The 144,179-nt window shown below is 38.8% G+C and overlaps 1 pseudogene; it reads left to right on the top strand.

Moving 5' to 3' along the window:
• The first annotated feature begins 78,949 nt into the window (after positions 1-78,949).
• On the top strand, positions 78,950-80,046 carry LOC142852894 (4-galactosyl-N-acetylglucosaminide 3-alpha-L-fucosyltransferase 9-like; annotated as a pseudogene).
• The last annotated feature ends 64,133 nt before the right edge of the window (positions 80,047-144,179 follow it).

Here is a 144,179-nt window from a genome sequence, read left to right as displayed (position 1 = left end):
GAAACCCTGTCTGGAAAGGGCAGGGGGGACCCACAGGAGAAGCCGTTAGTGAGAATAGTTGGTGGTCTGTCAGTTACTTTTCTTGGATTAGGCAGAATTTAAACTCAGAGATCCAACTGCCTCTGCCTCCTGAGTGCTGAGATTAAAGACATGCACCACCACATCTGGCTGGCTTCTCCTGTCTTAACAGCTATGGGATGGACTGAATGTGCTCTACCCTTGCCTGATGTCTACGTATCTTTCAGTCTCTTGTTTTGACTAAAGACCTGGAATTCAGATTTAGACAACCCGATTGGCAAAGGAGGACAGCCATGACTGTGTGGCATCCTTACCAGCAGCTGCTGTTGCGGACGCTGCTCTGAGGCTTTGGGTTTCTCTTCTCACCAAACAGGACAGTTGCTGTTGATCCTTTCTGAACCAGGCATTCCCAGGTTCTTGCTTATTCAAAGAATTGAAAAAGCAGCCAGACATGATGTGGTCCATATTTAATCCTAGCACTGGGGATGCAGAGGCAGGCAGATCTTCATGAGTTTGAGGCCAGCCTAGTCTGCATAGCAAATTCCAGGCCAGCTAGGGTTACTGGCTGTGAGATTGTGGTCTAAAAAACAAAGAATTGAAAAGCACACAAATCTCAAAACAGTAAGAAGTTTTATTTAAAGAGACAATACAGCTAGAATGCCCAGGAGCCTCTGTTGTTTGAGGTTTCCTTTAGTCCAGACCAGGAGGATGAATTTGCTAGGCATGTGGATGGTTCTCTGTTTTAACTGACAGACTTGTTATATTATATAATCCTTTCCAAGGATACATCTTATTTTAATTATATGCATATCTGATTATGTATATACATAAGAGAGTAAATTGGCAATTTTCCCCCTAAAAGTTCACACCAGAGAAAACAGTTTGCCTTACTGCACGTGGACCTAAATCAGTTCAGGCTGGATTGAGCCCACACCTGTAGTTTGAAGATATGTTTAGGGGTGTATTTGAAAAGGGGAGTTACCAAAGGGCTTCTAGGGTGAAGTGACCTGTTGCCTTTTTTGGAGAGAAGAGTATGGCATTTGAATGTAAGTGGGCTCACAGGTTACTAAGTGCATTGTTTTTTTTTTTTTTTAAAGATTTATTTATTTATTATGTATACAACATTCTACCTCCATGTATGTCCACACGCCAGAGGGTGCCAGATCTCATTACAGATGGTTGTGAGCCACCATGTGGTTGCTGGGAATTGAACTCAGAACCTCTGGAAGAGCAGCCGGTGCTCTTAACCACTGAGCCATCTCTCCAGCCCTACTAAGTGCATTGTTAAGAAAGGGTGTGTATAGCCACAGCCAAGAGTAGTGCCAAGTTGCTAGGAAATTCTCTATGTGTTAGATCCATACTGGGTCCCAAAATGGCACTGTGGCAGACAATGTCCTAATTGAAAGCCTGGGCCCAATTCAGGCAGGGCTCTGACTGGGTAAACAGAAGGATTGGTATCGGGTAAATAGCAATGTAAACAGCATTCTTCAGCAATCTTGTGAGGCAGTTCCTCTTTGCCAGGAAGCAATTACTTCCCTTATCCACCCACAATGATCAGTTACCTTGGCAAAGAGCATCTCATTCCTGGTTAATCCAAATAAGTGACAGATCAAAGCCCCCATGCTGACTTCCAGGCTGTTCTGGCCAGTACTACTTCTCCGGTGTTGCTACCTGACCCCTGGACACTGACAAGGCTTTTCCTGCCAAGAGAGCCCAGCAGTTTGTCTCCCCAAATAAACTGTATTGCTACAGAGTGGGCTAGCTCTGTGGTTTCATTGCACCTTCCCATATATTATGCTTGTCTGCGTCAGATTGACTTGATTGCTTGTTTTATGGGATATCTTTTTTTTTTTATTGATAAAAGAATAAAGGAAAAAAAAACAAATTTCCACCTCCTCCCAGCCTCCCCTTTCCCTCCCCCTCCTCCCACTCTTCTCCCCCTCCTCCCACTCTTCTCCCCCTCCTCCCACCCCTCTCCCCTTCCCCCCACTCCTCTCCCCCTCCCTCTCCAGTCCAAAGAGCAGTCAGGGTTCCCTGCCCTGTGGTAAGTCCTAGGTCCTCCCCCCTCCATCCATATCTAGGAAGGTGAACATCCAAACTGGCTAGGCTCCCACCAAGCCAGCAGATTGCGTAGGATCAAAACTGCGTGCCATTGTCCTTGGCGTCTCATCAGCCCTCATTGTTCGTCATGATCAGAGAGTTCAGTTTTATCCCATGCTTTTTTTGGTAATAGTTCAGCTGGCCTTGGTGAGCTCCCAGTAGATCAGCTCCACTGTCTCAGTGGGTGGGTGCACCCCTCGTGGTCCCGACTTCTTTGCTCATGTTCTCCCTCCTTCTGCTCCTCATTGGGACCTTGGGAGCTCAGTCCAGTGCTCCAGTGTGGGTCTCTGTCTCTATCTCCATCCATCACCAGATGAAAGTTCTAAGATGATATGCAAGATATTCGTCAGTATTGCGCTAGGATGGGGTCATTTCAGGTTCCCTATCCTCAGCTGCCCAAGGAACTAACTGGGGACCTCAGCTTGGGCACCTGGGAGCCCCTCTAGGGTCAATTCTCCTGCCCACCCTAAAGTGGGTCCCTTAACTAAGGATTGTGGTTCCGTGCTCCCCTATCCAACCTTCCTTTATCCCGATCCTCCTATTTCCCCAAGTCCCCCCTCCTTCCCTTCTACCTTTTCTCTCCCCATCTCCCCTTACCCCCTTCCCACCCCACCCCCAAGATCCCACTTTTCTCCCCGGCAATTTTGTCTACTTCCCTTATCCAAGAGGATAACGATATGTTTTTCCTTGTGTTCACCTTCTTACTTAGCTTCTTTAGGTTCGCCAATTGTAGATTCTGTGACCCCTATTTATGGCTAGAAACCAATTATGAGTGAGTACATCCCATGTTCTTCTTTTTGGGTCTGGGATACCTCACTCAGGATAGTGTTTTCTATTTCCATCCATTTGCATGCAAAATTCGAGAAGTCATTGTTTTTTACCGCAGCGTAGTACTCTAGTGTGTATATATTCCATACTTTCTTCATCCATTCTTCCATTGAAGGGCATCTAGGTTGTTTCCAGGTTCTGGCTATTACAAATAATACTGCTATGAACATAGTTGAACAAATGCTTTTGACATGTGATAGAGCATCTCTTGGGTAAATTCCCAAGAGTGGTATTGCTGGGTCCAGGGGTAGGTTGATCCCAAATTTCCTGAGAAACCGAAACACTGACTTCCACAGTGGTTGCACAAGATTGCATTCCCACCAGCAATGGATGAGGGTACCCCTTTATGGGATATCTTGACTGACAGCTGGACACATGTAGAGGAACTGCAGAAATCCCATTTGGCTATTTGATGTAGATATAATCCATTGTGGCGTTCAAATCCAGTGGGAGAAACTAGAGACTTAGACTCAAATAAAATTTAGATTAAATGAGTTTATTCTTCCTGCTAGCAGAAGGATGAGAGCCTTGTAGCCAGGGTGCAGAAGGGGGTTAAGGTAAGGTTTTTTTTTTTGTTTTTTATTGAGCTGTATATTTTTCTCCGCTCCCCTCCCTTTCTCTCCCCTCCCCTTCTATCCTCTCCCAAGGTCCTCCTGCTCCCAGTTTACTCAGGAGATTGTGTCTTTTTCTATTTCCCATGTAGTTTAGATCCATGTATGTTTCTCTTAGGGTCCTCTTTGTCATCTAGGTTCTCTGGGATTGCGAATTGTAGACTAGTTTTTCTTTGATTTTTGTCTAAAAGCCGCTTATGAGTAAGTACATATGATATTTGTCTTTCTGGGTCTCTGGCTCAGACCTGCTCCTGTGGGGGTCGCTGCTTCTCAGGTGAGGTTTTAAGGTGGTTATCAGAAGGGTGTGTATTACAGCTACCCATGGAATTCACACTGGGCAGGAAAAATGGTTTTACTCCCCTCAGTTGTTTCTTTCTTTCCTGCTATATAGTAATAAAAAGACCATTTCTTCACTTTCCCATAGTGATAGCGAGTTTTACAGAAGCAACAGCAGTGGTTTATACCTCACAACCTATTATTATATTCTTATCTCACTAGCAGGCCACTAGAATCTCCCAGGCATTCCAGAGCAAAAGGTCAAGGGATCTGAAGGGATGCCTGGCTCCGTAGTAAGTTTCTTTGGTCATTAGTGGACATGTGTAAATGATTACTCAGGTCTGGGCCCTCTAATGACTGGGACAGGGCAGTTCATTTCTGGGGAGGCAATAACACCATCATTTTAGGGCTGGCAGTCACGTCCACATAGCTCTCTAGTTTCTAGGGCCTAGAAAATGATTGTGGTTTCTTTTACTGACTGCTGTGCCCTATGATCTTATGTATGAGCAGTGAACCCTAACAAAATTCTTTTTGTGTGGAGGGCAGCAATGTTGCTAGAGAGAGGCGGATCAGTCTTTAAACTTGAGGCTACAGTGGAGAACTGAGTAGGCTGTGACTGAAAGGGGCTCAGTCATGGCAGTCTGAGAATCTTCTATCACTATGTTTAGTGTATGCCAACAGGAGATGGCTCAGCTCCAAATTAAAGGCACAAGTTCCCTCCATTTCTGCACACGACTCTGGCTTCCTACTCAGTGCATAGTATGGAAGCTATCCTGATGGGTAGAATGGAGCTGCAATTTTCATGCCCTCTTCAATAGCACTGACTCTTCATCTTCCTTGGATATATGTCTTTTGTGGAAGGCAGCCTGAGTCTCTAAATCCCTATAGAGCCTCACCTGTAGCCACTCACCTCTCTGACTTTGACTATTCTTAGCACGCATCCACGTGTCTTTGGATAGTCCAATTCTAGTGCCAGAGTTACATCTTTCTTTGAAGCCTGTAATCACCATAGTCTTGTCTTTCAGGGGGAGATCACACCTTATGAATAGCTGACAGCCCCCACAGCCTTCCTCTCACTGTTTTGGGAACAACTATTGATCTCTGTACCCATTTCATGTCCCGAGGACTTGACTCAGGTGATCCTTCGAGAGTTTCCGTTGACTAGACTCTATTGAGGGCTCACTTGTCCCATGTCTAGCTGAGGAGTGTGATTGATGATGGAGCTTATTTGCTGTCCTATAATTTTGGACCATCTCTGCCAAGTACTTGTCTAGTCAGTGTGTGATAGTTGCCTGCTGAAAGACTACACTTTCCAGCTTCCCTTGCAGCTAGGCAAGGAAGGGACTACAGGAGGGAATAAAGGTAACTGCCAACTTCTTCCAGTGTGGAAGTTTTCTCTCCTTCACCAGTCTGTAGTGTATGCTTTTCCATCCATGTGGGTGAGGTCTGAGATGACCCACATGGCATGTCAAACACAGGCCTATCTGAAGGTCAGACTCACCTCTCTTTCTGCCTTTTCTGTCCCTGTTAATCTGCTGGTGATAATCTAACAGTGGAGGCAGGGACAGTAGCTTCTGTTGGTAGTCTGAGAAGTTCCCTTTCATCTCTCACGGATATCTATGTTCCTGACTTCATTACAGAGAAGAATTCCAGGATGAACCTGTGAGAAGCAGAGTTAGAGGGAGATTTTTAAAATAGACTTTGAGTCTGAGGGTTAAGAAACAAATAGGTATTCAGGAAAAGTAGGGTATTCCCAAGGGATTTCGTTTGCTAATGCCGTGTAAATAGAATCTTGTGGGTATAAAGTTATGTTAAAGGGTGAAATTTCCAACAAGATTTGAAGATTAAGCAAAGTTTAAAATGTAAGTTAGAAAATTAAGTAAGCCTATACAAGCTGATCTACATATTACTTTTATCTTAAAGAATTTCCTTTTATAAGTAAACTGTAAAGTGGATTTACAAAGTGTATTGTTTAGGTTTAGGGATGAGAGAGGACTGCTGATGTGTAAAAATTCAAATTTATCCACCTTTTGGCCCTAAGTAAGCACAGCTGTTATTTTTAACATCTTTGTTTGAAATATGTTTAGGAATGCATGCATTATTCCTGTAGCCAATTTTGGCTTCATCAGTGGTGTTTGAAGTTTCTTGATTCTTTGAGAAGGAAAGTCAAACTAAATCTCAGAATGAAGGGTCTCTTTCTCTGCCTGTGTTCCCATCACTTATCTGTCTTTTTTTTTTTTTGTTGTTGCAGTCTCAGCATGACCTAGATATCAGAATATGAGTTGGGATTCTGGATATGGAAGAGCACCAGATGGGCCTTAAAGGATTGCTCCAAGGTTTTGCTGTGTACCTCATGTTGAGCACAATTTCCTATAGTGTGGGAAGGCAAGCAGAGTTTTACTTCATCGTGATCTCTGGCTCAGGTGAACAACCTCATAAAAACACAAAACTTGAAAAGTATGGCTATTGAAGTCATATTCCTGAAACCCCTTTGTTATAGGAGGCTGCCTGTTTGTTCCTGGCTGCTCAGTCCCGAAATAACCACACAGAAACTGTATTAATTAAATCATTGCTGGGCCTATTAGCTCTAGCTTCTTCTTCTTCTTCTTTTTTTTTTTTTTTTTTTTGCTTTTTTCGAGACAGGGTTTCTCTGTGGTTTTGGAGCCTGTCCTGGAACTAGCTCTTGTAGACCAGGCTGGCCTTGAACTCACAGAGATCCGCCTGCCTCTGCCTCCCAAGTGCTGGGATTAAAGGCGTGCGCCACCACCGCCCGGCTAGCTCTAGCTTCTTATTGGCTAGCTCTTACATCTTAATTTAACCCATATTTTTGAATCTGTGTATCGCCACATGGTTGTGGCCTACTGGCAAAATTCCAGGTGGTAGCTCACATCTTTCTCCTCTGGCAGCTCCATGGTATCTTTCTGACTCCGCCTTCTTTTTCCCAGCATTCAGTTTAGTTTTCCCCACCTAGCTTTGTTCTGCCTTGCTATAGGCCAAAACAGTTTCTTTATTCACTAGCTGATAAAAGCAACACATAGATAGAAGGACTTCCCACACCACCCCTCTGCATAGGAATTGTCAGTGAGTTTCTCTACCATAAGTGTCTGCTTAGAATGACAAACCCATTTTCTCAATTCTTCCTTCATTCTACAGTTTGGCCCCATTTCCACTTCCCTTGTCCTTAGGGGCTTACTGCTCTAATCTTCATCATTGCTGTAGATTTTCCTAGAAGCATAGGCAGTTTTAGATATTCTTGAGCCCAAAACACACTTTATTAAACAACACAACCAGGAAACCCAGGCAGTGCATTGGAAATGAACTTTTTATGGTAGAGAGATACTCAGATCCTACAAAAACTGTCCAGTAAGTTTAAGATGACTTTCCCTTTCTTGTGGTATTACGTTTGATCCCCTCCACACATTCCTAACTACTTTTTTGAGGTATAAAGGAAAATCACTTCTCCTGACTAGTTTTACTTCATCTTCATACAAGCTAGAGTTATCTAAAAGGAGGGAATCTCAGCTGAGAAAATGCCTTCATCAGATTTGGCTGTCAGACATTTCTTAATTAGTGATTTATGGGGGAGGGCCCAGTTCCTTGTGGGTGGTATCCGGGTTCTATAAGAACTATCTCTGTGCTCGTGGTTCTGGGTTCTATAAAAAAGCATGCTGAGCAAGCCACGGGGAGCAAGCAAGTAAGCAGCATTCCTCCATAGCCTCTGCATCAGCTCCTGCCTCCAGGTTTCTGTCTTGTTTGAGTTTCTGCCCTAACTGTCCTCAGTGTGGATTGTTATCTGGAAGTATAAGCTGACTGAACCCTTTTCTCCTCAAGTTGTTTTGGTCATGGTATTTCATCGTAGCAATAGTAACTCTAACTAATACAGAGGTTGGTACTAGCAGTGGGGTACTGATGTGACAGACCTAACTATGTTGTTTTGGGGAGGATTGTGAAATTCATTTTTCTTTTTCAGAAAGGGTTTCTCTATATGGCTCTAGTAGGCCATACTGGCCTCAAACTCAGAGATCCACTTGCCTCTGCCTTCTAAGCGCTGGGATTAAAGGTGTGAGCCACCACTGCCTGCTGGATTATGGAATTTGTAATTTTGGGCAAAAAAAAAAGCCATTGAGTGTTGAGAGCTCAATGGGTGTTCCATAGGAACTTGGAAGATAAGAATGCTTAGAACACTGCATACATTGGAGGTCTGACTTGTTGAGTTTCACAGGGAAACAAAGACTCTATTGGGTCTTTTGTGTGTCTGGTCAGCTGGAGCTTAAGAATTGAGTAACACTGAGTGTTCAGTGCTGGATTCCACTTTGCAGATGAACATTAATTTCTCCATTTATAAAACAATGCCTTTAAAACTGTCAAGTAGTCTCAGCTGATGGCACTCCCGCTGTGTGTCACATCTGCAATACAGAAAATGCAGTTTCTGTCTCAAAGAGTCTGGTCTAGTTATGCAGTGACAACAACAAAAATATTAAGCTACCCTTTAAATATTATCCTTGGTTTTCTGGAAGTCTTAAAAGGGAGTGGTAAGTAAAAGTGGGGCTAGATAAAGGGGTTTATGTGGGGAAAGTCCTTAATAAATAATTAGACATTAGATCAGGACAGAGAAGAGAAGGATTTTTTGCTGCATAGGAACTACATGGGAACAAGCAGGGCCTTGTTGTAAGGGAAGAACAATCTGGCTGGGATGTTGTCAGGAGGAATTGGAAAAGATAGGAATGGTCATATTGAGTCCAGCATAGACAAGGACATATTCAAACATGAAGATAAATGTAAATGTACTCAAGACTGAAAATAATGTACTGTTATTGAATCCCATGTACAGTAATAGGCTAACATTTGCGTGTTAGAAAATTTAAAGGTGATGCGAGAAAGAGCAAAGGAAGGCAAAAATGGGGGATGCTATTGTAACTTAGGGTTGTAAGATAGTAGAGAAAGCATGGAGAATTACGTACAGAAAAATATAAATCCAAAATTATACCCAAGATTTTAGGATAGACCATATTGAAACAGAGAGATGATATGGCACTACAAACCACAAGTAAGGATGTGATTTTGGTTTTAAAATTAAGAGATAACAAATTGAATTTGGACAGCTTAAATCTGTACTTGTTGTTAGAATATAAAAAACTGACTCCGTGTATGTCAAAAAATACATCTGAAAATAAGACATGTAATCTACTTATGTTCATGAGTATATAAAATTAGATGTCGGCAAAAGCAATATAGCCAACCTCTATACACTGAGAAAACAATAACAAATAGGATTCTAGGCAAATTATGTTTTAAAGAACAAAATATTGTAGCAATGAGAAAATATTTTTTATCTCAGCAACATAAAAAATAAGTGCATTTCACACTAACTCTAACCCATCAGATTAAAACACATAATCTTAAAATCTTTTCACTAGGTTTAGGCTTTGAAGAATGAAATTGGCATTAGTAAAATGCTGTAAAAGTGCAAAGGAGACAAATTAAAAAACTAGAGAAGGGAAAATAAATGCATTATATATATGTGACTATAAATGGTGCCAAAAACAGAATCAAAATCTGTTTTTTCCAAAATGATCAGTAAAACAGAGATATCTCTATTAAGATTTGGCCTGTCTAGTACAAGATGCATTTGTTATTTTAATATTTGCTACACTGTATCCCCAGAGCATAATAAAGATCCTAGAACATACTTTTTATCAATGAATAGTTAGAACATTTTGTACTTATAATGATAAACTACCACCAAAAGAGATAAGCACCAGAAACATGTGTAAGTCCTCATGTGAGATCTACAGCCTCTGTTCAACAGTAGGTTTGGTAGTATAATCTTAGGGGGAGATTCCATCTACTTTGTACTCTTACACTTGGAATACAGAGTTGAAGTGATATCTCTATCATAAGGACCAGAATTGAGATCCTACTACCCATGTTGTGTGGCTCATAAATGCCTGTCACTAACGATAACTTCAAGAGATCCAGTGTTCTCTCCTGGACTCTGCAAGTAACTGCCCATACATGTGTGCACCGGCATACATGCCTTCAAGCATAGACATATACACACATTAAAGATAAAAAAATGAATATTTAAAAAATAAAATTAAAAATTGAAAGCCTTGAGACAAATTACTCATTGTGTCTCAGTACTCAGACTGAATTTAAATCTGCAGTTTACATTTTTGTACATGTGTCCCATGCACTTTACTGATATTCAGCCATTATCCTTCCTTGTTTCCCCACACTGGTCCTCTACTTCCCTCCAAATGGTTCTTATTTACCTTTCATGCCATAGGAGTAGATACAAATGATATAAACATGCAACTATAAATTATATTTTTTCTATGAGAGAAAACACGAAATATTTATCTTTTGACTCTATCTTAACATGGTGGTCTCCATTCCCTTGCATTTTCATGCAATAATTTTATTTTATTTTTCATGTCCTTTATGTACCTTATGTGTATTACCATATAGAGGGGAAGAAATTATTGAACATAAAGTCTACTTTATAACAAAATGACATACATCTCACATATGTACACCAATGTGCGTTCCACAGAGGTGATGTTATGCAAAGTTAATATCTAAAGAGGGTTACACTATCATATATTAGTAACCTGAGAAAAGATGAAAATTCAAAAATTGAATTACAATTTCCTCTTGATATGTAAAGAACAGAAAAGTAAATTTTAACCATTGTGAATCATTCTCTGTCTATCTGTCTGTCTCTGTCTGTCTCTGTCTCTGTCTCTGTCTCTCTCTCTCTCTCTTACACACACACACACTCACGCACACAAATTTGGGTGAAAATTCCAGAGTTCTGAAAAAATGGCAATGGATGTACTAGCTGAAATAGTGACAGGGACACAAAGTGTAGTGGCTGGAGAGATGGCTCTGCTGTTAAGTTCTTCCTTTTGCAGGGACATGGGTTCAAAAAATTCAAGGGATCCTGGATGTTTGAATACTGACATATGGAAAAAATTATTACCCAATAAGGATCAGCAAAAAAATCAAATAGGTTCCTGTAGTAATACGAGCGGCGGGGCTGTGTCCCCAACACCCCAGCCGCCTGCTAGCTTATGCCCAAAATAACAACACACAAACTGTATTCATTTAAACACTGCTTGGCCCATTTCTATCTAGCCTCTTCTAGGCTAACTCTCGCACCTGGACTAGCCCATTTCTAATATTCTATGTAGCACAGCTAGGTGCGCTTACCGGGAAGATTCTAGCCTACGTTAATCCTGGGTCGGAGCTTCATCGCGTGTGTCTGCCCAGGAGCCGGGAGCATGGTGTCTCTCTGAGGCGTCTGCTCCTGAGAGGAGAGCTGTCGAGTCTGATCTCACTTCCTCTTCCTCCCAGCATTCTGTTCTGTTTACTCCACCCACCTGTGTTCTAACCTATGAGGGCCAGCCAAGCAGTTTCTTTATTTTTTTAACCAATGACCTTCCTCCATCAGGTTCCATAAGTAAAAATATTCAAACTATATGTTTATATATATACATGTGTGTATTTATATTCATAAATATATAGAGCTGGTTTTGGAGTTGGACTCTGGCTCTGTCCCTCTCTAATTCCAAGCCTGTTGTTAAGAAAAAAACCCAGAATTTCTGTCTCATGTCTGGAGCTATGATATGGGATAAAAAAATTTAAAAAAGTCTTTACTTTTCTTCATATCTATTTTGTCTTTAACATATCTTTTATTGAATATATATGTCTGTGTATGTCTATATAAATAATGTTTAAGTTTTCCACAATGAACAATGAATTTTCCTGCAGTAATCTTTAAAGTTTCCAAAAAGAAGATGGGGCTCCATAACAACTCCACCTGGTTGATATGACATCATGATACTGATAGCGCTACTACAAGAACTGTTTTGGGTACCAGCTGCACAAGACGGTTCCAACTTGGTTAGCTGAAATGGTGCACATCTTTTACAACATTCTGGCCAGACCTCCACAAAATAATCAGAGACTATATACAATCTTACCAGACATTAATCTTTAAATGTAACCATCATTTTACTCTCACAGGATCCCCTAAAAATGTTGCCCCCATGAAAGCTACAAGTAATTCTAGAGGACGATGTCCCCTCTCCCAACAAAGCTTGTCCTCGGGCTTAGGGACATCATTTAGGGGTTGATTGTAATTGGTATATGGTTGAGGGTTGGGGGAGAAAGCTCAGGGATCTTTTTGAGGAAAAAAAAGAGGGAAAATTGGATGATGGGATAATAGATTGGTATTTGTGAGTTATTGTTTATAGACAATTACATTGGTATAGATTCTTGTATATGGATACAAAATTAAATTATATTGAATATTTTATGCATGCATGCTTCTACCTGTTTAAAACATTTTTTATGTATTGATATATATTTACCATATTACAGTGTACATTTCTATCTCTGATCAAGATACTTATGCATTGTTTACATTTGGAGGTCATTGTCCTCATTTATTGCACAGTTGTTTATTGTCTTAGTCTTTAAGTTAGATAGGTATTAAGAATTATAGATCAATAGTCATCTATGTTTGTCATATTTATAGTTAGACTAATCTGGTTCTTTGGATACATAGAGATTATATTCTGTATAAATAGATAATCTTCAACCTCTTCAAAGAGCTATAGAAAATGGCATTTAATTTAATTTAAGAGTTCTGTGGTAGTGAGACACAATTGCTCCTGGCAACACTGATCCATTCCCAAGAGAATGTTGAGCACCAAAGTCACTCCACTGTGAGCTTGTTTTCTTCTTGCTAAAGGGGCCTTTGGGCAAGGAACTGCCCATACCTCAACCACTGACAAAATACATATTATCCAGATACATATTATTCCAGATACATAGTTTCTGGAAATGGATAAGCAGGACTGTCAAATCTTGCCAAGACAGGGTAAGATGGTTTTGAAAAATTTCTTGCCTTTAAAAATAATCTATCAGTTATTTTAGGCCTTAGCCAAAGTTGGTTGCTTCAACGTTGTAAATGTGACTTTGGGTGATTGCCCAGGTAGCTAGTTGTCTCTGTGATTTGTTGCATGTTTTGGAAGTTATTTTACTGAACTTCCTAATTACCCAGGTAACATTATTTCCCTTTTCAGATCTTCAATGAGGTTGAAGACTAGATAAATGTAGTTACTTTCCTCTCATGACTTGGCCAAGTTATTTATTATACAAGACTTAAGCTAGTTAGAATAGGATATTTGTTCTTACTGTATATAATTTTGTAGTAGGTTTAGAACTCTCTTATCTAAACAAGAGGGGGAGGTGCTGTAGGAAGGTTTACAGCTAGCAACTACCTGCCTACTGGGATGTGGCCTCATAGACTATTTACCTGGATGTGGAAGGAAGAGCCTCCAGCCCCTTCCTCTCTGCTTTTCCCTGGGCCTCATTTGCTGTTCAGTTTGCTTTGGATCTGATCTTCATCCATCGTTCAAGCAGAGAATCCTGACTTTGTAAGTTTTACCTCTTAATAAACACCTATCTATTTCTTAGTTCTGAGCTAGTGTGGGATGCTTTTTTTTTTAAGCGTCCGATCTCTCCATCATCAGTCTCTCAATCTTCCGAACTATGATTATGAAGTCTGGGGTTACAGAAGTTTGCTACCATGCCTGGAACTTCAATTATATTTTCTTGAAGTATGAGGGTACAAACCTGGGGACAGACACACTGGACAAAAATGTTCTTTTAAGCAAACTATTCTCTGTTAGATCAATTGTGAATAACATAAACAAGCTTATCTTGGTAACATAGGCAGTTAATACCAACTATTTAGGAGACTGAGGTAGAAGTATCACAAGTTCAAAGTCTGCCTGGGGTATAGCATGAGTTCAAAGCCAGTCTAAAGAAGTTAGTGAGCCATTGAATCAAAATAAAAAGTGATCAGAAGATTAAAGATGAAGTTGTATGTTAGACTACTTGCCTAGCATACACAAAGGGAAACATATCCAGACATTTTACAGATTAAAACATACAAAATAAGGATGTTTTACTGAACCCTAATTTATTCCTTCTCTTGGGATCTTCATTTTTAAATATGGACTCAACTTTCTGACCTATATAATTATGTTTTCTGAAGAATTTCTTTTAACATCTCTTTCAAGGCAGACCTGTTTAGTAAAAACTGTCTTTGCTTTTGATGTGTCTGAAAACAAGAATTATTTCTTTGGTATTTTTAAAAAGTAATTTTAAACCGGGCAGTGGTGGTGCACGCCTTTAATCCCAGTACTTGGGAGGCAGAGGCAGGAGGATCCCTGTGAGTTCAAGACCAGCCTGGAGGACAGGCTCCAAAACTACAGAGAAACCCTGTCTCAAAAAACCAAAAAGAAAAAAAAAAGATAGTTTTAATGAGTACAGAATTTTAGATTAGTGGGTGTGGTTATATTGTTCAAGACTAGGTGTTTTTCTAATTTTTTCGTACACTCTTAATTTGTAAAGAAATGTATAATGTGATTATTATCATTTTACCTATAAGGTGCCCATTTACCTTGCTTCAGTCAAGATTTTTTTCTTTCACTCTTCTACAGTATGAATATGAAATATAGTAGTCTAATTCTGTATGGTTTTCTGTGCTTGATGTTATCTGGTCCTCCTTGGATCTGTGGTTATTTACAGTTATCTACTATTGTGGTTTCAAATATTTGCAGGTTCTTCCCATTCTTATATCTATAATACATATATTGCACCTTCTGTAATTATCCTATAATTATGGATATACTTCTCTACCCTTCCATTCTATTTTCTCATTTCATTACATTTTGATAACATTTTGACAGTTGTTCAAACTCCATTTTCTTTTGTAGTGAAACTATCAAACGTTCTTTTTTTTTTAAAGATTTATTTATTATGTATACAACATTCTGCCTTTATGTATGCCCGCACGCCAGAGGAGGGCGCCAGATCTCATTACAGATGGTTGTGAGCCACCATGTGGTTGCTGGGAATTGAACTCAGGACCTCTGGAAGAGCAGCCAGTGCTCTTAACCTCTGAGCTATCTCTCCAGCCCCCTCAAATGTTCTTTAAGCATTTTTTATCTGAAATATTTTGTTTTCTTTTTCTTTTCCTTGTCTCCCCATATGTTACTCATTTGTTCTCTAGTGTGCATTTGCCAATCAGATCCTTTAGCATATTAAACATAGTTTTAAGCTCTCAGTCTGAGAAGTCCAGTAACTCTACTATATCTTAGTCTTGTCCTGATAATTGCTCTATCTCTTCAAACTATTTAACACTCTAGTGATCCTTGCGTTTTGGTGGTGGTAGTAGGTATACATATTTCAGTGTGATTTATGTTTGCTAGGCGGATGATTTAAATGTGACTGCATCTTCGCCAATCCTAGTGATTATTGTAGGACTTTTTAATTTCTTCTTTGAGATCTTCATACAGGTATATAATGTGCTTTGATTCCCAGTGTTCCCCCAGCTTCCCCCATATACCCCTCAACTACTTTCCCTTCCCAGCTTAATGTGTTCGCCAGCCTCAAGCCCCATTTTGTCTGGCATGCTCTGGGCGGGGCCAAAGGCAGAATAGTCTTTCTGTCAACATCACTAAGACAGCTGAGCTTATTGAATCCTGTGGACAATTTATAAGGCTCACCTCAGGGGAAAAGGGAAGTGCATGAACAAGGGAAGGAATGTACCTAATTTAAATATGGGGACCCAACTGAGGACAGATTAACACTAATGACACACTTATTCAAATACCAGAGTTCAGGAAAAAGGAAAGGGGCTATTGTGCTTAGTCATATAGTCTTTGCAGGGAGCTCTTGTGCAATGTCATCCTCCAAAGAAGGTCAGGCATCCTGGCCATATAATAATCAAAACACTAAACATATAGAATAAAGAAAGAATATTAAGAGCCTCAAAGGAAAAAGGCCAAGAAACATATTAAGGCAGACCTATCAGAATTACACCTGATTTTGCAATGGAAACTCTGAAAGACACAAGATCCTGGACAGATTGCTACAGACAGTAAGAGACCACAGAAGCAAACCCTGACTACTATACCAAGCAAACCTTTTAATCACCATAGATGAAGAAAATAAGATATTCCATTGACAAAACAAGAATTAAATAATACCAATTCACAAATTTAGCCTTACAGAAAGTACTAGAAGGAAAACTACAACCCAAGGAAGTTAGCTACAAACATGAAAACATAGGCAACACATCTCACACCAGCAAATCACAAAGAAGGGAATCACACAAACACTACCACCTAAAAAAATAACAGGAATTAACAATCACTGGTCAGTAATATTTCTTAATATCAATGTACTCAATTCACCTATAAAAAGGCACAGGTTAACAGAATGGATACAAAAACGATTCATCCTGCTGCTATGTACAAGAAGTATATCTCAACCTCAAAGACAGACATCATCTCAGAGTAAAGGGTTGGGAAAAGATTTTCCAAACAAATGGACCTAAGAAACAAGTGGGTGTAGCAATCCTAATGTCTAACAAAATTGACTTCAAACTAAAATCAATAAAAAGAGATGGAGAAAGACACTTTGTACTCATCACAGGAAAAAATCCATCAGATGAAGTCTCAATTCTGAACAGCTATGCCTCAAATTCAAGAAGACCCACACATATAAAAGAAATATTACTAAAGCTTAAATCTCACATCAAACCTCACATACTAATATTAGGAGACTTCAGTACTCCACTCTTACCAATCGACAGGTCTGCTAGAAAGAAACTTAACAAAGGAGAACTAACAGATGTTTTAGACTCAAATAGACTTAATAGACATCAACAGATCATTTCACACAAACATAAAAGAATATACTTTCTTCTTAGCACCTCACAGAACCTTCTCCAAAAATTGACCACTGTTGCAAGAAGAGCCAGGCTACTTGTTCATCCTGGCCACCTGGTTAGCTTAGTCCCAAAATAACCACACAGAAACTGTATTAATTAAACCACGGCTTGGCCCATTAGCTCTAAATTCCTATTGGCTAACTCTTACATCTTAGTTTAACCCATTTCTATTAATCTGTGTATTAATACATGGCAGTGGCTTACCAGCTAAGTTTTGGCAGCATGTCTTACTCTGGCGGCAGATCCATGGCATCTTCTTGACTTTGCTTTCTTCCTCCCAGAATTCAGTTCTGTCTTCTCTGCCTAATTAAGGTCTGCCCTACCAGGCCAAGCAGTTTCTTTATTCATTAACCAATACAAGCAACACACAGAGGGGACTCCCACATCAGACCATATACTTGGATACCATACAAATATCAACAGATGCAAAAATTGGGGTAACCCCCAGTATCTTCAGATAACCATAGCTTAAAGTTAAAACTCAACAACAACACTAATTGCTGAGAGACTACAAACTCATGGAAATTTTACAATTCTCAGCTGAATAACTCCTGGGTCAAGGAAAAAATAAGGGAGAACATGAGCATGAAAGTCAGGACCGCGAGGGGTACACCCACCCACTGAGACAGTGGGGCTGATCTAATGGGAGCTCACCAAGGCCAGCTGGACTGGGACTGAAAAACATGGGATCAAACTGGACTCTCTGAACATGGCAGACAATGAGGGCTGCCTGAGAAACTAAGGGCAATGACACTGGGTTTTGATTCTACTGCATGTACTGGCTTTGTAGGAGCCTAGTCTGTTTGGATACTCACCTTCCTGGACCTGGATGGAGCGGGGAGGACCTTGGACTTCCCACAGGGCAGGGAACCCTGACTGCTCTTTGGACTGGAGAGGGAGGGGGACAGGAGTAGTGGGAGGGGAAATGGGAGGAGGTGGAAATTTTTAATAAATAAAATAAAAAAAGACTTCCTAGAATTCAATGAAAATGAATATACAACATGCCTAAACTTGTGGGATTCTATGGAAGCAGTGCTAAGAGGAAAGTTCATAGCACTAAGTGCCTATGTAAAGAAAATGGAGAAATCTCACACTAGTAACTTACAGCACAATTCAAAGATCTAGACTCACCCAGGAGAAGAAGACGACATGAAATAATTAAGTTGAGGGCTGAAATAAATAATCTAAAATAAAATAGAAACCAAGAAAACAATACAAAGATTTAATGAAACAAAGAGCTGGTTCTTTGAGAATATCAACAAGATAATCCAACAATTATCCAAACTAACCAAAAGGCAGATAACAAAATTAACAAAATCAGAAATGCAAAGGGGTCATAACAACAGATACTGATGAAATCCAAAGACTTGTTAGGTTATACTTTGAAAACCTGTATTCCACAAAATTGGAAAATCTAAAAGAAATGGACATTTTTCTGGATAGGTACCACATAAAAATGTTAAATCTCGACCATATAAACAATTAAAATAGACCTACAACCCTTTAGGAAACATAAGAAATCATCAAAAGTCTCCCAACCAAAAAAAATACAACAAAACAACAAAAACAAAAAACAAAACCCAAAAAACAAACAAAAGGCCAGGGCCACATAGTTTCACTGCAGAATTTACTAAAATTTCAAAGAAGAGCTAATACCTATACTTCTGAAATTTTCCCACACAATAAAAGTAGAAGGAACATTGTCAAACTCTTTTTACGAGGGTGCAGTTATCCTGATACCCAAACCACACAAATACTCATCTAAGAAAGAGAATTACACACCAATATCCTTTGTGATTGTAGATGCAAACATACTCAATAAAATACTGGCAAACTGAATCAAAGAATACATAAAAAAATGTACCATGATCCATTTGGCTTTATCTCAGCGATGCAGGGATAGTTTAATATATGAAAAATCTGTCAATGTAATCCACCATATAAACAAACTGAAAGAATAAAACCATATGACAATCTCATTAGATTCTGACAAAATCCAACATCTCTTCATGAGATCAGGGACACAAGGAACGTATCTAAACATAATAAAAGCAATATACAGCAAGCCAACAGCCAACATCAAATTAAATGGAAAGAAAATCAAAGCAATTCTACTAAAATCAGGAACAAAACAAGACTGTCCACTCTCTCCTTATCTTTCAATACAGTACTCAAAGTTATAGCTAGAACAATAAGACAACAAAAGGAGACAAAGGGGATACAAAAAGAAGTTAAATTTTCACCATTTTCAGATGATACGATAGTAAACCTAAGTGACCCCAAAAATTCTACTAGGGAACTCCAATAGCTGATAAACACCTTCAGTAATGTGACAGGATACAAGATTAACTATAATAAAAAAAACTAGCCTTCCTATATACAAATGATAAATGGACTGAGAAAGAAATGAAGTAAACATCACCTTTTACAATAGCCACAAATAACATAAAATATCTTGGGGGAAATCTAATGAAACAAGATAAAGACCTGTACAATAAGAAGTCTTTGAAGAAAAATATTGAAGAAGATATCAGAAAATGGAAAGATCCCCCATGGATATGTAGGATCAACATAGTAAAAATGACAATCTTAACAAAAGCAATCTACAGATTCAATGCAAACCCCATCAAAATCACAACACAATTCTTCAAAGACCTCAAAAGAACAATACTCAACTTCATATGGAAAAACAAAAAAACTCCAGGATAGTTAAAGTGATCCTGTACAATAAAAGAACATCTGGAGGCATCACCATCTCTGACTTCAAGCTCTACTACAGAGTTACTATAATAAAAATAGCTTGTTATTGGCATAAAAATAGATGTGTGGATCACTAAAATTAAGTTGAAGATCATGATACTAATCCACACACCATGAACAGCAGCAGATTTTTTTTTTTACAAAGAAGCCAAAATTGTACAGTGGAAAAAAGAAACCGTCTTCCAAAAGTGGTGCTAGCACAACTGGATGTTGACAAGGAGAAAAATGCAAATAGATCCATATCTATCCCCATGCCCAAAACTCAAGTCCAAGCAGAACAAAGACCTCAACATATATCCAGTTACACTGAACCTGAGAGAAAAGTAATTGGCACAAGAGGCCAATATAACATTTAAATATAACAAAATATAACACAAGTAGCACAGATACTGATAGCAACAATAAATAAATGGGACTACCTAAAACTGAGAAGCTTTGGTAAGGCAAAAGATACAATCAATAAGACAAAATGGCATCCTACAAAATGGGAAAAGATCTTCACCAACTCCACAACTGACAGAGGGCTGATCACTATAATATATAAAGAACTCGAGAAACTGGTCATCAAAGTACCAAATGATCTAATTTAAAAATGGGGTACAGATCTAAATAGAATTCTCAACAGAAGAACCTCAAATGATCAAAAGACATTTAAGGAATTGCTCAATATCCTTAGTCATCAGAGAAATGCTAATCAAAATGACTCTGAGATACCATTCTACACCTGTTGAATGGCTAAGATCAAAAGCATTGATGGCAGTTTATGCTGGAGAGGATATGGGTTAAGGGAAACACTCCACTACTGGTGGGAGGGCAAACTTGTACAGCCACTTTGGAAATCAGTACAGCAGTTTCTCAGAAAATTTGGAATCAATATACCTCAAGATCCAGCAACACCACTCTTTGGCATATAACCAAAGGATACACAATCATATCAGAAGCATTATTCAGTGGTAAAAAACAATCACACCATGAAATGTGAGAAGAGAAAGTGGGAAGGCAAATAGATGGAACTAGATAAAAACATTCTGAGTCAGGCAATCCAGGCCCAGAAAGACAAACATGGTATGTTTTTACTCATAAGTGGCTATTAGACATAAAGCAAAGGTTAACCACGCTACGATCCATAGCCCCAAAGAAGCTAGGTAACAAGGCAGAAAACATAAAGAAATGTGAAGAAAAACATAAAGCTGGTGAAAATGTAATTTAAAAAGGGGGCCATTTTCCAGCCCCACCAAGCAGTGGTAGCTTTGGCCTTGTGGTTCTAGTTTTAGAGTTAAGGGTAGAAGAAAAGAGTTATGGAATGAAGCCTCTGAAACCAGGCATGTCCCAGGAATGTCACTGAATGTCTACAGAGGTCATTGCATGAAGCTGTGAAGGTGAAAGCCTGCATTGTCTTGGCGAACCAAAGATGTTAGGGATGACACAGTGGTGGGATACTTGCTGAGGAGAGCTGCTAACCAGGACTGGAACCAGCCTCCAAAAAAAGAGTGCAAATGGAGACCTGAAGAGTATGTTGACAACAGACATGGAGATGCAGAATATGGAGTTTGCAGGACTGGTTTTGGCCTTGTTTTTTGCCCAATATTTCCTTGCTATGCTCCCTTCCCTGCATTTTGGAGTGCTAATGTATATTCTGTGGCATTTTAAGTTGGAAGCATGTGATCTGCTTTTTGATTTTGTTTTTTACATGTGATTACAATTCAGAGATTGTCATGTTAAGCACTGCGCTGAGACTTGCAGAAGAATGAGAGGAGGGTTATATGAGCCAGGTTGCTATGGCAAGAGAAGACTTTAAGAGCAGTGACTTGCTGTCTGTAAGTTTTACAGTTCAGTGGGCTTTGTAAAGCAGGCACTGACAGTGAAACTAATCAAAGCAGTCTCTTTCCCAGCTCACATTTGCCTTCCTTGCTTGACTGTGGCTGTCTCTACTTAGATTCACCTTAAGAAAAAAGACTGCCTTCTGTTTCTTGCTGTTACACACTCACTTGACTCACAACACAAAGATACCTGGCTTGTTCCCCACATCTGTAGTTATTCCCTATACATGTGGGTTGTATTGGGCACTTAGTTTTGTTGGTGAACTCTTGGATGACAGGTACTGGACAAAACTCTACTTGCCATAGACAAAACTCTACCTGCCACAGTCTTTGACAAAAGAAAGTCCAAAGACAGAAAAGAGAGAAGAGAAAGGGAGAAAATAGAGACAACAGACTGAGGATCTAAGAGCTGAAGGAAGAAAGGGAGGGAAGAAGGATGGATGGAAGAGAGGATGTGAAAGATGGATGGAGGAAGAAAGAAAGCAAAAAAAGGAATGAAAAGACCAACAAATATTAGCCTCTTGTTGGAACTCCTGGTCATTCCCCAGCCCACAAGCAGAGTCCAGAATCTCAAAAACAATGTCGTATTAAAAAAATATGAGGGGTAGGAATGAGTGGAAGCTCAAGAAATCATCAAATACTCAGAGTGTGTGTTGTGTCCAGAGGTATCAAGATTGGACTGATAACTTTTGGATAGAGAGTTCCTCTCCACCATTCATGACATGGCTTGTCACAGGATCTCCAGCCTGTACTTCCTATGTCCATGAGTTTATTTCTAGGAATGACTAGGGCTGCCACTGATCACTTTAACCCCAGCTTATCCAAGGACTGGTAAACTGGTTGGAGCCCCCTTCATTTCAGTATTTGAACCAGAGTCCCAAGCATTCCTCATCCCTTCACCCCAGACCTGCTTACATCACATTGAGGCTTTGTCAAAAGGAGCAATATAGTTCTGATGGATGGCTGTATTAGACAAAAACATTGTCAAGATATACTTTTACCAGAGCTGCTCCCTCTGCCCTGCCATCAATGAGAGTAAGACTCTTTCATCTTTCTCTATCATCTCTTTATCATTACTGTCTCTATAATCTTTATTATATCTTTTTCTTCCCTATCTATCTATCTATCTATCTATCTATCTATCTATCTATCTATCTATCTATCTATCTATCTCTCTTGCTCACTCATAGAGAGACTGAATGACTGTAGAACTGGGTGAGACAGACTCTTCTGTCAGCAGCTAAATAACAAGTAAAACCTTAAGAGAGACATACATGGATACTTTTGGGAAGGGGAAGTAGAGAAGATCTTCTGAGAAAACTGGGAGCATAGAGGGGGGAAAGGAGGTAGGAAGAAGAGCTAGAGAGAAGAAGGGGATGGGGAGGAAAACAATAGTCAATGGGATGGATAATATGGGAGAAGGAGAGTGAGGGAGAGCAATGAAGGAGATATCTCGATAGAGGGAGTCATTATTGTGTTAATTAGAAACCCAATGCCAGGGAAATTCCCAGGAATCCACAAGGATGACCCCAGCAAAGACTCCTAGTAATAGTGGAGAGGGTGTCTGAATTGGCCTGCCTCTGCAATCAGATTGATGACCACCTTAATTATCATCATAGAAGTTTCATCTAGCAAGTGATCGAAGCAGATGAAGAGATCCACAGCTAAGAAGATGACCAAGATTCTGGAGTTCAGTTGAAAACAGGGAGGAGAGATTATATGAGCAAAGGGGTCAAGACCATGATGGGATAACTCACAGAGACAGCTGACCTGAGCTAGTCAGAGCTCACTGCTTCCAGACTAACAGCTGGGAAACCTGCATAGAACCAAACTAGGCCTTCTTAATGTTCGTGACAGTTGTATGTCTTGGGTAGACTGTGGGGCCACTGGCAGTGAGACCAGGATTTATTCCTGCTGTTTGTATTGCCCTTTTGAAACCCATTCTCTCTGTGGGATACCTTGCTTAGCCTAGATACAGGGGGATGACCTTGGTCCTGCATAAAAGTGATGTGTCAGACTTTGTTGACTCCCCATGGGAAGTCTTACCCTCTCTGAGTAGTGGATGGGGGACTGGGTAGGGAGAAGTTGCGGGGAGTAGGAGGAATGGAAGGAATAGTGATCACTATTTTTGAAAGAAGGAATAATGCATTGTGATCACTATTGATGGAGGAAGGTCATTGGTTAAAAAATAAAGAAACTGCTTGGCCCTCATAGGTTAGAACATAGGTGGGTGGAGTAAACAGAACAGAATGCTGGAAGGAAGTGAGCTCAGAGGCCATGCTCCCCTCTCCTGGGCAGAAGCAAAGCTCCGACCCAGGATGGACGTAGGCTAGAATCTTCCCGGTAAGCACACCTTGGGGTGCTACACACATTATTAGAAATGGGCTAGTCCAGGTGCGAGAGTTAGCTGAGAAGAGGCTAGATATAATGGGCCAAGCAGTGTTTAAAAGAATACAGTTTGTGTGTTGTTATTTCGGGGCATAAGCTAGCCAGGCGACCAGGAGCTGGGGAGGCAGGAACACAGCCCACAGCTCCTACTACAGAATGCCCATGAGCTGGGGTGGCAGGAACACAGCCCGCAGCTCCTACTACACACTATAGCATGAACACCAAATGTAGTACTGCAAGTACATATGAGCACAAAAGAGGAAAGTAAGCAGACAGAGTCTGCTTTTAATAGGACCTCATAGTACTGGACTGAGCTCCCAAAGTCCCAATGAGGAACAGAAGGAGGGAGAAGATGAGCAAGGAAGTCAGGACCAAGAGGGGTGCACCCACCCACGGAGACAGTGGGGCTGATCTATTGGGAGCTCACCAAGGCCAGCTGGACTGTGACTGAAAAAGCATGGGATAAAACCGGACTCTCTGAATATGGCGGACAATGAGGGCTGCTGAGAAGCCAAGGACAATGGCACTGGGTTTTGATCCTACTTCATGTTCTGGCTTCGTGAGAGCCTAGCCAGTTTGGATGTTCACCCTCCTAGACCAGGATGGAGGGGGGAGGACTTTGGATTTTCCACAGGGCAGGGAACCCTGACTGCTCTTCAGACTTGAGAGGGAGGGGCAGAGGAGTGGGGGGAGAGGGAAAGGAGTAGGGGGACGGGGAGAGGGCTGGGGGGGGGAGAAGTGGGAGGCTGGGAGGAGGTGGACATTTTTTTTCTCAATAAAAAAAATAGGACCTCATATTAAGCATGAAGAGATATGATATTTGACAGTCATAAAAACTCTGCACATTATAATAAGGAAACCACACACACACACACAATCCTAATTAGCATTCAAGCTAATGAGTTTTAAGATAGCAGTTTCATACACATGTTGTTCTTTCTTGCTCTCTTCCAAACATCTTCCTTAGAACCTTGTCTCCTCATGTAGGTCTCTTCCTACTCTACAATAATCTCCTTTCTGCTTTCATATTTTATCAGAAATTATCTCCCATAAACTAAACTTGGAAGATTTTTTTATTGTTTAAAATTTCATACATGCATATAATTTATTATAGTCAAATACAGACCAATTCCTTCCTCTCCAATTACTCTTCTATCAGACCCCCAACTACCACTTTTTCCTAATTTCATGAGCTCTTTTTAAAAAACCTACTAGGTCTACCTAGTGACGGCCATATTCGTGTGTGTGTGTGTGTGTGTGTGTGTGTAAAAACCATCTCCTGGAGCATAAATGACTCTTTAGGGGCAGCATCCCTGAAGAAACCCGATTCTTCCTCCAGGAAGCAGTCTTTAACTGCTAATATCTCCTCAGCTAGAGGTGGGGCCTCAGGCTCCCCTCCCTTGTCCAATCTGTAATTTTGATCTTGTGAGGGTCTTGTAAATTTTTGCCAGCATATTGCTAGTTGAATCTGATATTTGCATTTTAACAGCACCATTTAATGTCTGCATAAATTTGTAACTAGGACATGCCTTTCCTGGAGGTTGAAGGTATTTAATTCTATTCATTTTTTCCTCAAAAAACTTATTGAAATTGGAATATTTAAAGGATGCTTGTTTATCCCTAATACATCTCTGGAATATTCTCTTGTAAGGGTAAACTGTTAAAAAAAAAGAAATTAGGCATTTTAGTTAAAGTCCAGAAAATCTCCATGTGTAGACATTTAGTCAGCTCCATTTCTATATGACACTGTTAACTTGAGAACTGATATCTACCAAATAAACAGATAGAAAAGAGGAGTTAGAATCAGTATTGTCCATTCAAGTCCTTGCCTCTGTGTGACTCCATAAGAAGATAAGAAAGAGGAAGAGCCTTCTCCAGAGCAAAATGTCTACTGTCTCCAAAAAATTCTTGAAATAGCTATTAGGCTCTTAGATATTTCAGCTGCCAAATGGGCATCTTCCCATGTCCAGCCTCAATAAGAATTATTTCATCATTTATTTCTCCACATTGTTCTAAATATGTTTTAAGGACCTAGTACTGAGTTTCTCATGGCTTCTTTATTTATCTGGTTTATATTTGCTTCCCCATCTATTTTGCTCATATTCTATCATGGCAGTTATTTATCATTATGTGTAGATTTACACAAGAAGTGGATTTATTTGTGTGAGGCAAGCAATAAAAATGTTTAGTAAACTCCTACCTGGATTATATTTTGGTGTCCTCTTTCCAGATACCTGTAATAACTTTATAATCTGTCTCAGAATATGACCATTAAACTGTGTAGATTGTCAACATTTTACTGAAAACCATAACAGAATATTGAATGGAGAGTGTTGACAGAGCTGTGGACCTGTGTTCCTGCTGCCCCAGCTCCCGGCTGCCTGGCTAGCTTATGCTCCAGAATAACAACACACAAACTGTATTCTTTTAAAACACTGCTTGGCCCATTATATCTAGCCTCTTCTGGCTAACTCTCATATCTTGCTTTAACCCATATCTAATAATCTGAGTAGCACCAGTCTTACCTGGAAAGATTCAGCATGTCTGACCTGGCGGCTTGCTCCATCGCGGCTGCCCAGGAGAGGGGAGCTATCGAGTCTGAGCTCACTTCCTCTTCCTCTCAGCATTCTGTTCTGTTTACTCCACCCACCTATGTTTTAACCTATGAGGCCAAGCAGTTTTTTTATTAATTAACCAATGACCTTCCTCAATCAGGAGCGTACCCATAGTGTAGTGTTTTCTTTTAAATGAAAGAGTATTGTGTTCTTTTAGATGGAGCTAGAGATTCTGTGATTCTCTCTACTCGCAGATCGAAACGTTTTCTAAAGAAATAGGGATGTTAAACAGTGAAGAAAAGGGGATTACAATATTTCTGTTATTTTATACTTTCTTGCACTTTCAGTTTAACTCTAAACTGAGACAAGGTTCTAAAGGCAGAGAAAGGCAGAGCAGGGGAATTGAAGCCTTTTCAAGCATTTAACAATGTCTATTTTTATGTTCCTCTTTATCTTTATTTTCAACTAAATTTCTCAATTTAAATCCATAGCCAAATATGGATTTTCTTCAATACCTACTATTCATGCCTTAGACTTATGTTACTGTAGCATAAATGAACTGTTATTGATAATATTGGTCAGAAAAGACAAGACATAATGTTACATTTAAAGTCGATTTCTTCTACTTCTTCTGGAATAGGGTGTTCAAGTCTTCCTGTTGTGTGTTCACTGGATTCTGGTGTTCATGTTGCTTATCAGGTTGTTGGAGGAATTATTGCATTGGTACCTGCCTATCTCTTCTTTCAAATGCAGCCAGGAAAGTCTTGGTGTTTTGGTCCAATCTTTGCTGTGACTGACTGTGTACTTGGGGGATTTTCTTGGTCTGCCCTCTCTTAGGACCCCTCAGCACTGGAGCTGGCTGTGCTGGTGGTTCTAAGGATCCCGCAGATGGAAAGGAGTGCTTGGGGGCGAGTTGCGATGGGATGGGGGTAATTAGAGAAAGCCAGTAGCCAGGGAGACGACCCGCTGAATGGCCAGAAATGTTTAGGGAAATGGAGGGGGCCTGTATTCCGTTTCTGGGATTGTCCAGCCAGACGGGCTCACTCTTACCCGTCTGGTTGGATCTCCTCAGTACAGGAGGAGGTACTCTTATTGGGCCAAGGACCTCGCAGACAATAAGGGCAGGCTTGGGGGAGGCAGTGTCGTGTGGAACAAAGAAGCCCCTGCAGTAGGAGCTGGGGGGGGGGCCGTACTCCGTTCCAGGACCTTTTAGCCGGGCGGGCAAGGATGGATCTCCTCAGTGCCTTCACGGAGGCAGAAGACATGTCTGTTTTTCACTGCTATCTACATGGTACTTTTACAGCCTTGTCACTATGTAAGATTTTGTTAAATATATTTGAATGAAAGAGTAAGTGAGATCACCGCTCTGTTCTTGGATTAAAATAAGCTTGATGTTTAGCTCCTATTCTTTTCTTGAGGGAAGCTACCCCCAGGTCATCACCTCTTTTAGACTGGTCTTTGATGGAGGAAGGTCATTGGTTAAATTAAAAGAAACTGCTTGGCTCTCATTGGTTAGGAGATAGGTGGGAGGAGTAAACAGAACAAAACGCTGGGAGGAAGAGGAAGTGAGGTCAGACTCCACAGCTCTCCTCTCGGGAGCAGACACCTCAGAGAGAGACACCATGCTACCTGCTCCAGGGAAGACGCACACTATGAAGCTCCGACCCAGGATGGACTTAGGCTAGAATCTTCCCGGTAAGACCGGTGCTATATAGATGATAAGAAATGGGCTAGTCGAGGTGCGAGAGTTAGCCTAGAAGAGGCTGGGTAGAAATGAGCCAAGCGGTGTTTAAATGAATACAGTGTCCGTGTAATTATTTCGGGGCAAAAGCTAGCCGGGCAGGCGGCTGGGGTGTTGGGGATGCAGCCCCGCTGCCGCCTCATATTACTACAAATGACGCCCAGACGTGTGGCTAACTGAGTCCACAGAAACCTGAGAAAGCTTGGAAAAGAATAGAGTAAAGCATGTTTCTTATGGCAATCTCTTGGGTCTACTCTGCTTGTTAGAGGCAAGCAAGCACCTCATCTAAGAGAGGCTTCCTGACTCAGCTTCAGCTGCAAAGCCTGCAGCTCATTAAGAGGTCCTGCCACGAAACACTTAAACGGTGTTGACGAAAAGCTGAACACATGCTTTTCGGTTTTCAGCCGTAGCAGGAAAAAAGCTGCGCCGTTTAAAAATGCCAGTTTTCTGGGCCATCCTGCCAGGGCAAACTCTGACTGTTTGAGGCAGGAGGGCCGGCTACCGAGAGAGGATTTGAGTGTTGTCTGTTGTAGCTTGCTGGCTGGCAGGGACCTTGAAACGCCATAGAGGTGTGGCTATAAACATGGCTGCAGCCTGTATACCAGCCATGAGGCTGGGAAGCTAAGGAATGGACTGGATCTAGCTGGCAAAGCCACGCCTTTAGTCCTACTGAGATTGCTTGCTAAATTAAAGACTCATGTGGTCAGAAAAAGAGAGATATACAGTAAAGAGATTCAAAGACAGAGAAAATTTCTGAATGGTTTAAAGTGTGTTAAAAATATATGCAAGCTGAAAGTTAAAGTTCTTAAAGTAAAACAAAAAAAGGAAGAGAGTTGTTGTGTGTACACACCTTTAATCCCAACACTTGGGAGGCAGAGGGAGATAGACCTCTGTGACTTCAAGGTGTGGTAGCACACGCCTTTAATCCCAGTGCCTAAAAGGCAGAGACAACAGATCTCTGTGAGTTCAAGGTGTAGTAGCAAACACCTTTAATCCCAATGCCTGGGAGGCAGAGACAGGCGGATCTCTGAGAGTTCAAAGACAGCCTGGCCTACAGAGCTATTCCAGATCAAAGATATACGCTCAAAAAGCAAAAAGTTAACCTAGGAATGTCACAGCTTAGATTCTTAAGCACCTAGTGATTTAAAGGCGCAAATCAAAAGTGCTCCTGGATAGTAAAAAATTGCAGATTCACAATAGGACAGATTCAGACCACTAAATGAGTCACACTGTTGGATGAATGTACGTTGGCTTGGGAGAGAGAAGAAAAAGAATATAGAGAATAAAGTTAATGGTTTAAAAAGAAAAAAGTAAAAGTAAAGTCTTTAAAGAGACAGAGTACAGATAGTTATAGATATAAATAAAAATAAGCCGCGTAAAAATGAAAAATTCACAGAGAGTCTGGATTCTTTGTATTATTGTGTTTTCTTTAAAATTTTTGACTGTGAAGGAGCTAAGTACAGAGAGACATTTCATTACATGGGCTGCCAAGCTAAACCAGAATGGATATAAGGGTATTACGATTTCAGAATTTGGGTCTAAGGATATGATGCTTTGGAGAGAGTCTTCTTTGTTTTCACAGAGGATGAGACTCTATGGATTTCTTCTATTCCGATTTGGTATGATGGACCACGTCCTCCTGAAGGGGTGCAGTGAACATCTTCGGAAAATTGCTTCCCTCAACTGCCAACTGAGATGAGACTAGCACACAGGTTATTCCATGAAAGACCTAATTAATGACGCCCTCATTCAGCAGGAAGCAGTTTGGAGAGAAAAAACTGTGCCCATGTTCCCAAATATGGTTTATAAAAGTTCTTTTACATTTAAAGGGGGAGATGATATAGATATGAATAATTTGCATTGATATGGATTTTGCTTTAGTGATATAAATTTAAGGTCAGTTTTGTTATATATATATGTGTTTCTGATCTTGATTAATTTATTGTGATTGTGTAGTTAATTTAAAAATGTAATGTATATAGGTTGCTAATAGATAATCATAATAGTCAAGCTTGTAGTCATGTTAGTTAAGATTTTCTAGATGTACATAGATATATTTTAGATAGGCATTCTTCATATCTTTCAAAAATTATAGAATATGGCATTTTAAATGTTTTAATAACTTAGCGTTTTTCATGACAATGAGACACTCTGCTCCTGGCAGCACCAATCTACTTCAAGAAGAAGATGGGCATCGAAGAGGATCCTTATGGAGTTTGATAGTCATTTGGACAAGAAACTGTTCTTGCCTGAACTATTGCATAAACTGGACACAGAGAACCCGCAGAGAAAGGACTGCTAAACTTGCCTAAAGGTGAGATGGTCTTTCGGGGTTCCTGATTCATGAAAGAGTCTGCAAGACATTCTTCAGGACAAGCAGATAGTGACTGCCTTTGAAATTTCCTGCTTTGTGGAAATGTCTACTGGAAACTATGGGCCTGTAGGCCGAAGATAGATGCCCCAACGGTACAGAGGAACTTTGGGTGACTGTACAGGCAGCGAGATGTCTCTGTCATTTCTAGAGTTTTGGATTTCTTGTTTACTTAGGTAATATTATATTCTTCTGAAGTCTTTGATAAACTTGAAGAATTGTTAGTTATAGTTATAGTTTTCCATTGTTATGATAAAAGATAAGGTAGATATAAATATTGTAACTGTAATTCTTGCTTAATAACTGTTTTGTTATATGTAATTTTGCTATGTTAAAGTTAAAGCCTTTCCTTTTTGTTTAAACAGAAAAAGGGGAAATGATGGAGGAAGGTCATTGGTTAATTAAATAAAGAAACTGCTTGCCCTGATAGGTTAAAACATAGGTGGGAGGAGTAAACAGAACAGAATGCCGGGAGGAAGAGGAAGCGAGCTCAGAGACGCCATGCTCCCTGCTCCTGGGTGGACACATGCGATGAAGCTCCAACCCAGGATGGACGTAGGCTAGAATCTTCCCGGTAAGCACACCTTGGGGTGCTACAAACGATATTAGATATGGGTTAGTCCAGGTACGAGAATTAGCCTAGAAGAGGCTAGATAGAAATGGGCCAAGCAGTGTTTAAAAGAATACAGTTTGTGTGTTGTTATTTCGGGGCATAACCTAGCATGTGGGCGGCCGGGGTGCTGGGGACGCAGCCCCGCCGCTCCTATTACTACATGGCATAATGAAAGTAGTCTTAAGAGGAAAGTTCATAGCACTAAATGCCTACATAAAGAAGCTGAAAAAAATCCCACATTAGTGAGTTAACAGCACACCTGAGAGCTCTAGAACAAAAAGAAACAGACACACCCAGGAGGAATAGACGACAGGAAATAATCAAATTGAGTGCCCAAATCAACAAAATAGGAACAAAGAAACAATACAAAGAATCAATGAGACCAAATAGTTGGTTCTTCAAGAAAATCAACAAAATAGATAAACCTTTATCCAAACTAAGTAAAAGCAGAAATGAAAAGGGGGACATAACAATAGATACGGAGGAAACACAGAGAATCTTCAGGTCATATTTTCAAAATCCATACTCTACAAAATTGGAAAACTTAAAGTAAATGGATATTTTTCTGGATAAATATCACTTATCAAAATTAAATCAAGATAAAATAAGCAAATTAAAAAGAGCTATAACCAATAAGGAAATAGAAACAGTCATTAAAAAAACACAGGAACGGATGGTTTCAGTTCAGAGTTCTACAAGATTTTCAAAGAAGAACTAATACCAATCCTCCCCAAATTGTTTCAATAATAGAAACAGAAGGAATACTGGCAAACTCTTTTTTTAAAAGGCTACATTTACCCTGATACCCAAACCACTCAAAGACATTACTAAGAAAGAGAATTACAGACCAATTGCACTTATGACCATTGACACAAAAATACTCAATAAAATACTGGCAAACTTAATCCAAGAACACATCAGAAAAATGATCCACCATGACCAAGTAGCTTCATTTCAGAGATGCAGGGATGGTTCAACATATGAAAATCTATCAATGTAATTCACTATGTAAATAAATTGAAAGAAAAACCCACATGACCATATCATTAGATGCTGAAAAAGCTTTTGACAAAATTAAAAATCCCTTCATGATAAAAGTCTTTGAGAGAGCAGGAATACAAATAATACAGCAACCCAACAGCCAACATCAAACTAAATGAAGAGAAAATCAAAGTGCTCCCACTAAAATTAGGAACAAGACAAGGTAGTCCACTCTCTTCCTATCTATCCAATATAGTACTTGAGGGTCTAGCTAGTGTAGTATGACAACAAAAGGAGATCAAGGGGCTACAAATGAAAAAAGAAGTCAAACTCTATTTGATGATGATTTAATTCATGTAAATGTTCCCAAAAATTCTACCAAGGAACTCCAACAGCTCATAAACACCTTCAGTAATGTAGTCGGATACAAGATTTACTAAAAAAAAAAAATCAGTAGACCTCCTTTATATAGATAATAAATGGACTAAGAAAGAAATCAGAGAAACATCACCTTTCACAATAACCACAAGTAACATAAAATGTCAACAAGACAAAATGACAGCCTACAAATGGGTAAAGATTTTCACCAGTCCCATATTGGATACAGGCCTGATTTCCAAAATATACAAAGAATTCAAGAAATTGGTCATTAAAAGAAGAAACAATCCAATAAAAATTGAGTACAGACCTAAACAGAGAACTCTCAACAGAGGAATCTAAAATGGCTTAAAGACACTTAGGAAATGTTCAACATCCTAGCTATCAGAGAAATGCAAATCAAAACAACTCTGGGATTCCATCTTACACCTATAAGAATGGCTAATATCAAAAACACTGATGACAGCTTATTTTGGAGACGTAAGGTAAAGGGAACACTTCTCTATTGCTGGTAGAAATGTAAACTTGTACAGCTGCTTTGGAAATAAGTATGGCAATTTCTCAGAAAATTAAGAAACACCCTTCCTCAAGACCCAAAGGATGCTCAATCGTACCACAGGGACATGTGCTCAACTATGTTCAAAGCAGGATTATTTGTTATTGCCAGAACCTGGAAACAACCTAAATGCCCCTTGACTGAAGAATTGATAAAGAAGATGTGATACATTTACACAATGGAGTACTACACAGTTGAAAAAACCGATGAAATCTTGAAATTTGCAGGCAAATGGATGGATCTAGAAAACTTCACATTGAGTGAAGTGTCCCAGAAAGACAAATATTATATATTCTCACTTATAAGTGACTTTTAGAAATAAAGCAAAGAAAAACCAGCCTACAATTCACAATTCCAGAGAACCTAGACAACAAAGAGGACCCTAAAAGTGACATACATGGATCTAATCTACATGGGAAGCAGAAAAAGACAACTTGAGTAAACTTGGAGTGGAGCATGGGAATCTTGTGAGAGGGTAGAAGGGGCGGGGGGGAGGATAAGAGTGGAGTGGAGAACAATATATAGATCAATAAAAACAATAAAAGAGAATGGTTTGTTTCCCCAGTGAGACTCTGTTGGAGACAACTATTTTTTTTGTCACTGACAGCTTTATTTATGTTGCTTTATTTAAATACAACAGTATCCAACATTGCTGCCAAACACTGGACAATATTTGAAGTCATAAGCACATCCACATGTTCTTCCAAATGACGTTTGGTATCCTGCTTGCCAACATTCTTTATTGCCAGCTGTTCAGGTGTCATCTTATCTTCTTCTACAGCCTTATTATAATTCTTGGCCAATTCCAACATTAGACAACTAATTTTTTATTTGCCAATAGTTATCAATTGAACAAAGTTTCCAGGTTAAAAATGAAGGATTGTGGGGGCTGGAGAGATGGCTCAGCGGTTAAGAGCATTGCCTGCTCTTCCAAAGGTCCTGAGTTCAATTCCCAGCAACCACATGGTGGCTCATAACCATCTGTAATGAGGTCTGGTGCCCTCTTCAGGCCTGCACACAGACAGAATATTGTATGCATAATAAATAAATAAATATTTTTAAAAAATGAAGAATTGTGTCTATTTCTCCTCTCAGCACTGGAACCCCATCTAATGCAAACTCCTGCAGGCCCTGTGCATACTGCCAGTCTCTGTGAGATCATATGTGCAATGGACCTGCTGTGTTTAGGAAGCCCATTTTCTTGGTGTCCTCCATTACCTTTGGGTCTTGCAATCTTTTTGCCTGTCTTCTATAACGTTCCCTGAAACTAAGGAGAGGGATTTAATGGAGACATCCCACTTAGGACTGAGTATTTCAAGTTCTCTCAATCTATACACATTGCCTGGTTGTGGGTTTCTATATTTGCTTCCATCCATTATAAGAGAAATCTTCTCTGATGATGGCTGAACAAGGTATTGATCTATGAAAATAGCAGGGCATCCTTAGGAGTCATTTTTATTGCTATGTTCCTTTGGTAGAACAGTAGTATTTGGTTTTCTCCCAGGCTCACAATTTTCTTATTTAACACCTAATGCCAGTTTTATGAAGCAGCTTTTCCCTGTTCTGTTCTTTTGGTGTGTGTGGTGATACTTTGTTTGTGATCTAACAACCTTACCTGAAGATCAGAGTGGGGAGCTAGTCACTTGTTAGCCATAGAAGCCAGGCAGTGGTGGCACACACCTTTAATCCTAGTACTTGGAATGCAGAAGCAGAGTGATCTCTGTGAGTTCAAGGCCACTCTGGGTTACTTGAGATTAAGAGAATAACAGAGCCAGGTGGTATTTGCTCACACCTTTAATCCCAGTATTTGAGAAATACATGCTTTTAATCCCAGCACTAGGCAGATGGAGACAGGAAGAGGTATGGATGGGCAGAGAGAGAATATAAGGTGTGAGGAGACGGGAGCTCACGGCATTCAATCTGAAGATTTCTAGAGACAGATGAGAACTAGTGGCTGGCTGCTCTACTTCTCGTATCTTTTAGCTTCTATTCCTATATCTGATTTAGGGATTGTTTTTTATTAAAACCAATTAGAATTCATAAAACAGGGGTAGTTTATCTTTTGGATACTCCTTTTTAAAAGAATAAAAAGACTGGTCTGAAGCTAGGGTTCTCTGTCTCCACCTCCCAAATGTTGTACAGTGTTGTTGTAAGTCATTTGACTGAATTTTTTGTCTCTTGTTCTTCATTCTACCTTTTATTAAAATTTGCCTTATTCCCACCCCAACCTTAATGCTCTCTGCTTCTGTTTACATTTCCCTTGGAGTTTTAGAATCGTCTTGCTAGTATCTACAAAATACTTAAATGAAATTAACTGGGGTTGTTTTGACTCTGTTTTGAGAATAAATAATACCTTTTCAATACTGAATCTTTTTTAAAAAATAAACCTTTTAAAATGATTTATTTATTTATATTTATGAGCACTGATTGGTGTTTTGCCTGCATGTATGTCTGTATGAGGCTATCGGAACTAGAGTTACACAGTAGTGAGCTGGTATGTGAGTATTGGGAATTGAATCCGTATCCTCGGGGGGGGGGGAAGCCAGTGCTCTTAACCACTGAGCCATCTCTCTAGCCGTTATACTAAGTCTCTCTATCCACAAATGTAGACTATTTTTTTGTTTTTAGTCTTTTTCTTGAAATTTTTATGGTTTTTATTGCATTATATATTTTTCTTTGCTTCCATCTCTTCCTCCCTTCTCCCCCTTTACTCTCTCCTGTGACCCCCATGCTCCCAATTTACTCAGGAGATCTTATCTTTTTCTCCTTCCTTTGTAGATTTATGTATGTCTCTCTTAGGGTTCTCATTGTTGTCTAGCATTCTTGGGGTTGTGGACTGTAGACTGTTTTTTTTCTTTATGTTTAAGAACCTCTTATAAGTGAGGAGATACTATATTTATCTTTCTGGGTCTGGGTTACCTCAGTGAATGTGTTTTTTTCTAGACCCATCCATTTGCCTTCAAATTTCAAGATGTCATTTTTTAAAAACTACTGAGTAGTACTCCATTATGTAAATGTACCACATCTTCTTTATGCATTCTTCAGTTGAGGGGCATCTAGGTTGTTTCCAGGTCCTAGCTATTATGAATATGCTGTTATGAACATAGTTGAGCTCATATCCTTCTGGTATGATTGAGCATCTTTTGGGTATATGCCCAAAAGTGGTATCGCTGGGTCTTGAGGAAGGTTGTTTCCTAATTTTCTGAGAAATCACCACACTGATTTCCAAAGTGACTGTATCAGCTTGCACTCCCACCAGCAATGGAGGAGTGTTCCCTTTACCCCACATCCTCTCCAACATAAGTTATCATCAGTGTTTTTGATCTTGGTCATTCTGACAGATGAAGATGGAATCTCAGAGTTGTTTTAATTTGCATTTATTTGATTAGCCTTTTATTTTTTAATGAGCGTTTTGTTGTTTTCCTCACAAAGAACTTAAATGTACTTGTTAGTTACCTTCTTTTTAAAAATTTGTGCTCTAATAATATCGTCCTGTTTGGTTTGAGACGTGTTTAGAGTCCGTCAGTTACAGATAAGCAGTGAGCACTAGCTTCCTATTTTACCTCAGCTGGTTGCTGGCACATGCTAGTGTGTTCCAAAATTCTGAGATACAGGTAGTCTGCTAAGTGACTGAGCTCACCATTTGAAAAAGGGGACAGTCCTAAACCACGAATTGATATTAGATAAGACTTCATGTCCTAAACCAATGAGAGGGAATTTGGGAAGTGGGCAGGTGCTGCTGGCTTGTGGAAAAAAGGAGAGGAATTTCTCTGAACTTTAAAAACCTTCCCCTTGTGTCAAATCATGCTAGCCGTTTCTTTTTCTCTATGTTGGTCTCTTTATGCGGGATAGTGTATTAAAAGCTACTTCATTTTCACTATTTTCTGCCTTATTTTCAACACTAGCAGTATGTTACTAAATTTCAATCTATCCATAGAAAAGTAAATGAATTTTGTATGCTAGCCTTGTGTCATGTGACATTTCTGTATTGATTTTTCACTTTAGGGATTATTTTTTCCTTTTACTTCAACTTTTCTATATAGGTTATTTTATGACCTTCAAATAAAGAAAATTCTATATCTCTCTTCCCAATGAGTATATCTTTTATCTTCTTTTATTATCTTAGGTCCTGTATAGAGCCTAATATCGAATGTTTTTGATTTTTAGTAGTTGAACATTTCAGCTTTTTAAAAGTTTCTTCTGGTCTTTTTAATGCTATCGCAAGAATACATTCTCTAATTTTACATTTTCCTTAAATATTTTTTGGTTCTATTTTTCTTCATTGAAAACTTTTTCCATGTAAAATTTATGATGTAGGATAAATTCCAAAATTGTATTTTCTATATATACTCAGGCTTTTTGGTTGCCATTTTGAAAGGATATATTTTTCTACAACAAATCCTCGCATGTGTTTGGACTTCTTTTAGGCATTTCTTTTCTGGTCAATTGCTGTATCAGTTGGGATGTTCTTCTGTATATATGTTGCTTTTATTGGTTCATAAATAAAGCTGTTTCAACCAGTGGCTTAGCAGAGTAAAACCAAGCAGGAAATCCGAACATACACACACACACACACACACACACACACACACACACACACACACATATATATATATATATATAGAGAGAGAGAGAGAGAGAGAGAGTAGGCAGAATCAGAGAGACACCATGTAGCTACCAAAGGAGAAAGGCACCAGAACCTTACCAATAAGCCACAGCCTTGTGGTGATACACAGATTAATAGAAATGGGTCAATTTAAGATGTAAGAACTATCTAGAAATATGCCTGAGTCATTGGCCAAACAGTGTTGTAATAAATGTAATTTTGTGTGATATTTGGGTCTGGGAAGCTGGGAAATGAAAATACGGTTTCCATTTAAAATCAATCCTTCAATATCTCATTTTAATTACATTACCATATTTTATGTGTATTAGATTAACCTTTAGGCTGTCTCTCCTTTTCCATCTTCTTTTGCAGAATTATACTGGTTATTTTTATATACTATCTTTTTTTTCTTTTTTTTTGGATTTTTCGAGACAGGGTTTCTCCGTAGCTTTTTTTGGTTCCTGTCCTGGAACTAGCTCTTCTAGACCAGGCTGGCCTCGAACTCACAGAGATCCGCCTGCCTCTGCCTCCCGAGTGCTGGGATTAAAGGTGTGCGCCACCACCGCCCGGCTATGTACTATCTTTGTAATGTAAACTTTAGGAATGGCTTAAATAGTTCAGGATTGCTTGAATATTTTGATACTATATTACATTTATGTGTATGTTATTATCATGTGATAAGATACTCATGTAAAAGATATTATGACTTTCTAGTTTTTAAGTCTTTCTTTTAAATTTTCAGGTCTTAAATTACTGAAAATGTTTAATCATCAGATCTTCATATTTAAAAAATGTTTCTGTTGTAAAATGTTTTGATGCATTTTCTAATTATTCTTTTTATAAATAAGAACTACAAATTTTCAGGTACTCATTACTTCACCCTCTCACTTTTATCAGTTTTATTTGTTCACAAATTATTTTTTTAAAATTATTTTTTAATATTATTTTATGAGTATTTGTGCTTGCCTGTATATATGTCTGTGCACTGTGTCTGAGCCTGGCATCACTGAGAGTCACAAGAAGGAGTCAGATCCCCTGTGACTGGAATTACAGATGGTTGTGAGCTGCCATATGAATGTTGGGAACTGAACCTGGATCCTCCACAAGAGCATCCAGTGCTTTTAACTCCACAGCCATCTCTTCAGCCTCTACAGATCCTGCTTTACTCAGTTCTTTTTGGTCTTCTAAGACATAATGATATTTGAAATACTTTGGTTCTTCTTTTCTGGCTTATGTGCTCTATTGTTCTCTTTCTCCATAGCCTTAGTTATTATATTATGCACAGAAAATGGTGAAGAGCACTTCATTGAAACTGGAGGCAGAGACTTTATTATGTTGGCAAACATCTGTTCTATACACAATTGTTTTATTAGAGGTTCAAGTTTAATAAAAGGTGTTAAAGTCCACAAACTTTTTCTACAAAACTTTGGAGAAAAGGGCTGAGTGTAGTGGTCTTTAATCCCAGCACTCAGGAGGCAGAGGCAGGTGAATCTCCGTGAGTTCATGAGTTCAAGTCTAACCAGGTCTACATAGGAGTTCCAGGACAGTCAGAACTGTACAGTGAGACCTTATCGCAACAACAACAACAGCAGCAGCAGCAATAGCAACCATAAACACACAAATCCAAAACCCAAACAAAAACAAAACAACAAAACAATAACAGCAGCAGCAGCAAAACCTTTGGAGAATAGTAGATAGAATAATAAGAAACAAGGTGTAAAATATTAACATGTTTGATGAAATTAAAATTGAAAAAGATCTTTAGAAGATGAATTATGATCTTATGTTTTAAAGCTGAATAAAAATCTAAAGTTTCTTTGAAGAGATATATTTGAGATATAAAAGCATTGCTTTCTGTAACATATATTATCTGTGTAGAAGAGAAAAGAAGTAAAGAAACACTACACACAACCTTATTCTCAGCTAAAATTATATTTTGGCTTTTCAGTTTTTATCTATATGCTTTAGAAAATAGTTTATGTACAAATTCCCTGCAAGATACATAGTATTTGTGATAAAACTCCAGGCATCCTTTGATATTTTGTTCCTTTCTGCTCTCTTCATGGCTATCTCAATTCTTTTATTGCAGCAGTATAAATATGCTTTACAGGTTTACAGTTCCCCAAAGTCATATTAGGATCCAAATAAAATTGTACCAATACAACAGTAATACGATCTTGAAACAGTAATACATCATGGCTAAGCTAAAAATGTTTCCTTTAGACTGTTGAGACCAGTCTACATCTCAGTGATAAAGGAAGTAGATAAAATCATGGCTTTGAAGTCTATGAGAGTGATTTTCTGGCATTAGGACCTTTGGACATTACACTGTAAGCAGATTTTCAGGCCTTAGAAGAGAAATCCTACCTTAAGTATTGAATATCCAGGAGAAATTTGATAGATGTAAGAAGGTTGCCAGATAGGGATAGGCAAGCAGGTAAGGGGAGGTCTAGTTAGGGTCAACTCAGGATTTCAGCAAGAAGGCAGAAATAAAGGAAACAACAATGTGTGCAAGAAAAAGGACTCTGAGGTGAAGCACAGCTCCCAGAGAAGGACCATGCCCATGCACGAACACCAATATGATTCCCTGGAGACTTTGCACAGAGTTCTGTTTACTTTGGCTGCTCATTAGCTTTTACCTTGAGAAAGTTACTTCCCTTTTCCAAGTCTTACTTTCCATGTGTTAGGATGAGGGAAAAATGCTATTTCTAAGTGCGGTCTAAAGATGAGGTGATAGAAAACATATATGATATGTTAAACACTAGGACCTGGTACCAAGTGAGCACTTGACAAGTGTTAATTGTCTTTCCCATCCCTGGATAATCTTCTCATCTTTTCCCAAAGCCCATGAGTTAAAGGTGGTAAATACAGAATTTGATTGTGTCACCATTTGCATGTTAAGGATAGCTTCTCCATGGTCTACATTCTAGTAGAAACAAACTAGGTTGGTGTGTACTCAAGGACACCAAGGATATAGCTGGGTCAATAAGTGAAGTGCATGGTGATTTCACAGGTGCTCAGCTCACTGTCCCATCCCTCTCATTCCCATGTCTGAGACAATCCCTTGAGTCCTTCACGTTTGTCTTCAGTTCTCTGTGAACAGCCAGGTTTGATATCCACCGCTGCTCCTCAGTTTACCAGAGCTGGGACAGCACATTGGTAAGTATTGTTCTGAAGAGGTCCACGGGCTGTAGAGCACTGTCCCCTTACCACTCATTTTCTCTTACGGATGTGTTACCAGAGAACGCTCTTGGTATCGAACAGTGTAAGATTATAAATAAGAGACTGAGAAGCTAGTAGCTCTTGGTCTTGTAGAGGACCTTGGTTTTGAACCCAGCACTCACATGGTGGCACACAACTGTCTGTAACTCTGATTCCAAGGGTACTAGTGCCCTCTTTTGACCTTCATGGATACCAGCCTAACACATGATTCACATACATACATATAGTCAAAACACCCTTGTATATAATAAATAACACATAAAAAAGAAACCTCTCTGTTAATTACTAGACCTTTTCTATCACCAATATGAGTCTTAATTTACCGATAAGAATAATACATTCTGTGTAAATATCAGCAGATATTTGAGTAGTATATTGTTTCTGGACCTATTCTTTTAAAATGTGTCATTCAGAGCTGACTTTTACTGGGGACAAGGTTACCTTCTTGTTACTACTGACTGTAGGGTGAGGATACTGAATAGGAACATGATAGATGCTGACTGCATGGAATCTTCTAGTCTTAGAGAAATCCTATTGCTGAAAGAGAACATGATTAATTTCCAGATAATGTGAAGTATTATTTGAAAGTTCTCATTGGTATATATTTAATTAATGATGTTGCTTTATTTCATTTTCTCACGTAGGTTAATAGGAATGAATGTAGGTGGTATATAAATCCAGAAGATCTGTATTTTTCTGTCTGAGTTACGTCTGTCCCTTGGCTGGAGGCTACTGGCCTTTTCTGATTCCTTCCTATCACGAGCCTGCACAGTTGCTAAGCTCTGGGCATTTGAGAACTTTTTCCCACTTTCATCAAAATACACAAATTTACACATCTGAAACCTCATTCTCCTCAGGTTACTCATTACTTCATTGAAACTGGATAATAAGATAAATGGTAGACACTTCATTTGTTTACTAAAACAAACTCCAGCCTAACATTTTCATGAGAAAAGGTTAAGACCCCTTTCCTTTTTTCAGAAATTCAAGCACACTCTCCCATTGTTTTCTCAAGACTACATAAACCAAAAGGAGTTGTCTGTCAAGACATTGAAGTCAAAAGAAAAGGAAGATGGTGGTCTTTTGAAATTGGAGGGAAAAAGTAGGGGATGAATGTTCTTGCTCATTACAGTTGTCCAGGGATTTGCTTTGGAAGTTAATGAGGCTCTAAGTACTGGTGGCACCCAAACTCACAAAAGGTTGCAGACCACTCTGGAGAACTATTTGGAGCTTTCCAAATTCTTATCTGTGAGTCCTGTGCTTACTTAGAGCTAGCCATTTTTTTCTGGGCACCACACAGAATTCATTTCATTAAGTCCTCTCACTAGCCCTGGGATATAGGTTCTATTATTATCTTGATATTAAATTTAAGAAAACTGAGATTCAAGGGAGGCTAAGTAACCTCAAAATAAGAGGGTATGAGCAGAGAACAAAAACTGGAGTTCACTTCCCTCTTGATGTATGCTGAAGCTGAGAAGCCAAACTATGAGAAAGCAGCAATAAGTGAAGACAAAATTAGATCCCAATTCCAATAGTCAGGATGCCCTGGAACATGTGGCATCCTTATCTGTCTTCTGTGGGATGGCACAGAGCCAGCCTCCTCTCCTGGACAGTAGCTGTGTGCTATGGCAAAGGTTGCCTGCATGTGGTGAGGGTGTAAGAAACTTTCTCACCCTGACCCATGTAGATATTCAAGAAACAGAAATAGTCCCTATATCATTGTGGAGAAGCTCTCTTTGCTAGCAAAACATCTGAGTTGGACAAGAGATTTTTTTTCCATCCCAAAGGGTAAGGTTAATGAACACTTAGGGATAATGAGGACTTCACCAACTTTAAACAAGAGGCAGAAATCATCTTATAGACTCCATCCTTCCTGCTAAATGAATGGGCTCTTGGAGATGCGAGCTTCTTCTCACTCTGCTATGACCAATCCTGTTTGCCCTAAACAAGTTACCTATAGAAGAGGCATCCAAGGCAGCAAGATGACAAGGGCAGTGGTGGTGTGGATATCAAGTGACCCCAACCTCCATCACTATGTTTTTCTCAGTTGCCTGGAATGTTGTCATGATTTACAGAAGTTCAGAGAATAGTAACATCCAAGTGATTGGAGGCTCTGGAAAAGGACAATGGTTTCTCTATCTCCTGGTTCTCCCTGCCGTGTGTTGGAAAAACAACCAAAGGATGAATCCTGAAAATAACACTGATAGCAACCTGGAAATGCAGGGTGACATTTTTATATGGAAAGGAAACACATTGTATAAAGTGTGGAATATTAGTTGAAGATGTGTTACACTGTTTATGCTGTGGAACATTTGTTTAATGATGCAAAGGTGTGTTGCATTCTTTGATGTTGTATTTGTTTAACTCTGTAAAGCTGTATTATGTTGCCTGTCTAGAACATCTGATTGGTCTAATAAAGAGCTGAATGGCCAATGACTAGGCAGCCAGAAAGTGTAGGCAGGGCTGCTTGGCAGAGAGAATAAATGGAAGAGAGAGTGGTCATCCAAAACAGGAGAATGAGAGAGAATATCAGGGGCCAGCCACCCAGCCACACAACCAGCTAAAGAGTAAGAAGTAAAGAAAGGTATATAGACTAGAAAAAGGTAAAAGATCAGAGACAAAAGGTATATCGGACAATTTAAGTTAAGAACAGTTGGCTAGAAACAAGTCAAACTAAGGCCAGACATTTATAAATAAGAATAAGTCCAGAGAGGACAAGGTACATTGCTTTGGGGAAGGACCAAGGCTCCCCCTACTGTATCTAGGCTGAGCAAGGTATCCATCCAAAGAGAATGGGTTCCTCAAAAGCCAGTACAAGCAGTTGGGATAAATCCTGGTGCCACTGTCAGTGGCCCCTCAGTCTGCCCCAGTCATACAATTGTCACCCACATTCAGAGGGTCTACTTTGGACCTCTGCTGGTTCCTTCCCTGTCCAGCTCAAGTTGGTGAGCTCCTATTAGCTCAGGTAATCTGTTTCAGTGGTTGTCCCCATCATGGCCTTAACCTCTTTGTTCATATTCTCACTCCTCTCATTTTTTCATCTGTACTTTGGAAGCTCAGTCCAGTGCTCTGCTGCAGATCTCTGCCTCTGTTTTCATCAGTTTCTGGAAGAAGGTTCTATGGTGACATTTTAAGGTATTCAATCTGACTACAAAGAAAGAGAAGTTCAGGTACCCTTTCCTATATTGCTTAGGGTCTTAGTTGGGGCCTTCCTTGTGGATTCCTGGGAATTTCTCTAGATCCTAGTTTCTGCTATCCCTATAATGGCTCCCTCAATTAAAAAAATCTCTTTCCTTGATCTCATTTCTGTCCTTCCTCTATCTTGATTATCCCATTCCCTCAACTTCTCCTCCCCATTCCCCTTCTCCCGTTTTCTTTTCCTTCCACCCTCCCTTCTTCCCCACTCCCATACTCCCAATTTTGTCAGGTTATCTTGTCTGTTTTCCCTTTCCAGGTGGATATGTTTTTCTTAAGGTTCACCTTGTTACTTAGCTTCTCTAGGCTCATGGACTATAGTCTCATAATCCTTTGCTTTACAGCTAGTATTTACTTATGAGTGAGTACTTGTCATGTTCATCTTTTTGGGTCTGGGTTACCTCAATCAACATGTTATTTTCTAGACCCATCCATTTGCCTTCAAGTTTCAAGATGTTATTTTTTCTTTTACATTTTATTTATTCATTCTTCAGCTGAGGGGCATCTAGGTTGTTTCCAGTTTCTGGCTATTACAAATAATGCTGTTATGAACATAGTTGAGCAATGTCTTTGTAGGATGATTGAGCATCCTTTGGGTATATGCCAAGAGTGATATTGATGGATAATGAGGTATGTTGGTTCCCTATTTTCTGAGAAGCTGCCTTACTGATTTTCAAAGTGGTTGTTCAAGTTTGCATTCCCACCAGCAATAGAGGAGTGTTCCCCTTACTCTACATGCTCTCCAGCATAAGCTATCATTGATATTTTTGATCTTAGCCATTTTAACTGATATCTCTGATATCTCAGAGTTGTTTTGGTTCACATTTCCTTGATAGCTAAGGATGTTGAACATTTCCTTAGGTGTCTTTCAGCCATTTGAGATTCTTCTGTTGAGAATTCTGTGTAGGTCTGTACCTGCTTTTTTAACTGGGTTATTTGGAATTTTGATGTTTAATTTCTTGATTTATTTATATATTTTGGAGATCAGTCCTCTGTGTGATGTGGGGTTAGTGAAGATCTTTTCCCATTCAGTAGGCTGATTTTTTTGTCTTATTGACTGTGTCCTTTGCTTTACAGAAACTACTCAGTATCAGGAGGTCTCATTTATTTATTGTTGCTCTCAGTGTCTGTGCAGCTGGGGTTATATTTGGGAAGTGGTCTCCTATGCCTATGCATTGAAGGCTACTTCACATTTTCTCTTCTTTCAAGTTAATTGTGATTGGGTTTATATTGAGGTCTTTAGTCCATTTGGTCTTGAGTTTTGTGCATGGGTATAGATATGGATCTATTTGCATTCTTCTACATATTGACAGCTATTTAAGCCACTACCATTTGTTGAAGATACTTTCTTCTAATGTATAATTTTAGCTTCTTTGTAAAAAATTAGGTGTTCATAGGTGTGTGGATTAATATCTGGGTCTTCAATTTGATTCCATTTGTCAAACTGTCTGTCTTTATGCCAATACCTGATTGTTTATATTACTGTAGCTCTATAATAGCGTTTGATGTCAGGGATGGTGATGCCTCTGGAAGTTCCTTTATTGTATAGAATTGTTTTGGCTATCCTGGGTTTTTCCCTTTTCCACATGAAGTTGATTATTGTTCTTTCAAGATCTGTGAAGAATTGTGTTAGGACTTTGATGGGGATTGCATTGAATCTATAGATTTCTTTTGGTGGGATTGCCATTTTTATTATGTTGATTCTACCTACCCAAGAGCATGGTAGATCTTTCTGTTTTCTGGTATCTTATTCAGTTTCTTGCTTCAAAACTTAAGATCCTTCAGACAACCATCTACCCTGCCCCCAATGCATTGTTCCCTCTGAGCTCTGTGGAGACCAATACTTGGCAGACATAGAAGGTGAGACAACAGTGGCCCTGGGACCTTAACCCCTACTCCCTAAAACATCCACGTGGGAGAAAGGCCAGGGCCCCCCCACAGGGGCCTTTGGTATTCCTAGCACCAGCAGGGAGCTGTTCTGCTAAACAGCCATTTACCCCACCTCCAATGCATTGTTCTCTGCAAGCTCTTTGGAGACCAATACTTGGTGGATATAGGAGCACCAGCAGGAAGCTGGTCTGCTAGACAGCCATATACTCTGCCCACAATGCGTCAGTTTCTGCGTGCTTGGTGGACATAAGAGACGTAAGAGTTGAAGGAAGAGATGGGAAGGCGCCAATGCAAGAACTCCTCCATATCCTAAAAAGCAATATGGTACCACCAGAACCCAGTGGACACACAACAGGAAGACTTGATCATCCTAACCCAGAAGGTATAGAAAAAACACGACTTTAAATGTTATTTAATGAAAATGATGGAGGACCCTTAAAGAAATGGAGGAGAAGACAAACAAAAAGCTGGAAGAAATTAATAAATCCCTCAAAGAAACCCAAGAAAACCAAGAAAAAGCAATCAAACAGGTGGAGGAAACAGTTCAAGATCTGAAGATTGAAACAGAGGTAATAAAGAAAACACAAACCAAGAAAACTCTGGAAATGGAAAATCTGGGTAAATAAACAGGAACTACAGAGACAAGTATAACCAACAGAATATAAGAGATGGAAGAGAAAATCTCAGGCATTGAAGATATGATAGAGAAAATAGATTAATTGTCAAAAAAGTTGTCAAAGAAAATGTTAAATCCAATAGCTTCTTAACACAAAATATTCAGGATATCTGGGACACCATGAAAAGACCAAGCCTGAGAATAATAGGGGTAGAAGAAGGAGAAGAATTCCAGCTCAAAGGCACAGAAAATATATTCAACAAAATCATAGAAGAAAACATTCCCAACCTAAAGAAGGATATGCCTATGAAGGTACAAGAAGCTTACAGAACACCAAATAAACTGGATAAAAAAAATCACCATACCATATAATAATCAAAACACAAAACATACAGAACAAAGAAAGAATACTAAGAGCTGCAAAAGAAAACAGTCAAGTAACATATAAAGGAAAACCTATCAGAACTACACCTAACTTCTCAGTGGAAACCATGAAAGCCAGAAGGTCCTGGATAGATGTGCTGCAAACACTAAGAGACCAAGGATGAAAGCCCAAACTACTGTACCCAGCAGAGCTTTCAGTCACCATTGATGGAGAAAACAAGATATTCAATGATAAAAAACAGATTTAAATAGTACATATCCACAAACTCAGCCTTACAGAAAGTACTAGAAGGAAAGCCATGACCCAAGAAAGCTAACTACAGCTACAATAACACAGGCATCCGATACCTCCCCCCTCAACAGCATAACCCAAAGAAGGGAAACACACAAACACTACTACCAAAATATAACCAGAGCTAACAACCACTGGTCATTAATATCACCTAATATCAATGATTTCAATTCACCTACAAAAAGATGCAGGCTAAGAGAATGGATATACAAACAGGATCCAGCATTCTTCTGTTTACAAGAAACACATCTCAACCTCAAAGACAGACAGTACCTCAGAGTAAAGTGTTTAGAAATGGTTTTCCAATCAAACAGACCTAAAAAACAAGCACGTGTGGCTATTCTAATATCTAACAAAATTGATTTCAAGCTAAAATCAATCAGAAGAGATGGAGAAGGACATTTAATACTCATAACAGGAACAATACATCAAGATGAAGTCTCAATCCTGAATATATATGCCCCTAATTCAAGAGCACCCACATATGTAAAAGAAACATTACTGAAACTTGAATTGCACATCAAACCCTACACACTAATAGTAGGAGATTTCAACACTCCTCTATCAACAATGGGTAGGTCAAACAGACAGAAACTTAACAGAGAATTAGAGAACTAACAGATGTAATGAATCACATGAACTTAACAGACATTTATAGAACATTCCACCCAAACAAAAAAGGGTATACTTTCTTCTCAGCACCTCATGGATCCTTCTCTAAAATTGATCACATTCTTGGTAACAAAGCAAACACCCATAGATACAAAAAATTGAAGTAATCCACTGTGTCTTATCAAATCACCATGGAGTAAAGTTAGAATTCAACAACAATACTACTTTCAGAAAGCCTAAAAACTCATGAAAACTGAACAATCAACTACAAACCACTCCTGGGTCAAGAAAAAATAAAGAAAGAAAATAAAATCTTCCTTGAATTCAATGAAAATGAAGGCACAACATATCCAAACCTATGGGACACTATGAAAGCAGTGCTAAAAGGAAAGTTCACAGCACTAAGTGCCCACATAAGGAGAATGGAGAAAGCTCACATCAATGACCTAACAGCATGCCTGAAAGCTCTAGAAAAAAAAAGAAGCAGATTCATCCAAAAGGAGAAGACAGGAAATAATCAAGTTGAGGGCTGAAATCAATAAAATAGAAACACAGAAAATAATCCAAAGAATCAATGAAACAAAGAACTGGTTCTTTGAGAAAATCAACAAGATAGACAAAGTCTTATCCAAACTAATCAAAAGGCAGAGAGAGAACATTCAAATTAACAAAATCAGAAATAAAAAAGGGGACATAATAACAAACACTGAGAAAATTCGGAGAATCATTAGGTCCTACTACAAAAATCTGTACTCCACAAAACTGGAAAATGTAAAAGAAATGGACAATTTTTTAGATAGATACAATCTACCAAAATTAAATCAAGACCAGGTAAGCAATTTAAATAGACCTATAAGCCACAAGGAGATAGACGCTGCCATCAAAAAACTCCCAACCAAAAAAAGCCCAGGGCTGGATGGTTTAAGTGATGAATTCTACCAGAACTTTCAAGAAGTGCTGATACCTATACTCCTAAAAGTGTTTCACCTAATAGAAACAGAAGGCTCACTGCCAAACTCTTTTTATGAAGCTACAGTTACCATGATACCAAACTGCACAAAAACTCAACCAAGAAAGAGAATTACAGACCAATCTCACTCATGTACATGGATGCAAAAATTCTCAATAAAATTCTGGCAAACTGAATCCAAAGAACACATCAAAAAATTATCCATTATGATCAAGTAGGCTTCATCCCAGAGATGCAAGTCTGGTTCAACATATGAAAATCAATCAATGTAATCCACCATATAAATAAACTGAAAGAAAAAACCCATATGATCATTTCATTGGATGCAGAAAAAGCATTTGACAAAATTCAACACCCCTTCATCATAAAGGTCTTGTGTAGTAATAGGAGCGGTGGGGCTGCATCCCCAGCACCCCGGCCGCCTGGCTAGCTTATGCCCTGAAATAACAACACACAAATTGTATTCATTTAAACACTGCTTGGCTCTTTAGCTCTAGCCCTTACTGGCTAATTCTGATATCCCGATCAACCCATCTCTAATAATCTGTGAGCACCGGTCTTACCAGGAAGATTCTAGCCTACGTCCATCCTGGGTCGGAGCTTCATTGTGTGTGTCTGCTCGGGAGTGGGGCATGGCATCTCTGCTCCAGCGGGCAGAGCTGTCGAGTCTGAGCTCACTTCCTCTTCCTCCCAGCATTCTGTCCTGTTTACTCCTCCCACCTATGTTTTAACCTATGAGGGCAAGCAGTTTCTTTATTGCTTAACCAATGAAATCAACAGATTGATATATGACACTCCCACATCAGTCTTGGAGAGATTGGGGATACAAGGATCATACCTAAATATAATAAAAGCAATATACAGCAAGCCAACAGCTACCATCAAATTAAATGGAGAGAAACTCAAAGCTATTCCACTAAAATCAGGAACAAGACAAGGCTGTCTGCTCTCTCCATACCTCTTCAATATAGTTCTTCAAGTTTTAGCAATAGCAATAAGACAACATAAGGAGATCAAGGGAATTCAAATCAGAAAGGGAGACATTAAACTTTAGTTATTTTCAGATTATATGAAAGTGTATAAGTGACCCCAAAAACTCTACCAGAGAATGCCTACAGCTGATAAATACCTTCAGTAATGTGGCAGGATACAAGATGAACTCAAAAAATCAGTAGCTCTCCTATACACATGGGATAAAGAAGCTGAGAGTGAAATCAGAGAAGCATCACCTTTCACAATAGCCACAAATCACATAAAATATCTCGGGGCAACACTAACAAAGAATGTGAAAGACCTATTTGACAAAGAATGTTATGTCTTTGAAGAAAGAAATTGAAGAAGATACCAGAAAAATGGAAAGATCTCCCATGCTCTTGGATAGGAAGGATCAACATAGTAAAAATGGCAATCTTACCAAAGGCAATCTATAGATTCAATGCAATCCATCAATAATCCCAACACAATTTTTCACAGACCTTGAAAGAACAATACTTAACTTTGTATGGAAAAACAAGAAACCTAGGATAGCCAAAACAATCCTGTATAATAAAGGAACTGCCGGAGGCATTACCATCCCTGACTTCAAGCTCTATTACAGAGCTACTGTAATATACAGTTTGGTATTGGAATAAAAACAGAGACATTGACTAATGGAATTGAATTGAAGACCCGGGTCTTAATTCGCTATGAACATCTGATTTTTGACAAAGAGGCAAAAAAGACACAATGGATAAAAGAAAGCATCTTCAATAAATGGTGATGGCATAACTGGGTATCAACCTGTAGAAGAATGAAAATAGATCCATATCTGTCGCAATGCACAGAACTCAAGTCAAAATGGATTAAAGACCTCAATATAAATCTGGCCACACTGAACCTGATAGAGGAGAAAGTGGGAAGTAACCTTTAATGCATGGGCACAGGAGACCACTTCCTAAATATAACCCTGGTAGCACAGACAATAAGAGCATCAATAAATAAATGGGACCTCCTGAAACTGAGAAGCTTCTGTAAAGCAAAGGACACAGTCAATAAGACAAAAAGGCAGCCTACTGAATGTGAAAAAATCTTCACCAACCCCACATCAGACAAAGGACTTATCTCCAAAATATATAAAGAACCCAAGAAATTAGACATTAAAATTCTAAATAACCCAGTTAAAAAGGGGTGTACTGAACTAAACAGAGGATTCTCATCAGAAAAATATCAAATGTCCAAAAGATACTTAAGGACACCGTTTTTTGTTCTTAGCTATCAGGGAAATGAAAATCAAAACAACCTCGAGATACCATCTTACACCTGTCAGAATGGCTAAGATCAAAAACCCTAGTGATAGCTTATGCTGGAGAGGTTGTGGAGCTAGGGGAACACTCCTCTATTGCCTGTGGGAATGCAAACTTGTACAACCACTTTGGAAATCAGTGTGGCGGTTCCTCAGAAAACTGGGAATCAATCTACCTCAGGATCCAGCAATTCCACTCTTGGGAATATATTCAAAAGATGCCCGATCATACTACAAGAACATTTGTTCAACTATGTTCATAGCAACATTATTTGTAATAGCCAGGACCTGGAAACAACCCAGATGCCCCTCAACTGAAGAATGGATAAAGAAAGTTTGATACATCTACACATTAGAGTACTACTCAGCAGTAAAAAATAATGACATCTTTAATTTTGCATGGAATTTGATGCAATTAGAAAGCATCATCCTGAGCAAGGTAACCTATAACACGAATGGGGCCTGCTTGTTGTTGGGATTTTTGTCCCGCCCGGTAACCCACAACTGTTTAGCCCCAAAGAAAATCACACATAGGTATTCATAAATTTAAAGCTGATTGGCCCATTAGGTCAGGCTACTTATTAGCTCTTGTAGCTTATATTAACCCATTATTCTGATCTATGTTAACCATGTGGCTCAGTACCTTTTTCAGTGGGGCAGATCACATCCTGCTGCTTCAGTGGTCTGGGAAAGAATGGGAGGAATCAACTTCCTCCTTCCCAGAATTCTCCTGTTCTCATTGTATCATTTCTACTTCCTGTCTGTTTTTTGCCTATACTTCCTGTTTGGCCAATCAGCATTTATTTAAAACATGATTGACAGATTACAGACAATTTTCCTGCATCAGTAACCCAGACCCCAAAAAGCAAATATGACATGTACTCACTCATAAGTGGATACTAGTCATAAACAAAGGGCAACGAGCCTATAACTCAGAATCCTAGAGAAACTAAGTAATAAGGTGAACCCAAAGAAAAAAATATATAGACCCACCTGGAAATTGGAATCAGAAAAAATTTGGGAGCAGGGGAAGGGATAGAGGGATGGGAGAAGGGTGTTGAGGAGAACTTGAGGGAATGGGATGGTAGAGATTAAGGAAGGACAGATATGAGAGCAAGGAAAGAGATATCTTGATTGAGGGAACCATTATGGAGTGATCAAGAAACCTGGCTCTAGAAAAATGCCCAAGAACCAACAGGGATGAACCCAGCTGAGACCCTAAGCAATAGAGGAGAAGGTGTCTGAACTGACCTTTCCCTGTAGTCAGACTGATGATTATCTTAAATATCACCTTAGAACCATCATCCAACAACGGATGGGGGACAGAGGCAATGACCACATCAGAGCACTGGACTAAACTCTGAATATCCAGTTGAAGAGTGGAGGGAGTGAGAGTATGAGCAAGGAATTCTAGACCATGAAGGGGTTATCCACTGAGACAGGTTGCTTGAGCTAATGGTAGCTCACCAATTCCAACTGGACTAGGAGTGAACAAGCATGGGAGCAACCAAACCCCTCTGAAGGGGGTTAACAGCTTGGGCAGACTGAGGGGCCACTGATAGTGACATTGGGATGTGTCTCTACTTGCATATATGGGCTTCATGGGATCCTGTTCTCTTTAGGTGTAAACCTTGCTCAACCTAGACATTGTAGGGAGGGCCTTGGACTTTCCACAGAGCGAGGTGCATGGTACTTTCTTAGGGTTGGAGGGTTGGGAGAAGGGTCTGTGGAGGGAGAGGGATGGGAATGGGAGGAGGAAAGGGAGTGGAAATTTGGATTGGTAATTTTTTAAATAATAAAAAAGGAAAAACAAATAAAAAACAAAACTTAAAGTTCTTGTCAAACAGGTCTTTCACTTCTTTGGTTAGTGTTACTCCACGATATTTTATGTTATTCGTGGCTGTCGTGAATAGTGCTGTTTCTCTGATTTCTTTCTCAGCTATTTATCCTTTGTGTATAGGAGGGCTAATGATATTTTTGAATTGATTGTGTATCCTGCCACATTACTGAAGGTATTTATCAGCTGTAGGAGTTCCTAGGTAGAGTTTTTGGGGTCACTTATGTCATCTGCAAATAGTTAAAGTTTGACTTCTTCCTTTACAAATTGAATCCCTTAGTCTCCTTTTATTGTATTATTGGTCTAGCCAGAACTTAAAGAACTATATTGAATATATTTGAAGAAAGTGGTCAGCTTTGTCTTGTTCCTGATTTTAGTGGAATCACTTTGAGTTTGTCTTCACTTAATTTGATGTTGGCTGTCGGCCTGCTGTACATTGCTTTTTATTATGCTCAGATATGTTCCTTGTGTCCCTAATCTCTCCAAGACCTTTATCATGAAGGGATGTTGGAGTTTTTTAATGCTTTTTCATCATTGAATGAGATGATCATATGGTTTCTTCTTTCAGTTTATCTATATGGTGGATTGCATTGATAGATTTTTGCATGTTGAACCATCCCTGCATGTCTGAGATGAAGCCAACTTGATCATAGTGGATGAATTTTTAGATGTGATCTTGGATTCGGTTTGCCAGTATTTTATTGAGTATTTTTGCTTCTATGTTCATGAGTGAGATAGGTCTGTAATTCTCTTTCTTGGTTGAGTTTTTGTATGGTTTCAGTATTAGGGTAACTGTAGCTTCATAAAAAGTTTGGCAATGTTCCTTCTTTTTCTATTATGTGGAACACTTTGAGGAGTATAGGTATTAGCTGTTCTTTGAAGTTCTGGTAGAATTCTGCACTGAGACCATCCAGCCCTGGACTTTTTTTGGTTGGGAGGCTTTTGATGATAGCCTCTATTTCCTTGTATTTAAATTGTCTACCTGGTCTTGATTTAATTTTGGTATATGGTACTTATCCAGAGAATTGTCCATTTCTTTTACATTTTCCAATTTTTGAAATACAAGTTTTTGTTGTATGACCTAATGGTTCTCTGGATTTCCTCAGTGTCTGTTCTTATGTCCCCTTTTTCATTTCTGATTTTGTTGATTTTGTTAATTTTCTCCCTGCCTTTTAAATAATTTGGGTAAGGGTTTGTCTATCCTATTGATTTTCTCAAAGAGCTATCTCCTTGTTTCACTGATTCTTTGTATTGTTTTCTTTGTTTCTATTTTATTGATTTATGCCTTCAATTTGATTATTTCCTGTCATCTATTCTTCCTGAGTGTGTCTGTTTTTTTATTTTGTTCTAGCGTTTTCAGGTGTGCTGTTAAGTCACTAGTGTGAGATTTCTCCTATTTTTTATGTAGACACTTAGTGCTATCAACTTTCCTCTTAGCAGTACTTTCATAGTGTCCCATAAGTTTGGGTATGTCATACTTTCATTTTCGTTGAATTTTAGAAAGTCTTTAATTTCTTTCTTATTTGCACCTTGACCCAGTAGTGGTTCAGTTGAGCACTGTTCAATTTCCATGAATTTGTAGGTTTTCTGTAATTAGTGTTGTTGTTAAATTCTAACTTTAAACCATCGTGATCTGATAGGATACAGGTGTTTATTCCAATTTTCTTGTATCTTTTGAGGTTTGCTTTGTTACCAAGTATATAATCAATTTTAGAGAAGGTTCCAGGATGTGCTGAGAAGAAGATATGTTCTATTGTATTTGGGTGGAATGTTCTGTAGATGTATGCTAAGTTCATTTGAGTCATGAGATTTGTTAGTTCTCTTATTCTCTGTTAAGTTTTTGTCTAGTTGTGGAGAGTGGGTTGCTGAAGTCTCCCACTATTAATGTTTGGGGTTTGATGTGCAACTTAAGCTTTAGTAATGTTTCTTTCACATATCTGGATGCTCTTGTATTTGGGGCATTCAAGATTGAAACTTCATCTTGATGAATTGTTCCTGTTATTAGTATAAAGTGTTCCTCTCCATCTCTTCTGATTGATTTTAGTTTGAAGTCTATTTTGTTAGATATTAGGATAGGTATACCCTCTTGTTTCTTAGATCTATTTGATTGGAAAATCTTTTCTCAACCCTTTACTCTGAGGTAAAGTCTGTCTTTGAGGTTGTGGTGTGTTCTTTGTATACAGCAGAAGGCTGATTCCTGCTTTTGTATCCATTCTCTTTGCCTGTGTCTTTTTTACAGGTTAACTGAGTCCATTGAAGTTATAAGATATTAATGACAAGTGATTGTTAATTCCTATTATTCTTCAGTGGTTGTGTGTGTTTCTTTTCTTTGGGTTTTGTTGATGTGAGGTTATCTGTTGCCTGTGCTTTTGTGGGTGCAGTTAGCTTCCTTTGGTTTGAGTTTTCCTTCTAGTACTTTCTGTAAGACTGTATTTGTGGATAGGTATTGTTTAAATCTGGTTTTGTCATGTTATCTTGTTTTCTCCATTGATAGTCATTGAAAGCTTTGCTGAGTATAGTAGACTGAGCTGGTATCCATGGTCTCTTAGTGTCTACAGCACATCTGCCTAGACCTTCTGGCTTTCATGGTTTTCACTGAGAAGCTGGGTGTAATTCTGATAGGTTTACTTTTATATGTTACTTGACTTTTTCCTTTGCAGCTCTTAATATTCTTTCTTTATTCTGTATGTTTTGCATTTTGATTATTATACGGTGATGGGACATTTCTTTTTGTTCTAGTCTTTTTGGTATTCTTTAAGTTTCTTGTACCTTCACAAGGATATCATTTTTTAGGTTGGGAAAGTTTTCTTCCATGATTTTGTTGAATATATTTTCTGTGCCTTTGAGCTGGATTTTTTCGCTTTCTATCCTTATTCTAAGGTTTGGTCTTTTTTTGGTGTACCAGATTTCCTAGATATTTTGAGTTAATAATTTGTTGGATTTAATGTTTTTTTGACTGATATATTTCCTCTATAGTATCTTCAGTATCTGAGAGTCTCTCTTTCATCTCTTGCATTCTGTTGATTATGCTTTCTTCCATAGTTCCCATTCATTTACCCAGGTTTTCCATCAGAATATCCAGAATTCCTTTAGTTTATGTTTTCTTTACTGCCTCTATTTTAGTCTTCAAGTCCTGAACTCTTTGCTTCACTTGTTTGATTGTTTTTCTTCTTTCTTTGAGAGATTTATTGATTTCTTCCAATTATTTGTTTGTCTTTCCCTCCATTTTTAAGGGAATTTTTCATTTCCTCTTTAAATGTCTCCATCATTCTCATAAAGTTACATTTAAAAGCACTTTATTCTGCTTCTTCTGCATTAGGATGATCAAATCTTCCTGCTGTATGACCACTGGGTTCTGGTGTTGCTTTTTAGGTTGTTGAATGAATTCTTGCATTGGTGCCTACCCATTTCTTCCTCCAATTGGTGCCAGCAGCGTCTTTGCCTCTTGGTTCAATTCTTGCAGTGGCTGTCTGTGTCTTTGGGAACTGTTCTTGGTCTTCTCTATACAGTCAATATCTGTGTCCAGGGAGTTACTCCATTGACCTGCTTTATTGGTTTGCTCTCTTAGTTTTCTCTCTTGGTCCTCTCTGTGTAGTCACAGCCTGTGCTTCAGGGTTTCTCTCTTGGTCCTCTTACTTGGTTATGTCTGTGTAGTTGCAGCTTGTGTTTCAGAGTTCCTTTGAGGTTGTGGGGGACAGGAGGGCTTGAGGGTGGAGTGGGACTTGTAGTTTCCAGGGTCTGATCAACGGGAAGGAGGTGTTATTGCAGCCTACCTGCAGGAAACCTGCCTGCTGGCTGACTAGAGAAGCTGATGCAGGTGGGGGCCCCCAGGTTTTGCCATGGAGAGAAGGCCTAGAGAGTGAGGTGGGTGGTCACTCACCTCTTGGTCCTCTTTGTGAATTTGTAGCCTGTGTTTCAGAATTCCTCAAGTTGTGAGGTGGGGAGATAGGAGGGTTTGGGGGCAGAGTGGGACTTTTTGCTTGCAGGGTCTGATGAATGGGGTGGGGGCGTTGGAGCAGCCTACCTACAGGAAGCTTGCTTTTTGTCTGTCTAGAGAAGCTGAGGTAGGTGGGGTAGGGGCCTGGTGTTTTGCCCTGGTGTGGAGAACCTAGAGAGTGGGGTGTCCCACTGGATGGGTGGTAATTTACCTCTTGGTCCTCTCTGTGAATTTGCTCATTTTTAGATTTTTATTTTATGTGTTTTGTTGACATGCATGTCTGTGTACTGTGTGTGTGCTTGGTGGCCAGAAGAGGGTTTTAAGTCCCCTGAAATTGAAGTTAAAATTATTTTGAGACACCATGTGAGTGCTGAGAATTGATTCTGGTTCCTCTGGAAGAGCAGTCAGTGCTCTTAACTGCTGAGCCATGTCTCAAGCCCCAGGAAAAGAAAAAGAAAAGACGATATTTAAATCCACACTATAGCCTTCTAGAAATTCAGAATGCCCAAATTCTTGAATTAACTTATATAGAAGAAATGTACCTTAAATGACCTTGTAAAACTCAAGTACTACTTGGAAACCAAGGCACAGAAATTAAAAGAAGAAATCTTATTGAAATTTGGTGATCTTTTCAAAAGCCATTCACATCTTTACCACTAAACATTCTTTGTTCTCAGCAAGGGTTTTAGGATTCTGGACTTTTAGCCCAAAGGAAAAGTCCTCCTGCATCCTTATTTCTCTGACTTTTGATAGATGCCCACACAAGTGTTGCTGTTTTCATGTCTGAACTGAAATAACATCTGCCTGCTGCCTAGTTTCTGGGTCATTTCAAGACCCCCCACCTTAGTCAAGAGTGAGATCATCTTCAGAGAGTCCATCTTGTCTCAGAGATCCCCGTGGGCATCAGATGGAGCCTTTTACATTACGTTTTGGTGGAACAGGTGGGGGAAGCAGCTGGTGTGAGAAATGAGCAGCCTGGCACCAGTGTAAATGAGAAGTGTGTGTGTGTGTGTGTGTGTGTGTGTCTGTGTGTGTGTGTAAGAAGAGAGAAAGTGCTACAGTATGATAATTTAGCCAAGAAAACTTAAAAGTAACAGCCTGTTTTCAGAGCTAACAGTATATTTACTGTGCCAGGTAAGAGTCAGGAAGACCTAGGCACTATGAACATCAGAAGAGCAGCTGGATTAGTAAATAAAGTTTTATTTCCATGGCACATTGTGACATTGCTTTGTTGATGTTTATTTTAGTTATAATTCCATTTTGCTGTTTATTTTTGTGACTATAATCTGCTTTAGGTAAGTAAAACAAAACACAAGCTCTGCAGATAAAGAATAAGATGAAGAATCCATTCTTAAGGAATTTACTAATTTCCTTAAATGAAAGGACATGACAAAGTAACATTTCTTTATGTCAGATTTCAATTATTAATACATTATTTTAATATTTGTTTACTGCAATAACATTGGATAGAATTATGGAACTTAAATCTTTCAATTTTTGCTTATAAAATCCCTTGACACCAAGTATCTTTTCCAAAAATGTATATTATTCTAGATTTATATATTTATTTATTTTATTGAAAATACTTTTTATGCTGTTTATTCTAATCACAGTCTTCAATTCCTCATCTCCTCCCAGATTTTCCTCACCTCCCATCCACCCAATTTCAAGCCTTTTCCTCTCTATTTAGAAAAATAACAAATTAACTAGAATAAAACAAAACAAACAAAAACAAAAGAAAAAGCAGGAAAAACACACACATACACCATAACCCCCTTCCAACACAACACACACACACACACATGCACATACACTACACACCTCATCCACAGTCCCCCCAAGACACACAACCCATAAAATACTCAAAATCATAAACCATAATACCACTAGCAAAAGGTCAGAAAAGTAAAAATGCTCGAAGAAGCCAATATGAGACCCAAAATGCACAAAATAGCCTGGAGTTCGTTTTGGGTTGGCTGTGTACTGCAGGACATGGTGCCTGCCTTAAGTGTGGTTGGTGAGACTCCAATGGAGAAAACTAAATTTTCTTTTGTGAGCAGTTTCAGTTGGAAAAAGTTTCTTACTTCCACAAACTCAGAGCTGGGAACTCTTTTGGCTTGGACCTGTAAGATCCTGTTTATGTTGCCACAGTCTCTGTGAGGTAACGTGTATGTCAGGCTTCTTGTGTCTGGTAGACACTGTCTCCTTGGTTTTTTTCTATCCCCTCTAGTTCTTACAACCTTCCTGCCTTCTGTTCCACATAGTTTTCTGGGTCCGGATGGGAGGGTTTTGGTGGGGACACTCCATTTAGGACTGAGTGTTCTAAGATCACTCATTCACTGCACATAGTCCAGTTGTGGGTCTCTGTATTTGTTCTCTTCCACTGTAGGAGGACACTTCTCTGATGACGACTGAGCAAGGCACTGATCTATGAGTATAGCGGAATGTTGCTAGGAATCATTTCCTTACTCTGTTCTGTTAGCGGAACAACAGTATTTGGTTTTCCCCTAGGTCCATGGTCCATAGCCTTAAATTCTTGATCCCCAGAGCATTGTATGCAGGGTCCCATCTCATGGAGTGGACCTTGAATCCAATCAGACAGTGGTTGGTTACTTTCACAACTTCTGTGCCACTATTGCTCCAGCACGTCATAAGGCAGGCCTTCACTGCAGATCAAAGGGTTTGCTCCATGACATCATAAGGCAGGCTTCCATTGCAGATCAAAGGGTTTGCTCCAGCAAGTCATAAGGCAGGTCTCCATTGCAGATCAAAGGGTTTGCTCCAGCAAGTCATAAGGCAGGTCTCCATTGCAGATCAAAGGGTTTGCTCCAGCAAGTCATAAGGCAGGTATCCATTGCAGATGCTCCAAGGATTTGGAGCTGAGCTGGTGTTTACCTTTATCCTCCAGTGTGTAGAGTACCTACTAGTACCATGAACACTAGACAGTAGGGCTGAAAGTTCCAGTTAGGCACCAGCTTGACTTCTGTGTGTTTAATGAGCTATGGGAGTACTGTTTTCAGCAATAGGGTCTTATCAGATTGCAGAGAGCAACCAACAATAGCCTTGAAAATAGAATAAGTTGTTTGGGGTTTTCTGTGGAGCCCCATTGGTTGACAACTCAATTAGATGTAATTCATTCCTAGAACTGGAGGTTTCATTAGGTAGAGAGAGGTCTAGTTGGGGGATTTGTCTCCCCCATTACTTAGTGACTCCATTTAGATTTCTTCCATTTATGTATATATTGTAAGATGCCTCTATTGTATTAGGTTCCATATGACACTCAGATGGTCTTTAGTGTTGTTGCTCCCTCCCATATTCTTTTTTTTATAAATTTATTTATTTATTAAAGATTTCTGTCTCTTTCCTGCCACCCAATTCCCTCCCCCTTCCCCAGTCAAGTCCCCCTCCCTCGTCAGCCCAAAGAGCAATCAGGGTTCCCTGCCCTGTGGGAAGTCCAAGGAACCCCCACCTCCATCCAGGTCTAGTAAGGTGAGCATCCAAACTGCCTAGGCTCCCACAAAGCCAGTACGTGCAGTAGAATCAAAACCCAGTGCCATTGTTCTTGAGTTCTCAGTAGTCCTACTTGTCCGCTATGTTCAGCAAGTCCGGTTTTATCCCATGCTTTTTCAGACCCAGTCCAGCTGGCCTTGGTGAGTTCCCGATAGAGCATCCCCATTGTCTCAGTGTGTGGGTGCACCCCTCGCGGTCCTGAGTTCCTTGCTCGTGCTCTCTCTCCTTCTGCTCCTGATTTGGACCTTGAGATTTCTGTCCTGTGCTCCAATGTGGGTCTCTGTCTCTGTCACCCCTCTTCCCCTCCTCCTCTCTGCTTAATCCTTTTGTTCTGTTCTTCTGGTCTCTCTGTGACCATATATCCTATTTCCCCTTCTTTGGAAGATCAATATTTAGAAGTGCAATATTAGACTGTTACTTTATACCAATCCTCTGTAGTTACATGGATTGTGGCATGCCTATCGAAGGTTTGAAAGCTAACACTAGGGTGACATATATAATTAGACGCAAATTTTAATTTTTATCTTTTTCACTGTGTGACTGCTTCTGGTTCACTATTTAAACTTGATTAAGAAAGTAATTTGACTAGATAATATATGAATATTTATTTATGAATTTGTAGGATTAATGGTTGTGAATTTGAAGTCTTGTTTTTCCCTCTATATTCCTTAGCTATAACAGAATAGATTGGATAACTTATAGTCAGAAATATATTTGGCATATGTTTCTGGAGGCTTGGAACACAAAGAGCACAATGCTGGCATTTGTCCAGGGTCCTTCTTGTGTGTCATCCCATTCATAAAAGAGAAAAGAGTGATATTAGGAGTATAAAAGGGACCACTGTGGCTTCTATAATAATCCATTCTCACAATAATCAACACACTCAGAAGATGGCATTAACCCTTTGTGACCCTCACGACCTCTTACTAGGTCACCTCCTTACATTGGCATGAAGTTGTCAACACACTTTGAAGAACCTCAGACCATTCTATAACTCTCCCCCTGTTTCCTCTCTGCTGGTCAGCTCCTGTTTCCTGGAGGCACCTTATATATTTTCTGTAGTAGTCCAGTGAATATTAAGGAATACCCATCACATAAGCAACCACGCACATGAGCACTTTCTGCTGTTGTAAACACAAATAATAAGACACAATTTTACACTCCTTCACTTTTCATTCCATAATAGCACCCAGGGAGCTCACTTTAGCAGCTGTGTAGGATTCCAGTATAATATTAGAATGTATTTATTTATTTAAGCAATTCTTATTGATGGACATTTAGGTTCTCTTCTGTCTTTCCAGGTAAATCAGTGATGTATATCATTGTGCATACATCATTTGGTAAGTGTTTATATGCATTATAGAATGACTTTCTTAACTGGAATTTTGAGTCAAAGGTTACTCACTTGTATTTTATATACATATATATTCAAGTATAATAGTCAAATTATGTAATAGTCTAATTATTCTACTGAATTATACTGTTACTCAGTAATACATAAATATCTGTTCCTTCAGAGCTTTGCCCAAAAAATATATTGTCATCAGCTTTTCTTACTTTGCTGATTTAGTAAGTAGATAGTAACTTTAATTTGTATTTATTATTAGGAAGGCTAAATGTCTTTTCATATGCTTAATGCTAATTCAAGTGAACACAATAAACTGAATTAAATCAGTGTTGACCTACTGCGCTATAATTTTGTAGGTCAGAAGCCCTTCTCACATTTCCTTTTCTATAAACTGTTCATATTTATTTATTCATAACTTTAATTTTATTTTTACATATATGGGTGTTTTGCTTGCATGTATGTTTGTGTACCATGTGTGTGCCTTGTACCTGTGGAGGCCATTAGGGCATCTAGAAGAGGGGTCAGACTCCTTGAGACTTGAATTACAAACAGTAGTGAGTGTCACGTGGGTTCTGGGAATCAAATCCAGGTTCCCTGCAAGAGCAGCCAGAGCTCTTCACTGCAGAGCCGTCTCTCAACTCCCTAAATTGTTCATACTTATTTCTAGCTTTTCTTTAGCACAATTATCTGGTCAATACTTACTATGGATTTAGTAGAATTTAGTCCTAGTCTAACATAAATTTGGTTGCTCATCACAGCTAGATGTGTTGGCTCCCATGAAGGTGGAGTTATAGGCAGTTGTAAGCTGCCCAACATGGGTGCTGGGAACCAAACTCGGGTTCTTTGCAAGAACAGCAAAAGTTGTTACCCTCTGAATCTCCTTTCCAGCTGCAGATACAAACATTTTATCCAGTTTATTAATTTCTTTTAACCATATTTATGGCATTGTGTTTTCATGTGTCATTTTATGTAGCTGAATTTACCAACCTTCCCTTTTCTGTTATCTATCTGGCCTTCATGCCTACATGTTCATTTACAAAGGGGTTCTTACTTAAAAACTATAAAAATAGTTCTCTTACATTCTTCATAGCTTTTCTTTTGATACATGGTTTTTCTGTGTAGCCTTGGCTGTCTGGAACTCACTTTGTAGACCAGACTGGTCTTGAAGCAGGAGATCTACCTCCTTCTGCCTCCCGACTGCTGGAATTAAAGACATGTGCCACTACCACCTGGCTCATTCTTTACAGTTTTATTTTTAACTAATATTTAAGCCTTTTGGGTTTATTTGCTGTAAGAATGTTATTGCAAAACGAGATGTGCTAGCCAGCTAAATTCAAGTGAAAATAATAAATAAATGCACAGCAATGATGCATTAGACAGCACTGAAGTTGGTGTCTTTCTGCCGTGGGTTGAGGGTTTGTGAAATCCGTGAAGATGGATTGCTGCTCCATGGATCTCACTCCTCACTGAGGATCCTCTGACCCTAAGCCCACTGCATGTCCCAAGATGGCTCCTGGTGCTGTAGCAAAAACTGAATTCTCGCTCGCAAGAAGAGAGCCAAAGGAGGCAGATGTTTCTGTTTTAAGGTTATTTCTTGGAAATGTTCACACAGTTTTTGTGTACTCTACTGACCAGTAGTTAGCTACATTCCACAGAGCTGTAAGGTAAACTGTAGGGAAGTAGGGAGTGAACCTAGGAACCTGATTGAAGACCGGCTTCCGTGATGGGAAAAAGGAGAATGGAACTGAGGGATTGATTAGTGGTCTGTGACATAGGCTCCAGCCTATTTCACTTTTTAAGTGATTATACACTTTCCCCCAATGGTATGAACTAATTCTATTTCATTCACGTATCTGAAATGCTACTTTACTAATTTTTGTAGGTGCTGGGTTTATTTTTAGATACATTATTCTATGTTTTGAATCTATTAACAGACAATACAATTTCTACTAATTCCTTCTTCTTCTTCTTCTTCTTCTTCTTCTTCTTCTTCTTCTTCTTCTTCTTCTTCTTCTTCTTCTTCCTCTTCCTCTTCCTCTTCCTCTTCCTCTTCCTCTTCCTCTTCCTCTTCTTCTTCTTCTTCTTCTTCTTCTTCTTTGCTATTTTGAGTCAGGGTTTCTCTCTGTAACTCTCCAGGCTATCCTGGTACTAGCTCTGTAGACCAGGCTGGCCTTACAGAGATCTGCCAGCCTCTGCCTTCCGAGTGCTGGGATTAAAGGCGTGCACCACCACTGCCCTGCTTATTTTCCCCTATTATTTAAGTTGTTTTTTTTTTGAACCCATTATCAGGGTTTCCCTTTCATCTGCCTTCCTTCTTCCATCCCTTCCTCCCTCTCTTGCTCTGTCCTTTCCTCCATCCTTCCCTCACTCTTTTATTTTCTGCCTTGCTTCATCCCACCTATCCCTCTTCTTCCTCCCTGTTTTTTTCCCCTCCTCTCTGGCTCCCTTCCCAGTGTTGTTGTTTTTAAATCTCTCGGATAGAAAAGTGGTTTTGTTTTTTATTTTTGGTCTGAGGCAGTGTCCAGGCTGGTCTTGAATTCTCAATGTCCCTACTGCAGCCTCCTTTGCTATAAGTGTGTGCCACCATGCTTAAATGTTTATAAATGTACAAAACTATCTTTGAAGACATGTTTTACAAATCCACTTAGGCTTTCTCATCCAAAAAAGAGGAATTTAAAAGTTCCACTGTAATGTATTTTTGCACATTTATTCTTGATTTTAAGATGATGCAGGCCTGCTGTACCAAGAGGGCTACTCACATTTCTTCTTGAGATTCCTGTATCTTTACTTAATTAATGTGGATTACTGGTACATTGTGTTTAGACAAATATTAGTTTCAGATAGTTAGCATGGAATATGTCCTTTAGTCCTTTACTATAAAATAGTCTCATTGTTTTAGATAAGTAGTTTGGTCTTGAATTCAAGTGTATCTGATCATTAAGATCATGATTACTTTTTATCCATATATATATATATATATATATATATATATATATATATATATATATATATATGCACATGCCTGGCACATTTTTGCCTATTATTTATTTCACTCAACTGATGTCAGACTTTTTTCTCTCATTTTGTCTATATCTGCCCTGTCTGTCTGTCTGTCTGTCTCTCTCTGTGTGTATGTGTGTAAAATACTTTCTTTATGTACTTGTATTAGTTTCTTTTTTGTTGTGATGAATACCAGGACCAAAGGCAATGCAAGAAAGAAAATGTGTTTTGTCTTACAGTCCAGAACCTCGGAGGGAGTAGGCCTGAGCCAAAGAACTCTTTAAGACTGGGTCCAAGCCAGGGACCTTCATGTAAGAAGACCCAAGCCACGGATATCTTTGGAAACAGGCCTGAACCAGCAACCTCTGCTGGAGTAGGCCTGAGGGAGTGAACTCCACTGGAGCAGGAGCAGGTACAAGGGAGCAACTTCTGAGGGAGTAGGCTGGAACGTGAGACTCTGTGGATCCAGACGTGAGTCTGAGACCTCCGATGGAGTAGGCTTGAGCCAGAGAACTCTGTGGGACTGAGCCCAAGCCAGCAGCTTCTATGGGAGTGGGCCCAAGCCAGGGACATCTATGGAAACAGGTCTGAGCCAGCAACATCCGCTGAAGCAGGCCTGAGGGAGCCAACTCCATAGGAGTAGGTACAAGGGAGCCACCATTGAGGGAGCAGGCCCAAAACAGACACCTCTGTGGACTGGGCATGAATCAGTGACCTCTGTGGTAGCAGGCCTGACCCAGCAATCTTCACTAGAGCAGGCTTGAACCAGCGACCTCTGCCAGAGCAGGTTCAAGGCAGCAACCACAGCAGAAACAGTCCCAAGTAAGCAACCTACATGGGAACAGGCCTGGGCAACTACTGGTATTGTAGAGCAATCCCTGGGAGTGCTGAGTGACTTCCAGGAACACAGAGTAACCAACAGAGTGACTGGAATTGTGGCCCTGACTGTACCCCGAAGAGCAACTTTCTGAGCCTTCAGTCAACTGGCACCTGGAAGATTGATCACCAGAGACACAGACAGCACCAACTACACCAATCAGAGAAAAAGATGGGTAGACCAGGTAAGAACACACGGCACCAATAAAAAGTAGTGGCCCTATAACAGCAAGACTTGAACAGCCAAATATAGATGAAGCAGAAGAAAATTACCTAAAAATAACTTTAGGAGAATGTGTGAGGCCCTTAAAGAAAAAATGAAAAATTCCCTCAAAGAAATGGAGGAAAAGACAAATAAAAAATTGGAAGAAATCAACAAATCCCTTAAAGAAAACCAAGAAAAATCAATCAAACATATGAAACTATTCAAGACTGAAAACTGAAATAGATGCAATAAAGAAAACACAAACTGAGAGAATTATAGAAACAGAAATTATGAGAAAATGATCAGAAACCACAAACGCAAGCATAAACAGCACAATTCAAGAAATAGAAGAGATAATCTCAAGAATTGAATATACAATAGAGGAAATAGACTCATCAGTCAAAGAAAACATTAAATCTAATAAAAGCTTAACAAAAAACATGAAACATACAGAATAAAGAAAAATATTAAGAACTGCAAAGGAAAAAGGCCAAGTAACATATAAAGGCAGACCTATCAGAATTACACCTGACTTCTCAATAAAAACAATGAACGCGTTATGCAGAAATTAAGAGACCATGGATGCCAGTCCAGACTACTGTCAATCACCATAGAAGGACAAAACAAGATATTGCTGCACATTTAGCTCTGAAAGTTACCATTACAGCACATAAATGCGTTGGAATAGGCCTTCCATTTGAAGTGGAAAACATGGGCACAAAGCGTGTTCTAACTGAATCCGTGTATCAGAAAGCACAGACTACAGCCACACTTGAGTGTCCACTGGCCGACTTTGGTTACACATCTCCCAAGATAAGTGGGAACTGCGGTACTTGACTGACTTGCTGTAAATGATCCCGTTTGACTTCCGACTGTGGGCACTTTCAACTTCCTTGATCATTTTAAATCTGGGATCATTTAAAACTGAAACCATGTTCTCTCTCAGGTCATTTTCACTGTTTTCTTCACACAATTGGTTGCAGTGTCTTCCAGAAAGACTCAGGAAAAAATATATTTTTTAGCTTGGCTTTTCTAAAAGTCCGCGAATGGACAAAACATTTATTTTTGAAGTTTGTTTGTTTGTTTGTTCTTTTGCTTGGGGTGGTTAAATCATCAGATTACTATAAAATAGTAGCCATTATTGAATAATATGAGCTAATATATATGGAATATATATGGTCTCTGCTTTCCATGCCTGGCACAGAGTTCTTGAAATGTTTACAGTTTTACTGGGTAGTGTAGGTGTTAGGGGACTCTTTTGTTCTAACTTATGGTCTTTGATTTTGGTTCCTGAAACACATTAGAATTTCCTAGGCAAGCTAGGCATGGCGGCACATGCTTTTACGCCCTGCAAATCCTTGTGTTGTCGGGTTCTTTCTGGAATAAACATTCAAAGCTGTTGAGAGTGTAAGAGAGGTCATTAGTGGACTGAAACCAGAACAACTCCTGAAATGTTTGCTGAAAAAAGCCTTAGACAAAACGTGTTCTCATTTTACACTCTAAAACCACAAGGTGGGGCTAGCAAGCAGGATTTTATGGGAAGTAAACAGCAGTCAGCAGGTTGCTAAGGGCAGCAGTCTGTTCTCAGCTATTTTCTCACGTCGTTCTGTTTCAGGTACCAAGGGAAGCTATGCTTGGCAAATAGGCAGCACAAATGGCGCTTTACACAAATCACTAAATAAACCAATAAATCAGTACCAATAATTGGTCTTTTTTTTTTTTTTAATCTTACTCTATTTCACTTAAAGTACAGGGTTCAGAAAGCTTCAGGGTTGTGGAATCGATCACATGGTGAGTGGGCGGGGTATTCATTCCCACTCCATGGGAACAGAAGACACCTGGCTCAGGATTCTCCACCAGGACCTTGCTCTGTAAAAAAAGTGTTCTCTGGCTGTGGTGACACACGCCTTTAATCCCAGCACTTGGGAGGCAGAGGCAAGAGAATCTTTGCAAGTTCAAAGTCAGCCTGGTCTACAAGAGCTAGTTCCAGGACGGGCACCAAAGCTACAGAGAAACCCTATCTCAAAAAACCAAAAAATAGTTCTTATTTATTATTATTTTTTAGAATTTTATACAATATACTTTCATCAACAATATTTCCTTCCCCAACTCCTGCCAGATTCTCCCCATCTCCTTGTCCACTCAACTTCATATTATCTCTCTTTCTCAAAAACAAAATAAAAAACCCAAACCCCAAACAAAACAAGAGCACAAAATTACATGAAGTCTGATTTATGTCAGCAAAATACTCTTGAGCATGGGACCTGACCTGAAGTATGATGTCCCAGTATGTTGATATTTAGCTAAGACCTTGTTCTATGTAAACTTTTTCTTTTTTCCCTTTTTTCTTTCCTTCCTTCCTTCCTTCCTTCCTTCCTTCCTTCCTTCCTTCCTTCCTTCCTTCCTTCCTTTCCTTCTAAAACAAGGTCTTACTATGCAGCCTTGGCCAGCCTGGAACTCAGTTTTTAGGCAAGACTGGTCTTGAACTCATAGAGATCTTCTTGTCTTTGTCTCCCCAGTGCTGAGATTAAAGGTGCATATGACCTCACCCAGGCCTATGTAACTGTTTATATGTAGTCACAGAACCAATTTGTCCAAAATAAAATTCTCTACTACATAATTGAAAATACAAGAAACATAAAAAGACTGATAAAATTATAATTCAAAATAAGAATGTAATATATCTCTTACTGATATATTACATATTTCTAAATTTTTTTACTAAGTATTCTGAATTAATAAACTTGAATCTAGGGTGTGGTATAGCATCTTCCTTCAAGATTAAAACCTTTCATATTGGAAGGAAACTTGTTAAGACACAAGATATCGGAAAGGAGATAAAACAACAAGATGTTCTAAGGGAAGGAAGAACTGTTCACCATGCAGTGGGCTTCTTAAGCTTAGGCAGGAAGTCCCTGAAACTGAGCAGACATACTATGCCCCTCCCCTCCAAGCATAAATAAATTGCAAGGACCGATTTATAACTTTTAAAAAGTCTTAGGTCTTTGCTTTAAATTCTTACTTTATAGAAGACTTTATGGTTTTTTTTTAATTTTATTGATACCACCAAGAGTGTTAGTCACAGTATTCATTGAATTTGTGGTATATTTATTGGATGAGCTTCTCGTGTTCTTTCCCTGTAACTCACCCTAGCTTTTTATATACAGTATGGCAGCTCAGTATAGATCTGGTGGTTATGCATTTGAAATCACTAATGGAGCTTGAAGAAAAGGTTTCTTCTCCCAATGTGGAGGTTTGAAAGAAAATGGTTTCCATGATGAGTGGCACTATTAGGAGGTGTGGCTTTCTTTGTTGGAGTAGGTATGGCTTTGTTGGAAGAAGTGTGCCACTGTGGAGGTGGGCTTTGAGGTCTCCTATGCTCAAGGTACGCTCAGTGTGACACATAATTGCTTGTGTGGCCCGTGGATCAAGACATAGAACTCTCAATGCCTTCTCTAGCACAGTGTCTGCCTGCATGCTGCCGTGCTACTCACCATGACTATCACTGCAAGTCAACCCCAATGAAACAGATGAAACGTTTTCCTTTATAAGAGTTTCTGTGGTCACGGTGTTTCTTCACAGCAATAGAAACCTCAACTAAGACACCTATCAATGATTTGTGGGGCATTTGTATTCTGGAGGACTCAGAGCTGTAATTTAGAGCTTTGGATTTGCTAAGGTGACTTTTTATTTAGTCCAAATAATCTTTTGAATACTCTATCAAGGAAGCTTCCAGCATGTGTGTTTTATCCTTTGAAGTTGCTCACTTCATTTGGAAAGGCGTGCTTTGGCTTCCTGGTTACTCTGAGGTAGTTCACCCCAATGTTTTCTTCTGCACTTTTCCTGGTTAACCATAATGTTTGACACTTAAATGTAGCAAAATAAAACATTTAAGAGAAATTAAATTCTATAGTTATATACCCTGATTCTTTATCAGCTAGTTGTGTTGTATGATTTTTGGGCATTTTTTTTGTCTTATTGTGTCTTACTACCTTAACTGTAAATGAAAGTATAATAATACAAACTTATAAGGTCATTTAAGTAACTATAAAATGTAGTAAAACATGCAAAATACTCGGAAGAGGAAAGGAAAAAGAGAGAGAGGTTGTTTTAAAGAGTAGCTGTAGAGTGAGTGGTTTCCTTTTCTGTTTCAGACTTTTTGCACCCACCCACACTCTGGCTTGCTCCCGTTCTAAAGCGTTTGTAAAACATTTGCGTTTTGGTTGAACATTTCCCTCTAGTCTGTTTGGACTGACAACCTCCAGCCCTGTTGCTAAGCAGCATTGTGGGTGCTCAGAAGAGAGCAGGTGATTCTCAAATGGCTCTGCTTCTTTTAGGATCTCAAGTCTCTTGTCTTATTCCTCTGATCCCTCTTTTGTCTTGGGTATCTTCTCAGTAACCTAGTTTGCTTTCTTGCATATCTTATTTTAAGATCTATCTATCTATCTATCTATCTATCTATCTATCTATCTATCTATCTATCTATCATCATGACTAACAGATCTCATTTAGTAGAATTGTTTTATCTGACTACTAAAAAAAGGGGTTTTAAGAAAAATGTCCTTATCCAGTATTCTCATAACATTCCTTGATGCTAAAAACTTCAGCAAGATTTGCAATTTCTTGTTTTAGAAGCATAGCTTAATCAAATTTGCTTATTTGTATTTTCTAACTTTCTATAATACATATAGATGGCTTTTATAAATGCTGTTTAAAAGAATAGAAAACTGGATTGTAATTTTTGTCTTCTATAAAAAGTTATATAATTTAAGAATTTTTTAGTCTGAATGCAGAAAATAACAAAATTGAATTTTCAGTAAGCCCTCTCTTTTTTATTATTCATTTTATTTTTTTATATATTAATTCCAGTTCTTCCTCCCTCTCCTCTTCCTGCTTTACCCATCTTCGCTTCATCTTACCCCCATCTGTTCCTTAGAGAGCGAAGTCAACAAATTCTTTCACATCACCACATTGAGGCAGGACCAACACCCTCCTCCAGTGTCTGGCCTGAGCAAGGTAACTCTTCATAGGAAATGGGCTCCAAAAGCCAGATTACTTATTAGGAATAGCTCCTGGTCCCACTGTCAGTGGTCTCACAAACTGCCCAAGGCACTCATTGTCACCTGCATTCAGAGGGCATAAATGGGTCAGATGCAGGTTCCCCAGCTGTCAGTCTAGAGTCAAAGAGCTCTCACTACTTTGGGTCAGCTGTTTCTGTGGGTGTCCCCATCATGGTCTTGACTCCTTTGCTCATATTATGACTTCTCCCTCTCTTCAACTGGACTCCAGAAGCGCTGTCCAGTGGCTAGTTGTGAATCTCTGCATCTGATTTCCTCAGTTATTGGATGAAGGTTTCAGGAGATCATGTCTATTTCCCCTTTCTAGGTTAACCCATGTATTTCTCTCTTAGGAACTTGTAGACTTCTCTGGAATTGTAGACTATAGGCTGGTTATCCTTTATTTTATGCCTAATATCCAGTTAGGAGTGAATACATACCATATTTGCCTTTCTAGATCTGGGTTACCTCACTCAGGATGCCTTTTTCTAGTTCCATCCATTTGCCTGCAAATTTCAAGATGTCATTTACCAATAAGTAGTACTCCACTGTGTAAATGTACCACATTTTCTTTATTCATTCTTCAGTTGACGGACATCTAGGTTGTTTTCAGGTTCTGGCTATTATGAATAATGTTGCCAAGAACACATTTGAATAAATGCCCTTGTGGGATAAGTATGTGCCCAAGAGTGGTAATGCTGGGTCTTGAGGTAAATTGATTCCCAATTTTCTGAGAAACCACAATACTGATTTTCAGAATGGTTGTACAAGTTTGCATTCCCACCAGCAATAAAAGAGTGTTCCTCTTTCTCTACATCCTCTCCAGCATAAGCTGTCATCAGTGCTTTTGATCCTAGCCATTCTGACAGGTGTAAGATGGTACATCTCAGAGTCGTTTTGATTTGCATTTTCTTGATGGATAAGGACGTTGAAAAAAATCCTTAAATATCTTTCAGCCATTTGAGTTTCTTCTGTTGAGAATTCTCTGTTTAGTTCTGTACCAAAGTTTTTGATTGGATTGTTTGATATTTTAGTGTCTACTTTCTTGAGTTCTTTGCATATTTTGGAGATCAGTTATTTGTGTGATGTGGGGTTGGTGAAGATCTTTTCCCATTCTGAAGGCTGCTGTTTTTGTCTTGTTGATTGTGCCCTTTGCCTTACAGAAGCTTCTTAGTTTCAGGAGGTCTCATTTATTCTTTGTTGCTTCTGTCTGTGCTTCTGGTGCTATATGTAGGAAGTGGTCTCCTGTGCACACACATTAAAGTCTACTTTCCACTTTTTCTTAGAGGTTCAGTGTGGTTGGATTTATGTTGAGATCTTTGATCCAGTTAGATTTGAGTTTTATGCATGGCAATAGATATGGACCTATTTGCTTTCTTCTACAGGTTGATATCCAGTTATGTCAGCGCCATTAGTTGATGCCTTCTTTTTTTCATTGCATAGTTTTAGCTTCTTTGTCAAAAATCATGTGTTCATAGGTGTGTGGATTAATATCAGGGTCTTTGATTTGATTCCATTGGTCCACCTGTCTGTTTATATGCCAATACTAAACTGTTTTAATTACTGTAGCTCTATAATAGAGCTTTATGTCAGGGATGGTAATGCCTCCAGAAGTTTCTTTATTGTATTTATTTTATGATGTTTGTGGCTATTATGAAGAGTGATGTTATTTTGATTTTTTTCTCAGCCTTATTTATTATTTGTATGTAGGAGGGCTACTGATTTTTTGAGTTAATCTTGTATCCCACCACATTACTGAAGGTGTTTATCAGCAGTAGGAGTTCTCTGGTACAACTTTTGGGTCACTTTTGTGCACTATTATATCATCTGCACATAGTAAAAGTTTGACATCTTCCCTTCTGTTTTATATTCCCTTGATCTCCTTTTGTTGACTTATTACTCTAGCTAGAACTTTGAGTACTGTATTGCATAGATATGGAATGAATGGATTTCCTTGTATTGTTCCTGATTTTAGTGGAATCATAAGCCTTCTCCTTGCTTCTGTCTCTGTCTCTCTGCCTCTGTTTCTGTCACTCTCTATGTGTCTCTTTCTAGCAGAATCTCACCTGTATTGCCCAGGCTTAACTTGAACTCACTATGTGATTCACATTGTTATTAATTCACAGTTATTTTCTTCCCTTGACTCCTGAATTCTAGGATTGCAAGTGTGTACCACCAGGTTTTTTTTCTTGGGGTCCAGATCAACGTAACTGAGAAGTTGAGGGTTTGATACTGCATCCAATTCATACTTACAACTTTTAAAAGCAGTAGCATTTTTTTGTTTAAGTCATAAACCTTTTGGCTTGGAAAATTCTTTCTTTGTGAGACAAGAACCCACAGTAGAAGTTCTGTGCGACTATGAGCTCCTGGCACCCTCAAAAAGACTGGGTAGATATGGAAGAATCTGGAAATCGGGCAACAGAAAAGGATTTCTAGAGCAGGTAGGCTTAACAGACTAGCCATGTTGAGGAATAATAAATAAGATAAGAGAGTGATCAAAGATGATTTCTGACAGTTATTTTAGACCTCCACACATGCACAAACTCATGTGTGTATGCAGCTACACATGTGTACCAGAATATGCAAAAGTACATACACACATGCATACCCCCATATCCATACATGACAAAAAGAACATTTTTTTTTACTCCCTTTCTTCCTGCCCTGGGCATCGTTGTGCATCTGGTTGAGCCAGTTTCCCCTTGGCCGGCTAGTCTTATCATCAACAGTCCTGGTTCAAATTTCATATTTCAAAATCCACAGTAGATTATGATTGTGGGTTTTTCAGAATGAATTGATTACGAGTGGTTTTAATTTATTTGTGGCTTTTCTCTCACCTTCAACTTCCACATAGAAATAATATTTTTCCAGGTAGGTAGAAAAGCTATTCAAAAGAAAAAGTGATCATCATCTTGCCCTGAAAGAGTTCCAGTTACCTTCATTTAAACATTTGAACTAATACTTGGTTTACATCTTAACATAGAATATTCATAGTCCTCCCACTTTCAGAGACATTAATGTGTTATATCACAGTGTTGGGAGGTGACAACTCTCCAGAGAGTACAAGACGGAGGTTACCCAGGCTTGCTACGATTTATGTGAAGTGTGATCTCTGCTCCATCTGAGGGTTCTTCACAGTCCAGAATGTTCAGAGATGAAGAACCTGCTCCGAATGCAGCACAAGTCTGTGGGCTGTGACCAAACAATCACCTACCCCAAGAGGGGATCTGGATATATTGAGAAGCCAGTTGGTATTAATTAATATGACTGTTTTCTTGTCAGCTTTTGACACTTCATAAAATTATTCATTAGCTTCCCCTCAATTTTCTTTCCAGTGTTTGCACTAACTTAACTTGGAATTGTGATAATCGTTGCCACATTTTCCTTGTAGTTGAATCTTAATCATGAAACCCATGGACTCATAAAGTTCAAAGACTATTATACCTGTGTTGGACAGTGTTTACTATGCCTCTCAGATACAGCAGATACTGATTACCCAGAATTCTCTTTTTATCTGTTCCTTTTAAACCTGGAAGCATGCACTTATCTTGTGGTAGGATGTCCAGCCTTAAGATGGATGGAGTCTTGAGGATACCAGCTGTGGTTAAAGTTTCTCTACTCAGAAATTAGCGTTTCACCCTCTTCCATGCTACTTAGCTGTTTATGTTTCTTTTTAGATTTCACTATTTTTTGGTGCTGAGGATTAAACTTCAATTTCAATTATACAAAGAAGTAATGGACTTAACATTTTAATTTTCACTGTGCTCAGACCATCTTACAAGGAAAACCCCCAAGTACCGTGTTGAAACATTAACAGGTTTATTGAGTTGTTCTGTGTCTACATAAAGAGGATTGTCTGCCAAAGCAGTATTGCAATGGGATGCCATTTTTCTAAGTTTGTATCTGGCACAGAGGAGGGCTTCATTCTTTTAGATAAAGGAATGCTAGAGCAGAGAGTAGTGAATCGTGAGAAGGTAGGAGTTTGTAAACTAATCTTTGTAAGTTAGAATGGAGAAACATAGATTGTCTTTTATAATTAAACCAGGCACTTACTTAACATGCAGGTGAAGCTTGTGGTCATATTAAGAACACTGGTAGAAACCTGACTACCCACATACAAGACAGCTACAAATATGTCTCATTAAAATTTTATAGAGCCCCAGCAGGTGGGCTAGAAAGAAGGGAGTAGAAGCATACTTGTGCCTGAGAGCACAGAGGTGATAGCAGACCTGAGATAAGACACTGGAGGCTCCATTCACCTCACTGAATTATGAAGAAGGCAATGGGTTTTGGGCATGTGATAGTTTGGATTCTGAATGTTTCATAGAGGTCCATGTATTAAAGAGTAGTACCACAGGGAGATGGTGGAACCTTTAATAGGTGGGATAACTTTCAGTTTTTTAAGATGTGGCTTGAAGGGAACTGTGGACTGCAATGCCTCTTCTCTCTTTTGTTCTTGACCATGAAGTAAGTGGGTTTGCTCTGCCATGTTCTCCTGCCCTGATACCCCAGCTCACAAGCACTGGTGCCAAGCAATCACAGTCCTGAACCCCTAAAATGATGAGTTAATAAACCTTCTTCTTTTATCAGTTGATTGCCATCATATAATAAAACTGATTGCTTTATTATAGGCATAGAATGTTTTATTTATTTATTTATTTATTTATTTATTTATTTATTTATTTATTTATTTATTAGGCATAGAATGTTGATTAACAAGCCGAATCCAGAGAAGCAGCTTATAAGGTCAGCCAGCCTTTATGGTACTTGGCTATTTTCTCCATCATGGTTGTAGGTCTATTCTCCAAAGTCAACTTGTTAATTCAGAGACATCTCTGAATTCTGGTGTCATAGTTAGGGTTTCTGTTGATGTGAAGAGACATGGCTATGGGAACTCTTAAAAGAAAAACATTTATGGCTAGAAACCAAATATGAGTGAGTACATCCCATGTTGCTCTTTTTGGGTCTGGCTTACCTCACTCAGGATAGTGTTTTCTATTTCCATCCATTTGCATGCAAAATTCAAGGAGTCCTTGTTTTTATTGCTGAGTAGTACTCTAATATGTATATATTCCATACTTTCTTCATCCATTCTTCCATTGAAGGGCATCTAGGTTGTTTCCAGGTTCTGGCTATCACAAACAATGCTGCTATGAACATCGTAGAGCATATACTTTTGTTGTATGATAGGGCCTCTCTTGGATATATTCCCAAGAGTGGTATTGCTGGATCCAGGGGTAGGTTGATCCCGAATTTCCTGAGAAACCGAAACACTGCTTTCCAAAGTGGTTGCACAAGTTTGCATTCCCACCAGCAATGGATGAGTGTACCCCTTTCTCCACAACCTCTCCAGCAAAGGCTATCATTGGTGTTTTTGATTTTAGCCATTCTGACAGCCTCTAATTAGTGATACTAGAGAAGCTAAATAAGGAGGACCCTAAGAAAAACATATAGGCATCCTCCTGAATATTAACCTTCAGCAGGTGATGAAAGGAGACAGAGACAGAGACCCACATTGGAGCACCGGACTGAAATCTCAAGGTCCAAATCAGGAGTAGAAGGAGAGGGAGCACGAGCAAGGAACTCAGGACCGCAAGGGGTGCACCCACACACTGAGGCAATGGGGATGTTCTACTGGGAACTCACCAAGGCCAGCTGGCCTGGGTCTGGAAAAGCCTGGGATAAAACCGGACTCTCTGAACATAGCGGACAATGAGGACTACTGACAACTCAAGAACAATGGCAATGGGTTTCTGATCCTACTGCATGCACTGGCTTTGTGGGAGCCTAGGCAGTTTGGATGCTCAACTTACTAGACCTGGATGGAGGTGGGGGTTCCTTGGACCTCCCACAGGACAGGGAACCCTGATTGCTTTTCGGGCTGGGGGGGGGACTTAATTGGGGGAGGGGGAGGGAAATGGGAGGCGGTGGCGGGGAAGAGACAGAAATCTTTAATAAATAAATAAATTTATATAAAAAAAGAAAAACATTTAATTGGGGTGGTTGGTTTACAATTCAGAGGTTCAGTCTACTATCACAGTGGGGAGCATGGCAGCCTGCAGACAGATGTGGTGCTGGCTACATGGTGATCAGAAGGCAACAGAAAGTTGACTGAGATTCTGGGCAACATCGTGAGCATAGGAAACCTCAAAGACCACCCTCTCAGTGACACTCTTCCTCTAACAAGGCCATACCCTTTCCTACAAGGCCATGCCTCCTAGTAGTGCCTCTCCCTATAAGATTATGGGGGCCAATTACATTCAAACCACCATACGGGAGATGGAGGAATTCACAAGGCATATAAGATGATTGGATATGGATGTTCAGATAGGAAAACACCTGTGGAGAGTCAGTCTCCACCCACACTCTTGCTAGCCTCTGGCTTCCCTTATTCCATCCATTACAAACTGTATTAGTTGTTAAAAGTTTTTCAGTCTTATTTTAGTTGTTTAAATATGCAACGCTGTATTGTTTTGGTAATATATTCTTTCTCTCTCGGAGTAGATACAGTAGACACTGAAAATTGAAACAAGTCTGTGAATAGAAGTGAGAAGACCTGGGACAGTGAATCAGGTGGCAGAATATCTGGAAGCTTCATGAAGACACAGATGGCTGATAAAAACGGTTGTGACAGGGAGTTTCTGCAAGACATCCCATGACATTTATTACTAAATAAATGTAAACTTCTGAAAACATACTGTGCATGTAAAATCATGTAAAATCTTCTTATTTCAGCAATGCCTAATCTTTCCTTCCTGCATATAAATAATTTAAATTTTCACTTTTGCTCTTAAATGGTTTTATCTTTTATAAATATTGGCAGGGATCACTAGGGAAAACGGAAGGTATGAAGTTGCTCCTGGTTCTCAGATAAGTTCATTTGAACTTTTTTTAAAAATCAGTAATAACAGTAAAGGAGAGCTAAGGAATATAAATTTAATATTAAAGGCTGGAATACAATGAAAAGATACTACGTCACAGGTGTGGTCCAAATAAAAAAGCATTAAAGTTGAGCCAGTTACTAAACTTAGTGCTAAAGCCCAGCAATTGCTTTCATACTATAGGAAGCAACCATAATGAGAAAATGACTAAAACTATTTTAGTGCTAGATGTCTCAGCTATAGAACCTTGTAATTGAATATAGGCTGTTAACTTTTGCATACGCAACCTAATATTTACAGTTTCATATATTTTTAAATGATGTCAGATTTTATCTATGAACCACAAAAAGTACAAGGAAGTTATAAATGCATTAACACTGTGGTAGTTTGAATGAAAATGGCCCCATAGGCCCATAGGGAATGGCACTATTAAGAGGCATAGCCTTGATGGAGTAGGTGTGGCCTTGTTAGAGGAACTGTATCATTGAGTGTGGGCTTTGAGGTTTCAGAAGCTCAAGCCAGGCTTAGTGGCTCACTTTCTCTTCCTACTGCCTGCTGACCAAGATGTAGAAATCTCAGCTACTTCTCCAGCACCATTTCTGCCTGCATGTTGCCATGCTTCCTGCCATGATGATAATGGACTAAACCTCTGAACTGTAAGCCAACCTGTTTTAGTTTGGGTTTTATTGCTATAAAGAGACACCATGACCACAGAAACTCTTTTTAAAAAATTTTATTTATTCTATGTGTCTATTACATCATGTATCTTTTTATAATATCATTTATTCATTTATTTATTTTTAAAACAATCTCGTCACATTTTACATATCTATCCCAGTTCTTACTCCCTCCCCTAAACCTGACCCCCTCACCTTCTCCCACCTCACCCACCAATCCACTCCTCAAAGAGTGTAAGGCTACTTTCCACTTTCTCTTCTATGAGGTTCAGTGTGGTTGAATTTACGTTGAGGTCTTTGGTACATTTGGATTTGAATTTTGTGCATGGGGATAGATCTGGAACTATTTACATTCTTCTACATGTTGACATCCAGTTATGCTAGCACCATTAATTGCTTTCTTTGTTCCATTGTATAATTTTAGCTTCTTTGTCAAAATCGGGTGTTCATAGGTATAGGGATTGGTATCAGGGTCTTCAACTCAATTCCATTGGTCCAACTGTCTGTTTATATACCAAGCTAATTTCATTGATATAGCTATATGGTAGAGCTTGAAGTCAGGGATAGTGATGCCTCTGAAAGTTTCTTTCTGGTACAGGATTGTGTTTTGACCGTCCTTGGTTTTCTGGTTTTTGTATATGAAGTTGAGTATTGTTCTTTTGAGGTCTGTTAAGAATTGTGTTTAGTCTTGTTCTGTGATTCCTAGAGGCACGATCACTATTTTAGACTGAGAAAAAATTATGACATCAACATCCAAAGGCATTCTTTGTCCATTTCTAACATCCTGGCCTGCTTTATGGCGTGTCTGCTTATTTACATCAAGCCGACCAACAGCTGGGTCTTCAGTCCAATGGAATCTGCCAGTTCTGTCCTGAAAATGAAAAATTTCTTCTCCACAAAATCTGATTATTTCAATGAAACCACTATTCTGGCTTGGGTGTGGCCGTTTGGGCAGACCTTTGACCTTACATCGTTCCAAGCGATGTTCAACATCCACGGATGCCATCTCACGACAGACCGCTCACTGTACAACAAGTTCCACGCTGTCCTGATACACCACAGAGACATCAGCTGGGATCTGACCAATTTAGCTCAGCAGGCGAGGCCACGCTTTCAGAAATGGATTTGGATGAACTTAGAGTCACCCACTCACACTCCCCAGAAGAGTGGGATTGAGCACTTGTTCAACCTGACACTAATTTATTGCTGTGATTCCGATAGCCAAGTGCCTTACGGCTTCTTGATGGTGAGCACAAATCCCATTGTGTTTGAAGTGCCAAACAAAGAGAAGCTGGTGTGTTGGGTTGTGAGTAATTGGAACCCTGAGCATGCCAGGGTCAAGTATATAACGAGCTCAGCAAGAGTACTGAAATCCACACCTATGGGCAAGCATTTGGAGAATACGTGAATGACAAAAACTTGATTCCCACTATATCTACTTGCAAATTTTATCTTTCTTTTGAAAATTCTATTCACAAAGATTACATCACAGAAAAGCTTTACAATGCTTTTTTGGCCGGCTCAGTACACGTTGTCCTGGGACCCTCTAGGGAAAACTATGAGGATTACATTCCATCTGATTCATTCATTCATTCATTCATTCATTCATTCATTCATTCATTATGTGAAAGATTATAACTCTCCCAGTGAGCTGGCAAAATATCGAAAGGAAGTTGACAAAAACAACAAGTTGTACCTTAGTTACTTTAACTGGAGGAAGGAGTTCACTGTCAACCTCCCATGATTCTGGGAATCACATGCATGCCTGGCTTGTGATCATGTAAAGAGGCATCAAGAATATTCTGTTGGTAATTTAGAGAAATGGTTTTGGAATTAAAGTTTTCATAATTTTCACATTTAGTGAACTATATGAATGTGACATCATTCAAGTTCTGACGATAAGAAGCGAAACACTTTGCTTTTATGTCACAGATTATTTTTTTCACCCTCTGTTGTATATTTTGATGGAAATTTTTAAGAGCTCAGAATAAGCGATGACTCCCTTTGGTTTTAAATTATCCTGTATATATGTGATAATGAGCACTGGAAATAATTTATTCTTCCTTCTCATTTGTAAACATTCTTTCCCACATTTTATAATTGCCTGTAAAGTAAGGTTATGATTCAATTGTTTCTACACCAACCCGATCTATAATCTGTTTGGGAAATGGAAATGCATACCCTAAAATTTGAGAGATTTTCACCAAGGATTATAATGTCTAGATTCTAGCTTGCATAATGTTAACAAAGAAGGATTCGAGTCTCACTTAATTCTTAACCTCTTCGACTTCAGAGTTGAACACTGTGTATAACTGATGTTGTTTTTACCTGTTTGCCACATTTGTGAAGACAGACTTATTCATGTAGTAAATATTAAAGATATGAAGCAGAAATGTTATTAGACTTTACATTCATTTTCATTAAGTTGTTTTGCAAATGCAGACTCTCAATATCTTAAAATATCCAAGAATTTTGAGACATAGAATTTATGTGATATTTTTAACGCCTAAACACAGCTAGAAGAAGCTTTGATTGTCCCCTTTCATATCCTTAACATTGCCATTTTTGAAAAAATAAATAATTTCATCATAAAACAAGTAAAATAGTATCTGCAATACAGATAAAATACATAAATTATGCCATTTACATAATTTTAATTACTTTGTCCATTTGAAATAGTTTCCAAAGCATCAATATTTACAAGTTTTATTTTTCCATATCTTGTAATAAATGCATATAAAACTTGAAAGGTCTATCCTTTCATTTAAAAAAACCTAAACAAAATTATTACAATTGGTATATATATATTGTAAAGTGGGAACTTTCAAGGAACAGACAGTGCTAATATCTCAAAATATTTTTACTAAAAAAATTAATTAACATCATTGAAAAATCTGGGTAATTTTTATTGGTTTCAATAAAGGAACAGTTCTAGTCTATGGCTATTAATTAAAAAAAAAAGAATTGTGTTCAGATTTTGGTGGGGCATTGCATTGAATCCATAGATTGCTTTTGGTAAGATTACAGTTTTCATTATGTTGAATCTACCTATCCAAGAATGTGGGAGATTTTCCCATTTTATGGTATCTTCTTCAGTTTGTTTTTTCAAAGACTTACAGCCCTTGTTGTACAGGTCTTTCACTTCCTTGGTTAGCATTACCCCAAGATATTTTATGTTATTTGTAGCTATTGAAAAGTGTGATGTTTCTTTTTTTCCTTTTCCTTTTCTTTCTGTCTCTGTCTCTGTCTTTCTCTCCCTCCCTCCCTCCCTCCCTCCCTCCCTCCCTCCCTCCCTCCCTCCCTCCCTCCCTCCCTCCCTCTCTCTCTCTCTCTCTCTTTCTTTCTTTCTTTCTTTCTTTCTTTCTTTCTTTCTTTTTGTTAAGACAAGATTTCCCTGTAGTTTTGGTGCCTGTCCTGGAACTAGCTCTTGTAGACCAGGCTAGCCTCGAACTCACAGAGATCTGCCTGCCTCTGCCCCCCAAGTGCTGGGGTTTAAAGGCATATGCCCACACAGCCTGTTGTTTTATCTGATTTCTTTCTCAGTCCTTTTATCATTTGTATATAGGAGGGCTACTAATATTTTTGAGTTGATTTTGTATCCTGCCATATTACTGAGGTGTTTATCAATTGTAAGAGTTCCTTGGTAGAATATTTGGAGTCACTCATTTATACTATCATATCATCTGCAAATAGCAAAAGTTTGACTTCTTCCTTTCCAATATGTGTCCCTTTGTTTTCCTTTTGTTGTCTTATTTTTCTAGAGTCACCTTCAAGTACTATGTTGAATAGATATGTAGAGACTGGACAGCATTACTTTGTTCCTGATTTAAGAGGAATTGTTTTGAGTTTTTCTCCATTTAATTTGATATTGGCTATTGGCTTGCTGTATATTGCTTTTGTTATGTTTGGATATGTTCCTTGTATCCCTGATCTCTCCAAGACTTTTATCATGAGGGAGTGTTGGATTTTGTTGAAGGCTTTTTCAGCATTTAATGAGATGAGCATGTGTTTTTTCTTTCAGTTTGTTCTTATTGGGGATTATATCAACAGATTTTCGTATATTGAACCATCCCTCTATCTTGGGAAGATAAGTTGATCATGGAGGATTATTTGTTTGATGTGTTCTTAGATTCAGTTTGCCAGTATTTTATTGAGTATTTTTGTGTCTGTGTTTATGAGGAAGATTGGTTTGTAATTCTCAGTTTTAGTTGAGTCTTTGTGTGGATTTGGTAACAGGGTAACTTTAGCTTCATAAAAAGTGTTTGGCAATATTTCTTCTGTTTCTATTGTGTGGAACAGTTTGAGGAGAATAGATATTAGCTCTTCCTTGAAGTTCTGGTAGAATTCTGCAATGAAACCAATCAGTCTTGATTTAACTTTGGTATATGGTACCTATGCAGAAAATTGTCCATTTCTTTTAGATTTTCCAGTTTTTGTGGAGTACAGGTTTTTGTAGTAAGATCTAATGATTCTCTGGATTTTTCTCCATGTCTGTTGTTATGTCTCCCTTTTTATTTCTGATTTTGTTAATTTGGATATTCTCTCTCTACCTTTTGGTTAGTTTGGATAAAGGCTTGTCTATCTTGTTGATTTTCTCAAAGAATCAACTCTTTGTTTCATTGTTTCTTTGTATTGTTTTCTTTGTTTCTATGATATTGATTTCAGCCCTTAGTTTGATTATTTCTTGTCATCTCCTCCTCCTGAATAAGTCGACTTCTTTTTGTTCTAGAGCTTTCAGGCGTGCTGTTAAGTGTCTAGTGTGAAATTTCTCCATTTTCTTTATGTAGGCATGTAGTGCTAGAACTTTCCTTTTAGCACTGATTTCATAGTGTCCCAACATGAAACCACCAGATCCCAGCAACCTCACAACAGGAGGACATGAACACCTTAATCAAGAAGAAGTAGAAAAAACTGACTTTATGAAAGTGATAGAGGCCCTTAAACAGCATGTAAAAAATGCCCTTATAGAAATGGATGAGAAGCATAACAGAAAGTTTGAGGAATTGAGTGAATCAGTGAATGATACCCTAGGAAACCAAGGAAAAACAATCAAGCAGATAATGGAAACAGTTCAAGACTTGAAAACTGAAATGGAGGCAAAGAAGAAAACACAAACAGAGGGCTGGCTGGACATGGAAAATCTAGGTAAATGAATAGACTACAGAAACAAGCATAACCAGCAGAATACAAGAGATAGAAGAAAGAATCTCAGATTCTGAAGATAACATAGAGAAAATAAACATACTGATCAAAGAAAATAGCAAGTCCAACAAACTCTCATCACAAAACATTCAGGAAATATGGAACACAATAAAAAGATCAACCTAAGAATAATTGGAGTAGAAGAAGGAGAAGAAGTGCAGCTCAATGGTCCAGACAATATACTTAATAAAATTATAGAAGAAAATTTTCCCAACCTGAAGAAAGATGTACCTATGAAGGTTCAAGAAGCATACAGAACACTGAATAGGCTGGATCAAAAAAAAATTCCCTCGCCATATAATAATCAAAACACAAAGCATACAGAATAAAGAAAGAATATTAAGACCCACAAAGGAAAAAGGCCAAGTTACTTATAAAGGTAAACCTATCAGACTTACACCTGACTTTTCTATGGAAACCATGACAGCCAGAAGGTCCTGGATAGATGTACTGCAAAAACAAAGAGACCATGGATGCAAGCCCAGACTACTATACCCAGCCAAGCTTTCATTCACTATAAATGGAGAAAACAAAATTTTCCAGGATAAAATCAAATTTAAACAATACGTAGCCACAAATTCAGCCTTACAGAAAATAATAGAAGGAAAATCACTAACCAAGGAGTCCAACAATGACCACAATAACTCAGACATCTAGAGACCCTTCACCAGCACAACTCAAAGAAGGGAAACACACAAACCCTACTACTAAAAAAGTGACCGGAGTTAACAACCACTGGTCATTAATATCACTTAATGGCAATGGGCTCACCTAACCTATAAAAAGGCACAGGCTAAGAGATTGGATACGAAAACAAGACCCAACATTCTGCTGTTTACAAGAAACATACCTCAACCACAAAGACAGGCACCTACTCAGAGTAAAGGGCTGGGAAAAGGCTTATCAAGCAAATGGACCTAAGAAACAAGCAGGTGTGGCCATACTAATTTCTAACAAAGTTGACTTCAAACTTAAATCAATCAGAAGAGATGGAGAGGGACATTTTATACTCATAACAGGAACAATTCATCAGAATGAAGTCTCTATTCTGAATATCTATGCCTCTAATATAAAAGCACCCACGTACGTAAAAGAAACATTACTAAAACTCAAGGCAGCCATCAAACCGCACACACTAATAGTAGGAGACTTCAACACTCCTCTCTCACCAATGGACAGGTCAATCAGACAGAAACCTAACAGAGAAATTAGAGAATTAATGGAGGTAATGAAGCAAATGGACTTAACAGACACCTATAGATTATTCCACTGAAAGAGGAAAGAATATACCTTCTTCTCTGCAGCTCACGGAACCTTCTCGAAAATTGACCACATACTTGGTAACAAAGCTAATTTACAAAGTTACAAAAAATATTAGTAACCACCTGTGTCTTATCAGATCACCATGGATTAAAGTTAGAATTCAACAACAATGCTACCCCCAGAAAGCCTACAAATTCATGGAAACTGAACAGTCAACTACTGAACCATACCTGGATTAAAAAAGAAATAAAGAAAGAAATTAAAGTCTTCCTGGAATTCAATGAAAATAAAGAAACAACATACTCAAACTTATGGGACACTATGAAATCAGTCCTAAGAGGAAAGTTCATAGCACTAAGTGCCCACTTAAAGAAAACAGAGAAAGCACATATTGGAGACTTAACAGCCCACCTGAAAGCTCTTGAAAAAAAAGAAGCAGACTCACCTAGGAGGAGTAGAAGACTGGAAATAATCAAACTGAGGGCTGAAATCAACAAAATAGAAACACAGAAAACAATCCAAAGACTCAATTAAACAAAAAGCTGGTTCTTGGAGAAAATCAACAAGATTGATAAACCCCTATCCAAACTAATCAAACGGCAGAGAGAGAATACGCCTCTATTCTCTCTATGCCGTTTGATTAATAGGATCAGAAATGAAAAGGGGGACATAACCACAGACACAGAGGAAATTCAGAGAATCATTAGATCTTACTACAAAAGCCTATATGCCACAAAACTGGAAAATGTAAAGGAAATGGACACTTTTTTAGATAAATACCATATACCAAAGTTAAACCAGGACCAGGTGAACAATCTAAATAGACCTGTTAGTCGTGAAGAATTAGAAGCTGTTATCAAAAACCTCCCTACCAAAAAAATCCCAGTACCAGATGGTTTCAATGTGGAATTCTACCAGAACTTCCAAGAAGAGCTAATACCTATACTCCTTAATGTATTCCACAATATAGAAACAGAAGAATCATTACCAAATTCCTTTTATGAAGCCACAGTTACTCTGATACCAAAACCACACAAAGACTCAACCAGGAAAGAGAATTATGGGCCAATCTCACTCATGAACATCGACACAACAATCCTCAACCAAATACTGGCAAACCGTATCCAAGAACACATTAGAAAAATTATCCATTATGATCAAGTAGGCTTCATCCCAGAGATGTAGGGCTGGTTCAACATACGAAAATCTATCAATGTAATCCACCATATAAATAAACTGAAAGAAAAAAACCATATGATCATTTCATTAGATGCTGAAACAGCATTTGACAAAATTCAACATCCCTTTATGATAAAAGTATTAGAGAGATTAGGGATACAAGGGTCATACCTAAATATAATAAAAGCTATATACAGCAAGCCGACAGCTAACATCAAATTAAACAGAGAGAAACTCAAAGCCATCCTCCTAAACTCAGGAACACGACAAGGCTGTCCACTCTCTCCATACCTCTTCAATATAGTGCTTGAAGTTCTAGCAATAGCAATAAGACAACGTAATGGAATCAAGGGGATTTAGAATTCGAAAGGAAGAAGTTAAACTTTCATTATTAGCAGATGATATGATAGTGTACATAAGCGACCCCCAAAACTCCACCAAAGAACTTTTACAGCTGATAAACACCTTTAGTAATGTGACAGGATATAAGATCAACTCCAAAAAAATCAGTCGCTCTCTTATACACAAAGGATATGGAAGCAGAGAGGGAAATCAGAGAAGCTTCACCTTTCACGATAGCCACAAACAGCATAAAATATCTTGGGGTAAATCTAACCAAGGAAGTGGAAGATCTATTTGACAAGAACTTTAAGGCATTGAAGAAAGAAATTGAAGAGGACACCAGAAAATGGAAGGACCTCCCTTGCTCTTGGATTGGGAGGATCAACATAGTAAAAATGGCAATTCTACCAAAGGCAATTTATAGATTCAATGCAATCCCCATCAAGATCCCATCAAAATTCTTCACAGATCTTGAGAAGACAATAATCAACTTTATATGGAAAAACAAAAAACCCAGGATAGCCAAAACAATCCTATACAATAAAGGATCATCTGGAGGCATTACCATCCCTGACTTCAAACTCTATTACAGAGCTACAGTAATGAAAACAGTGTGGTACTGGCCTAAAAACAGAGAAGTAGATCATTGGAATCGTATAGAAGACCTGAATTTTAACCCACAAACCTATAAACACCTCATTTTCAATAAAGGAGCTAAAAGTATACAATGGAAGAAAGAAAGCATCTTCAACAAATGGTGCTGGCACAACTGGATGTCAACCTGTAGAAGAATGAAAATAGACCCATATCTATCACCATGCACAAAACTTAAGTCCAAATGGATTCAAGAACTCAATATCAGCCCGAACACACTGAACCTGATAGAAGAGAAAGTGGGAAATACCCTACATCAGATGGGCACAGGAGATCGCTTCCTATGTATAACCCCAGAAGCACAGACATTAAGGGCAACATTGAATAAATGGGACCTATTAAAACTGAGAAGCTTCTGTAAACAAAGGACACTGTCACCAAGACATAAAGGCAACCTACTGACTGGGAGAAGATCTTCACCAACCCCACAACAGACAAAGGTCTGATCTCCAAAATATATAGAGAACTCAGGAAACTAGACTTTAAAATGCTAATTAACCCAATTAAAAATTGGGGCACTGAACTGAACAGAGAATTCTCAACAGACGAAGTTCAAATGGCCAAAAGACACTTAAGGTCATGCTCAACCTCCTTAGCGATCAGGGAAATGCAAATCAAAACAACTTTGAGATATCATCTTACACCTGTTAGAATGGCTAAAGTCAAAAACACCAAGGATATGCTTGGCTGGAGAGGCTGTGGAGGAATGGGTACCCTCATCCATTGCTGGTGGGAATGCAATCTTGTGCAACCACTGTGGAAATCAGTGTTTCGGTTTCTCAGGAAATTCGGGATCAACCTACCCCTGGACCCAGCAATATCACTCTTGGGAATATACCCAAGAGATTCCCTATCATATGACAAGAGCATTTGTTCAACTATGTTCATAACAGTATTATTTGTAATAGCCAGAACCTGGAAGCAACCTAGATGCCCTTCAATGAAAGCATGGATGAAGAAAGTGTGGAATATCTACACATTAGAGTACTATGCGGCGGTAAAAAACAATGACTTCTCGAATTTTGCATGCAAATGGATGGAAATAGAAAACACTATCCTGAGTGAGGATCCCAGACACAAAAAGATGAACATGGGATGTACTCACTCATAATTGGTTTCTAGCTATAAATAAGGGACACGGAGACTACAATTGGTGAACCTAAGGAAGCTAAATAAGAAGGTCAATGCAAGGAAAAACATATAGTTATCCTCTTGGCTATGGGAAGTAGACAAAATTGCCGGGGAGAAAATTGGGATCTTGGGGGTGGGTTGGGATGGGGGTAAAGGGAGATGGGGAGAGAAAAGTGAGAAGGGGAAGATGGGGGGAACTTGGGGAAACAGGATGATTGGGATAAAGGAAGGTTGGATAGGGGAGCACAGAAGCACAATTCTTAATTAAGGGAGCCACCTTAGGGTTGGCAAGAGACTTGACCCTAGAGTGGCTCCCAGGAGCCCATGGTGATGTCCCCAGTTAGTCCCTTGGGCAGCTGAGGATAGGGAACCTGAAATGACCCTAGCCTATAGCAATACTGACGAATATCTTGCATATCACCATAGAACCTTCATCTGGTGATGGATGGAGATAGAGAGAGAGACCCACACTGGAGCACTGGACTGAGCTCCCAAGGTCCCAATGAGGAGGTGAAGGAGGAAGAAGATGAGCAAGGAAGTCAGGACCACGAGGGGTGCACCCACCCACTGAGACAGTGGGGCTGATCTATTGGGAGCTCACCAAGGCCAGCTGGACTGTGACTGAAAAAGCATGGGATAAAACCGGACTCTCTGAACAATGAGGACTGATGAGAAGCCAAGGACAATGGCACGAGGTTTTGACCCTACTTCATGTTCTGGCTTTGTGGGAGCCTAGCCAGTTTGGATGTTCACCTTCCTAGACATGGACGGGGGAGGGCGGACCTTGGACTTTCCCCAGGGCAGGGAACCCTGACTGCTCTTTGGACTGGAGGGGGGGAGTAGTGGGGGGAGGGGGAGTAGGGTGGGAGGAGGGGGAGGGAAATGGGAGGCTGGGAGGAGGCGGATACTTTTTTTCCCTTTTCTCAATAAAAAAAATATCCAGAAATGGGTCAAGGAAGAAATAAAGAAAGAATTTAAAGACTTCTTAAAATTCAATGAAAATGACCACACAATATACCCAAATCTATGGGACCAATGAAAGCAGCGTTAAGAGGAAAGTTCATAGCGCAAATGCCCATATAAAGAAGCTGGAAAAATCCCTCGCTAGTGAGTGAAGAGAAAGTAGAAAGTAGCCTTCAATGCATGGGCACAGGAGACTTCTTCCTAAATATAACCCCAGTAGCAAGACATAAGAAACAATTAATAAATTGGACCTTCTGAAACTGAAAAGCTTCTGTAAAGTAAAGGACATGGTCAACAAGACAAAAATGTTCCTTCTATAACATTCCTTTCTAAGTTCTGGAGGACAATATGACTAGAATATAAGTAAGATTTGGATTCACTTTAACCACATGTGTCTCCTGTAATTTATCCTCAACAATTGTCAATTCCTTTTCTGCAAATTATTCAAGTCTTTATAACCATCTAAGGTTTCGTTTAAATGAATTATTAGATTAGGTGTTATCCTAAAAGCTGGTCATAGACTGGAAATGTCTCCTAACAATCTTTGAAATTCATCAAGAGTCTACAACCGGTTTCTCCTAATTTGTGCCTTTTGTGTTCTAATTTTCTGCAAATCTATTTTATAACCTAGGTAGCTGACAGAATCTCTTCTCTGTATTTTTTTCAGGAGCAATTTGTAATCCCCATTTTGGCAAATCTTTCTTTACTTCTTCAAACATTCTTTCTAAAGTACCTATGTTTGAATCAGATAGCAAAATGTCATCCATGTAATGGTAAATTATAGACTTGGGAAATTACTTACATATCATTTCCAATGGCTGGCTGACAAAGTATTGACACAGAGTGGGGCTATTGAGCATTTCTTGTGAAAGGATAATTCATTAATATCTCCTAGTAGGCAGAGAATTATTATAAGCAGGCACTTATTAATTTTCCTGGTGAGACATGTCTTCCACAGTTACTAGGAATGACTGGGCCACTTTTGGCTTGGGGGCCAGCAAGAGATCCCCTAAGGAGTTTCCCAATGGTATCGGGTTGACTTGTCTGTCTTTTGTTGATCTGCATTCAGTGGTCCAATGTCAGCCTCTGCCACACCTACATATACCTGAAGACAGAGTCCTCCTACTCTTGCTATTCCCAGAGGAAATATTATTCCTAGGAATTCTTTGTCTACAATTCCTTCTCAGATGTCCTATTTTACCACAATTAAAACACAGCGTTTTGATTCCTCCTCATTCCTTTGGAAATTGCTTCTCCTGCCCAAGATTCAGTATTATAGTCAAATGTCTCAATGTCCATTGTATACAGGATCCATTCACCCATAGGTGCTGATCTAATGTTTAAAGGCCCAAGTGTCTTTTTGCATTCTAAGTTGGAATTTTCAAAAGCTAGAAATTCAATAAGTACTTGTCTAGCATCTGGGTCTGTTACTCCTATTTTGTACAATCTTAGTTAAACTTTGTAAAAAGTCACTAAAGTGTTCACTCTGGCCCTGTTTAACTCTAGTATATGATTCAGTTCATTTTCTTGGTTCTTGAATTCTGTCACAAGCATTTAAAGCTGTTTTGTGGCATAGGGACAAGATTTGTCCATTGTAAAGAGCTTGAACTTGTGTGTCAGCATAAGTGCTCTCACCAAGAATTTGAGCTTGGGAAGTCTCAAGTCCTTTTGCTTTTCCCTGTCGTTCTAGAATTTTAGCCTCTTCCTTGAAATAACATCTAAACTTTATCTGGGTCCCATTATCCAGGACTGCTGAAACTAACCGAAGCCAGTCTTGTGGTGTCACCTTGATGTTAGAAGCACATGTCTTTATTATCTCCTTAACAAATGCAGAATGCAAACCATAAGTTATGACAGCTTGCTTAATTTCTTTTAAATCATCATTCCTATAGGTATCCATCTACCTTCTTTGGATCATTTTGAGCTTTTAGAACTTGATGCTTTGTCAGAGTAGATTACAGGTTAGAAAGTTAAAACCCTGGGTAAGTCATCTCTGACAGCTGCTGGCAATGTTGAATCCTGTCCTTGTAACTTCTTTCCCTGTTCTTTAGCTCCAATAATTTCCTCAATTATTTCAAATCTTTTTACTATTGTCTTTTGTAAAGCCTGAATATCCTGACCTGTATGTATTTCTAGTGATTTCATTGAGGCACCTAGTCTCTGGTCCTCATTTTGCACATGTGATTCCAAGGTCTGAATTTTCTCCTTTAATGATAACACCTCTACCTTGGATGTTACTTCGATAGCATGCAGTTTGCCATCCTGGAATATTCTATCTGCTAACCTATTATAAATTTTAACAAATTTTGATTGTCAAAGTTAGCAGTATGAATTCTTTCAGATAATCTAATCTCTCAGTACCCTTAGATTGGGATCATTTTTTTTCTGTCAAATTAATGTTACGCTTTTTAATAGTATTATGTTATTCAGGTAACTTTTGATTTTCAATGGTATTAATCCTGTCAACTAGCTGTTTATTATTAGTCTGTAAAGACCGTATCATTCCTAAAAGTGCCACATTCTTCCTTAATGATATAATATAAAGGAAAAACTAAGTCCCAATATCCAATAAATGGAAGTATCACCATAACTATCTAAGCCTCACAGAATAAAATCCATAGTATTAGCAAAAAAGTTACTAAATGTTTCAATATTAATGTAGTCTGCCATGTTGATTTATTAATTACCTGGTATGAGATCCAGCAAATTGTTTTAGGTGTAATAATCTGTATTATCCAACAGATGTCATTGTTGCAGTCACAACTAGCAGCAATGCAAGTGGTGGAGACAGGAACGATCCAGAGCTGCTTTAGTTTCCTGCCTTGGTATTGGTTAAATACTGACAAATATGCTTTGCTTGACAAAGTAAAAGCAATTAAATCCATTCCATACATGAAGCAAGAAACCAAGAACTCATGAGCAGGGAGCAGAAACCAGAAGACCAGAAGCTGCACAAGTCACCACACAGCAAGGAACCATGCCAGGGAACTGCGCCAGGGAACACGGCAGTAATATGTGTGCTTGGGAAATCCCCAAGTTGCCTCACGCAGTAAACTTTGCTGTGGCAGGAGTTCTACAAAAAACTGCTTAGGTAAAAACAAGCCAATCGGGCAGGGTTGGGAGACTTTCTGGGCCATGGACTTGTTAGACCTTTAGGCCATCCACCTGGTAGGTCTGGAGTCCGAATCCACATGAGCACCAGATGAAGAACACTTACAAGAAATCTCACACTAGGTCTCCCAACAAAGTTTGTCCTCAGAATTAGGGCCATCATTTAGGGGTTGATTATGATTGTTATAGGATTGGGAATTGAGGGGGAAATTATGTAGGCTCAAGGATCTCTTTGAAAAACAGGGAAAATTATGTGGGATAATAGATTAGTGTTAGCTTACTCTCACTAGGAATAATAGTGAGTAATAAAGCGAATACTTTTGAGCTATTATTTATGGGCAATTTACATTGGTATAGATTCTTCTATACTGATACAAACTTAAATTACATTGAATATGTTCCTATTTTTGTCTACAATATTTGTATATCTAGGCAAAGTTATTTTGTCACATTGTATGCACGCATACACCTCTGCTTAAAACATTTTTATAAATTTATACAATTTTAGGATATATTATCATATTGCATGTACATTTCTACCTCTGATCAAGATACTTATACATTGCTTACATTTTGAATTTATTGTCTTTATTTGTTGCAGTCTTTTATTGTACAATGTCTAATATGAAGTCGTAGTCTTTAAATTATATAGGTATTAAGAATTATAGACCAATATCATCTATGTTTTTCATACTTATAGTTAGACTAATCAGGTTCTTTAGATACAGAGAGATTGTATTCTGCATAAATAGGTAATCTGCAACCTCTTTAAAGATCTGTAGAATATTGCATTTAAATAAGTTAGGGTTCTGCTGAAGTAAGTCATGATTGCTTCTGGCAAACTATTCCCTAGAGAATGTTGAGTACCAAACACACTCCACTTCGAATTTGTTTTCTTTTTGACAAAACTGGCCTTTGGGCAAGGAACTGCCCATGTCTCAACCACTGACAAGGTCCATGGTATCTGGAAATGGATAAGCAGGACCCAAGGAAAAAGACTATCAAATCTTGCAAAGACAGGGTAAGATGGTTTTGAAAATTTCCTGCCTCTGAAAATGGTCTGTCAGTCATTCTATGCCTTAGCCAATGTTGGTTGCTTCAATGCTGCAAATGAGACTTTGGGTGATCGACCAGGTAGCCAGTTGTGTCTCTGTAATTTTTGCACATTTTGGAAGTTTCTTGGTTGCACTTCCTGCCACTCAAGTAATATTATTTCCCTTCTTGGATCTTCAGTGGGGTTGACGACTAGATATTTGTAATTACTTTTCTCTCATGACTTGGCCAAGTTACTTATTATACAGACATAAACTCATTAGCATAGGATAATTATTATATATATTTGTTCTTATCATATATAATTTTGTATTAGGCTTAGAACTCTCTTATTTAAACAAAAAGGGAAGGTGCTGTAGGAAATCCATAGCCAGTAGCCTTTGAGTTACCCGCCCCCTGGGGCAAGGCCTCTTATACTATTTATGCCATTGTAAATCATGTGTCCGTCCTCTTTTCTGACTGCAATTTTGGTTGCTGTTCTTCATTCCAGCAAAGGATATTGATTTGTGAGTTTACCCCTAAATAAATAGCCATCTATTATTCTCAATTCTGAGCTAGTGTGAGATTTCTTTTAAGCGTTCTTTCAGGGAAGTAGACAGAGACAAAATCTCCTGAGTAAATTTGGAGGATGGGGACCATGGGAGAGGGTAGAAGGTGAAGGTAGAGGAATGTAGGGGAGCAGAAAAAATATATAACTCAATAAAAACAATTAAAAAAAGATTTATGGGTTAATTTCAATTTTAAGAGTTAAATAGTAATATGCCTAAACAATATGTCAAACCATTTGTAATTAATATGAACCTCTGTGTGCTTCTTTGGGACTGAGTTGCTGCAGTACTGAGCAGGCTAGAAATTTCCATCTACTTGTATTAGTTGTTAAAGTCAACACTTAAAAATATTTTTAAGTGTTTTACTGTTTGTTCTTTGCAATTGAGCTTTGGTGTAATGGTTGGATTTGGACTTGGTTAAATAATTGTAAATTTAACATGTTCATTGTAGCAGTTCCAAGTCTCAAGGAGTCTTGATAGTTTGAGTGTACTTACACCAGTAGCTTACTAGACTAGCAGAATTAGTCCTGGTAGACATAGGTACTGATGTTAAGACCAAAATAGTTGTACTGTGAAGTCACACTTCTTGGGCAAAGCAACTGCTCTGAATCTCAGGTGGGAAAACAGTGATCTGGAATGTGTCATGTGTTTGGGTGTTCAGTGACCTTTTCTTTCTCCTTAAGACAGACAGGACAGGTATCATTGAGATGGAGGTTTCATGTCACCTGTGCACACTTCAACACTCTACCTCTCCACATTAGAAGTGGAAAACTTCCTCAGTTACAGAGGTGGTAGGGAACAGAGGCACTAACGTTAGAGAAGCATTAGCATCAGAGAGGCGCTATAATTAACTGCTTTGAATGCGTGTATGTGTAGTGTTGACCTTGGAATGCCTAAGTGTTCAGCACTCAGGCTCCTCAGAACCACATGTGTGTTTCTTGTTCAGTATACCCTCAATTATGAAGCATCATATACAATGATGGAATATATTTGCTTTCCTGAAAGTAAGGTCCTGAATTTATGCAAATATTAACAAAGTAGTTAAGAAAACACAAGATAAATACAAAGAAAATGTCACTCGTGGGTAGATGTTTCTGAAATTATGTATTTTACTGCGAAGCATTAGTTGTTTTAAAAGCTCTAATGCTGATCGTTGCTTTAAAATGTGGGTGTATAATTTAAGGTAAAACACTTCATTGTACAATGAAAAGTTTACTTTGCTAAGTACTTAATTTATAGTAACTTTTTTCTTATAGGAGATTTCTTTAAACAATTTTTAGTAATCTTTTTCTGGGAAGGTTCTTATCTGATGACTGACAGAAATTTGAAAGAATTACTCAGAACAGAATAGGATATAGTTTATTTAAAAATACCTCCTTAAAAGGATGTTCTGCAATTTCTCATATAAACCCCATGTAAGGTTTATCATCTGTTGTCATGAGAATTACTAAAAATTTTCAACTATGTCTCTCATATTTCACATCTAAACCTTTACTTTCTTTTCTCTGTGACAATGGTCAGCTAGCCACAAAATTCCGGGTGAGGACCTTTGTATATGAGAAACAGTTTATGAAATTACCCTGTAACCTAGATTTTAAAATTTTTCCCAGAGACATTATTTTACAAATGACTTGTTGATTAGAAGAATTCTTATGTACCTCTCTTCATTGAAGGGGTGGAGATGGAAGCTGATCCACCATGGAGCCGGCATGGAGGACACCATTTCTACTCCAGCATCGCGAATGACTTTCAGGTGACAGTGATATATAATATTTAATGGTCAATTTGATGTCCCTCAAAAGTGACTTCTGTTCTCAAACTGTCAGCCAGAGCAGGTGAGAGTCTCTTCCCTAGGCATGTATTGTTTGTGGGTTAGCTTTACCTTCCCTGACATCATAGAGATGAACTATAGACTATCCTGATCCTTGGGGATGGAGGAGTAGCTCAGTCAATAATGTATGTGACTGCCATGTTAGCACGAGAGCCTGAATTCAGTCTGTAGCACTCAGGTAAGATGCTGGCCTGTGCTCGTCACCCTGGTGCTGCAGCGGCACAGACTCTGGCCACCACATTCACATCCCCTTCACCTATGGATTCATCCTCTTCCTCGTGCATACCAAGAGAGAATCAAGGCCCTTTCTCTGTGTGTATGTTTTCTGGTTGAGTCATGAAATATCAATTTCTTTAATCATGTTGTTCACATGAAGGACTATGAACTATGCTTTTTAGTTATCAATTACAAAACCCCTCTTTTATTGTGCAATATTAATCTCCCTTCTCACAACACTACTCTCTTGACATTAGGTTAGTTTGTTGCTTGCTCCATTCATTAAACGTATTGCTGTGTTATAGGATTTACCTTATTTCCTTTTGTCTTTTTTCAATTCCAGTGAAGCTAGTACTACCTATACTACCTGTGCTACCTGTACTAACTAGCTTTTTAGTAGGCCTTAAGAAGAGAGGTTATCTTCATTTATAGAGCTGTTAGCTACTTTCCTCATTGTTTGGACAGAATACCTAGCAAAAGCTATTTAGAGAAGGTGGAGTTTGGTTTGGCTCATGGTTCTAGAGTGATACAGTTTACGCTGGGGGAATGTGAGGTGGCTGGGCACACTGTATCCTCACTCAGGAAGCAAAGAGATGACTGTTCAGTTTGTTTCTCCTTTTTATTTGGTCTGGGACCTCAGCACATGAGATGTTGCCACCTATGTTGAGGTCTTCTCTCTTCATTTAAACCTCCCTGGATACATTCATTTCCAACATCCCCTGAAGTTTGTGTCCCAGGTGGTTTTAAATCCTGTCAGGTTGATCATTGGGACTGTCACATATGCTCTATGTAACTAACTACAGACTGGAGTGTGGGTCTCTGTTATCTCTGTTATCCTTGTTTTTGTTTTTTACTTATTTTTTCTGTTTCTTTTCCTTTCTTCTTCTTTTTTTTTCTGACTCCCAAGGTCTAAATCAGGAGCAGAAGGAGAGAGAGCATGAGCAAGGAACTCAGGACCGTGAGGGGTGCACCCACACACTGAGACAATGAGGACGTTCTATCGGGAACTCACCGAGGCCAGCTGGCCTGGGTCTGAAAAAGCATGGGATAAATCCTTTCTTTTTTTTAGTGACAAAGAATTATTGCTGAAGTTGGGATACTGTATTTTATTCTTCCAAGTTGATCTCCAGATCATTTGTCATTTTACAAAATTAGGCTAATCTGAAGACATGAATACAGTGTACAAACAGTTCATTCTGATGCCTTTTAGCTGCTTGTGAATTTATTGACTAAGGATTTGTTCAATTACTTTCCAAACATAGTTCATGAATTTGAAATATTGAGAAATTTCTTTTTCAGATATGCTTAGTGTTTGAACCTCCTTGTTTATTTGGAAAAGGGTAATATTGCAAATATAGAAAATCATAGAAAATTATATAACAAAATAATAGCCCATAGTTTAGCTACACAATTTTCAGTCTGCACTTTTGTTGACAGATATGATTCTGTTTAGTATTTTGCTGTTAGAAATAGCAAGACAAAGAGCAATGCGCCCAGGTGTGTTTGATTAACACCATGAGAGTGTCTAAAGCTCCTAACTTAGTAAAGTGGCGGAGACAAAAATGCATATCTTCAGTTTTCTTAGATAATAATGACAAATTTTTCCCACCATTATGTTAATTTATAACTTTATAAAAGATCATTGCTTCATATTATTCTAAGCTCCTGGCACTTTTGAACTTAAAGTTTTTTGCTGACTTGGTGAGTAAGGCATAGCATCATGGCATGGTATTAACTTGCATTTTATAGATTATTGGGTGGGATGAATCTTTTCACTTGCTTAATATATCTGTTCATATTTCTTTCTCTTTGTGAGCTTGGCATATCTTTACACTGAGCTTTGGTTTTCATATTTTTCTGAGTGTTTGTTCAATTCTGGTACCAGTCCTTGGTGCTTATATTTGCCACATCTTGTTTGGAACATATCTCTAAAAAAACTGACCATAATTTAAAAATTCAGCCATTAGTATAATTGTCTTCTTCAAGGGGTTTTCTTTTTCTTTTTAAAATTCAGTTGGGTCTTATTCTCCTGCCCAGGCTGGTCTCAAACTTTTAAGCTGCAGTAATCAATCCTCTTCAGACTACCGAGTAGATGGTGCTTCTGGTGTGTATCCCTAAATCCAGTATATTCTTTATACTTTTGCCTGTTTTTGACAGAAAGTCTTATTATTTAGAGTCTAGAAGTTAGAACCCCTGGTAGGCAGACAGATGGGTAGAGGGGCCACTGCTGGGCAATAAAGTGGTGAATTTCCAAGATGGACAGCTTCTTTCTCAGCCACCTGACTTGAGACAAAAATCCTAGTAGTCTTTTGTCTCCCATCAGCAGGGGCCTCCATTATTCTAATTTGTTTGGTAAGACTCTCTCTCTCTTTTTTTTGTTTTGATTTCTGAAGCCTTGTGATTAAGTGTGGACTTCTCACTGCTCATGTGACTTAGCTTGCTCCAGGTTTCTGAAACTGTCTCAATATTCACTGTCAAATACATTTTAAGATCATTTTTTTCGAATTCTACAGAATCTCTGTTGAAATTTTGTTTGGAATTATATGGATTTTATGTATAAAGCTGAACAAAATGAAAATTCTTACAGGACAACTACTTCTGTTCAAAATTCCATGCTTTTCTTCTTTTATTTTTAATGTCCTTTCAATTTGTAGATCATGTTCTATAATTACTTCCTTTTCCTCACCAGACCAGTAAGACCCAGCTTTAAAAACACTAGCACTAGGAACTGGAGAGATGACTCATTGGCTTAAAATGCTTGCTGCTCTTTCAGAGGACCAAAGTTCAATTTAGAGAACCCATGTAGTTCAGAATTTCATAGAACTCCAACTCCAGAGGTTCTGATGCCCACTTTTGTCTCTAGGCACCTGCACACATGTAACATATACTTGTTCTCATACATAAAAATTCTAAAACATCTTTAATAAATAGTGTTTCTTGTTGGAGAAATGACTCAGCCGGCTGACAATCAAAAAATGCAATTTCTTTATATTTTATAGTTTTTATTGTTATTATAAACAGAACCTTTAAAATTTCCTCCCTTCCTCCCTCCTTCCCTCTCTCCCTTCCTTCCTTCCTTCCTTCCTTCCTTCCTTCCTTCCTTCCTTCCTTCCTTCTTTCCTTCCTTCCTTCCATCTACAGAGTTTTACTATTTAATCTGGCTTGGAGCTCACTGTGTACACCAGGCTGGCCTTGAATTCATAGAGAAGTAGCTGTCACAAAACTCCACTTTTAGTTGTTACTGATAAATAAGAATACTACAGATTTAATGTGTTGTTCTATTTTTTTCAACATTAAAATTCTGCTTTCTTAGAAATTGTCTACAGATTTTCTTAAGAGATTCCGGGTCCACTCCATTAATAATACTGTATACAAAATAGTAAATACTTGTGATTACTCCTTTCCAATTCTTAAATCATTATTTTACTGGGCTTGTCAAACTTTCAGTACAAAGCTAAGCAGAACCAATGATAGAAACATTCGTTTTTCTGCTTAACTTTGAAGGCAATGCTCCTACTCTTTATTAAGAAATCTAAGATGGACTCTGAGCTCTGGGGATGCATCCTTTTCAGGTTCATGATGCTTCCTTACAGCACCATGCTGTTAATTTAAAACAAGTTATGAATGGATAAATATTAACTTTTTTCTTTTTTACTCTTACCTTCATTCTTATATTATTTCTTTTTCTTTTCTTTTTTTTATTAAAAATTTCCACCTCCTCCCATTTCCTTCCCCCTCCCCCCACCTTTCCTCCCTCTCTAGTCCAAAGAGCAGTCAGAGTTCCCTTCCCTATGGGGAGTCCAAGGTCCTCCCCCCTCCATCCAGGTCTAGGAAAGTGAGCATCCAAACAGACTAGGCTCCCACAAAGCCTGTACATGCAGTAGAATTGATGGAGGAAGGTCATTGGTTAATTATAATAAAGAAACTGCTTGGCCTCATAGGTTAAAACATAGGTGGGTGGAGTAAACAGAACAGAATGCTGGGAGGAAGAGGAAGTGAGCTCAGACTCGACAGCTCTGCTCTCTGGAGGAGAGATGCCATGCTCCCCTCTCCCGGGCAGATGCATAGCTTTGCTTTCTGAGGCACACACGATGAAGCTCCGACCCAGGATGGACGTAGGCTAGAATCTCCCTGGTAAGCCCCCTCATGGGCTACACAGATTATTAGAAATGGGCTAGTCCAGGTGCGAGAGTTAGCTGAGAAGAGGCTAGATATAATGGGCCAAGCAGTGTTTAAAAGAATATAATTTGTGTGTTGTTATTTTGGGGCATAAGCTAGCCAGGCGGCCGGGGTGCTGGTGACGCAGCCCCGCCGCTCATATTACAACAGTAGAATCAAAACCCAGTGCCATTGTCCTTGGCTTCTCAGTCAGCCCTCATTGTCAGCCACATTCAGAAAGTCCGGTTTGGTCACATGCTCCATCAGTCCCAGTCTAGCTGGCCTTGGTGAGCTCCCATTAGATCCGTCTTGCTGTCTCAGTGGGTGGACGCACCCCTCGCAGTCCTGACTTCCTTGCTCATGTTCTCCCTCCTTCTGCTCCTCATTTGGACCTTGGGAGCTCAGTCCAATGTTCCAATGTGGGTCTCTGCCTCTATCTCCATCCATTGCCAGATGAAGGTTCTACGGTGATATGCAAGATATTCATCAGTGTGGCTATAGGTAACCCAGACCCAAAAAGATGAATATGGCATATACTCACTCATAAGTGGATTCTAGCCATAAATAAAGGTCATTGAGCATATAATTCGTGATCCTAGAGAAGCTAAATAAGAAGGTGAACCCAAAGAAAAACATATAGTTATCCTCCTGGATATTGGAAGTAGACAAGATTGCCAGGCAAAAATTGGGAGCTTGGGGGTGGGAATGGGATAGGGGTAAGGGGAGATGAGGAGAGAGAAGTGAGGAGGGGAGGATGGGGAGAGCTTGGGGGAATGGGATGGTTGGTATGGAGGAAGAGTAGATGTGGGATCAGGGAAGTATATATCTTAATTAAGGGAGCCATTTTAGGGTTGGCAGGAGACTTGACTCTAGAGGGGTTCCCAGGTGTCCAAGGAGATGTCCACATTCTTACATTATTTTTATAAATAATATTTATATTATTAATAATTATATAAAATAACCATTAAAGATGGTTATTTTAAATACACGGCTTGGTTCAACTTAACAATATTTGTTTGAGGTTTTATGATGATGGGAATAAATTATATTTCTCCCTGGGTTTTGAATTAAGGTTATTTCTTGATATGAAATGAGTTGGACACCTGCGCCCCTTCTCCAAATTGGTTAAACAATTAATGTAAGTGTCAATGGGTCTGTCCTCTGTTGAGCTTACCTCTTTGTAAAGGTATTTAAGTCTAGGCTTTAATTTTATATGTTTGAACATAATCTATTAATAACTACTACTATGCATCCAAATGTCCTTTAAATTCCTGCGTGTTATAGAGAATTATGTGCATATATGTGGGCATGACATCATTCAAGTCTCTATGTGACACAAATTTTATTTGTTGTATTTATTATTATAAATAACTATTATTTATATAATATATAAACAATATATTAAACTACAAGTTATACATATTGCTTATGACAGTAATTTAGGCCAAGGTATATGTTTAAATTCTGAACCCTTTAAGATTTGGACTTCCTTAGATAAAATATGGAAGGGTGAGCATAAGTGTATTAATGGGGTACATATCAGTGTCAGTTTTCCCATTCTTTTAAGAATGTAGAACTTATCAAAGTCACATGAGACAGATAATTATTAGGTGCACGTGAGATAAGGTCTGGAAAAAAAGATCACATGCACAAAATCTCATGGGCAGTCAGTAGGAAATTTGAGATTTAAACTGTCCTCAAGGAAAACTGGGTCCTTTCTATATCTTTACTGGGAAATGAATGCTGATTCCAAAATAGTTTTGAAAAATAATCAATTATAGCCTCTTATTGTTATTACTTTTTGATGCTGAGGCACTGATTAGAGGACTGTCAGAGAATGGATCATGGTAAATTTAACTATTACATTGGCTTTTATGAACTGTTACAAAGTTTGTCTACTGCACACCACTAGGGGGCACCATCTACATGTGTTTCAAGTTGATGATGCCTCTTTGGATTTGTACCATATGAGTGCATGTGATACTGCAGATAAGAATGTCAAGGTTCTGAAGAAATGAAGAAGTCATTCGAACAGGCCTACCTAAGCTCACTTTACAGTTAGTAACACTACTACTACGACCACTACTACTACTACTACTACTACTACTACTACTACGACCACTACTACTACTACTACTACTACTACTACTACTACTACCACCACTAATTGCAGTGTTGGTATGAGTTCTCAGATTCCTATTATCAGTGCCCAGTGTGAGTCATGTTAAGGGTGCATCTTGTAACATATGTGATTTTTATTTGTAATCCCTATTTTGTTTTATTATATAAAAGTGAGAAATGTATTTCAGACTAGGAAAACCTCTAAGTCTTCAAATTTAATTGGGCATTGGCTTTACTATTAAAGAAACTGAAAAAGAAACACAAGATTTGATGATTTTTGGAGGAATTCTTGTAAGGGAACAGAAAAAGGTAGCAAATGTTCTCTTTTAAGGACTGCAGACTTTTTCTTTTTTAATTACTATTTTTCCTTAGTTTAATGCCATTTGGAGTCCTAGTAATTTAAGGTAAATAATAATATGGTGAATATGATGATGTGTTTACTCATGGTGTCAGCTTTTGTGAGTATGCTAATATGGTGGGATGCCATTGTACAAACACTTTATAGGCACCAGAGGAGACACAAGTTTTTTTTTTCCCCATTGCTTATTTCAGGCCAGTATAATGTCTATTATATTTTGTGTTTTGAACGCAGAACTGTAGTGATTTGTATTTCCCTGACTTGTCCATTCTTCTGTGCCTGTTTCTATGTTTTCAACTTGCAGTTTTCCTTTCTTTTTCCCGGGATTTATGTTTTCTTCCAATTCCTTTCTTCCTAGCAGTATCCATTGTCCCTGCAGGCTGTCAGTTCCTTTTCTTCTCTCAAAGTCATTTCAGTCATTGTTATTTATGCCTCTCAAAGGAATAAACAAGGGCTAGTCTTGAATTACTATTTCTCTTTGAAGCAAAGAGAATGCAGAATGTACTAAAATTCACTTTAATTTAATAGACTCTCTCCAAATACATTTGGTTTTTCTATTGCTGTTACAATTTTTATTTACACTGTCATTTTTACTTTATAATAGATTATGAAAACTTTGAACATTTTACATGATATGCACACATGCCACTTTTCCTTTTTGGACTCACTCATATAAATAATGTCTGTAACTGTGGCAAAATTTCTGATTTTTCAGAAACAAAAGTGCTATTGAAATATTTCTATTCAATGAAGAAAAGCTAAAAAAGTAAATTAATATTTTCTCCTTGGAGTTAAAAAATATTACATGGATTCCCAGGGAGTTCTTGAAGTCTCCCTTAAGCAGCACATTCCTATGCATCTATGAGTGGGTTCTTGGAGGACTTCTCCAAGGCTAGACTGCTGGCCCATTGACTAGGGAATAGAGCACATTTCCACAGAATGACCATAAATGGAGGAGAGATGTTATGTCTCTTTACAGACTATGGTATCCTCAAGCTGGTGTGTATCAGCATGCTTAATTTCTATTACCAGGGTGCTTAAATGAGCTGGGCATCCTGTGAGAGTTAACAGGGTGAAGTGGGTGGGATCTGTTGTAGGGAGTGACCTTGAGCTTAAATGTGAAGGGTGAGTGCAAGGGAAGGAGTCACCAAGAAGTTAGTTGGCCAAAGCGCTCTCTCTCTCTCTCTCTCTCTCTCTCTCTCTCTCTCTCACACACACACACACACACACACACACACACACACACACACAATTTAGCTGTCTTTAGTTGTTATTAATCTAGAGTACAAAACATTCCCTTTACTCTAGAAGAGCAAAGCCAAACCAGAGCAACACATGGACCTCTGTAGTGGAAATTCTCAGGCACACCAGAAGCAAGCATGGAAGTGCAGTCACAACTTAACACAAATGCAGAAGAATCCCTGAAGTAACACACTGCTGTTTTCAACATAGACCACTAATGCCATTTTCCTAGTCAAATTATAACACAGCACTAAAGGACACACATATTTACTGTATCATAAAGAAATCAAGGAAGGTAGGAAGTACAGATACAGTATGTCTTCTTCACTCTTTGGCCTACCGTTTTTCTAAGTCTGATCCCATGATCCCTATCTGGGGCTTATTTTCCTCATGGACTCTAGAGTATTTTTCTACTAGAATTTGGACCCAAGACATCCTTTCCATATTTCTTTTTCTCCATTACATATTTCTGCTATATTGATTGTCTTTTCTGCTGATCTGAATATCATTCCTGGAGGCAACTGTATTACAGTTCTCCATTTCTTCCTTTAAAAAAAATTTATTTATTTATTTATTTATTATGTACACAGTGTTCTGCCTGAGTGTATGCCTTCAGGCCAGAAGCGGGCACCAGATCTCATTGCAGATGGTTGTAGACCACTGTGTGGTTGCTGGGAACTGGACTCAGGACCTCTGGAAGAGCAGTCAGTGCTCTTGACCTCCAGGCCCTCTCTCCAGCCCTTGAGCTCTCCAATTCTGTTTTGTGAGTGGTTGTGAATGTAACACATTTTTTTTTTTATGAATCAAAGTGAATTTTGTTTTTCTCTAGGTCTGAGACAAATGGCACTCAAAGCTTTTTAAGTTTTTATGATAGCAGTACTCAGGATTCTTGTGTTTGTGAAACTGGCTTTGGTCTACTGGCCTTCAGCATTTACTCCTAACTGTAACTCTGATTTAATTTTGTTTTTCAACCGAAAGTTGAATTCTGGAGTCTCTTCATTCTGTTTAAAATGAAATCTCAAAAACCAATAATTAAAAGAAACTGCTATTTCTGGTTTAATCTTTCATAAAAGAATCAATAGTTTATTATTGGTAAGTTATTCATGTCTTGTTCAAGACATTAAAGTGCCTGGGAAGTGGCAGTCAGATCAATATCTTTATTCTTACTTTAATGATTTGGTTGGAGGAGATTTGACGCTCAGCCAGTTTATTTAGAATTATTTGTAGTAAGGGGAATCCTCTTCCCATGAGAAGTAGACGGCAGCTTAGAATCCAATGCAGATCTAGACATTTGGGCAATAGGTGTTGTTTTTGGGTTATGGTGCTTTACCAAGGCCTGCTCCTGTGTCTCCATGGTCCAACAGTGTTCCTCCTGCACTGCTCTCCTCTGCTTTCTTGCCTTCTGCTTACTCGGGGTTTTGTCTACTCAAATTCAGCTCTCACATATTTCTCTATCCTGTCCTCTTCTACGAATCTTTCTTGACCTTTTATGATATTTATCTATATATCTCTATCTACCTATAAGTTTATAGATACATATAATATATAACAAGTTTAAAATTTCCAAAGTAGCAGCTGATTTTTTTCATGTCAATCAGCATATTGTAGACTACTGGTTAGACTGTGGATTCATTTCTGTGAGCTAAGCATCACCTTGGTCCAACCAGCAAGGACTGCCTTAGGCTTGTCTAATCTTACTTACCAATGTTCAGGTAGTCCAAACAGAAACTAAACAGAGAAATAATGGAACTAACAAAAGTTATGAATCAAATAGACCCAACAGATATTTATAGAACATTTCACCCAAACACCAAAGAATATACCTTCTTCTCAGCAACTCATGGAACCTTCTCCAAAATTGACTACATTCTTGATCACAATGTAAGTCTCAACAGATACAAAAAAAAATAGGAATAACCCACTGTATCTTATCAGATCATCTTGGATTAAAGCTGGAGTTCAACAAAATTACAAACTACAGAAAGCCTACAACTCATGGAAATTGAGAAACTCTACTGAATTACCACTGGGTTAAGGAAGAAATAAAGAAAGAAAGTAAAGACTTCCAAGATTTCAATGAAAATAAATGCATACCATATCCAAACTTACAGGACACATAAAAGCAGTGCTACGAGGAAAGTTCACGGATCAAAGATTGCAACACAAATCTAGTTACATTGAACTCAATAGAAGAGAAAGTGGAAAATAGCCTTGACCTCATTGGCACAGGAGACTCCTTCCAGAAGAGAAGACCAACAGCACAAACATTAAGGTCGATAATCAACAAATGGGACCTCATGAAACTGAGAAGTTTCTGTAAGGCAAAGAACACTGTTAATAGGACAAAACAGTGGCACAAATGATTTTTTCTTTATTACTCTATTTATTTATGTTGTGTACACAGTGTGATTATGGGAGCCACAGTCCATTGTGGAGGTCAGAAGGCAATTACACTAGTCAGTTATCACTTTCAAAAGTGTGTATCACATGGATAGAACTCAGGTTTGGTGGCACATTCCTTTACCCGCTAAGCCATCTTGCTGGCCCTAAAACTAAGCTATAATTGAGCCTCTAGGAAAGACTTGTAATCTACATTTTCCAGTTTTGTACCTGGATCATGAAATTTTAGAACAATGAGGGACTAAGGAAATAATATTTGTCTCTGATTTGATAACATCCTAGGGAAAGTCCAATCATCTCAATAATAGCAAAATAAAATTTAAATAAATTTATACCTTGATTGGTGTAAAGATCCATTAAAACCAATGAATCTTTGTACTGTTAGAAGAATATTTGGCTCAACAATAGCAGAAAGTGCATTCTTATCTAGTGCACACAGCACATTCTCTAAGATTGAGCATATGCCAAATAAAATGGCAATTCTCAACTACTTTCAAAAGACCTGTATTATGCAGAATTTATTCTATGATCACAACTTAATTAAGTGATCAATAAACAAAGAAACACTTTAGAAATCAGAAAAACACAACTCACTGTAAAAACTGCCAATCTGTCTAGGAATAAACCACAAGAGCAATGAGCAAATAGTACTAAATGTGAAGGATTAAAATCTGCAGAATGCAGCCAAACAGAGCTCAGAGTTCCATCTCATTTTTTAGAAAATTTATTTTGATTTTTTGAGACAGGGTTTCTCTATGTAGTCCTGGAAATGGTTGCCCTTGGAACTTGCTTTGTACACCAGGCTGGCCTCAACTCAGAGATCCACCTGCTCCTGCCTTCCGTGTGCCACTAAGACCAGATCCCATTTACATTTTTTAAATAGTTATAATAGAAGAGTTCGTTCACTCTGGTGATCTGGCCTTCTACCATCAGAAGTCAGAGAAAGAAGAACTTATGGTAAATATAAAGAAACAATAAGTTAAAAATCACACAAGCATTATATAAAGTCAATAACATCCCAAAGCTGCTTCTTTGAAAATAAATAATGCTGGTAAACATCTGATTGGACTCAAGACAAAGATAAGGAATCAACCAATATCAGGACTGAGACGGTGAATCAGAGCAGACTGCTGCGTGAGAGCAGCGCATATTTTCCAGCTCTGTGCCCTCGTGTGCAGCCCTGTCTCAGTGCTTCTCAGCCTTGCTCAGGCTGGGACTCTTCCGTACAGTTCCGCATGTGTGACCTGCATCCATAAAATCACTTCATTGCAATTTCATGACTGTAATTTAGCTACTGTTAGGAATCATAATGCAAACATCTGATACGCAGAATATCTGGCACCCCAGAGGGTAAATGACCAACAGGTTGAAAACTGCCAGTTTAGATGAAGCAGATGAGTCTTTGATAGGTATAGATTACCAAACGAACCAAAAGACAGTTAAAATGATTAGTATTTATGAAAGCACTTGAATTTATAAATGCAAACTTCATTTCAAAGCGTCCACCTCAGGTGGTTGGTAAATTCTATAAAACATAAAAAGAAAACACACTCAACTTTATAAAAAATATCTCTAGAAAACAAAAAGCCAAACACACAACACAAAACTGATACTACTCAAGCTTTAAAACCAGATATTTACCAAAACAAAAACAAAAATAAAAAATGGAAATACAGGTCAATATGACTTATGAGGTAGATATGAAAATCCTTAACAAAATGTAAAGAAACATGAGATTTGGAGTGATGTAAGTTTATACTAAAAATGTTAATTCTTATTCACATCCAACTGAAGCAATAAGGCATTACAAAATCTGCAGAAGCAAGTTTATTAGCTTCAAATGTATATATCTGTTTTAGTAACATAATTCTTGTAGTTTATTCCTATAAGAAGTTTGATATATACTCATGATGAATTCTCTCTCATTTTTTTTAAACTTTCCAGTAGCATTAATAGTAAATTCAATTTGAAAAGTAGTTTCACAACAAGAAAACACAGTAATGGAAAAAGTTACTATCTGCTTTTCTGGTCTAGAAATATTTTTCTCGCTAAAGTCACATTCAGAACCAGTACATATCTTTTGAAAATTCAGAGTGTAATTGTTTGTTCATAGTATGAAATGTAAGCAATGCAAATAAGCAAAAATATGAAATAATGTAATCTATATCTTATGCATGGAGAAAATGGTACTTAAGTCTTGATAGATGTCTGTGCCCTGTAATTTAGTGGGATCTGTGCCAGGGCAAGCGTTTCAGGCCAAATGAATCACTCTTGAGTTAGTCTCTGAGCAACATGGTCTCAGAATGTTGATCACAAGAGTAGGACTCTTGAATCCCTCTTTCTGTCTGTAGGGAACGTGGGAGCCAGATTAGACTTTCTTATGGTTCCTTCCAGCTGTAAATTTCTATGAATCCAAGGCAAATAAATTTCTTTATGATAGACAGTGTGGAGATAAAAATTAAGTCCACACTGAGCAGAAGGTGGCAGTGTTGTTGAAGAAAACGCCTTTTAAATCCTTTTAATCCTATTAAGGGCAGGTGGATTGTTATACATGATGTTTGTGCCTTGATATAATTGGTACTGTGGCACTAATTTAGCAGGATTATGATATCCTGATACAACAGTTACATGTTTTCTTGAGATGGATAGCATTGTTATCTATGATACCACTTTACTGTGAAATGCAGCTGAATCAAATGTGATCTCAGAAGGTACACACAAAGACAGAAGTCCTGCTAAGCCCAACACTTCCAGGCAAGTCATAATTAGTATTATCTGGTTTTGAAAGAGATATTGTCTGTTATTAAGAGACAACTTCCTTATATTATGTACTTGAGATTTGTCATGAATCCTTGTAGTGAGGCAAAGTTTTTATTTGTGTTTTTCAACTTCTTAAGGTCAAGGAGCATTCAAACATATATATTTTAATAGACTCTAGATGCTTATCTTTAAAACTTTGTAATAAAATGTCACTTTCTCTGTGATGATGTTCTGATTCTTTCCTATTTACCACCCCTCTGTCCCATGCCCACACACTCCCCACTTTAATTTAATTCCACAACACTTACTGCCTAGTACACATTGATCTTACAGATTTTATTATTGCTTGTCTTTCTCCACCAGAATGCAAACCCTATGAGGACGGGACACTGTCTTTTTTGTCCCTGCCTCCATTTTGTCCGTGACTAAAAAGCACCCATCAGACAGGGACTTATGAGGATGAGTGTGTTTCCAAGTAATTTGAAAATTTTTCTTTGTTTGCATTTTATTCAAACTATCAGAAGAAATGCACATGAAGTAAAAATAGCATTCACACATTTAAGGCATGATAGAAGTTTTAAAAATATTTCAGAAATATTCCTGTATCACTAGTGCGACCAAGGCTGGGGATATGGTCAAGTGGCAGATTCCATTTCCAGTACCACAAAACAAAACAACACAACAAAGCAATAACAAAAAACCCTGCTACACAAAACAATTAAAGACAAACTAGAGAAAACCAGGAGGTAGTTGAATTAAATTCATAGTCTGATGTTAGTTTTTTAATTTCTTAATTTTTGTTTTATTTTAATTATTTTAATCATACAAGTCCAAGACATGTATGTAATTATGTGATGATAAAATTAGGGTTGCTATTATTTTTATTTCCTTAAACATTTGTTTTAACTTTCTGCCAGCATGTAATAATCATACATATTTATAAAGCATACTATAGTATATTAATATAAATACATAATCAAGCATATTTATATGGCACACTGTAACATATTAATACAAGTTCATAATGTGTACTGATTAAATCAGAACAATTAATATATACAATTTCTTGTCATTACTTCATATTTGTACCTTTGTAGCTCCTTTCTTTCAATTATTCTCTTTTAAACTTTCTTTTTATTTATTCTTTGTGTCTTTCAACATCATGCGTCTCCATCCCATTCAAGGGAATGAAACAAAAGAAAAGAATAAAAAGGAAAACTTAGTCTTGTTGTGAACGCTATAGTGTGACACAGCGAGTCATGCACTAAGCCCTTTTATCCATGTCTTTACTTGGAAGTGTTCATTGCAGAGTCGTTGGTCTGGTTTGCAACAGCTTCTGGTTTCTACTTCACTATGCTGGGCCCTCACTGAAACTCCTCTTGGTTATCCTTTTGTTTCCCTGTGTCATGGAGATCCTGCCTCTTTGGGTCTGCAGGACCAGTCCCTTCCTGTGTTCCAGCAGAAAGCATGGGGTGGACCAACTCATAACCCTGGCTCTGGTAGTTGTAGGGTTGGCCAGACTGCCGTCTCTCCATTGAGCTCACCATCAGGATGAGCTCTCCTGCATTGCCCTGGCTAGTTCACCCTTTGCAATGATGAGAAAGGGGCGGGGTCAGTTCTCCTGCTTTCAGGTCCTCAGAGTTGGTTCTCCCACACCTACAGCTTCAGGGCCACTTCTGCGGTTACCCGTGCACCATGTAGGGGCCACTGTCCCTAATGATACGGCCAATGAGGGTGGGGGACAGTTCTCCCACTTGCTTCAGGTGTTGATGGGCATGGGGAAATGGAGGAGGGCATCTCTCCCCAGCCCCTGCTGCCAGATGAGTAATGGGGACAGCTTTCCCATGCTCACAAATTTGGGGCTGGCTCAACCACACCTCCGTCAACAGGCTGGCTCTGTTGTGCTGCCCAGGTGAGGTGCAGCTGGTGGGGGACAGGGGTAGCACTCCTGCTTTTATGACCTCAGGGTCACCCATCTACACCAGGCGTTCATGGTGGTGGTGGGTGTCTCTCTGCCCGGCTATGCTGCCATACTGCAGATGAGGGATGGGGCAAAGTCTCCCATGCTCACATCCTGGGGGTTGTCTCACCTGTGCCTCGTCAACAGGGTCAGCTCCACTGTCCTACCCAGACAAGGTACAGGACCTGCTTTCCCAAGTGTTATAGCTGGTAAAGGGGTCAGTTTCTCCGCCAGCTGGAAGCAGTAGAACCAAGCCGGGGAGGTCGTTAGGTTTAATGGTGGATGGATTTACATCTATGTTAAGGCTTTGATAGTTTAGAGTCTTTCAATGATAAATTTATTATTCTCTACTCAGTGTTTTCTCTACAGGACTGCACTAATTCTCTGCCTGTTAGACAATGGATTGGGCAGCATTCTTTGGAGATACTAGCCACCTTATCCGCCTCCTTTTTTTCTTCCCCTCAATCTTGAAAAGTATAAGGCTTGGGACATATTTCACATCTTGCTAGCCCATCATATTTTCGCTGGTTCTAAATTACATGCTCAAGGAGCTATTTATTAAGTTCAAAGTTTGTACTTAAAGAAAATTACTTTGAAGGTATTTGATCTACAAGCTGGAAGGCAAGAAAGACTGTCTTCAGAAACCATGAGCTCCAAACAAACTAAAAAAATACTCTTTTCCCTAGAAATACCATTTATTAACTAGCCTGATTCCAAAATTCTCCCTTCCTTGGCCAAGCCCCTTCCAGTTTTACCTTCAAGTTTTCCTCCTTCCTTAAGCATAACTCTAAGTTGTCCTGCTTGAAAAGAATGAAAAGCAATGCCTAGTTTCTTTCCATTGTCAAAGCACTTTGGCAAAATTCATATTGAATGTTACTTTTTCATTTCCAGGAGTTCAAAATCCAGCCATAGAATGAGGCATGCTCACCAACAGCTGAGAATGTTGACTTCCAAGGAAGGCTGAGATGGCTCATGGGCAGGCCTGAGCTAGAACTAGATAACTGGATGACAGGGTAAGGAACAGTGCTGTTGCATCTAGGTTTGTGAGACTGTGATTAACCAAAGAAAGCACACGTGTCTTTCTGGTGCAAGATGGTTGCTTTGCAACAAAAGAGAAAGAAATGCTAAATTTGATGTGCTTTTCTTAAGTTCATGGATATTGTCACATGGGACGGTGGGAAACGATGTCTGAAGTCTTTTATTCTTCATCTTTCATGTCTTTCAGGGTCTAGTAAAATGCTGAGCACATCATAGGTGTTCCATAAATATGTATTGACTGATAAAATGTTTTATCATAGTAGCCAGGTTCAGAGTGAGAAAGTATAGTTTAACCCTAAAATTGCTGATTAAAAAGCGTCCAAGTCGTAAGCATGAGGAGCCTAGTCAGATCCTTAACACTCATTTAAAAGAAAAGCAAGACACACTGGTGCATACTTGTGATCACAGATTCTGGGAAGTAGAAACAGCAGGATTACTGGGGACTATCTGCCAATAAACTAGCTAAATTGTATGAGCGCCTGTAAAAAAAATTTAAGATGGGGAATAATTGATGCAATTGCATTTGACCTCTACAAACTTGTCTGATTGCATATACATGCATGTACACACATGAACATGCACATACACACACACAACATTTAAAATTCCCTTCCAACTGGAGGACTGAAATTTCCTCCCTTTGAATCCTTTGGAGTACTATGACAGATATGGCTATTAGCATGTAGAAACTGACAGCTAGTGACATGTCTGGGTGAGTGGGTAGAATACACTAAAGGATCAGACTGTTATTAGTTAACATATTTTTTATTTAATTAGTTCTTTAGAAAAGAGCTAGAGCTTAATATCACAGTATTCTTAAGAAGGATGCACAGTCATTAAAAAGTAAATAATACAGAAAAAAGAGAAAGGATAGATGGTTTTTGAAGGGAGAAAACAAGGAAAAGAATTGGAAAGTTGGGTCAGTGACTTCAGTACACTGGGTATTCTGGACTGATAGGATGTGAAGCAGGGCTAGAGAGAAGATAGGGAAGAGCCACCCAGGCAGACAAAACCAAGAGGCATTCACCACGTTGAATGAACAGACACAAGTGCCTCCACAAGCCAAACTGGCACAATGGAGAGGTGGTGGAGATACAGAAAATCTGGAGTAAGTATTTCCACTTTTTTTTTTAAAAAAGAAGAAATCTATGTACCCTTAGAGAACTTACTTAAGTTTGCTGATTCTTAGTTTCCAAACTGAAAATGTCATTACCTTACATTTTTAAAGAAGATACATGTCCTGACAGATTTAAAGTAGCCAATGAATATTAAGACTTCACTTCATATCTATCCTCCCCTTGATATTCCAAATCTGTGAACCTAGGTGCATTGCACATCCAACCTCTATGCTTCTTTTAAGGAATGATTCTATGAATTCTTGAAATCCTTCCTCCTACTTTCCTTCCAAAAAGTTTTCAATAATCATTAATTAATAAAGTCAGGAAATTGAGTCAAATAAATGATTTCCTTCTCTTCCCTCACTTAACATGCATGTGGTCTCTTTCATCCTCCCCTTCCTTTCCCTGCACATTAGGTTAGATATTGTCAAAGAAAAGAAATCAGTGTTACTGGTTAAAGCACAGTAAGGTAGCCTTTATTCAGGACCACTGAATCAGGGTCAGGACTTACAGCAGTGGGATTTTGCAGGAGGTAGACTAGGGTCAACCTTGAGCAAACATTATGGAAGTGGGGTTTCTATTTAAGAAGCACGAAGAGAATCAGTCACTAGGAGGAAACATTTGAGCACAAGCAGGACTTTAACAGGACCCTTGCTGAGATATCTGCAGATGGTAGGGCCAAAGGTGGGGGTGGAAGAACTGACAGAAGATGAGAAATCATTGTTGTACTTCAAAGTTTCTTTCTAAGCCCAACTGCAAAGTACTTTTGTTCAAATTAGTTTCTGTAAGATGGGCCTTGGACAAGGTCCACCAGACCAACTGATGTTTGATCAAGCAAAGGATTTTTGTCAGTATGCTAAAGGCAAGTGTTAACTATGTCTTTCACAATGGACTAAATGACCAATGACTGACCACATGTGAAACTAAGGCTCTACCATAGACAGAGGAAAAAACAAACCACATTTCTTTTGGGGATGCTGATTCAGAATTCATGTCCTGGAGTGTGTGTGTGTGGAAACTCTTGATATATCTTGAGGAAGAAATGGTTCTTCTGGCAATCTAAACAAATACATATGTCAGGGACCTGCTGAGCCCAGTCCTGATGGGGATACCTGACAGGAAGGGATACTCTTCTAATTTCCCAGTTTTGATTCTTGGATTCCAGCTACTGATATGAAGAATGTCCTGGAACTCAAAACTACCTCTGGTTTTAGGCTTATTGTGCCTAAGCATCTGGGGCTTCTTATTTTTTTTTTTAGTTTTTTCTTTTTTCTTTTGATTCTTCTTCTTTCTTTCTTTCTTTAAAAAAGAAAACAAACTATCTTTTTTTCTTTACACATACCAATCCAAGTTCCCACTCCCTTCCCTCCTCCCATTCCTTCCATCTACTCCTCCACTCCACCCTGTATCCACTCAGAGAGAGTAAGGCACATTGCTTTGGGGAAAGTCCAAGTTTCTCCCTACTATATCTAGGCTGAGCAAAGTATCCATCCACAGAGAATAGGTTCCCAAAAGCCAGTACAAGCAGTAGGGATAAATCCTGGTGCTACTGCCAGTGTCCCCTCAGTCTGCCCCAGCCATGCAACTGTCAGCCACATTTAGAGGAACAAGTTTGGTCCTATGCTTTTTCCTTCTCAGTCCTGCTGGTATTGGTGAGCTCCCATTAGCTCAGGTAGACTCTTTCAGTGGGTGTACCTATTAAGGTCTTGATCTCTTTGCTCATGTTCTTATTCCTCCCACTCTTCAACTGAATTATGTGAACTCTGTCCAGTGCTACAATACAGGTAGGTCTCTGCCTCTGTTTCCATCATTTGTTGGATGAAGTTTCCATGGTAATATTTAAGATATTCATGAGTCTGACCACAGGGCATGATATATCATCTATGTCTTTTCTCCATCTCAACTATCAGGTTTCCTTAAGTTCTCCTTACCCCACTCCTTCTCCCCTCTTCTTCCCCTTCAACCCTCCCTTCTTCCACCAACCCTATGGACTATAGGCTCAGTATGCTCATTATCCTTTGCTTTATAGCTAGTATCCACTTATGAGTGAGCACATCTTATATTCATCTTTTTGGGTCTGGCTTATCCGACTCAGGATGGTGTTTTCTAGTTCCATCTATTTGCATGCAATAATCAAGATGTCTTTTTTTTAAACTGCTGAGTAGTACTCTAATGTGTAAATGTGCAACATTCTCTTTATCCATTATTTGGTTGAGGGGCATCTAGGTTGTTTCAGGTTCTGGCTATTACAAATAATGTTACTATGAACGTAGCTGAAGAAATGTCTTTGTAGTATTATTGAGCATCTTTTGGGTATATGACCAAGAGAGGTATTACCGGATCCTGAGGTAGGGTGATTCCCAATTTTCTGTGAAACCGCTATACTAATTTCCAAAGTGGTTGCATTCCCACCAGCAATGGAGGAGTGTTCCCCTTACTCCACATCCTCTCCAGCATGACCTATCATTGGTATTTTTGATCTTAGTCATTCACACAGGTATAAGATGGTATCTCAGAGTTGTTTTGATTTGCATTTCCCTGATGGCTAAGGATGTTGAACATGTCCTTAAGTGTCTTTCTGTCATTTGAGATTCTTCTATTGAGAAATCTCTGCTTAGTTCTGTACCCCATTTTTTAATTGGGTTACTTGGTATTTTGATGCCTAATTTCTTGATTTCTTTATATATTTTGGAGATCAGTCCTTTGTCTGATGTGGGATTAGTGAAGATCTTTTCCCATTCCAAAGGCTGCCTTTAGTCTAATTGACTATGTCCTTTGCTTTACAGAAGCTTCTTGGTTTCAGGAGGTCCCATTTATTTATCATTGCTCTCAGTGTCTGTGCTACTGGCATTATATTTAGGAAATGTTCTTCTGTGGCCATGCATTAAAAGCTACTTCCTGCTTTCTCTTCTACTAGGTTTAGTATAATCAGATTTATATTGAGGTCATTACTCCATTTGGACTTGAGTTTTGTACATCGTGATAGATATGGATCTATTTTCATTCTTTTACATGTTGCCATCCAGTTACGTCAGCACATTTGTTGAAGATGATTTCTTTTTTCCATTGTATAATTTTAGCTTCTTTGTAAAAAATCAGGTGCTCATAGTTGTGTGGATTAATATCCAAGCCTTTGATTCAACTCCATTGGTCAACCTGTCTGTTTTTATGTCAATACCAAGCTGTTTTCATTACTGTAGCTCTGTAATAGAGCTTGATGTCAGGGATGGTGATGCCTCTGTAAGTTTCTTTTGTCCAGGATTGTTTTGGCTATCCTGGGTTTTTTGTTTTTTCATAATGAAGTTGATTATTGTCCTTTCAAGGTCTGAGAAGAATTCTGCTGTGATTTTGATGGGGATTGCATTGAATCTATAGATTGCTTTTTGTAGAATTGCCATTTTTATTCTGTTGATATTACCTATCCAAGAGCATGAAAGATCTTTCTGTTTTCTGGTATCTTTTTCAACTTTTTTCTTCAAAGAATTAGTTCATGTCAAAGAGGTCTTTCACTTCTTTGGTTAGTGTTACCCCAAGATATTTTATGTTATTTGTGGCTATTACAAAAGGTCATGCTTCTTTGATTATTTTCTCTGCTTCTTTATCATTGTATATAGGAGGGCTACTAATATTTTTGAGTTTATCTTGTATCCTTTCACATCACTGAAGATATATATCAGCTGTAGTTCTTCTCCGTTAGAATTTTTTTTGGGTCACTTATATATACTATCATATCATCTGCAAATAACAAAAGTTTGACTTCTTTTCCAATATGAATCCCCTTGATCTCCTTTTGTTGTCTTATTGCTATAGCCAGACCTTCAAGAACTATATTGGAGAGATATGGAGAAAGTGGACGGCATTTTCTTGTAACTGATTTTAGTCGAATCACTTTGAGTTTCTCTCCATTTAATTTGATGTTAGCTGTTAGCTTGCTGTATATTGTTTTTTTATTATATTTTGATATGTACCTTGTATCCCTGATCTCTCTAAGACCTTTATCATGAGGGAGTGTTGGATTTTGTTGAATGCTTTTTCAGCATCTAATGAGATGAACATATGTTTTTCTTTTAATTTATTTATATGATTGCTTATATTGATAGATTTTTGTATGTTGAGCCATCCCTCCATTTTTTGTATGAAGCCAACTTGATCATGGTGGACAACTTTTTTGATGTATTATTTTTTTTTTTGATTTTCAAGACAGGGTTTCTCTGTAGCTTTTGGTTCCTGTCCTGGAACTAGCTCTGTAGACCATGCTAGCCTCGAACTCCCAGAGATCCGCCTGCCTCTGCCTCCCGAGTGCTGGGATTAAAGGCGTGCGCCACCACTGCCTGGCCTTTTTGATGTATTCTTAGATTCGGTTTGCCAGTATTTTATTAAGTGTTTTTGCATCTATATTCATAAGTGAGATTTATCGGTAATTTTCTTTCTTGGTTGCATCATTGTGTGGTTTTGGTATCAGGATAACTGCAGCCTCATAAAAAGATGTTGAGAATGTTCCTTCTGTTTCTATTATGTGGAACACTTTGAGTAGTATAGGTATTAGCTGTTCTTGGAAGTGCTGGTAGAATTCTGCACTAAAACCATCTGGCCCTGGGTTTTTTTTTAATTTTTTTTGGAGGCTTTTGATGACAATTTCTATTTCCTTTCAGTTTATATGCCTATTTAAATTGTTCACCTGTTACGGATAGAAAATTGTTCATTTCTTTTACATTTTCCATTTTTGTGGAGTACAGGTTTTTGTAGTATGAACTAATCATTCTCTGTATTTCCTCAGTGTCTGTTGCTTTGTGTCCCCCTTTTCATTTCTGATTTTGTTAATTTTGTTATTCTCTCTTTGCCTTTTGATTAATTTGGATAAACATTTGTATATATTGTTGATTTTCTCAAAGGACCAGTACCTTTTCTCATTCATTCTTTGTATTTTTTTGTTTCTATTTTATTTATTGCAGCCCTCAATTTTATTATTCCTGTTTTCTACTCCTCCTGGGTGTGCCTGCTTTTTTTTGCTTTAGAGATTTTAGGTATGTTGTTAAGTCACTAGTATGAGCTTTCTCTACTTTTTAATGTGGACACTTAGTCCTATGAACCTTTCTCTTATCACTGCTTTCATGGTGTTCCTTCAGTTTAGATATATTGTTACTTCATTTTCATTGAATTCTAGGAAGTCTTTAATTTCTTTCTTATTTATTTCTTGACCCAGTGTGGTTTAATAGTTCACTGTTCATTTTCCATGAGTTTGAAGGCGTTCTTAGTGTAGAGTTGTTGTTAAATTCTAACTTTAAAGCACTGTGATCTGATATGATACAGGGAGTAACTCCATTTTTCTGCATCTGTGGAAGTTTGCTTTGTTAACCAAGTGTGTGGTTAATTTTAGAGAAGGTTCCACAAGGTGCTGAGAAAAAGGTATACCTTTTGTGTTTGAGTGGAATATTCTATAGATGTCTGTTAAGTCCCCCAGAGTCATGACCTCTGTTAGTTTTCTTCTTTCTCTTTTTAAGTTTCTGTTTGGTTGATCTGTCCATTGGCGAGAGCGGAGTCTTGAAGTCTTCTGCTATTAGTGTGTGGGGTTTAATGCGTGATTTAAGCTTTAATAGTGTTTCTTTTACATATCTTGGTGCTCTTGTATTAGGGACACAGATGTTCAGGATTGAGACTTCATCATGATGGATTGTTCCTTCTCCATGTCTTCTGATTGATTTTAGTTTGAAATCTATTTTTTTTAGATATTAGAATAGCCTCACTCACTTGTTTCTAAGGTTCATTTGATTAGAAAACCTTTTTCCAACCCTTTACTCTGAGGTAATATCTGTCTTTGAGGTTGAGGTGTGTTTCTTGTATACAGCAGAAGGCTGGATCCTGTTTTTGTATCTACTCTCTTAGCCTGTGTCTTTTTGTAGACAAATTCAGTCCACTGATATTGAGAGATATTAATGACCAGTGGTTGTTAACTCTGGCTATCTTTTGGTGGTAGTGTTTGTGTGTTTCCCTTTTTGGGTTTTGCTGGTGGGAGGTTATCTGTTGCTTGTGTCTTTGTGAGTGTAGTTAGCTTCCTTGGGTTGTGATTTTCCTTCTAATACTTTCTGTAGAGCTGGGTTTGTGGATAGGTATTGATTAAATCTGTTTTTGTCATGGAATATCTTCTTTTCTCCATCAATGGGGATTGAAAGATTTACTGAGTATAACAGTCTTGAATTACATCTGTGGTCTTTTAATGTGTGCAGCACATCTATCCAGGATCTTCTGGCTTTCATGGTTTCTATTGAGAAGTCAGGTGAAATTCTGATAGGCCTGCCTTTATATGTTACTTGGCCCTTTTCCCTTTGCAGTTCTTAACATTCTTTCTTTAGTCTGTATGTTTTGTATTTTGATTTTTATATTGTGAGGAAACTTTTTTGGTCCAGTCTATTTGGTGTTCTCTAAGCTTCTTGTACCTTATAGGAATTTCCTTCTTTAGGTTGGCAAAGTTTTCTTCTATGATTTTGTTGAATATATTTTTTGTGCCTTTGAGCTGGAGTTATTCTCTTTCTATCCTTATTATTTTTAGGTTTGGTCTTTTCATGGTGTCCCAGATTTCCTGGATGTTTTATGTTAACACCTGAGATTCTCTCTTCTGTCTTTTGTATTCTGTTGGTTACACTTTCCTCTATAGTTTCTGTTCATTTATCTGTTTATTTAAGTGAAAGTTATATATCACTTTCCATATCCAGAATTTTCTTAGTTTGTGTCTTCTTTATTGCCTCTGTTTCAGTCTTCAAGTATTGGGCTGTTTGCTTCACCTGTTTGATTTTTTTTATTTTCTTTGAGGGATTTATAATTTTCTTCCAATTTTTTTGTTTATCTTTTCCTCCATTTCTTTAAAGGAGTTTTTTATTTCCTCTTTAAAGGCATCAATCACCTTCATAAAGTTACATTTAAAATAATTTTCTTCTGCTTTTTATGGCTTAGGATGATAAAGTCTTCCTGTTGCGTGACTACTTGGTTCTGGTGTTACTATGTTGCTTTTTGGGTTGTTGGATGAATTCCTGCATTGGCACCTATCAATCTCTTCCTTCAGTTGATGACAGCCAGCAGTATCTTTGCATCTTGGTCCAATCCTTGCAGTGGCTGTCTATGTCTTTTTTTTTTTTGAATTTTTTTCATTGAAAAAAATTTTTGCCTCCTCCCAGCCTCCCATTCCCTCCCCCTCCCCCCACTCCTCTTCTTTTCCTCCCACTCCTCTCCCCCTCCCTCTCCAGTCCAAAGAGCAGTCAGGGTTCCCTGCCCTGTGGGAAGTCCAAGGTCCTCCCCCCTCCATTCAGGTCTAGGAAGGTGAGCATCCAAACTGGTTAGGCTCTCACAAAGCCTGTACATGCAGTAGGATCAAAACCCAGTGCCATTGTCCTTGGCTTCTCATCAGCCCTCATTGTCTGCCATGTTCAGAGAGTCCATGACCGTGAGGGGTGTACCCACCCACTGAGACAGTGGGACTGATCTATTGGGAGTTCACCAAGGCCAGCTGGACTGGGACTGAAAAAAGCATGGGATAAAACCGGACTGTCTGTCTATGTATTTGAGAATTGTTCTTGGTCTGCTCTATAGAGTCAATGTCTTTGTGTCAGGGAGCCACTCAGTCCTTTCTTAGCCCTCTCTCTTTGTTTTCTCTACTGGTTCACTCTCTTGGTATACTCTGTGCAATCACAGCTTGTGCTTTAGAGTTCCTCTCTTGGTCCACTCTCTTGATCTTTTCAACTCTTCTGCTGGCTGGATAGATAAGCTAATGCAGGCAGAGGAGGGGCCAGGAGTTTTGCCCAATAATGGAGGGCCTAGAGAGAGAAGTGTCTTACTGGTCACTCACCTCTTGGTCCTTTAATTATTGCAGTAATCTGTGTTTCAGAGTTCCACTGAGGTTGCAGGAGGATAGGCTAGTTTGGGGGCAGGCAGGCACTAGTAGCTTGCAGGGGTCTGTTGGATGGGGGTGGGTATTGGGGCTGACTACCTGCAGGAAACTCTCCTGCTGGCTTGCTAGAGAAGCCCTGGCAGTTGGAAGAGGGGCCCAGGGTTTTTCCCTACTATGGAGGTCCTAGAGAGTGGGGTGTCCCAGTGGGTTGTTGGTCACTCACCTCTTGGTTGTCTCTGTATTGTAGCTAGCTATGTTTCAGAGTTCCAAGAAGGTTGCAGGAGGATAGGTGAGTTTGGGGGTAAGATAGGGTTAGTAGCTTGCAGGTTCCAATGGATGTGGGTAGATATTCATATTTAGCTTTTCTCGCACACACTCATTTTCTTCCCTATTCTTACTTGAGTAGAATTATGAGTGTACTAGCATCAACTTTGGTCCATCTTAGAGAAGCCTCTATTGGAAACACCCTCTCTTGGTAGGAGAGGTTCTTCCTTGCTCTTTGCTCCATAGGTTGGCAACTGATAACATTTGGGATCTCCTCTAAACCTCCGGGTTGCCCTAATGTGATCTGGGTGGTATTCATTGGAGATGATAAAAAGCCCAAAATATTGAGACAAGTGAAGTAAGCCACCCCCTTTCTCTCTATGTTAATTTCCTATTTTACTCAGGGAACAATGCCTTCCAGGTTTATATCAAAAAGTAAACATGGCTGTCTACTATAATTTAATGATTCTCTGTTTCAGTCAATTCATTAGAAACTCATCTTAGAAGTCTGACAAATGAGATTTGATGTGATAATTGTATACTGAATGACTGTAAGAAGAACCACAGACAATACTTCTATAATCTTGGTTTTGGGATCAAAGTTTTAATTGATCAAGACAAAATTTTTCTTTATAGAGGTTTCATTCTGCGTGATGCTGTCAAAAAAACCAACTCTTGTAGAAGTTGCAGAAAATATTCTGCCATCCCTCTTATTAATTTTTATTGATATAATGGCACCTATTGCTATCATGAGATATTTTCATAAATTTGTGGATTTCTGGATGCAGAACTGATATATGTGAATGTCCCCAGAGAACAGAAATAAGGAAATAATACACTGAGATGGTTTAAATAGAACAGGTTTGAAAAACAGAAAGGTGAGAGAAGACATATTGAAGTATTGATGTAGGTCACTAGTTTGAAATGGAGCCAATAGGTCAGAGATACATGGGGAAGAAGTGTTATGAGATGACCATAGATTTCAATCAGGTAAGGAATTTTGTGCTTAAATTAGTGAGCAGGCTGATACAGAGAGGTTTCAACCATCTGAGGACGGGATTAAGATCTCCAAGAGAATAAATGAGAAATCCTATGTGACATCAATACCTTGCTTTAGAAATGTTGAATGGTGAAGTATACAGAACTGATTCTGAAGGTTTTGCATGCCTGTTTAAGGAGCTTGAACTTTATCAGAGGGCAGCTGAGACATAATAATACGGACTTTCATAGAGGCAGGCTGAGTCATTGCTTTTAGATTTGTGTTTGTAAACACTTGATATGAAAGTGATAAATTGCTGGCAGTAGAACAGTAAGAGGCTATTTCATCAATCCATTTGACAGATAAGGAGTGCCTTGTCTCAGGTTAGAGTGATGGTTATGAGAGAGAGACTGGATCTAGAAAACTTTTCTGTGATAGAATTTATTAGCTCTGATGATTCACTGAGGTACCAGGGATGAGAGGAAGTGAGGACATAAAATAATTTTGGAATTTTATATTAGATATACTATAATTAGAGAGAAAGATAGAGAGAGAGACACACACACACAGGGAGAGAATAAATGGGATGGAATGGGGTGAAGATGGTGTTGGTACAGTGTGAGAAGAATGTATAAAATATTAAGATAGGTAGTTCTGTATTTCTGGAGAGAGAGGGACTGAAGGTGGAGATTTGAAGCTTTTCTGATGAAATAGGTTGGATCATGAAGGGAGAGGAAGTATTGTTATAAGAGAGGACTTACTATGAAAACATGGAAACTAGTGAGCATAACTAGTTGGAAGGTAGATAAAAATGAACAGAGAGATTAAAACAAAAGAAGCATGAGGTAGGGAGTCCCTGGAAAGTAATGGAAAACATGAATAACAGAAACACACACCACAAAGTCCTGGAAGGGTGAAGAATGAGAAGAAACAGTTCCTGTGAGTTTTATCTGTCAACTTGATACAGCATAGAGCCCTCTGTGAAAGATGTCTTCTTGAGGGATTGCTCTGATTGATTGTGTATGTCTGTGGGGGATAGTATTGACTTCCAAGGGTCCTATTACCTCTGCCTTCAAAGTGCTGGATTTACAGGTAGGAGTTCCAGTATGCCTGGTTTGTTGGACATTATTTTAAAAATAATAAAATTGCCTGGGTGGTGGTGGCACATGCCTTTAATCCCAGCACTTGGGAGGCAGAGGCAGGCAGATCTCTGTGAGTTTGAGGCCAGCCTGGTATACAAGAGCTAGTTCCAGGACAGGCTCCAAAGCTACAGAGAAACCCTGTATCGACAAACAAACAAACAAACAAAAACCAGATAAACAAAAAAAGATAATAAAATTATCCATTTCCCTCATTCACTGCAAATTCTCTCTCTCTCTCTCTCTCTCTCTCTCTCTCTCTCTCTCTCTCTCTCTCTCTCTTTCCCCCTTTATCTCCCCCTCCCTCTCTCCTAACATACAAGCATGCACTCATGAACACGTGATCCTATGTGTGGAGACTAGAGCTCGATGTCAGATATCTTCTTGCCACTCTTTATTTTTTGGGATGGGTCTCTTATTGAACTTGGAGCTTACTTATTGGCCACTCTCAATAGTCAGCAAGCCCTAGGGGTACTTCTGTCTCTGGGATCACAGATATGTCACTTATACCTGGTTATTTACTGAGTTCTGGAGACTTGACCTCAGATTCTCATGCTTATACAGCCAGTATTTTACCAACTGAGCCATCTCTCCTGCACCAAACCTTTCCTTTTTTTAAATGCAGAGTTGATCTGTGATGATAACTCATGTCCTACAGCAGGCACAGGTTGTAATACTCCCTCTTCTAGCCAGTCATTGCCCAGTTTTTCTCCAGTTGTTTGATACTTGTGGTAGTTTGAATGTAATTGGTCTCCAAAATCTCAGAGGGAATGGCACTATTGAGAGGTGTGGCTTTGTTGGAGTGGGTAAGGCCTTGTTGGAGGAAGTGTGTCACTGTGGGAATGGGCTTGAGGTTTCCTGTACTAAGGATACCACCCAGTGTCTCTGTTGACTTTCTGTTGCCTGCAAGATGTAGGACTCTCAGCTACTCCTCCAGGACCATGTCAGCTTGAACACTGCCATCATCCCTCCATGATGATAATGGATTGAACCTCTGAAACTGTAAGTGAGCCACCCCAATTAAATGTTTTCTTTATAAGAGTTTCTGTGGTCATGGTGTCTCTTCACAGCAATAAAAACCCTAATTAGGACAATACTCTATGGGAGTGGGTGTTTCTGTATGTGACAGTCAGATGTACTTAGTCCTTTCAGTTGCTCATCAGTTTGAGTCACAGCCAGACCCCACAGCCTTCTGTAGAATTACTGCCCTCATTTCTTTGATAAGTGACATGTTAACAATGAAGAATATTTTCAAGTTATTGTTTTAATAGACCTTTGCCCTCAGGTTCAAATAAATCATCACTTCATCACACAGGTTAGAAGACAGGTTTAGACTTAATGGGAGAGCGCAACTAAATCAAGTACAATACTTGGAAAATTTACCCCCTTTTAATGTCATATTTCTTTCTAAATGGCTGTGATGAGTGGCTTTTATAGAAAGCTCATGAAAGTAGTAGAGTATTTTTAAAAGTTGAGACTTTATGACAGGTTTCAAAAATATCTGAAAGTTAGTATATATGTTCAAGTTTAATAGTTCCATATCATAATACCTGCAATAGATTTCAAAAACCTTTCTTGGCAATTAAAAAATTAACTCATGCTAAAGAGAGATCAAAAGAACTTACACCAAATGAAATGTGTCAAGATTATGAGGTAGAAGTTTAAAATGAGTATGTGGGCTGAAGAATAAGGGCAGGCTCTTTATTTAAAGCTATCTAGAGTTTAGACAATGTGAAGTTATTGAAGAGGCTGCTGCTTCCTTCCTTCGGCAACAAGGTAAAATAGTTCTGCTCCCAGTGATTTAGGGATCTACCTCCTTCTACTGTGGCAAGGTGACCTCCAAAACCACGAAAGATGGGGTAAAGCTGAAAAATATGGACCAAAGGAACCTATTTTCAGGGCATGCAACCCTACCTTCCTGTTCCTCCCCAAAGTGTTCTCTTGGATTTTCCTGGCAATTTAACTTGCTTAATCCTCTTTCGAGAAAATGATGGGATGAGAAAAATCACAGGATCTATCCATCTTTTGCTTTCTTTTAAAGGCTTTATGTTTTAAATTTTGTTTCTAATTATTGTGTGATACTAAGGGTTTGCTTCATGTTAGATTCCCAGGCATTAATCAGTTTGTGGAAAAGCATTTGCAGGAAGATGGAGTTTCCTAGCACTCATGATACACCATGTGGGTAGCATCTCACCTCAGTACCAGCATAGTGGTGCTTATTGTCTCAGTACTGGATACTAAGCCCAGAGCCTTGCACATGCCAGGCAAAAGCTCTGTTCTGGGAATCAGCACCCTCAACCCCTTCAAGTGTAGACTTTACTAGCAGGATGAAGACAGCACTGTGCGTTGCAGTTTGTATGGAATAAGCTACATGTCCAAGGAGAGCTGAGTCTGGTTTCTCTCACCTGCTCTGCTTCCTATTTAATCATGGTTCATGAAAGCCAGGATACTAATCAGCTTTCTGTCACCAAAATACTTGAGTTTTGGAGCTCTCAACCCATAGTCAATTGGTACTACGTATGGGACATATGTACATACAGCACATCCTAATAGGCTGTGTGGGGGAAGCTGCACACATCGTGGCAGTTCAGTGTGTAAAAACAGGAAGAGACATGATGTCACAGTACACATATAAAGGCATTCCCTCCCATGACTGATACCTCACTTCTTAAAGGTTCTGTTACTTCCCATCAGCATTATATTCTGGGGACCAACCTTTAACATAGAAATTTTGGGAGATTTTCCAGGTGCAAATAATTGCATCACATGGTACCCTTCATCACAACCCTCAAACTTCCCAATAACTCATTAATTGTTAAAGTTGGCAAATAACTGTTTTCCCGTGCTTTTGCATGTCCTGCTAGTATCTTTGGTACAGGCAAACATGATCTATGCAGTTCCTGACTTTGAGCCTTGACTTAGGAGACCACTTTGTGGGCTCACTTGTCAATGCCAGGCATCGTCCTTCATGGCTCATCTTCAAAAAGCTATTTTATTTTTGACAAACTCATTCATGTATGTGTTGGTTAGTTTTTGATAACTTGACATAAGCTGGGGCCATCTGGGAAGAGGGAACCACAATTCATAAAATGCCTCCATCAGATGGCCTATAGGCAAGGTTATAAGATATTTTCTTGATCAATTATTGATGTGAGTGGTTCCATCCATGCAAGGATGGTCCGGGTTCTATAGAAAAGCAAGCTGAGTGAGTCAGTACTAGCAGTCCTCCCCAGTCTGTGCTTAAATTCCTGTCCTCAGATTCCTGCCTTCAGTTCCTGCCTTTGGTGAGATAAACAAACCCTTTCCTCCATGAACTGCTGTTGGTCATGGTGTTACCACAACAAGAGAAAGCAAAGTGGGGCCATTGCTTTAACTGCTCCTTCCTTATCTCACCTTCTCCTACTTCTGTCAAGGGCTTTCTCCTTTGACTTACGATAGAAACCGGGGCATTACTCTCGATTCCTCCCTCTTCCACATGCTTCCATCCACCTGATTATCAGATTCTTTAACTTCACATGCGCTGTGCATTTCTTCAGCCCCTCAGGCCCATTTGCTAGGAGCATTGCTTCATTTCAGGCAGTCGCCATTTCTAGGCTGTAGTTCTGCATCTCTCCTCTATCCCAACTTGACTATAGTGACAGTGACCTTTCCAAACCTGAAACTAGTTAGTGTCTTTGACACATTTCACTGGGTGCTGATCTAAATTCCCAGAGATAAATTCTGGAGCCAGTCATGATTGTTCCTGTCAACCACTTCCCCCTTTCAACTTACTTCTGATCCTCCTTTTCTAGTTCACATTCAGGAACACCAATCTTTTGGCAATGGACCGAATAGGATGCTCCTTCATGCCTCAAGGTTTAGGCGGTTCTTCTTGCCTGAAATGTTCTTATGATATTTTATCCTTCTCTGACAAATTAAAAATTCCTTTTTTTAGTTTTTGCTTTCCTTTGAGTACTTTGTTGTAGAAGGAGCAGGGGGCAGGCCTGCTTTTCGTCCTGCCTGGCTCCTGCACAGCTAGCTTAGCCCCTGAAATAATAACACGGAAACTGTATTCTTTTAAACACTGCCTGGCCCATTATATCTATCCTCTTACTGGCTAACTCTCACATCTTGATTAACCCATTTCTAATAATCTGTGTAGTACCATGAAGTGGTGGCTTACTGGGAAAGATTCAGCATATCTGACCTGGCGGCTGGCTCCATGGGGTCTCTGACCCAGAGAGGAGAGACATGGCGATTGCCTAACTTCCCTTCTTCCCCAAATTCTGTTCTGTTTACTCTGGCCTACCTAATTTTCTGTCCTATCAAAGGCCAAGGCAGTTTCTTTACTAACCAATGAAAATAACACATAGACAGATGACCCACCTACATCACTTTATGCCTTTTTTTTGGATACCTGCTTTGTAATGTTGATCTATGGAGTCATCTTTTCATTATACTATCAGCTATAAACTTCCCGACAGCAGCCTTAATTATTTTCTTATGTCTCTTTTTGCTTCCTGTATCATGTTTACACATATATGTATACATATATATGCACACACTAGAAGAAACTGTTGAATTAATTAAAAAAATTGAAACAGGTTGTAAGATACAGTGGGAGAGGGACCTGAGTGGATCCCATGGCTGTGAAGAACACAGGCAGGAAACAGAATATTCTATGAAAAGAAATCTTTGGGAGTATGGAGTTTAATTTAGGAAGAGGGTATTGTGAGGGTGGAGGGGCAAAAGAGATACAGAGACAGACAGAGAGAAAGAGAGAGAGGGAGAAGGAGAGAGACAGAGAAAGAGAGAAGAGGGAGAGAGCTTCTTCTTTAGAAAAATGAGAGAGAGAGAGAGAGAGAGAGAGAGAGAGAGAGAGAGAGAGAGAGAGAGAGAGAGAGAGAAACAAGCACAGAGATGAGCTTATCTCAGTGGGAAGAGACAGATTGGGAGTGGGTGGAGCTTGTCTCTTAAAGGGACAGGGTACTATCTGGTTTCATTCTGCCAGGTGACAAGGAAGGTCAGTGAAATCCTAACACATGTTTTTCTCTTTTCTGATATTTTTTCCTTTGTGGACACTGTTAATATGTTGTCCTTAGTTATTTAAAAAAATTATTTATTCTTCTCTCATAAACACATCCCAACCATGGCTCCCCCTCCCAGTGTCCATGTCCCATAACCCCTGTGTTGTGTCCCCATCTTTTCCCCAGAAAAGAGCAGGCCTCCCAGAGGACATCAAATGAATATGACATAACAAGATACAATAAAAGCAGACAGAAATGCTCACATCAAGGCTGGATGAGGCAACCCAATAGGAGAAAAAGGGTCTGACAGCAGTCAGAAGTCAGAAACTGCCTCTACCTTCACAAGAACATCAAACTCCTCAGCCATATCATATGTGCCGTGGACCTAGGTCAGATTCCTTCAGACTCCCTGATCTCTGCAAGCTCCTATGAGTACCAGCCAGTTGATTCTGTGGTCCATGTTCTTGTGGTTTCCCTGAAACCCCTGGTTGTTCTGATTCTTCCTTCACTTCTTCCTCAGGACTCCCTGAATTCCACCTAATGTTTGGCTTCTTTTCTGAATTGTATCCCCTTGATCTCCTTTTGCTTTCCTATCGCTCTAGCTAGGACCTCAAGTACTATATTGAATAGATATGGAGAGAGTGGACAACCTTGTCTTGTTCCTGATTTCAGTAGGATCGCTGTGAGTTTCTCTCCTAGTTTGATGTTGGCTGCTGATTTTCTGTATATTGCTTTTTTATGTTAAGGTATATTCCTTATATCCCTGCTCTCTCCAAGACCTTTATCATGAAGGGACATTGTATTTTGTCAAAAGCTTTTTCAACATCTAATGAGATGATCATGTGGTTTTTATTTTTCAGTTTGTTTATATGGCGGATTACATTGACAGATTTTCATATGTTGAACCATCCCTGCATCTCTGGAATGAAGCTGACTTGATCATGGTGGATGATGGTTCTGATGTGTTCTTGGATTCCATTTGCCAGTATTTTATTTAGTATTTTTGTATCAATGTTCATGAGTGAGAATGGTTTGTAATTCTCTTTCTTAGTAATGTTTTTATGTGATTTGGGTATCAGGGTAATTGTAGCCTAATAAAAAGAGTTTGGCAATGTTCCTTCTCTTTCTATTGTGTGGAACAATTTGAGGAGTATTGGTATTAGTTATTCTTTGAAAATCTTGTAGAATTCTGAGCTGAAACTATCTGGTGCTGGACCTTTTTTGGTTGGGAGACTTTGATGACTGTTTCTTTTTTTCCCCAGCAGTTATAGGTCTGTTTAATTTGCTTCTCTGGTGTTGATTTAATTTTGGTAAGTGATATTTATTCAGAAAGTTGTCCATTTCCTTTAACTTTTCCAATTTTGTGGAGTACAGATTTTCAAAATATGACCTGACGGTTCTCTGTATTTCCTCCATGTCTGTTGTTATGTCCCCCTTTTCATTTCTGATTTTATTAATTTGTATATTCTCTCTCTGTCTTTTGGTTAGTTTGGATAAATGCTTGTCTATTTTGTTTATTCTCTCGAAAAACCAATTCTTTGTCTCATTGATTCTTTGTATTGTTTCCTTTGTTTCTATATTTTTTATTTCAGCTCTGAATTTGATTATTTTCTGCCATCTAGTTCTCTTGGGTGAGTTTGGTTCTTGTTGTTCTAAAGTTTTTAAATGTTGTTTTAATTCACTAGTGTGGGATTTTTTTTTAGCTTATTTATGTAGGCATTTAGTGCAATGAATTTTTTTCTTAACATTGCTTTCATTGTGTCCCATAAATTTGGGTGTGTTGTGTGGTCATTTTCATTAAATTTTAGGATATCTTTAATTTCTCCCTTTACTTCTTCCTTGACCCATTGATGATGCAGGTGAGCATTATTTAATTTCCATGTGTTTGTGAGCTTTTTGGAATTAGTATTGCTGTTGAATTCTAGTTTTGAATGACTTGATAAGATACATGGGGTTACTCCATTTTTTTTGTATCTGTTGAGGTTTGTTTTGTTACTGAATATGTGGTTAATTTTTGAGAAGGTTACATGAGGTGCTGAAAAAAAGTATATTCTTTTATCTTGGGATGGAATATTCCATAAATGTCTGTTAAGTTAATTTGAGTCATAACATCTGTTAGTTCCCTTATTTCTCTATTCAGTTTTTGCCTGACTGACTTGTCCAGTGGTGAGAGGGTAGTGTTGAAGTCTCCCCTTATTAGTGTGTGGAGTTTAATGTATGATTTAAGCTTTAGAAGTGTTTCTTTTATTTATGAGGGTGTCCTTGTATTTGGGGCATAGATGTTCAGTATTGAGATTTCCTCTTGATGGATTTTTCCTGTGACTAATATTAAATGTCCTTCTTTGTCTCTTTTGATTGATTTGACTTTGAAGTTTATTTTGTTAGATATTAGAATAGCTACACCAGCTTGTTTGTTTCTTATGTCCATTTGACTGAATTTTTCTCCCAAAACTTCACTCTGAAGCGATGACTTTCCTCGAGGTTGGTGTGTTTCTTGTGTGCAGCAGAAAGACGAATTGTGTTTTTGTACCCAATCTGCTAGCCTGTGTCTTTTTCTAGTTGAGTTGAGTCCATTTTTATTAAGGGACATTAATAAGCAGTAATTGCTATCTCCTGTTAATTTAGTTTTTGTTGTTGGTAATGTTAATAATTTGTGTGCTTTCCCCTTCTTTGGGATTTGCTGCTCTGAGATCATCAATTGTCTGTGTTTTTGTTGATGTAGTCAACTCCCTTGGATTGGAGTTTTTCTTCTGGTACTTTGTATAGGACTGGGTTTGTGGCTAGTTATTGGTTAAATCTGGTTCTGTCATGGAATAACTTGTTTTGTCCTTCTATGGTAACTGAAAGTTTTGCTGGGTATAGTAGTCTGGGCTGGCATCCATGGTTTCTTAATGTCTGCATAATGCTTGACCACGACCTTCTGACTTTCAGTGTCTCCAATGAAAAGTCAGGTGTAATTGTGATAGGTCTGCCTTTATATGTTACTTGGCCTTTTTCCTTTAGAGCTCGTAATATTCTTTTTTTTTATTCTGAATGCTTAGTAATTTCATTATTATATGGTGAGTTGACTTTTTTGTTTTAGTTTATTTGGGATTCTGTAAACTTGTACCTTTATAGGCATATCTTTCTTTAGATTGGGTGTAACTGGAAGAGTGGGCTGCTTGTTGTCCTGGCTGCCTGACTATCTTACACCCAAAAAAATGACACAGAAATTGTATTCATTTAAACACTGCTTGGCCCATTAGCTCTAACTTCTTATTAGCTAATTTTTACATCTTAATTTAATCCATTTCTATTAATATGTTTATTGCCACGTGACTGTGGCATACCAGCAAGATTCTAACCAGCATCCGTCTCAGGCAGGAGATCCATGGCATCTGCCACTCTGCCCTTATCCCCAGCATTCTGATCTGTCTACTCTGCCTACCTGAGTTCTGTCCTATCAACTAGGCCAAGCAGTTTCTTTATTCATTATCCAATGAAAGCAACACACAGAAGGAACTCCTACACCATTTCCCCTTTTCTGTTTAAACAAAAGAAGGCTTTTACTTTTAACATAATAAAATTACATATAACAAAACTGTTATCAAGCAAGAATTAGTTACAATATTTATATCTACTTTATCTTTTATCATAACTAAGGAAAACTATAAGTATGTATTCTTCAACTCTATCAAAGACTCCAGAAAGATATAATATTACCCATGTAAACTGGAAGTGCATTATAAACAACTTCCAAAACTCTAGAATTGACAGAGACATCTTGCTGCCTGGACAGTCAAACAAAGTTCTTCTGTACTGTAGCAACATCCATCTTCAGCCTACAGGCCCATAGTATCCAGCAGACTTTTTTATGAAGGAGTAAATTTCAAAGACAATTCAGTTACTTTTTTCTGTGTCCTGCAGAATGGCTTGCAGACTCTTTTGTGAAACAGGAACCCTGAAGAATCATCTCACCTTTAGGCAAGTTCAGCAGTCATCTCTCTGTGGGTTCTTCATGTCTAGTTTATGCATCAGTCTAGGCAAGAGCAGTTTCTTGCCCAAATAACTAACCGTCTCAGGCAGGAGATCCATGGCGTCAGCCTCCCAAGTGTTGGGATTAAAGGTGTGCACCACCACACCTTGAATTCACAGAGGTCTGTCTGCTTCTTCCTCCCAAGCTTTGGGATTAAAGGCATATGCTAACACACCTTGAACTCACAGATAATGAATAAAGAAACTACCTTGGCCTAGTTGATAGGACAGAACTTAGGTAGGCAGAGTAGACAGAACTGAATGCTGGGGATAAGGGCAGAGTGGCAGATACCATGGATCTCCTGCCTGAGATGAACGCTGGTTAGAATCTTGCCAGTAAGCCACAGTCACATGGCGATACACAGATTAATAAAAATGGATTAAATTAAGATGTAAAAATTAGCCAATAAGAAGTTAGAGCTAATGGGCTAGGCAGTGTTTAAATAAATAGTTTCTGTGTGATTATTTCAGGTGTAACATAGCCAGGCATCTAGGATGACAAGCAGCCCGCTCTTTCTGTTACATTTGGGGAAGTTTTCTTCTATGAGTTTGTTAAATGTATTTTCTGTGCTTTTGAGTTGAACTTCTCCTTCTTCTATACCTATTATTGTTAGGATTGGTCTTTTCATGGTATCCTATATTTCATGGATATTTTGTGTTAAGTTTTTTTAGATTTAATGTTTTCTTTTGTCTATTGTATCTTTAGTGCTTGAGAGTCTCTCTTCCATTTCTTGTATTCTGCTGTTTATGTTTGCACTTGTGGTTTCTGATCATTTTCTCATGATTTCTGTTTCTATAATTTCCTTGGCTTGTGTTTTCTTTATTGTCTCTATTTCAGTTTTCAAGCCTTGAATAGTTCATCTGTTTGATTGCTTTTTCTTGGTTTTCTTTAAGGGATTTGCTGATGTCTTCCCATTTTTTGTTTGTCTTTTCCTCCATTTCTTTGAGGAAATTTCTCCTTTCCTCTTTAAGAGTCTCAAACACTCTCCTTAAGTTATTTTTTAGGTCTCTTTCACCTGTTTCATCTATATTGGGTTGTTTAAGTCTTGCTGTTTTATGGCCTCTAGATATTAGTGGTGTCGTGTTGCTCTTTGTGCTGTTGTGTGTGTTCTTACCTTGTCTACATATCTTTTTCTCTAACTGGTGTGGTGGTGGCTATCTGTGTCTCTGTTGATTAATCTTCTAGGTGACAGTGGATCCAAAGCTCAGATGGTTGTTCCTCATGGTATAGTTAGTGCCACTGTCCTTATTACTCCATTGATCACTTCATGTTCCTGGAGGTTGCTCAGTGATGTTGGGGTTTGCTCTACTCGCATAGAGTTTGCTGTCTCAGGCCTGCTCTGGTCTAGGTTGCCAGATCAGACCTGTTTCTGTAAATGATCCTGGTCTGGATCTATTCCCACAGAGGTACCTGACTTGGAATTGGTCTTGCAAAGGTCTCTGACTCTGATTTTCTCCCTTGGAAGTCCCAGACTTGGGTGTACCTGACCTGTAGAGGACCTGGCTCAGGCCTACTCCCTCAGAGGTCCCAGACTCACACCCATATCCACAGGGGTTTTGGCTGAGGTCTACTCTCTTGAAAGTCCCAGATTCATGCTCAGTCCCACAGCCCTCTCTGGCTCTGTCCCACTTGCTCAGTAGTTGATCCCCTGTACCTGCTCCTGTTGAGTTCACTGTCTCATGTCTGCTCTGGTTCAGGTCACTGGCTCAGTCCTGCTTCTGCAAATGTCCCTGGTCTGGATCTACTCCCACTCCCATGGAGCTTGCCTCCTTGGGTCTGTTCTGGCCTAGGTCTCTGGCCCAGGCCTGCTTCTGCAAATGTCCCTGGTCTGGATCTGTTCCTGCTCCTGTGGAGTTCACCATCCCAGGCCTGCTCTGACCCAGGTCACTGGTTCAGTCCTACTCTTGTGGAGTTTGCTGCCTCAGGCCTGTTCTGGTCCAGGTTGCTGGCTTAGTCCTGCTCTAGTAGAGTTCACTGCCTCAGGCCTGCTCCCCCAAACAATTTTTAAAAGAATACAAAGGTTCCTTTTTACTGAAATTGTTAAGTGAGTGGGTTGACACTTCTGGTAGTCAAGGATATAGTCTGTGTTATGAGGTCCTATAAATTGTTTTAGGTGTAGTAATCTTTATTGTCCATCAGGAGTCATGGTTGCAGAGTTGCACCCAACAGTGCAACCAGTGGCACCATGAATAGTCCTGGGCCTCTTTCTTTGATTTTCTGCCTTGGTGTTGGTTAAATAAGATCACAACTGAATCCTTCAGCTGGAAGAGAGTTAGATGATTATCTATTAATCTGAAATTTTAAATTATAAATTATATTTTTAAATGAGTTGTCTAAGGATAATGCCTTAAACAAGAACAGAAATAAATATAACAAAATTGATCTTAAATTTGCATCAATAAACAAAGATTCATACCTATGTAAAGGGTTCATCTCCATATCACACATCCCTTTAAATGTAAACAAACATTTATAAGCAATCATTTAGGGAATTTGGGCATAGTTTTCTCCAAAATCCTTCCTGCTTTTTGTTGGGTGAAGTAATTTTAGGGTTTGCAGAGACCTTTCAATGGGTCTGGGTCCATCAGACCACATTAGTCTGAAAGGATTCCATAAGTTCTCATCTTCTGTGTAAACAAAAGAAGAACCTGTACTTCACAAAATTGGAAAACTTAGAGGAAATGGACAACTTTCTGAATAAATATCACTTACCAAAATTAAATCAAGACCAGAGAAGCAAACTAAATAGATCTATAACTGCTGGAAAAAAAAGAAAAAGGACCCAAACTTTGAAGTCAATATACCTTTAAAGTATACATGTTGATTCACCTTAACAGCCTGAACAATGAAATGTCTCTCTGTACTTAGCTCCTAAACAGTCAAAAAAAAAATAAAAAAACCCACAATAATATACATAATCCAGACTCTGCATTTTCCATCTTTATGTGGCTTATTTTTCTTACTCTCTTACTTTTTCTACAAGCTTAATATTTATTTCATTGTCTTTACACTTTAATCTATGACTGTATCTATTCTTTTATATTACTTTTACTATCTCTTCACTCTTTTTTTCTCTTCTAAGCCTATGTACATTTATCCAACATTGTGACCCATCTGGAGGTCTTTTTCATCTGAATCTATCTTTATTGTATATCTGTAGTTATTTTCTGTCCAGCAGCACTTTTTTAAAAATGCTAAGTGGACATGGCTAGGACCAACTCCACAGTCCTGCCTGCTGGCTCCACCTAGTCCAATATGGTGGCAGTATTTTCACTGCCTCTGAGAGCCATGCACACTGCCCCAGCTCCAGGGTTGCAGCAGGTCCTTGTCACCATTAAGCAACTAGTAGTATGCTGCTCACAATCCCATTTAAGTGCTCAGCCTCCTCAAAGTGTCAGAGTTCATGCTAGCAGCATGAACCAGGAAGCCTCACAGTAAGTAAACCTTCTTTTAAAGAAACTGCAGCAATCCTGCTTGCCACCAGCAAACAGAGCCCATCTGAAAAAGAAGTAATGGCTACCAAGAAACCATGCTTGACTCTGTTCTTTTGTGTCTAGAATTTCTTTCCAAGCTCTTTCAGGTTTTAGTGTATTTAGTTGGCCATATTGATGCCAGTCTGTAGTGGGAGGCTGCTCATTCATTTCACAGCCTCCCAGACCTGAAATAATTACACAGAACTTTATTAATTACAAACATGGCTTGGTTTATTAACTTAGGCATCTTTATAGCTAGCTCTTATATCTTAAATTACCCCATTTCTATTAATCTGTGCATTATAATGAGATCATGGCCTACTGGCAAGGTTCTGGCATCTGTTTCCTCTAGCATGGTATCTCTTTGACTCTGTCTACTCTCTGGAGATATACAGAGGTATATCTCTTCTTCCAGCTTGGATATATTCTGCCCTGCTATAGGCCAAAGTAGATTTATTTATTAACCAGTCAGTGGTAATAAAGCATATTCACAACATACAGAGGGAAATATCTGACAGCACCAATCTACTTCAAGAAGATGATGGGCATCAAAGAGGCTCATTTCTTAGCCATTTGGGCAAGAAACTGCTCTTGCCTGTACTACTTAATGTTATGCTCTATGAACTGGACATGCAGGACTCATAGAGAAATGACTGCTGATCTTGCCTAAGCGTGAGACCATCTTTTGAGGTCTTCAAGGCACAAAAGGAAGTTACTGACAAACTGCCAATATAGGTGGAACTGTCTTTGAAATTTCCTGCTTTATGGAAAAGTATGCCAGATTCTATGGGTCTGTAGGCTGAAGATGGATGCCCCAACAGTACAGAAGAACTTTGGGTGACTGTTCAGGCGGCAAGATATCTCTGTCAATTCTAGAATTTTGGAAGTTGCTTACAATGCACTTCCTGTTTACTTAGGTAATATTATATCCTTCTGGAGTTTTTGATAGAGTTGAAGAATAGATAGTTATAATTATAGTTTTTCTTAGTTCTGATAAGAGATAAAGTAAATATAAATATTGTAATTAAACTCTTGCTTGATAACTGTTTTGCATATGTAATTTTGCTATGTTAAAGTTAAAACCTTCCTTTTTTAGTCAGAAAATGGGAGATGATTTGGTAAGTTCTTCTGTATATGTGTTGCTTTTATTTGTTAATGAATAAAGAAGTTCCTTTTGACCAGTGGCTAAACAAAACATAACCAGTCTGAAAATGATCTATAGAGGGAGTAGGTTGAGTCAAAGAGAAGCCATATAGCCATTGGAGAAGAAAGATGTGACCTTGCTGTTAAACCACGAGCCTCATGGTAATATATAAAATAATAGAAGTGGGTTAATTTAAGATATAAGAGATAGCTAGAAATACACCTAAGATATTGGCAAAATAGTATTGTAATTAATATAGGTTCAGTGTAATTATTTTGGGTCTGAGAGGCTGGGTCAAGCAGCCTCCACCAACACAAAGGTATATTGGTTTACATCTGGTCTTCAATTTGATTCCATTGATCCACCTATCTTTTTATGTCAATGCCATGTGTTTTTTATTGCTATACCTTGATAGTAGAAATTAAAATCAGAACTACTTCTTTATGTTCTTTTATTGTACAGAATTGTTTTAGCTATCCTGGATTTTTGTCTTTCTTTATGAAGTTATAGGAATAAATATTGTTATTTCAAGGTCTGTAAAGAATTGTGTTGGATTTTAGTGGGGATTGCATCAAATCTGTAGATTGATTTGAGTAAGATTTCCATTTTTACTATGTTAATTTTACCTATCTATGAGTATGAGAGATCTTTCTATTTTCTGATATCTTTTTCAATTTCTTTCTTCAAAGACTTGAAGTTCTTATGATATTTACCCCAGTTTATAATTGGATTATTTAGTTTATGGATGTTGAATTTTGTGAGTTCTTTACATATTTTGGATATTAGCTCTCTGACAGATATGGAGTTACTTAAACTCTTTTCCCAGTTTGTGGGCTGACATTTTATCCTTTTTGATGGTGACCTTTGTCATAGAGAAGATTTTCTGCTTCATGAAGTCTTGTAATCAAATTGGTGACTACCCTAATTGTCATGATGGACTCTTCATTTGGTAACTGATGGAAGCAGATACAGAGATATACAACCAAGCACTGGCCCAAGTTCTGGAAGTCCAGCAAAGAGAGGAAGGAGGAATTATATAAGCAAGGGGATCAAGATTACAATAGGGAAACCCACAGAGATAGCTGACCCAAGCTCGTAGGAGCTCACACACTCTAGACTGAAAACTAGAGAACCTTGATGGTACAAACCTAGACCCTCTTCATGTGGGTGACAGTTATGTGGCTTGGTCTGTTTGTGGAGTCCCCAGTAGTGGGACCGGGATCTGTCCCTGATACATAAGCTGACCTTTTGTAACCTATTTTCTATAGTGGGTTTTCTCAGACTAGATGCATGGGAAGGAGCTTGGTCCTGCCTCAACTTAATATGCCATGCTTTGTTGACTCACATGGGAGCCCTTAAACTTTCTGAGGTGTGGATGGGGGGTAGGAAGGAGTTGGGGGAAGGAATGGGAGGAGAGCAGAGAGGGGAAACTGTGGTTGGTATATAAAATAGAAGGGAGCTCATTTTGGAGTCAGAAACCTGGTGCAAGGGAAACTCCTACAAATTCACAAAGATGACCTCAGCTAATACTCCTAGCAATAGTGGATAGGTAGCCTGAACTGATCATTCCTGTAATCAGACTGGTAACTACCACAATTGTCATCAGAAAGCCTTTGTCCAGTGACTGATGGAAACGTATAATGATCCACAGCCAAGCACTAGGCTGAATTCGGAAAATTCTTTTGAAGACAGGAAGGGAGGAGTGTAAAAGCTAGTGGGTGTGGAGTCACGATCTTTACAAGGGAACCCACAGAAACAACCAGCATAGGCTCATAGGAGCTCATAGACTCTGGACTGGCAGGTAGGGAGCCTGCATGAGACAGACCTAGGCCCCCTACATATATGTGATAATTGTGTAGCTTAATCTACTTGTGAGACTCCTAGTTGTGGAATCATGGCCCAACCCTAATGCTTTGGTTGGCTTCCAGGGATCTATTTTCACACTGGGCTGCCTTGTCCATCCTTAATGCAAAGGAAAGAGTCCTATCTCAACTTGATATGTCATGTTTTGTTGACACCCATGGGAGGCCTGCCCCTTTCTAACCCAAACATAGAAGTTGATTGAAGGGGCAGGAGTGGGTTGGAGGAGGGCATAAGAGGAGAGGAAGTATGAGAAATTATGGTCAGGATGTAAAATAAATGAATAAATTTAATTAATAATAATTAAAACATCAGAGTTCCGGGGGAAACTAGCATTTTGTTGGCCTTTGGCCAGGACAGAGGAAAGGACCTTTCTTACTTTGAGTCAAGGATAAGAATTCTTTTTCAATAAAGGATCATCTGGAGGCATTACCTTCATTGACTTCAAACTCTATTACAGAGCTACAGTATTGAAAACAGCTTGGTATTGGCATAAAAACAGAGAAGTCGACCAATGGAATCGAATAGAAGACCCTGACTTTGACCCACAAACCCATGAACATCTTTATTTTCAATAAAGGAGCTAAAAGTATACAATGGAAAAAAGAGAGGATCTTCAACAAATTGTGCTAGCAAAACTGGATGTCAATCTGTAGAAGAATGAAAATAGATCCATATCTATCACCATGCACAAAACTCAAGTCCAAATGGATTAAAGACCTCAATATCAGTCCGAACACACTGAACCTGATAGAAGAGAAAGTGGGAAGTACTCTACAACACATGGGCACAGGAGACCACTTCCTACGTATAACCCCAGCAGCACAGATATTAAGGGCATCATTGAATAAATGGGACCTCCTGAGACTGAGAAGCTTCTGTAAAGCAAAGGACACTGTCACTAAGACAAAAAGGCAACCCACTGACTGGGAGAAGATCTTCACCAACCCCGCAACAGACAAAGGTCTGATCTCTAAAATATATAAAGAACTCAAGAAACTAGACTGTAAAATGCTAATTAACCCAATTATAAAATGGGGCACTTAGCTGAACAGAGAATTCTCAACATAAGAAGTTCAAATGGCCAAAAGACACTTAAGGTCATGCTCAACTTCCTTAGCGATCAGGGAAATGCAAATCCAGACAACTTTAAGATACCATCTTACACCTGTCAGAATGGCTAAAATCAAAAACACCAATGATAGCCTTTGCTGGAGAGGTTGTGGAGAAAGGGGTACCCTCATCCATTGGTGGTGGGAATGCAAACTTGTGCAACCACTTTGGAAAGCAGTGTGGCGGTTTCTCAGGAAATTCAGGATCAACCTACCCCTGGACCCAGCAATACCACTCTTGGGAATATACCCAAGAGACGCCCTATTATACAACAAAAGTATATGCTCAACTATGTTCATAGCAGCATTGTAATAGCCAGAACCTGGAAACAACTTAGATGCCCTTCAACGTAAGAATGGATGAAGAAAGTATGGAATATATACATATTAGAGTACTACTCAGCAGTAAAAATACAACGACTTCTTGAATTTTGCTTGAAAATGGATGGAAATAGAAAATACTATCCTGAGTGAGGTAAGCCAGACCCAAAAAGAGGAACATGGGATATATTCACTCACAATTGGTTTCTAGCCATAAATAAAGGACATTGAGCCTATAATTCATGATCCTAGAGAACCTAAATAAGAAGGTGAACTCAAAGAAAAACATATAGGCATCCTCCTGGATATTAACCTTCATCAAGCGATGAAAGGCGACAGAGACAGAGTCCCACATTGGAGCTCCGTACTGAAATCTCAAGGTCCAAATCAGGAGCAGAAGGAGAGAGAGAGAGCACGAGCAAGGAACTCAGGACCGCGAGGGATGCACCCACACACTGAGACAATGGAGATGATCTATCGGGAACTCACTAAGGCCAGCTGGACTGGGTCTGAAAAAGCATGGGATAAAACCGGACTTGCTGAACATAGTGGACAATGAGGACTGCTGAGAAGTCAAGAACAATGGCACTGGGTTTTGATCCTACTGCACGTACTGGCTTTGTGGGAGCCTAGGCTGTTTGGATGTTCACCTTACTAGACCTGGAAGGAAGTGGGAGGTCCTTGGACTCCTCACAGGGAACCTTGACTGCTCTTTGGGCTGACGAGAGAGGGGGAGTTGATTGGGGGAGGGGGAGGAAAATGGGAGGTGGTGGTGGGGAGGAGACAGAAATCTTTAATAAATAAATAAAAAAAAGTTGTGAGAGTTAGCCAGTGAGAGGCTAGAGCTAATGGGGCCAATCAGTTTATAATTTATGGAGACCTATGTTGATTTTTTTGGGGGGCTAAACAGTTGGGGGTACCAGGTAGGACAAGAACCCCAACAAACAAACAGGCCTGGCCCTTCATGTTACAGATGTCCTTCGTTAGAGGCATATGCCCACCAACACCTTGACTTATTTTAAGGGAAAATAAGATTAAAAGTTGTGCTTATAATAAAGGTTTATTATTAACATCCAAAAAAAAAAAAGAATTCTTTTTCAGGTTCCTTGCCCCATGTCTGCGTAGCTTCTGTCTCCTATCCTCGTCAGTTTGACGCATGAGAAGCCTCAGGCCCACTGAGAGGCAAAGGACCCACCCCACAGCCATGGTCTCAGTAGCACAAGAGCACTTTGCGGATGTATCAGTGTGTGTTTGGAGTTGTGGCACACCATTAGAAGAGGTGCTTTCTCGTAGCTATTGTTGGCTTCTCATGACAGAAACTTTGTTTAAGGAATTCTCTTAAGTTTCAAGTGATAAAAAGCCCCAACACAATTCAAACACCCTTGAACTGGCCATTCTCTTTGATCATTTTAGGAATAAAAACAAAACAGAAAATTTCCACGAATTCCCACCCTACAAAAAGACACAGACATTTATAAGATTATTTCCATGGCTTATTTTATAATAGTTGAACTTTTACATTGATTCAAGGCTATGTGAATCATGGAAAATTCCATGTCCATTTTCCCCTTATTTCTAAGGCAAGAGCTTGGTTTCCTAAGACCCTGATCTCATTCTGAGAAGCAGCCTGCCCATATGGGGTGGCATGTGTTAAGTTGCTATGGTTTTGGTTTGGAAGGCTCCTGGAGAAAGCCATTGCACTATTTTCTGTGGGGATTACAGAAATAATTGTCACTGTTTTTTATCTGTAAGTTAGAAGCTTTTTTTTGTGGTGGTGGGCTATTCTTTTAGCAGCATGTTTCTACTTACTGAATAGCATTGCTGAACACAATATACCCTCTCTGCTATGTAAATAAAGATATTATTGTTGGAATAATGTAGTACCGGGGATGCCTCCTCTGGAAGGCTTATCTGTCAATTTGTGTTTAGTAGGCTTTTCAGCCCACCCATTGTAATTACTGCTTTTCAGTTTTTTAGAATAGGGATCTGGGAAGGGGTTTGTTACAACTGGGTTATTTAAATGGAATTTTCTAAATGTACAGTATCTCCTCCTCAGACCACAAGTTCACTCCCCCATTCTTTCCTGTGTGCTTTAGAAGCCCTTGGCAGGCTATTATTATAAACTGAAGGGCAGGTTTCAGACACCCTCTGTTTATGTAATGGTGAAGGCCATCAGTAAGCCACATGCATTTTGAATTGTTGCTCTTTGTTCTAATTTCGCTTTGAATTTTGCTAAATTTAACAGTGTGAATTCTTTCAGGAGTTAAGTTGGCAAATGCTGACGACTGGGTCTGTTGCATGGACTTATTTAATATAGATAATTTGATGGGTGTCCTATCTAAAGATTTTATTAAATATGTCATATAGTCTGTTTTGAGGTTCTAAGGATGTAATCAAGGTTCTTATGCATGATAGGCAATCATTCTTTACTGATCCTCATGTATAGCTTTATTTTCAAAAAGATGTCAAAATATTAACTACAAAGGACAATATTACAATGAAGAGTGGTAGAACTATAACATGATCTTCAGTTGTTGGGTCCATGGGGTTATGCAAAGATGGGGACATAGTGTGGGAGGTCTTTCTGGCTATGTGTTGCTTTTATTGTTTAATGGATAAAGAACTGCTTTGAGCCTATGCAGGGAAGAACAGAACTAGGCAGGGAAAGCTAGGTTGTATGCTGGGAGAGAGAGGGCAGAGACAGAGAGACACCATGAAGCTGCCACCAGAGACAGATATGCTGAAACTTTGCTGGTAAGGCACAACCTCGCAGTGATATACAGATTAATAGAAATGGATTAAATTACTTTGTAAGAGGTAGCCAATAAGAAGCTAGAGCTAATGGGCCAAGCAGTGATTTAATTAATATTGTTTCTGTGTGATTATTTTGGATCTAAACTAGCCGGGAGGCCAGGAACCAACAAGCAGACCTCCCTCCAACAGGGACAGAGCACCAATGTCTCGTAAATCAGAAGCAAACTTTATTCCAGGGGAAAAAAATTTAAAAAATTAAAAAATAAATCTCCATGCGGTACAAAAAGCTTATCAGCTAGCTGAGACCACAGCCAGAGATGGACTTGTAAGGCTGTGGCAAAAGGCCAGAGTCTAAACACCTCCTTTTTATAGCAAGAAGTAACAAGCATTAAGCAATAATAAAAGAACTTTTATAGACAATAACAAAGTAATTTTTATAATCCAAAGGTAAAACTTAGCAATTTCCCTTCTTTGCAATTTTTCTCAATAGAGTTTTTAGTTAGACTAGTGTTTGTATTTTAGGTCCTTGTTTTTCTCTGGCACTGCCTGATGGTGTTTACTGAAGCTCTGCCCTCCCCCTAATGCTGCCAGTTTCACATAGCAGGGACAATGCATAACAGAAAAGTCATGTACATCCACCCTCTAAAGGTTAACTCAGCTCATAGCCATTGTTGATCACGGGTGTCTGGGGTGTTATCTTAGATCTATTGCTCAGTTTGCAGAGGGATGCTTTGGTCTTGTAGACATGGATTGTAAAGCCAAGTAATCCACTGTTAATAATTCATCCATAAGCTGCCGAGGAAGCTGCTGACAGCCTGCTCTCATTTTCCTAGTCTTATAACTTTATATTTCTTTATTTATACACTCCTATTTCTGGAATCTTCATTTCTATATTCTTATTCTTGGACTCTTCACAGTAAGAGAGTACATATTTTTGCAATAACATTTTTTTTGCCCTCAGAACTTGTGGTTCAGAAACAGACCTCTAGAGTCTACAAGAGAAGACCTGTGTAATACCAATACAGATTTCTCTGTAGTTTTTTTACTTATGGGATCTGGCAATATATCATGTTGTGGCAAATTTGTAAGAACACAGAAGCAGTGGAGACAGCTTTTCATGCTTTAGAAATGGTTCCTTCCCACTCCTCTTAAAAGTTTTAAACTTTTCATGATTCCTAATCCAATTAGGAAATCATTTTTTTCTGGTATTCTCCCCCCCGCACTCTTCCTTCTCAGTCACATTCAGTAGTACTTACTTGCATTTCCCACTTCCTGACTGTTTCTGGTGGGCTCCCACTCTGACTTCAGAAACATCGCTGAGCTCACAGATGACACGGGAGCATTTCCTGAATTCTTGCCTTTTAAATGTTACATCA

This window comes from Microtus pennsylvanicus, chromosome 6 (genome assembly GCF_037038515.1).
Source record: "Microtus pennsylvanicus isolate mMicPen1 chromosome 6, mMicPen1.hap1, whole genome shotgun sequence".
NCBI lineage: Eukaryota > Metazoa > Chordata > Mammalia > Rodentia > Cricetidae > Microtus > Microtus pennsylvanicus.
The sequence above is the reverse complement of the archived record's forward strand: the minus strand, read 5'-3'. Positions and strand labels throughout refer to the sequence as shown.